Genomic DNA, 140,034 nt, shown 5'->3' on the forward strand with positions numbered 1-140,034 from the left:
CTTCTTCTAAATCCATGTTGAGGGCACATCCCTACTCTTTCTGTTGTCCAGCAGTGGACTCTGATTAGAAGTCCGCACTGAGAGTTTCACAGACAACAGAACAACAAAGGAGAGGTGCAAAGGCACTGCAGCCTGAAACATGCATCAGGCTCTGTAACATGAATGACATCTAAGTGAGTAAACAGGAAGTCATGCATACAAACAGTTCATCATATCTCTCTCACACGTTTCCCCAAAGGAGCGCTCTGCTTTGTCTCACTGCAGGTTCATGACTGATGATGTAACAACAAGAGGAAGAGGACTTTAAATGTTTTATACTCTGACTGCATGCACGCTATGTTCCATCACGCCATCTGTATGACACTTGTTCTGGACGGGGAGGGGACGGAAAGGGTGAGGAGGACAAACAAAGAGAGAGACACAGAGAGAGCAACTCTCCAGCTACCAGACCAACTTCCATACTTTCGCACCAGGACTTGAATTGGTGACCCTCTGGTTCCCAACCCAAGTCCCTACAGACTGAGCTACTGCTGCCCTGAAGAGGGGGAGGAGAGAGAGAGGGTGAGGAGGAGAGAGAGAGAGGACATGTGGAGGTGAGAAAAGAGCAGTTAGCTTGAAAACAATGAAAGGAGGAAAGCCAATCAGGAGAGAGGAGTGATCGCTCACGGCAACCATAGTGTAAGCAAAGTGTTTGATGCTTGTTGACAGCTGTATCTGTGAGTTAGAGGGGGAGTGTGTGTGTGTGTGTGTGTGTGTGTGTGCAAACCAAGACCTATAATCCTATACCATGCAAGGTTGCGTGACCGTTCATACTCTTTGCTGCTCCACACACCATTTGGCCTAATTGGTCACACCCACTCTGTCTCTCTCTCTCTCTCTCTCTCACACACACACACACACACACACACATTAATACACACTCTCCATAGGCAGATGCATCAATGCATACATAGACACAACAATGTTGGCATCTCTTCTCCCCGTACCCCCCTGGTGACAATACTGAGGATCCTTGAGGGGATGTCAGACATGTATGCTCACACACACACGCATGAACATAAACACGCACCCTACTAAGCATATGGAAGACAGTCACGCAATCAACCGCCAGCCACCCCCACAAACACGCAATGCTAATGAACATGCAGGATTGTTCCCTTTATTTCACTTTGTCCATGTCTCTAAAAAAAAGTGCTTTAACCGAGAGTCTCTACAGGCTCAACCTCCACATGCAGCTCGTTATAAAGAAGCCTTAAGAAGAAAACAGACATTTAGGGGTTCCTGTGCTTAACTTTGTCAATGTTTTAATGCATTAATGAAAAAGTGTTGTTTGTTTTTAGTTTGTTATTGATGCATGAAATTTGTGCAGCACCTGAGTCTGAGACAAAGGGGAAAACAAAGTGTGTTGTATGTAGATAAACAGTTACTTTCCAGTTGACTGACCATCTCGTCTTCATTATAAATCTTTTCCATAATTGTTTGATTAATTTGAGCGATCATTGTAATAAATGTGAATATGTATCTCTATCTCTACAGATCGAACACAGATCTAAGAAAGATATTGGATGATTTATCATTATCGAATTTTCTCTCTTCCAAATATCGGTTTCGTCCCAAAATATTTCCTTCAGCTGTCCTATCTCTAACAGAGGCCCAAAATAACTGCTGATGTAGCAGTTTGTTGTTGTTAAAGAAGAAGATATCCTTTAAATAATCACGCTGACATCCATCAGATCATGGAGAGATAAGTATGATTACAGGCGATAACAAGTCAGTGCTCAGACAAAGATAGCAGCCGAGCTGTTGATTTCTAAACATTAAACTCTGAGGTTCATCTGTTCATGCGAGGCTCATAACACCGAGGTTCATGTTCATTAGCGAATCCCTGTAGCTGCACCTCTTTACCTCTGCTGCACCCTGAGTCTTTTAATTCTAGAACCAGACCTGATAATAAGTTAGAGTAATCATTTTTATTAGAGACACTCCAGACCTCCAGCGGGGCCACCTGCCCAGACTACTACATGCTGTACTGGGAACAAGAGAAGGCCTACGACGGACGGAGCGCTTTGAAACAGAAAAGAAAGTAGAAGAAGAGACGTTTAAGGTCTTTTATTTGTGGAGGATTTTATAAACAATCCGCTGAATGTGATGGTATTCAGTGTTAAAACAAAACTGTCTACCACAGGCCATTTTCCACAACGGTCTCTGAGTGCACCGCTGTGATTCATGAAGAAGAAATGTAGGACACAGCTGACCGTGACTCATACACGAACACACACGCGCACACACAAAATCATGTATGCTCGTTCACTCACACATGTACATACAGTCATATATAAATGTGTTACTCCTAAATATTGTGTTCCTCTAGTCTGTAACATGACTTAAAATATTCACACAGACAAACATGTTATTATTATTATTATTATACGGGCCAGCAAACACACCCGGAAGTGACCAAAGTGATCATTGTGATCATTGTGATCATGTGAGATTAGGAGAGTGGAGTCCGATTAGAGTCTCTGCCAGCGTGTTTGTACGAGGTGGACTGATTAATCTGTGAGGGGTTACACCAGGACAGATGTTTCAAACTGTACTTTATGAAGGGAAATGCTGCCACCTGCTGCTCAAAGCTTCACACTGCGACAGAACTCTATTCTCTCTCTCTTTCTATGCACTGTCCTGTCTCTACATTAAAAGGCATAAAAAAAGAACGAGGGAGACTGAGCTTTAACAAAATACAAACTTTATTGTCATACATCTTCAGTCCATCGTTACCTTTAGTCATTCGACCTTGGCTCTGTGCGTCTGCATTGGTTTGTAATGGACTACGATCTGGATCAGGATGAACGAGTTGATGATCAGGAAGATCAGTCCGGCAATCCAGATCCACAGGAACGTGTTAAAACCTTCAAACTCCAGGAAGTAGGCCGGACCCAACCAGATACCCTGAGAGGAGAGAGTAAATATCAAATCAGGGTCAGAACTCCCTGAGGAGGTGAGAGTGTTTATCAGAGTGTGTTTTTATCCTCTAGACTAAAAGGTTCTCAACTGATCCAGCCTCAGGACCCTCCTCCCCCTCCTCCCCCTCATGAGAAGTCGTGACCATAATGTCAGATTTATTTGATGAGAAGTCGTGCAGTTCGGCGCTCAGATGGAACAAAACAAACATGTTGGAAAAGCCCTTCATAGACTTTCTGCACTTTTGGGGTCCTGACCACCAAAGACCAAAGATATCAGGGGGGCGCAAGACTTAGTCTTCTTTGAGGTTAGCTTTTCTTGGAGACAGTCAGAGGGGCTCCGAGGTAACAAGGTTGGGAATCACTGCTTTAGTGTGGACAATGTTTATTATAAAGTTAAGGCAGCATCTTTAATGTTTACCACATTTTTCAGCAAGCTGAAAGTCTGAAGTCTGTGTTAGTGTAAGTGTTTGAAATATTTTTATCAACTGAATTACCTGTCCAGCAAACCAGAGGAGCAGCAGTCCCGCCCCCTGTTTGAGTGACAGGCTCAGGTGAGGGATGACCAGAGGGAGCAGACACAGGTACCACAGAAAGTACTACGGAAGGAGAAACAAACATTGCTGTTACAGGAAGTAAGTAAACCTTTCTTTATGTCGCACTTTGAAACACTCAGTTACAGAGTACTTCACAAACAAAAGTGATCAAACATAAGAAGAGAATGACTCACGATGTCAAACAAAGTTATGATCATGAAAACACTGATCGACAAAAACAAAAGATAGCTCTCATATTCTCCTGAACACTGAAGGACCGAACATTACCCGATCTCCGCTGAGACTCGTGTACCTGAGAAGTGCAGACTTTGTTGAAGGAGACAAAGATGGCGGTGTGCAGGAAGCAGCAGAAGGACAGGTCGGAGTGAAAGGCCCACGATGCAACCAACAGCAGGATGAGCTGAGGAAGAAACGCTGCCAGGCCGAGTAAAGGACTCCAACTGCTGTCTGCAAAATGAAAACAAAAGACAGAAGAGGTCAAGCAAGTTTAGAAACTGCACTCACTTACTCTCTTTTAATACACAACAAGCATGCTTTTAACTTTATTACAGATTTAATAGAGAAGCATTTTATCACTCGTCCTCGTTCATTTGTCCGCACGGAGGAGAATACCTGCAGTGAGGTAGAGCATGTAGAAATATGGAGAGAAGTTGTGTCTGATGTCTCTCCGGGTCAGATGGTACAGGTACGTCTCATAAAGGAACTCCCAACCATACCTGACGAGACAGGAGAGGAGTCACATTTCATCCACAGTTATTTAAAGTGTTTTCCTTCAGAGATAACGAAGAGAGGCTCATATAACTCTGATCCTGTATTTGATCATGTCTATAAACCCCTCTATTTCAGCCCTGCTCAGAAAAGGCTGTTTCTGTGTCTGTACCTTTAAATATGTAAATGAGCTGTGTCTGACCACGCCCCCTCTCTGGAAGGACTTGGGTGTACTCTGTCTTTCTCTCTCCAAGTCCTATTGTTTACGGTGAGAAGGCAGACTCAGAGGGCAGAACAAACACCTAGCTGTGGGAGTGTCACCCACCTGGGGGAGGGGCTACTGCCCTTTGTGATGTCATGAAGGGAAAATCATGACATGTCTGTTGTTTAGGGTATCAAACTACAGGCAAAAAACTAGCTGGGGATCTGCAATAGGTCACATGCTGCAGAGAATAGATCAGCGTTTCACCTCACATGTAAAAGAAGAGTCCCGTCAGCAAACAGAACACTCCTCCAGAAACACTCGCAAAGAAGAACAGCTCTCTGTTCAGGAAGCTTCCTATAAACTTGACGAGCCTCCTCAGCTTCCACGTGAACCCCTTTGCATGCTCCTCTGACGTGTCTGTTGGTTTGCGGAGCGTCAGAACAATAGGCAGAGCGTATGTGATGGGGTAGATCTTCATATGGACGGACAGACCATAAAGTACAGCTCCCCATGTCAGATGCCGGGCTAGAAGAAAAAGGATCAACCTGTGAGCAGAGCAGCCGAGTATGTACATGACATTAAAAGTAACTTAACAGAGAATGAAAACATACCTTCCATGCAGAGTAAAGTCCCCAGCACCAGAGCAGCCAGGATGGACTCTGCGTTTCCTCGGCTCGACACTCCCATCGGCAGAGGGTTGAGGAGCCAGAGAGCACAAACACGACACGCTGTCTGAACATAAATACATCAAAAACATAACTTAACCTGCTCTGAGCATTTCCAAGAAGACTCAAAAACTCTATACCTTTACCCTGGACGTGTAGTAAGGTTTCACTATAGTCCGCGATCACTTATAAACAAGGATTTCATTCAACACACAGATTAAATGTGTGAGGAAACAAACCTCGGAGCTCAGAGCTCTCAGACGGAGGATTGTGTAGATGAGCACACCGGACAGCACGTCACACACGATGAAGAGGAGCTTTCCAAACACCTCGCTCACATAGATGTTAGGAGTGAGCAGCCAGGCGAGGAGAGGAGTGTATCTGTAAGTCGATCTGTTGTACGGAGACTCACCCTGAGGGAAAATGTCCGACATTGACTTTAGATAGATAGATACATAGATAGATAGATAGATAGATAGATAGATACATAGATAGATAGATAGATACATAGATAGATAGATAGATAGATAGATACATAGATAGATAGATAGATAGATAGATACATAGATAGATAGATACATAGATAGATACATAGATAGATAGATACTTTATTGATCCTGAGGGAAATTCAAAGCAGCCCTCCGTCCCCTACATATATATTAACCTGAAAAAAGATTTAAAGAATACGTCTAGATGAATCAAACTTAAACTGTGCAATTAAAAATAGATTTATACATGAAATGTTCATAACCCGTGCAGGGATAAAAATAGATGTGACATTTAAACAAGAACCTTTAAACAGTTGAGGAAAAAATCTGTAATTAGACCTGAATATAAAAAAATAAAATAAAAAAGTGTTGACCTTCTGAAGTTGTGTTGTTTATATATGTACAGCAATGTTTAAAAAGAAGACAGTGCTAAATTATCAAAAAAAAAATTACAAAAAATATTGTATAAAATTGTTTAATTGTATAAAAAATGTATACAGCACAGAAAGGAAGAATAAAAATAAATGTAAAAAAATATGAAATGATATCAACGGTGCAAAAGTTGTGCTTTTCGTATTGTATGATATGAAAAGACATATAACAGCTTTACAAAACCCGTGACAGAATAAATAAACTTGTTGTTGTTGTTGTTGTTGTTGTTGTTGTTTACCTCCGTGATGAATCTCGCAGCACCAGTGAACACGTGGTAATCAACATCAGTGTATTGAACCTCCATGGTCCGGTCCTGGTAGTCTCCATAACAAACCAAAGCCAGTCTGATGGTGAAGGAAGCCGAGAAGAGGACGTGTTTGTCTGTCAGCACAGATATTAACCTCTCCATGTTTCACACCAGACAAGCAGGTACAACCGGAGCTAACTATGCTAACGACTAACTGCTACGACTCTGGGTGACGTCATCCAAACTGTCCGTTTCTCTCTGGTTTCATCGTGAAAACATTTCTGATAATAAACTGTCTAAATCATCTGATATCAAGCTATTTATCTTCCAATAACACTTCAAACATGACAACACGGAAGTAGTCCGGAAGCGTATATTTTTCTTCTTCTTCGTTTTTTCTGGCGTATTGCAATTCCCCATTTAAAGGTGCATACCGCCACCTGCTGTACCGGAGTATTCAGGAGCGATCCAGTTTTACAAGTCTGACCAGATTAATATAAAATAAAGTAATGAAAGAAAAGAGAAGATACATTTAGTAATTGAACCCTTTGTAACTATGCCTTCTGCAAAAGGTTCTGATGTTTATTTGAGACACCTTTAAGTAAATGTTTAATCTCCTTCAACATGTTAATTACATTGGTAGATAGATAGATAGATAGATATATAGATAGATAGATAGATACTTTATTGATCCCAAGGGAAATAAAAAAAAATGTATGGTATGAGACCTTCATAATTTTACTCAGAAACACCTTTTAGGGTTAATTTAAACATCTTTGGGGTGGCAGTGGCTCAGTCCTCATAGAGACTTGGGTTGGGAACCTGAGGGTCGCCAGCTCAAGGCCTGGTGCCGACCAAAGTATCAAAGTTGGTGTGATTTCTGGAGAGGTGCCAGGTCACTTCCAGAGTACTATTGACTCTTTATGCTCCTTATGTAACAGTCCCACAGTTCTCCATGAATGCATGTCCACAGGTTCTGTTTGAGCACGTGTGTATGAGTAGCATTTCTCTCAATAACCCCTCTGGGATTAATAAAGTATAACAAATAATGTACTGTATATCCTAGAAATGATGCACCATCTAAAAGAACTAATTAATTCAAAGTATAAAAAAGACAAGACACGTATGGAGTAATGCTTGAAGTATTTAAAGAAAGACTTGTGTGCAGCAGGTGAAGAGCAGCCTGAAATAAGAGGAGGCTTCTTCTCTATAGCATTAAATTGATTAGAGCCTTACAACAGAATGTTCATGTTAAACATTAACAGTTAAGCCATTGATAATGAGGACTTCTCAAAGACAGCCAGTTTAGTATTAACTCTTTATGATTGAATGGTCAAAGTACTCCTGATACCTGATATCACAGGAGACTGAAGCACACCTGAGAACATGGAAAGAATGTAAAGAACCAAACGTTTGCAAAGCACTCTTTTTATTTCACGTGTAATCTCATTACAGACTTCATGCCAGGTTAATAAGTTCTTTATAGCCTTCATTCATCAAATGCATAACGACAATCACTACATGCATCACTTTCTTTGCTTGATTATAACTTTGAAAATGTGATGTCATCACATTATTCTCTTTGGTTGACTTAAAAAAGGAGCTCTGGTGTTGCATGTTATGCAGAAAAGTTTACAATCTTCAAACCTTCATATGGTGTTAAAGTACAGTCGATGTAAAATACTTACTTTACTTCATGGTAGACATTATGATAAAGGCAGATTCTTTAGAAGAGAGTAACGTTTGAGAAAAGTGTTTAATGGTAATAAGACAGGGACTGCAGCAAAAAGGGCCAAACGTGCATTACAGGCATAAAGTCAACCAGATCTTTCAGAGGAGGTAAGGAGCAAAACAGAAACAGTGCAATGGTGTTCAAGAAGGCACAAGTGATGCAGAGCAGTAAAGAAATCCAACACCATAGTTTTAACTTGTGAAAAAAAAGGACGGGAGCTCAGACTGACCATCTGTAAACTCTGGAGAGATTCTCAACATTACTCTTGCAGACGTATTTGTTGAGAAAGAAAAAAGTGCAGCGTTCACTCCGGGGAGCAGTATCTTCCAGCGAAGAGGATGCTCATGGAGGGGTTGTGTCTGATGAAGAAGAGGAAGGGGTGGTCAGCGATGAAGGTTGAAGGACGCATGGCACAGCGCAGCATCAAGATGGCAGCGGTGGCTGCAGCCGCCTCCGTCCCCTCCTCATTCACCTCCACAAACGCCTTGTGCACGACCTTGGAAATGGCCAGGTCGTTTGCAGGAGACATGCCTGTCACAGGGGAGAGGGAGCATGTTGATTTTTCAAGCACATTGAATCTGATAATCTTCTTTGTTTAAAAATGTATTCTGTACCTGAGAAGTCACTCATGCCCATGTCAAAGGCGTCCACCATCCCCATGCTCATCAGGACGTTCTTCAGGTCATAACTCTCCTCCATCTTGAACCGAGGCAGCCCCACCATCACCTCCTGCACGTCCATCATGTCCGGACGAGTCCAGTCAACAAAGTTCTCGTACGTCAGCTCCTTCTCCAGCTGGACGTGGGAACAAAATCAAATGATCAGTTTGTGTTCGCTCTCGTGGGTTTCTTAATGTGCTCAGCTGTGCTTGGGTCCTACCTTCCCCAGGCCTGTTGTACCATTCTCCATATCATTGGGCAGGAAGAGGAGCATGCTGAGCTCCTTTCCTTTATAAGGCATCTCCAGGATCTGTTGGATAGAGGGTTTCAGACATCAATGCATCCATCAATCAATTATCTATAACACTTCCCATTCAGGGTCACGGAGGGGCTGGAGCTGATCCCAGCTGTCACATTCACATCTACGGGTAACTTAGAGTCACCAGTAAACCTAGCGAGCATGTCCTGTGGGTGGAAGCTGTAACAATTTACCTGACAGTTGCCTTCAGGGATGAAGGTCAAAGGAAACTTTGCTTTCTGGTGCATCATCTTCACTGTCTTGGTTTCATTCTGAAATCAACAAAAAACAAAAAATGATAAGAGGCGCTTTTTCTTGTTGCAGTGTCATCTAATAGTCAATGTATTTTTCTGACTTTAGTTTTGGACCATGTGATTGGCGTTACCTTGTTGAGTCTGAACTGAGCGTCCCGCGTGGAGCTCTCCTGAAACTTTTTGTCCCAGTTTCCCTTGAAGTAGATGGCGTTGACGAGAACCAGCCGGGTCATGGTGTCGACCACACCCTGAGCCAGCAAGTCCTTAATTTTACCTGAGAAGTAGACAGAGCTGTGAAGCTTTGTCACACAATAGAACGCACGTCTGAACAGGCAGGCTGTAACCTCATGGGTAAAGAGCGTTTCGATTAGCTTTGGGATAAAGATAGATCTCGAGTAAAAGAAAATACAGAAAGACTGACAGAGTCTTGCAGAATGTGGAGGAAATGTGGAGATTAGAAGGGTTAAAGGCCCCGTAAAATATAAAGTGTCAAGGCGTCACCAACGATAGCGCTCAATGTACACAGGCTTAAGTCCTCTAGTGCGGGTGGCCCGGGTTCGAATCCGACCAGTCTACCCCTCCCTGAGTTCTGACTCTCACTGTCCTATCTCTAAAATAAGGGCATAAAAAGCCCAAAGTAGTGTCAGTAAGCATCCTCAGGAGAAGACGGAGGCCTAAGCAGAAGCTTTGTTTGCATAGATCAATTTAAAGGAGGATAAACCTTTTCCTGTTGGGCTCATATTTTTATATATTTTGTATTTTAATGTCTGTTTTTTGCTTAATGATGTTTTTAACTCTGTGTTTTTAAAGCACTGTGAGTTGCTCTATGAGTAAACGTGCCCTGCCTCATTTGAAGCTTTTCGGGCTCTTTATTTTGATTGCATTTGATAAAAGACTAATCTGGTCTACAAACTAACTCATCAGTGTGTATTCATGTGTAGGATCTACCTTGTGTCTTGCTCTCCACCCAGCTGTTGATGTTGACTCTTGCAGCTTCAAAACCTCTGATGAAGTCCACAGGCTCCAGCTCTGCCTCGTAGTGCTTCTTTGTGCTGTTTAAGAAGTCCTGTTAGCACAAACAACCTGACACATTACTCACTCTTATTCACACACAATCATTTCTTTGACTTCAGTCACTGAAATCCATGGCTGAAACATATCTCCACAGTCTGTCCACCCGTCATCCATCACTCCTGAGCCCTGCTTCACTCCAGATTACTGGTATGTAAACGAACCACGCCTGCTCTACTTATTCACACACTGATACACACACACACACCTCAACAAACTGGTAGGACTGCTCCCCGTACAGCCTGTTGGCCACACTGAGGGCATACGGAGCGTCCGCCTTGTTGAGCTCGCTGAGCAGCAGGGCGAAGCTGGCGTGGACTTCATCCTGACACTCCTGAATTTTCAGACACTGCAGAGAAAGAAGAGAGCTGTTACATAACTACAAAGAGTAAAGAACCAGTGTTTAATAAACACTTTACTGGATTAGGCTGGTGGAAATCTGGGATGGGTATTTCAGTGTTTTTAAAGTTGGGCACAATTATTTTGCTCTTGTAGATTTCTTTTTAAATGCTTACAAAACTCTGAGATACATCCCTCCACCAATCATCCCTCCTACAGTCATCCTTCCACCAGTCATCCCTTCAGCAGTCATCCGTCCACCAATCGTCCCTCCAACAATCGTCCCTCCACCAGTCATCCCTCCACCAATCATCCCTTCACCATTGTTAGTTTCATGGTTTGGCGTAAAGGCCTCTCTCTCAGTAAGAACTCAAGACTTTCAGCTGGTGTGAATCCAAATCAGCAAGATGTTACCCATCAGTCACAAGGACGTCTGCTAAATGTGGTTATGTTTTATCAAAGAAAATAGGAAACAGAGGAATGTGTGTTTTTCTTGATATGTTGTGATATCAGAATATGAAACTTTCCACAGTTCGGTTTCACCACATTGTCGATTCCAGCTTCTGCTTTGAAGAGATAAAACAGGAAGAGGCCGCAAAGAGGAAAGCCAGAACTCTGTCCCTTCATAATATGTAATAACACAGATGTTTGAGCTGCTGGATTCACACTTAAAAAACCATGTCTGCATCTGTGCATTGATGTTTTCTCCCAAATGCATCTGAACGATCTGAACACAGCTGCGTATGGGAGCGAAGCAGGAAGAAAACAAGCATGAAAACTCTCCACAACCTATTTGATCTTCATCTCTAAGGTTCCCCTCACCAGATGATACCACTCAGGAAGTTAGCAAAACACCTCTCCGTTAGTTTATCTCTCCTGCACTCCACCTTCAGCAGGAACTTTGGCAGAATGGACTGGACCTGCTGCTGCATCTGCATCACCTGCTGCTCTGCTGCAGGCTGAGGCTTCTCTGCCTTGGTGAAGCAGAGGACCTGAGGGTGCAACATTCACCGGTAAGTCAGACTTTGTGCATCTGTTTGAGTTCTGGCGGTTATAAAAATCCTAACAGTGATGCTTAGAGTGTGGTTCCAATTTGTTCCACAAGGATGCGTAACCTCCAAGTGAGATAGCTATGATGTTCATGAGCGCTAGCTTAGCTCATCGCCACATTCATATATGTCTGTCATGGCTTGTCTCTAGCTCCCATGCTCTTTTGCTAGTTTTGTAAAGCTCCTGCATATCTCAAGTAACCGTGAGTTCATGAAGACTGTTCGTTTTCATATTTTGCACTTATATTCATGTAAAAAGTGTAGTGCTAACTCCGCTAGCTTCGCTGTTTCTCTATGGGATTTCCCATGTTATTTGTTAGCATAATGCTAAGCGAGGATTGATCTTTTATTCAGTTAAACTGGAAACCTGTTTGCAACTGTATTGCATTGATAAGAAGCTCTTAAGTAGCAGAACCGTTTTTTTTGTAGTTTTGAGAACTTTTGCATGTAATATAAGAAAGGCATAAGTTTATGTATTTTTCTGTGCATATTGTGTTGAAATATGGATGAAATCTTGTTTTTGAAGAAAGAAAAGAAAATGGAAATACAGTTTAAGTAAAACTGAAATACATAAACATATGTATAAAATTAAAGACTGGCAGAAGCGAAAAATAAAGCTAGTCCGAAAGCGTTCAACCGTTGGATGCTAACTTAGTGTCAGCGTGTTCTAGTGATCAACATATCCTGTTGTGCTCTGCACGTTATTTCGTCAAAGGGCGTGGCTATGGTGTGTATTCAAAGTTTGATGTGCATTTTGGCAACTTGCCAAAAAAGTAAATGCTTATATCTCTGCCATGCAGTGTTCAATCATATTAAAATTTCTCATACATGACACGGGACCCGCCCTGAACACATTCATAATTTACATTTTTTGATTAGTCACAGCGCCACCTGTTGACAACAGGAAGTTACTGCTTCTCAGTTAGCATTAGCCATTGCTACAAGGTAGCTCATTTCCCGCTCAGAATTGGTGGGGACCATTCAAACACCTTGGCCATACAACACTTTCAAGCTCAAACACCTACGTCCAACGCTCTCGCCATACAGATGCATCATTCGCCATCAAACAGGAAGTGGCTGTAACTCTCATATACTTTGTCTGATCTGCCTCAAATTACACAGATATGATCAGGGTTGGCCTCTGAATACACTGACATAACAAAAGTCAACTTTAACCATAGTGCCTCCAACTGCAAGGAATAAGTAAAACTCAATGCTCAATTTGCTCCATATTTCATAGCTATCATGACAGTGCCAGCCTGAACTGCTCTACGTCTGTTGTAATCTCCTCTTGTGAATTATTTACACAACGTCTTCTTATCTCATGCTCATGATGGATAGGCCGGGTCTTTGTAACATAGCAATGAGTAAGGTCTTTTTACCTGCTCTTTTGTAATGTTAAAAGACAATGAGTAAGGTCTTTTTACCTGCTCTTTTGTAATGTTAAAAGACAATGAGTAAGGTCTTTTTACCTGCTCTTTTGTAATGTTAAAAGACAATGAGTAAGGTCTTTTTACCTGCTCTTTTGTAATGTTAAAAGACAATGAGTAAGGTCTTTTTACCTGCTCTTTGTAACATAACAATGAGTAAGGTCTTTTACCTGCTCTTTTGTAATGTTAACAGACAAAGAGTAAGGTATTTTACCTGCTTTTTATAAAGTGTCTTGAGATAACACTTGTTATGAGTTGACGCTATACAAATAAAAATTGATTGATTGATTGATTGATTGATTGATTATCTCATGACTGGGATTCTTTCCTCAGAAACACGGTTGGTTGAAGATGAAGCTCTGCCTCGCCCAAACACTCACAGCGGCCTGACTGTACACAGGGTGTGGCTTCTCTTTAGGAATCCTTTAAAAAAGAAAAAATGACACTAAAGTTCTGCTTTTACAACCAGCTTACTTCCACCTACATTCAAACCCCCTCTGCAGAGTGAACAGTCTGCTCTCTAAAAAATGGGGGGAAGGAGGGGGGGGGGTGTCCATAGCAGCAGGCCCTCCCATTTATTAAGTCATTAATTTACCTTTTCTATCTCCACTGATCATATCCACTTTATCTACTAACATGCACGTTTCTGAAAGGTGTTATATTTCTCTGTAGAGTTTGAACATTTTCATGAAGTGTCAGCCGAAGTAAGTCAACCCAGACTTCTCTCTCTCCCCATCACAGTTTCCAGCTCCACCTGGGGGATTGCAAGGCCAGACCCCCGGATCTCCTCCCAGTTGGGGGTGTCCGATAAAAAACCTCCAAAGGGAGGGTGTCCAGATGGATACTAATCAGATGCCCAAACCACCTCAGCTGGCTCCTTTCGATGTGAAGGAGCGGTGGCTCTACTCTCTGACTTCGACCTCTGCTGTGTTTACGTTGCTGCGTAGAAGAAGTTTACACTCTGACTACAAAGTCATTATTGAATAACGTAGCCGAGAGTTGAAGAATATTTAACATGATTGCATGACAGACGGGTGGACACGTCTGCTGCTCCATAATGTGAACTGATGAGGTGTACACATTACCTACTGTACATCTTTATTGCCTTAGCACTTCCATGTTATGTCACGTTGCTATGGAAACACAACACAGAGCGCCCCCCCCCGTCAAACGGAGTCAGAGTCTGAACAGATCTTTGTCTTTGTTGCTGACGCTGAGAGGAAAAACTGGTGATTCATGCAGAGCGAGGCCTCTGCCCTTCCTCGCCCACCGCTCTGATTGTTCACTTTGTCACAGAGACGAGCGGACGGACTCATGACACAAGACATGCTTCACATTCCTGTGAAGTGAGTGGTCTTTGTTATTATTTCTCTTTAACTTCCTCTTCCCTTGGGCACCCATAGTTCACCCCCCCCCCCCCCCTTCCTACAGAGACGCACAACAACAACAACAACAACAACAACAACAACAACATGGCTGAAAGCATTAATGAAGAGTTCTTTCTCTTAAAGGCCCGGCCTCGTCAGTCGAACAAACTACAGTCTGTGTGAAGTTTGTTCAAACCAAGAAGCAACCTCCGTTGTTGAAAAATGAAGCTGTGCAAAATCCTGCAGTTCCTCGAGTGTCCACTAGAGGCTGGTTGCAGAAGCACAGGAAGTCACATACACACCCATTCTAAAAAGCCTGTTTTTACAGCAGAGATGTTTACTGTAATGGTATCATGGTGACCAGTCTGCAGAGTAGCTCAAATGACAGACAGACACAGAAGTTTTTGTTGACTCTTCCATTTTGATTTTTTAAAGAATAAGAGTGTGTGTGTGTGTGTGTGTGTGTGTGTGTGTGTGTGTGTGTGTGTGTGTGTGTGTGTGTGTGTGTGTGTGTGTGTGTGTGTGTGTGTGTGTGTGTGTGTGTGTGTGTGTTTACCTCCGACATCTGTGCAGCCGTGTTGGCTCTGGCCCCCAGCATCACCATGGCCAGAGCGGACGAGATGCTGAAAGGAGAGTAGAAGATATTTGCCGTCTTGTCGTTATCGCTCAGCGTCTTGAACAGAGCCAGAGAGAAGCTGGTGTTGGCCTTGGACAGTGGGCTCGGTGATGCCATCGTGTCTGCAAACAAGAGAGGACAGAGCAATAAAATAAAAATGACAAACTTAAAATAAAGCCTCATATCTTCTTCTGACTATTTCCTCCAAGGCCTGATTGTTTTCTCCTCACTCTCCACAGCGGCTCTCTTTCTTTCTGTGTGTCACTTCTGAAATCTATACGGAGTAGTGTTGTCATGATACCAGAATTTCAAACTTGCAGAGGAAACCGTATCGATTCCACGACGATAAAAGTAGAAGTCTTGGCACCAAATATTGGGCAATGTTTCAGAAACTTTGCCAAAGGGTATTTTTTAAAATAATAGATGGAAATCTAATTCTGCCATGCGGAAAAGACGACCCTTACTATACCTGCCACGGCCGACATTCAAGCAGCCAGATTCTAAATGTATTTCCTGTAGTCTGAAGACAAGACCGATCTCGAGAACTCCAACACTACATGAAAATATAAATACATCAACATAAAAGATGATTAAAGGGAAACACTGCTCATAGATTATTATCCCAAAATACTTTTTTCTGCTACATTATTTTTATCTATGTAATATTTCTGTTTAGTACAATTTACAGTTTTATCACAGTCACATTTGTTACACAGATTGCAAACTATATTATTTAATCTAGCCTTGATATCCGATTATTCCTAATTTAAGGAAAACTTTTTAAAAACACAAGATAATTCAGCCACGGTAAAAAAAACATTAACCCTGACAGGTTTTAAATCTATCTGAGGATCCTCGTGCCAATAACCACAAACAAAATATAGTTATTTCACACATAAATTAATTCCTGCTAATAGATTTATTATTTGTAAACAGGTGAGACGTATTACTGTCAGTAATAACTGAGTAATAAAGAGGTTGTTTGGGTGTTAAGATTTCTTTTAAAGCAGCTGCAGGTCTTCTAAGCTAATACAAACATAAATATCAGGACAAGAAATCTAACATAAGAAAGTAAAATACAGCTCATGTATTAACATTTTAAAATGCTTTTGCTGCTGTTATCTATCTGGGCAGTCAGACTTAGTGTTACAGTCATTACCAAAGTTTATTCCCTGAGTATGAAACTTTTCCTGTGCCAAACTCCTCTGAACATTTAGTTCATTTACATTTTAAACGTCTTCCTCACACTAATAAAAACTTCTCGAGCAGGATTAATTGTATTTTTATTTTTAAATCATTTGTTCACATATTCTTATTTTAACTGAGCCTGTCAGTAAAACTGAGAAGTCATGTCAACCTGTTTAAAGGCCGATCACACTGTTCACCTTTAGCACTACACTGTTGAACCTGTCAGGTAAATAAAGGTGTTGTTCAGGTCTACAAACTGAATCATTAAAGATCACTGCGCCGTCACGGAGGGGATCAAACTTACCGTCAGAGAGTTTCTCTTGAGCTGTGAGAGAGTTCAGGATGATTTCCTTCACAGGAAGATTTCTGTGTGAACCATCTGTTTTATAATTTACAAACAGACACACCCTGAAGATCTGTCAGAACCAATCTGTCAGGTCAGAACTACTTCCGCATCCTCATATTTCTTTCTACGGGAGCCGAACGGGGACAATAAGCCTTTACTCGCGGTTTTGTACGAAAAGCGGCTAAAATAATGAACAATTAGCAGATGGACTGTAAATATAAAGATTATACGACATGAATTAGCACTTCTTCTCTTAATTATTAAATATATGTTACTTTATTTAGTTTTTATCATTATGAAATTATTCAGAAATTAATTTCTGACTTTGCATTTCGTGTGATGAACATTAAAATCGTTTGCAAGATGTGTTGATTAAATGTATCGTCCAATGACCTAACAGTTGTGTACTATGATGTACTTTTTTTGTGAGATTTTTTTTTTGGGGGGCTTTTTGTGCCTTAATTTAGAGACAGGACAGTGGATAGAGACAGGGGAAAGAGAGAGAGAGAGAGAGAGAGAGAGAGAGAGAGAGAGGAATTACATGCGGGAAACTCGGTGCTGAATCATTGAGTGCTTTATGGACTATAGTTATTTGATTTTGAAGGTGATTCTGTGTTGGAGTGTTTTGAGGACCGGAGTGATATGATCACATTTTCTTGTTTGGGTCAGGACTCTGGCTGCTGAATTTTGAATAAACTGAAGTCTTCCTACAGATTGTTTGGATAACCCAGCATAAAGAGTGTTACAGTAATCTAAACTGGTTGAGATGAATGCATGGACTCATTTCTCTGTTGGACATATGGATGGCAGAGCTAAGGTCAGAATCCAAAATAATGCCAAGCTTTCTGGCCTGCTCACTGTATGTGTGTAATATGAACAAACTTGAGTCCCCATCTTTGGTGCTGACCCCAGGTAGCCTTTCTATTTGCGCCTCAGCCCCTTTCTGATTATTTAAATTTAAGAAAAACGGCCATTTTGGCTCCGTTTTGAAGCTCCTGTGAAAATGAGAAGCTTTGTAAGCACAGATTTTGTCGTAGCTTTAAGTGACCCAGGAAGACAAATCTCAGGACTTTTTTAGCCTTCAGTTTCAGAAGTTTTGTCTTTATATGAATAAAACAGAAAAGTTGATACCGCTCAGAGTGAATTAAACATGTTTTGATGTTTGACTTTGTACCTAGGCTTGTGAAGTGACTGAGGCTGCTCATGTTCATCTGCTTGACATCACACCTGCTTCCAATTACACCTGATGACTAGCTCTCTTTTGGTTTCAGTTTGGCAACACCAGCAGACCCACATGCTGCTGAAATAACTCCTTTTACAGACAGAACATCCCCGTGGACTCTCTTTCAAAGAGTCAGACGCTGTGACATCTTCATTGGAGCATAAAGTCAATCAGTGCATGGACTAACAAGAACACTTTGGAGCTCAAGATGAGTGAAGTTTTTGATCTGACTCATGAAGAAGGAGACCACATGCAGCCTGTGGACAAGGACCGTGATCATCCTGTCAGCACCTCATCCCAACAGGTTACGTGATTTCATCCAATTATTTTATTTTGTACTTAAACATTTGAGTCAAATAAATCCTGATTGTGAGGAAAGGTCGCTTGTTTAGATGTTTGTGGCCATGCAGTGAACCTTTTGAAAACACACTGAGATGTGAATTTGTGGTCTGATTGTTGTTCTTTTTGTTTGTAGGTTGAAGCTCCAGGTGTTGCAGAGCAGCAGACGATGAGAGTGTACCTCAGAGTCCGGCCTTTCTCCAGAGAGGAGCTCGCTGACAACGAGGATCAGGTACAGAGCTGGATATACATTCAGAGTCCATGCTCACACAGGTCACCATGTGGTGGACACTGAAGCTTCAGTGTTTATCCAGCTCTGCATGGGTCTGTAAACCTTTCTGTGTTCTAACCTCTCTCCATTTTTCAAAAGCATCTCCAATATTGATCCTAGTTTGAGCACGTTTCTGCTCGTGGAGCTTATTAGAAACATGCAGAGGCTTTTTAGGTCGGGTACAATCACTTCTATCTGAACCACTTCTCTTGCCTGCTTCCATCACTGCAACACCTGTTGACCTGATAACTGCTCTCATATCTGACAAACTGAGGGGCGTCCAACACAAAAGTTAGGAGGACATACTGGCTGCTGCATTGTTGTCAGAGAAGCCAGCACTTCAACATAGCATGTTGAAGTGCTGTTGTTGAGCAGAAACACGGTTGGTTGAAGATGAAGCTCTGCCTTGCCCAAACACTCACAGCGGCCTGACTGTACACAGGGTGTGGCTTCTCTTTAGGAATCCTTTAAAAAATAAAAAAAGTCTCTAAAGTTCTGCTTTTACAACCAGCTTACTTCCACCTAAATTCAAACCCCCTCTGCAGAGTGAACAGTCTGCTCTGCTTTCACTAAAGACTCCCTAAATCTAAAGTCTTAAAACTGTCTCCCTTCTCTTGTCCAAACAAATCCAGACCATTCAAGGCCAGAATCTTAGAAGGTTAATGTCTGATCATATAGTAAGCTCACTTTTTCACTTCTTACCCCTGAGCTCCTTAACCCGTAATAAAGATCCATAACCTTTGCTCTCCCAGGGTTGTGTGGCGATTGAAAGCAGCCAGACGGTGACCCTGAATGCACCTAAAGGTTCTGCCACCATGAAGAGCAGTGAGAGAGGCATCGGCATGTCCATCCACAAATTCTCCTTCTCACAGGTGTGTGTCATCTGAAACCACAGCACAGTTCACCTGCAGGAGCACGTTTATCTGTTAACGCTGATGCACCTGTCCTCTCTGACCCAACATCTTTCTGTCTGAGTTCAGATTTTTGGTCCAGAGACGACTCAGTCTGAGCTGTTCGAGGACACGGTCAAAGCTCAAATGTCTGATTTCTTGGACGGGGAGAACGCTCTGATATTCAGCTATGGAGTCACCAATGCTGGGAAGACGTTCACAATCCAAGGTAAAGATGCAAACGACAACAACGATAACAAGTCCTGCACAGTTCTCCTGCAAGTCCTTGTGCTGTTAAATGTTTCAGGAAGACCTAAAGAGCCGGGGATCCTCCCTCGGGTGTTGGATGCCACCTTTCAGCACATCGGAGGCCGTCAGTATGAGGGGATGGACCTGAAACCTTACCTCAGGAACGATGCTCAATACCTGGATCCTGACCAAGTCAAACAGGAGAGATATTCTAAAGCAGCCATTTTTGTTTCACTGAAAGAGGTGAGTTAACTTAATGTCCAATGTTTATTCAGGTTTTGCAAAAAAAAAAACAGAAGAAGCTGGTAACTTAAATGCAACTGAAATGTGATGATGTAACGTGCAGATTTCTTTGCTCCTCCAGGATTGTGATCCTCTCAGAGCCAGCAGTGGATCAGAGTCTTTGTCCTACTCCAGCTCGGCTCTCTCCTCCTCTTTATACTGCGATGAAGCCGGTAGTCCTCATTCAAATCACACACTGCTATGTTATTGTCTTGCATTTTAAAACTGTTTTAAAGTAATTCTGACAGAAAAGTGTTAAAAAGGCGACACTGCATGATATCAGCCGTCTTTGTTTCCCTCTGTCCTCATTTCATTCTGTCTCCTTTTGGTGTCTGTAAATAACTCAACAGAAACAGACAGCAGTCAGTTTGCACTGTGGGTTGCATTCTTTGAGATCTACAACGAGTGTGTGTACGACCTGCTTCAACCTTCACTCTGCTCCAAATCTAAGAAACGAGCTTCTCTGAGAGTGTGTGACGACGGGGCTGGGAATGCTTACGTTAAAGGTGAGAGGGGTTTTTCAGTTGACTGCAACAATCTCTGTGTCGCTAAAGGCTTAAAATTCAGTTTAAAAAACAATGCATGACAGATTCTTAAAAACACTTTCTTCAGATCTAAGGTGGATAAACATCCAGACTCTGGGAGAAGCCAGCAGACTGCTTCAGTTTGGAAACAGGAACAGAAGTGCAGCAGCCACTAAGATGAACCAGTCGTCCAGCAGAAGGCAAACTCTCGCTCCATCACACTTTAACTTTCAATCTTTACATTTGACTGTTTTTAAACTGACACCAGCTTCACTCACAGCCACAGCATATTCACCATGAAGTTACTGAAGATCGATGACTGCAGCACAGTAAGAAGGATCTCAGAGTGAGTTCATGTTGTTTATATTTTACCTGTGTGCAGTTAACGCATAGTAATACAGTGTTCTGCATTTTAGTCATTTGTCTGTTTATTCTTACAAGCTAACAGCATGTCAGTGATGAAGACATGATGGGAGGTGATGTAACGTTGTTGGTACTTGACTGTCCGGTCCAGTATCGGAGCTCTGGTAGATGCAGCGTCATGAGAGGAGCTCCATTACAGAAATGAATCCTTCTAAATCACATTTTGTTTCTTAGGTTTTCTCTGTGTGACCTGGCCGGCTCAGAAAGATGCAACAAAACCAAAACGTTCGGGGAGAGACTGAAGGAGGCGGGAAACATCAACAACTCTCTGCTCATTCTGGGGAAGTGCATCAACGCTCTCCGTAACAACCAGACCGACAGGTAGGCCTACAGGTGGTCAGGTGTTTGTAACCAGCTGCAAATCTTCTTATAACCCTCGTGTTCATCTGTGTTTGTGGTCAGGATGAAGAGCAGCTACATTCCTTTCAGAGAGAGTAAACTCACAAAGCTCTTCCAGGCTGTCTTCTGCGGTAAAGGGCGAGCATCGATGATCGTCAACATTAACCAGTGTGCCTCTACGTACGACGAGACTCTGCATGTGATGAAGTTCTCCGCTGTGGCCAAACGGGTCAGTCAGAGTCGTTGAATAATGTTTGAAAAGAAGCGGCATCACATTCTGATCCCACCTGTGCTGTCTGTAGGTGGTCCAGGTCATTACAGACAAACACCTGGAATCTCTGGCTCCGTGTTTGGTCGGCCGCGATGGGAAACCTCTGGTGAGGAACGGGTCGATTGACAGCCAGGCCCTGGAGAGCTACCTGTCTGAGGATGAGCTGCTGGATGAGGAAGACGAGGCTGACATGTCTCTGCTGCCTCAGCATGTAAAACATTTTACAAAAACAAGTCACACACAAGACATTTCTTACTCATTTTCTCAGTTGTAATATTTTAGATATTCCTAAATGTACCCTTCTGCAGTCCCTGCCCTTTTTCCTCTGTGCTGCCAAGAGCTAAACTAGCTTTAGCCAGTGAGCTAAAAAATAAAATAAGATAACCATGCTAAACACCAGAGGCCGGTTCCACCCACAGGACGTTATGTTCACCTCCCCACTGAAGTGGAGTCAGCTGTGATTATAACTCATTTCCCCCAGACCTCCAGAGAGATGTAACAGCATATCCTAGCAATGCATTCTGATAGGCATCCATAGTAAGCCTGGGAGTAGTTGGTGCAACTGACTTATAATCATTTTTGTGTTTTTCTATGCCTTTTTTTATTTAGACAGTTTATAGATTCAGAAATCAGAGAGAGAGTAGGAGCCACAGGTCGGATTCAAACCCCAGCCATCCGCTTGGAGGACTTCAGCCTCTGTGCATGGGGTGCACACGCTTAACCACTAGGCTACCGCCGCCCCAGAATTCTGAGCGTCTAGCTCAAAGAACTGCTGCGTTCAATTTAGGCTTTCCAGGTTTATTATTTCCATTATCGCTACCACAGCAACAAAAATGAAAGTCCTACAGGCACCACATTTGGGTAATTTCTTGTTTTTAATTAGCAAAACTTGCAGGCAGGGGCGCGCTGGTGGCGCAACGGTTAGGGTGCGCGTCCCATGTATTGAGACTCTCGTCTCGAGCGGTAGGCCCGGGTTCGCTTCCACCCATGGCCCCTTTCCGCATTTCATTCCCCACTCTCTCTCCCTGGTTTCCAACTCTATCCACTGTCCTCTCTCTGCATTAAAGGCACGAAAAGCCCAAAAAATTAATCTTTAAAAAAAAAAACTTGCAGGCAAACTCCTGCACACTGGCTACATTGCACAAATATGTTAGCCATGTTTCTATACTGAAACGTTGGCAACGTATTTGTGCAATTTAGACACTGTCCCCTCTATTTCTCTGGCAGCATCTTTTGGTTAAAGACACAAAATAAATCTTAAATTGCATTTTTTTTAAATGTAACTCCTGTAAATATTTGATTCTCTCCCAGGAGATCGTGAGTATGATTGAGAATCTGCGATCAAAACTGCTGGTAGAGCGAAGGAGAAATCTGGTTCAGGAAATGGAGATCCGTAAAGAAATGGGAGACGCCATGTTGCAGCAGATCATGGAGAGCGAGGAACTCCGCACGTAGGTTAAGTTTCTTTGTGAAAGTTTGATGAGTAATGCAGAACTCTGGAATTCATGCCCACAGCTGCCTCTGTGTTCAATGTTCAGTCGGCAGATAGAGGAGCTGAAGGAGAGCTACCAGGAAAAGCTGGAGAACACGTTTGAGATGTACAAAGATGCAATCAAAGAGCACGCCTACCAGAGCGCCATGAACAACCTGGAAGACGACTACGTGCCGCTCGACGAGTTCGTCGCTGAGCAGGAGAAAGTGGAGGTTTGTCATTTGAACAGTCGTCAGACACTTCAACGGGTGAGAAATATTTGAAGCTAAAGTACAAGACATGTCCAGCAGGGGGCGACTCCACTGGTACTGAAGTCTGATCAAATGTTTCTACTTGTCAGCTGATTTATTCCCTTGGTAAAGATTGTTTTGAATTGTCTTCTTCAACACAGCATGATGTTCATTCAGTAAATGATGCTCCTGTTTAAAGTCAGAGAGCAGAAAGAGGGGGAGGAGTTTCTTATATACAGCCTACTGCAGGGCCTGATCAGCTCTGTCCTGTCCTGAAACTAAAACTTCCATTTGCACGAACTATGCAGGCCCTTAAGCGTAAAGTGTCGGAGCTGGAGAGTTTAACATCCAGCAGCAGAGGAGGAGCATGTTCAGTTCAAACAGCCGACCAGTCGAGCCAAACTCCACCTCAGAAAGCTACGGACTCAGCAGGTCAGCGGGTGTTGTTTTTAGGTAGTTTGAGGTGCATTGTAGTGAGCTCTGTATTTGTTTTCCTATTTATTTTGACATGTTTATGGATGATTGTCTGTCCTTTTTTTCCCCCACAATGATCTCACTAACTGACGGCTTTCATTGTGAACTTTACTCGGCTCACTCCGTCCTGACAGCAGACGATCGATGCAACCGGCTCTACAGAGAGAAATGTGCCATCGAGAGGATGTGCGAGGATAAACAACAGGTAACAAGGACAAATTTAAAATTCAGTATCCAGTCATGGTTGTGTCATCACATTCTGAGTTTTCTCTTTCATGTTTGTTTCAGTTGATCCTGTCCCTGGAGAGACGGCTGATGGAGCTCAGCGACACGCTGCAGAAGGTCAGAGACGGTTTCCTGGAGAAGTCCACTGATCTGGAGGTTCTGCTGAGGAAGGCTGACGATCAGGTGAGGAAGAGATTATCCAGAACTTTCCAATCACAGAATTTTTCACACATGAACAAACCTCCTGGAAGTTGCCCAGAAATGTTCATGGTGAGCCACAAACGGCTGAATGTTTCATTCAGACTTTTTCCTCCTTTTGAATATTTCTGAGAAGTCGTAATGAGCGGATGTTTGAACTGAAGGGGTGCAACAGTTAGTCGATCTCTCGTTGGTTACGTTATCACAGGGTTTTAAGGATCTAAGATGCTGAGGACTGAGCCGCCTCACATCCTGACTATCTCTGCTGAGAGTTGAGTTTGAAGAACAGTGAAAACAAAGTGTAGCATGTTGGCTTCTGAAGTCTGGTAGGATTGCACCCTCAACTTTGAAAAGAAAAGGATCACCTGCTAGATTTGTAAAGCGGGCGTTGCTTGTCATGGGAGCGCATCAGTAATAATGTTGGTAATATAACATGAGCACTTGTAGAGAAAGTATGTTGGACGTCTCTTTTTAAAATCCTCTTTGACGTTCATCTTAACGGTCCAATGTTGCCCCCTGCTGTTTCATCGAGGAAAACCTTTCCATGTGAGAGGCAGCTGGAAGAGCAAAGATTTCAGAGGCAGGCTGTAGAATTGTTCAGGACGAGCTTTAATACTCAGCTGTTTGACGGGATACTGGTCTTTCTTTCCGATTCAGAGCAAATCTTTGGAGGACGTCCTGCGGCAAAACCTTGAGAAGGACAGGGAGATTGTCTCTCTGAAGGCAGACCTCACCAAGCTCTCCCAGACGTCTCCTGTGCAGCCAAAAACCAAACGTGGCCTGCTCGCCAACATCCGGGAGGCGGTGACTTCTCCGCGGAGGACGACCTCCGGCCGAACGCTCAGGAAGACGGCCAGGACTCCACATGTGTGAAAACACGACTCGCAGTCGATTTCAGGCACCGTGAAATGAGAGAGGCATGCGTGACTCTTAATTAATTTTATTCAGAGTTTTTAAATGTTTTGTGTTTTCTTTTAATAAAATTAGAATCTTTGAAACTTTTGTCCACCGCTTTGAGATCATTTCTTGGCGACCACATGTGATGTGATACCGATATATCGGGCAATATCTTTTAGATCTGTAGAGAGAGAGAGAGAGATATAAATATTTATTGAGTTGATCCCTCAGTTATCAAACACTTGTGGAAAAGATATATTATGAAGACAAGATGGTCACTCAGCTGGCAAGTAACTGCGCATGTAAGTGCCTCACCGCTCCACACTCTGGAGAGTGATGACTGTTGTAATCCATACAGCGCCCTCTGCTGGTGAAAGAGAACTACCAGTGTCATACAATGAAACTCAAATTAAATGCTATGTCACTGGTGAATAAATCAAGTAATATCAGTGCATATCTGAGATAAAATTAGCTGATAGCCACAGTCACTTGAAATGCTAATATCGGTTGGCAGATTAATCGGTCGGGTTGGAAAAAAGATAACTAAATGAAAAACCTCATCTTCAGAGCAGTAACTCTGCTGCCAAGTGTGTCCTGTTTTTATCACTGGAGATGAGCAGCTGTTTCTGGTATCAGAATATACATCTTCCTCTGTAAAGGGTTATCTCTCAAGGATTGTCTCTGTAAATGTGTCACACTCAACCTTCTAGGAACAAAAACAAGAATTGCTGTCCACCGCTTTGGGGTCATTTATTGGCCACCACACGCTCTGATATTGTTCCTTTTCTCGTGCGGTGATTTTTCCACATATAGAAGCCCTGTTGTTCACCGCTATAGAAATGTCACGCCAGGGAATTCATGCTGGAAACTCACTGAACCTCATATCATATCTGGTCAAATGAGGCCGTCCATTACCCAGAGCCTGAGGGGAAGACGCACAAAAGATCTTGGCGGTGCAAAGAAAGCATGTGCCACTTCCCCTCTCTTAAGTGCATCACTATTTAATTATTAGTCTGTAACCAGTACGAGTAATTTATTCTTTCTTTCTTTCGCAGCAGCCTCCTCTCAGTTAAGGGTCATTGTAGCATAGACGGCCAGCTGCTCATCCATCTCTCTGGTGATACTTAATGAGATTAGCTGTTGGTGTAAGCCTGCGTCAGTCCAAAGGGGTCAATCACAGGATTAGCACCTTGCTTAGACTGCTACACTTTCTCCTCTTCACTTTTTTAGACTCTTTCTCTTGTGTTTTATTTTTGAACCCTTAGGAGCATGTTCACCTTTAACTCTACTTTAGTGGCTGGAGTGGGATACGGGGATGCATCATGCTGCTGTGGAGCTGAGTCTATCTCGACCCTGAGCCGGTGAATGAAGCATCTTCCAGGAGGAGGAGAAGAGGAGCAGGGGCAGCCGGGGGAAGTGAAGGGGGCCGGCGGGCCAGAATCTGGTCTGTTGTGTGTCTGAAGACTGTGGACCGGTCCTCCTCATGCCGCTCATAAACAACAAAGTGAGCGATGGATGCACGGTGGGCACGGAGAAGGCTTTGGCTGATGGGAAGGCTCTGGTGGATTCTTTGGTGAAGGTCAGCTGCTCTTTTTATTTGTGCAAAGTCTTTTTAATGCCGATGTAAAACGTTAAAGAAGTTAAAGTCTGTGCTTGGAGACTTTCCTGAAAATCCTTTTCATACTCAAACATTACAGAATTGTCTTTAAACTGGCAGATGCAGAAGGCTGGAAAGATCTCCAATAAAAAAAAAAACATAAGTATATTGCATTAGCAGATATGATAGCTTACATTTTTTAATCTTGTGTTAATATTTATCAGTCAAAACGAACCTAAGACATCACAACATGTTTCCCCCTGCAGCTAAAAGAGCACTCAGTGAAATAACCTTCTTGGTCCGCTGCATCTTTATAACGGCTCCATCACTGAGATAAAGGCACACACTGTTGTTTTGTTTTACTGTAGTTTGACCCATAATCCACTGCAGTATTCGTGCTGTAAATGTTACAAAATGTGATTTAAGATTTATTCTGCAGTGGTTAGTGCCCGCCCCCCATGTATGGAGGCTATAGTCCTCCAAACGGGCGGCCCAGGTTCAACTCCCACCTGTGGCTCCTTTCCTGCATGTCATTCCCCATTCTCTCTCTCCCTGATTTCAGACTCTATCCACTGTCCTATCTCTCCATTAAAGGCACAAAAAAAAGCCAAAAAATACATTTTTAAAGATTTAATCTGAGTGATAAAGTCAAAGTCAAATCATGCACAGGAGAATATAAACTCCATATAAGATGAGCGGCCACAAAAAAAGTAAACTCCTAGTTATTGTCCCGTTTGCTCCTTTAATGTCTGAAATCTGAGTGCACAAGATTATGTTGGTTTATACATAAATAGATCAACGATAATGAGATTATTTAAAGTATTTTTTAAATAAAATAAAGTCTGCAGATCCTCTCATTTTAAGTTTTTCTAACTCTAATATGTGTCTCTAGTCTGTCTACAAACCCCTCAATGATGAGAAAAGTCCATCCTCTCCGTCTTTTACCTGCTCCACTTTTCAGAAAATGTGTGCTCAAACAGGCCGTTTGGAGATTTTCCCTTCATGACATCACAAAGGGCAGTAGCCCCTCCCCCAGGTGGGTGACACTCCCACAGTTAGGTGTTTGTTCTGCCCTCTAAGTCTGCCTTCTTACCGTAAACAATAGGACATGGAGAGAGAAAGACCGAGACAACCAAGCCCTTCCAGAGAGGGGGCGTGGTCAGACACAGCTCATTTACATATTTAAAGGTACAGACACAGAAACAGCCTGTTCTGAGCAGGGCTGAAATAGAGGGGTTTATAGACATGATCAAATACAGGATCAGAGTGGATTTAGAACTAGAAACTTCACACACATGTTTTGAGGAGCTCTGAGACTTACACTGAAGAAGATGAGGAGGACATGTCACCTTTAAGTTGCAGCAATAACTGCTCCCCGCTAAGTCGATCTATCTAAACCCCCAAATATCTAAAAAAAAAGGCCAAACTTTAAGATCCCATAATTATCTTTCAAACTGTAATTCGTGGTAAACTGCAAACTAGATCAGGGACATGTTCACTGACACAACAATGCAAACTTGGAAACTGTCATCACATCTTAAAAAAAGGTGTGGGTTCTGCATCTACATCCTGTTTGTAAAATAATAGTCAGGAGCAAGATGTGTTTGTAAAGCGTCCCTGAGTAAGCAGGAGTGTTCTGCTCCTCCAAGTAATCTCTTCACTCAGATATATATGTCAAGGACACAAGAACACACAATGGCCATATTAACTCCAAGCAGCTCACCATGTGTCTTAGCAGCAACACAGCTTCTCTTGATGAACAGATTTAACTCTTCCCTTTCCTTGCTCAGGTGGTGGCGTGTTACAGACACCTGGCCTCGTGTGTTGGTAGCTGCACAGACAGCTTGCAGCTTCGAGATGAGCTTCGGCAAACGCGAGAAAAGGCTCAGAAGTTAGCCGTGGACATCTGTAGTCACCTGACCTCACACCTCAGAAACAAGAGCCTCCCCGAGGAGCAGCGTAAGGAGATGGAGCTCCTCTGGGTGGCCTTCTCCTCCAGCCTGGAGCTCCTCCACCTCGACATGTGCAAAGTGCTCAACATGGGGGACACCTTCTGTCTGGCTGATGCAAAAACCCTGGTGAAGACCGGCCTCCAAGGTAAGTGTGCAGGAGTTGGCCTGCAATTTTTGCTGGATTCATTCCTACACTTTTGACCATTAGAACAACGGAGATTGTATTGTTGTAAAACAGGGTATGGAAAAGTGTTTCACAATCTTAAAATCTGTTGTGAATCTTTGGAGGTAATATCATAAATATTTAAAGGACCAGTCAGTAAGATGTGTAGAGAGTGAAGAAAGTGACCTGATCTGATCAGACATTAAGGAAACATGCTATGTTGAAGTGCTGGCTTCTCTGACAACAATGCAGCAGCCAGTATGTCCTCCTTCTAACTTTAGATTTTGCTCCTGAATGCTCTGGATTTGTTTGGACCAGAGAAGGTAGGCGTTTTTTTGGGGAGACAGCTCTCTACAATGTTTAGAATTTGGACTGCAGTACCCATTTTAAACACTAGGGCTCAGAGTTACATACTGCTTCTTTAACCCCTGGATGGCTCATTCCACCCACTGACTCAAGCCACTGGAACACTTTTTTTTCAGGAGGTATATTTTCAAGGCACTTTGTCACATATTCATCGTTGTATTTTCAGTTGATAAGGGACATCCCACATGAAGAGTAGACGTTTTCATTGTACCTCTGTCCCATCTTTCTTGCCTGGAAAACAACATAACAGTCTCATCGTATCCCCCTCTCCCCTACCAGATAGACCTTTTTTAAATCCTCTCTCCATCAGGGGATAAAATTGAATGTTTGTTGTTGAAGAGAAGTACTGGTTCTGTTATTTCCCTGCCTTCACTGAACCAAATGTTGATTCTTTTTTTGCAGGAGGAGGCAGCGAGGTGTGCGCTCGGGCTCTCAGCCTGCCGGACCTGAACCAGGCTCAGACCTCCAGCCTCCCTACAGGTCTGGAGGTCCAGGAGCGCGGCAGCATGGAGAAGGAGATCAGCCAGATCGACAACATGATCGAGGACATGGAGATGAAGGTGAACGTGCTGCGCTGGATGGTGGAGCCTCGGGGGCCGAAGCATGTGGAGCAGCTGAGCGGCTCAGACAGCACCTCTCTGGCTCTGACGTCCATCGACGAGGAGCAGCAGGAGGAGCGAAGGCCTCTGTGTCAGCGCAGCCCCGTCTTTGTGGTCTTACTGCTACTGCTGGTTGTTTTAGTGGCAGCGAGTTTATCTGTCAGTATTGTCTTCTTCTCCTGAGCGAAAACTTAACACACACTCTCTATAAACTCAACAGGAACAGGAACTGCCAACAACCCTGTTCTCTGTTAACTCAATAAAAAAAAGGTTTCAGTTTGATAAAGCAGCTACATGATGATTAGAGCATACAAGAATTTGTCTTATTATAATAGAGTGAAACAATGTTTGATTGAAAATAATCCAAACATGCCATGAACTTCAAACTATCTCTGTTGAACATTAAACTCCATGTGGTCAGTAAATCAACTTTAAGAGATTCTCGGAGAGGTAGATTTTCTGTAAGAAGTTCGACCCTTTATGCTCCTTTTGTTCTGGCCTAAGTTCTCCTAAGCAAAGACTCCTTACATTCCTTGAAGCCACTGAGAAGTTTAGGTGTTGCAGCTTTATAGTTTATTTACTGTAATAAGCAGAATATTCATATCCAATGGCTGTAGCTTTCTTTGAGCCATCTCTGTACATATTGTCTGTGATAGGAAGCTGACTGTGTATAAACCAATGAACCTTGATATGACAACGATCTGTCGTCCAATCGTTTTTATTATGAAGCAACAGAAAGAGTACAAAACTCAAACATTTTTACCCTTTTTATTATTTGAATCAAGACATTACAAAAATAATGTTTGAAAGAATTTATTTAGCTTTAAAGATTCTCTGTTTCAGGGTGCTGGTAGCCTAGGGGTTAGTGCGCGCTACGGTTGTAGTCAAGACCTCACTAACCAAGACCAAGAAATAACTAAGACTAGAGTGCTCCGAGACCAAGACAAGACCAAAACATGAAGGGATCGAGACCAAGTCAAGACCAAGACTAAGGCAGGGCGAGACCAAGTCAAGACCAAAGCTGAAAAATCATCATTTACCAGAATCCCACTAATTAACCATTAGCTAATAGTTATTTACTGTTAACAAACAATTAAATTATAGTTAATAATGTTTGATAATGATTTGTAATGCTATAATTTATGTTATGTTAACAGTTTATTGATACACACTGTAGCAGGTTTGACAAGGTTTTAATTTTTGGGGTGCCAGTCAGAGTCAAGTCTGACAAATAATATTTAAATGCAAACAAAAAATAGCCAACCTGCACAAAATAGGACATAAGCAAGAGCCACAAAACAATCAAACAAAACAACAATGCGATTTCAATAATATATATTTTCACAGGTATCAACCACACTGCAAACAAAATGAATGTGCGCACTGTGTGTGCGTGTTTCACAGTCTCTGTTTCTAAATCAAAGTTCACTCCCGTTCCGAAAAAAAATCTGCTCCGGTGTACCCACAACCCACAGTTCAGTCCATTTCAGTTCAATGTTCAAATACAAAACAAAAACTCCGCTCTGGGTTTTACCACGGGCCTCGAAAACAAATAAGGAAACAAACTCCAAAGAAAACCAACGTCTCTCTTCACGGTGCGACAATCAAAACACAAACCTTATAACATTTCATACACTTTATAAAGTGTTTGTTAATGATGACCAAATGATTTATAAACCTTTAAGAGATGGTTTATAAAACATCTATAAACATTACAGAGATACATGGACCAGATATTTGTTCATGGTTTGTAAATATTTTATAAAGCGTCTATTAACATTATTTGGATGGTTATTATAAAGTTGGAACTGAAGATTATAATCCCTTATTAATACTTTGTAAAGCATCTATAAATATGTTTTAGATAGATAATTAATATTTTATCAATGATTAATAATTGGTTTGTTTAGCATCTAAAAGCATTATCCACGCCATGTTTGTGCGTCCCATTAAATGTTTCATAGATGACCTATAGAAGATATTTTTTTTGCACACCAATAACAGTATTGAAAACACTATATTTTACAAACCTTTAAGTTAATGTTGACTAGAAGGAGACCATCAGAAGACTCGGGGGGGAATCGCACCAAGGACCTGCTAAGAGATCACCTGACTGTGATAAAGTGGAATGAATGGCTGGGTAAAAAACAATATAATATTTCTTTTGGATGCCTGCTTGATGATATTGCTAAATGTAGCCTAGGTTTAACTATGACACATTCCTCTATTTTAAAAACACTCCTCTATTTTAAAAACAACATATATGTAGTGGAGGTGTAACTCAAGTTATTGAAAGATAGTTAGAACTCATTTTATGCCTAAAGAAGATGATTGAAACATAACAAATACAATCATATCTAGTTGTCTCATCAAGTCACTACTAAGGGTTAACTTTCTGTTGTTGTCTTTGAGTGATTTGGGTTAGGGTGAGTTTCATGAGTTTGTAAGTGAGCCACTCGGTGAACTCTATTAGTCCGTGGGCCGGCCAATCCAAGTACCAACGCCTTATTTGCTGCATATTTTCCTACAAAAATGAAATCATAGGATGGGTTTAATATGTAGCCAAAAGCCTCTTGTATTCATATGTCATGTGTCATACTACCTCACTGAAATCACAGGGTGCTTCCATGACTATGTACAGAGCGTACTGTAAGACAGAAGTAGTGAAGTTCATGATAGATAAAACATACAGTATATCTCTTAAGATACTTTTCAGAATATAGAAGACCACCAGTCACCACGGCTCAAAACATCAGCATATAGCTCTTTATAGATTCTTCAACTGATTTATATATTTTCATATGCAACTCATGCATGTCTCAGTATTTTGCTGTCTCTATTTTTTTGATTGTATTTTGTCGTAGCTGTCCTGACCTTGTCTGTTTGTTTTCTTGTCATGTATTTGTCCCCAGTTTGTCACGCTATTGCATCTAATAATAAAAAAAAAAAAAATACTTACCTGTGCTTCTGAGTGACTCCCAGTGTTTGCCTAGTGGCTCCTTGTTTCCCTTTTCGGATTTTGAACGTTTTTTTGTCTTTTTGTTTAATTCAATATTTTACTTCCATATCTGCAATTGGGTCCAGTTCCTTGTTTTCCACTTCATGACAGTTTCTTTCCCATGTGTGCAAGGCTTAGTCCTGCCTTGTTGCTGTTCTGCCTTCATGGGCAAACTTTTAAGATGTGCAAGGACCTTTTTATTCCATTTGAACTTCTGTAGCTTTTTCTTTTTGAAAATTCAGCATATGTCCACAAAACACAGGACCCTGCTTAAGATGGAAATGTTTCCCCGTAGTGAGTTAATATTGTGACACTGTCATAGACATGCAATGGACTTTTTTTTTAAATTTCAGAATGATGGTTGTTGTCTTACATTATGACTTGTGACATTTTGATGTATCAAATGATGTACTTTTTTTGTCACACTATTTTGACTTTGGCCTTTTCTCATTTGGCCAACATGACTTTTTATCTCGTAATTTGAACTTGCTTTAGGCCGACCATGTTTTGTTTTCCCATTGTCTATTTCCTATTGTGTCCTAGTTTCAATCTACTGCTTACATGCACTTTCCTAACATCATGTTCCAAACATTAAGCTGGATCCTCTCCTTAAACCACATTGACACATGTATCCTTTATTTGCCATGTAAACATGTCATTGATCATTTTCTCCATTATTTTGCACATTTTAATGCAATTGGTCTGTAATGTCCTGGACTTGTACAATCTTTTTCTTGTAAATTAGAGCTATGCCAGGGGATATTTGTTACAGAAGTTTATTTGTTTTAAATACAAAGAACATCTTTGTGTGTGTTGGAAGGAAACCAGGATTAATACACGAGTAATCATTTCTTTGACTTTGTTGTTAAAAAGAGTTCCTGAAGATTGAATAGACCTTTTTTTGTGTGTTATATGCTATATGAAAAGTTTTCAGGTCTCAGTTTGATTTGAAATGGTTTGTGAAACATTGTCCTGGAGAAATGTCAACTTTCATCAAGTCAAAGATCATTTAAATAACACCCTGTAATTAAAGTGCAGGGATTTCTCATTACATGGAGAACATTTTTACCATAGCTCAAATGAATTGTCATTATTCAAAATGTTGTATTGAAGGAGCAGTGCTGAAAGACAAAATAAATGTGTGACTCTGGTGTGACGAGCCCTCCACACCGTGCTGCTTGTTTATTCTCTGTTACAGGTTCAGGTCAAGGCAGGGTCGTAATCAGGGGATGACCTTGGTCCTCATCCATACAATCCTCTTCTCAGGACAGACCCTCTCTCTCTCACCTTGTTCTCACATTTGATCATTGTAAATAAATGTGGTGTTATTTTGGTAGACCTCGTCTTCGACTCCTGTTTTTGTTGCAGCCTCAGAGCCGGGTTGTAACACTGGAAAGAGTTTCTTCTTTCTTCCATGTTTTGATATCGTTTGACACAATACAGACACAATTACTCTCCACTGTGGATCTTTCTCCAAAAGAAAATCTAAATGTCTTTAAACAGACATTTTGTCAAATATGTACTTGAAATTGGAAATTTGATCAACTCCTCTGTTGGATTTCAGTATTGCATCATATTGGGTATGATAACAGCAGCAAAACATAAACTTCAAATTAAATAATTCAGAGTCAGGATATTAAACATTTTTGAGAAAACCAGTTTTTTCCTTAATAAGGTGATATTATTAAGGATATATAAATGACCCCTACATCAAAATAAAGAGAAAATACCAACAGTTGACAGAAGAGATTATTCATGGCTCTATATTTATTCAGATTTGATTTGCAAACTCTGTTTTTGCAGCTGATTCTAGATGTTGTGCCGACCTCTTGTTGTCTCCAAACTCGTCCGTCTCTTCTTTAAATGGAGTCCTCTGTTTGCTTTGAGGTCTCAGCTGAAACAAACAAACAATACAATGGTTTAGTGGACATACATCACAAATCAAATGAAGTTCATCTAATGTCAGAGAAATGTTCCTCAAAGTGAGCAATGTTTTCTTAAGAATATATTCAGAGCTGTTTTCATGAAGTTACCATTGACACTTGTCTCTCGTCTTTTCTTCTTCTCTCTCGTTGTCGGTCTGTTCATTCAGCCTCATCCTGTCTGTGTCCTCTGTGCTGCTTCCTGTCTCCTCTGTTCTGTTGTTCACGGCTCTTCTTTAGATTTCACCTCCTGTTCCTGAAGAAAAAAAACAAAAAAAAGAATCAAAAAGGATTCCATGCTGAAAACAAAAATTGTGTAGGAATCAAACTCACCTTTTTTAGATCCCACCTGCCCGCTGAGGGAATGAATCAAAGAGACGCTGGGACATTCAATGAACCAAAAAGTTCATTTTGATGAAACAAAATGTAGCTCACATCACATGACCTGATATTATGTGACATCATTAATCATCACATCAGATCACATCACATGACAAGACAACACATCACAACACAACGTAACACACAAAGACACAACAAGACACAACAAAACACAACAAAACAAGACAACACATGACATGAATAACACCACATAACACATAAACACAATATAATATAGAAACATATTATCTGAAAAAAATCAAATAACAACAAAATAGAAGCCAACACATGACGTAATATAACACAACATTACATATTTACACAATAACACAACATCATGTGAAAAAACATAAAATCTGAAAAAATCACATTAATATCCCCTGACTATGTTTTCAAGTTTCCAGTTTTTTATTGTTAAGGCCTTAAGATCCAGAGTTTACCGTATTTGGATGAGAGGAGGAGTCGAAGCGGAGCAGAGGTTACCAACAGAAACGTATCAAAAAGTTATCAGACAGTCTGAGCCTGTTGTTAGTTGATGAGCTGGTGAGGGAGCCTGAACCTGAATCTCAAACAAGAGCTGCGACAATAAATGACAAACACTAAACAAGATTCATGTTCAGTGAGTAAACACACTGCTATGTGCCTACAGCGAGAGCAACCAGAAGTTCATAATAACATGAATAGATGCTGTCACTGTGATATAACTCATTGGTTTGTTGCCTTTTTAAAGCCCGTTGTTACCTGGAGACACAGGTGCATTAGAACCAAATGCCAATACAAGAAGAGGCCAGATAACCAAATAGCCTGGATAAATAGCTAGTAAGCACAATGTTCATGACATTAATGTGGTATGAGACTGAAGTTATCTAAGATGCAAGAGTTCATAAAACAGCTGACTTGCCCCTTACCCACATTCATTTCAAAGGTTAGAGCAGCAGGAGAATGGCAGGTACCAGGAACTAAAAGTAACAGGTTTCTCATCACACAATCCTGATAACCATGCAAGAGTGATTCAAACAATGTAACAAGCCAGGTACATTTAGATTATGTTTCTATCATACTTCATATTCAGGTTTTTTTTCTGATGCGACCATATTTGGACATGAGGAGGAGGAGCTGGAGAGGAGCAGGAAGTTAGCAAATGTCAAGTTATCAGACCAAAAGTCCTTACTTCTTATCAGTTCAGTCGCTGCTCAAACAGCTAGTTTCCAGAATGAGTTTCTGCATTAAGTGATAGAAGGTGATAACATCACAAACACATCACAACCATAGACTGTAACATTGACGTAAACACTGTGATATAACCCTCGCTTTTGTTGCCTTTTGGAAGCGTTTGTTACCTGGAGCCACAGGTGACTTGAGGAGAGGGTGGAGCTGAGGAGGAGCGCTACATGAGAACAACTTTGTGCAGGAGATGTTCAGTATAATGCTGGAGGAGGAGCTGGAGAGGAGCAGAGGTTAGCAAATGCTTCTTTAGCATGTGGCTAATTCATTAGCTGCCTAAAGAAAGTGATAACAGAACATTACATCACAACCATAGATTTGTTAAATGAATAGATGACCCCACTGTAATAGAACTCATTATTTTGTTGCCATGTCAAAGCCTTTTGTTACCTGGAGACGGAGGTGACCATGTTTGAATACAACGGTGGAGCTGAAGAGGAGTGAAGCACTGGCAAAAGCCAAGTTGTACGACCAAACAATGTAACAGTGTTAAAACACAGAACAACACAATATACCAGGTACAGTGAGCAAAGACACTGATACCATGAGCACAGTGTTTAAATTATTCAATGAAATCCTGGGTCTTTCATTTTCACATTTCTGTGATTTTTGGAGGAGAGGAGGAGCTGGTGAGGAGCAAGAAGTTAGACCAAAAGTCAGGACCTCTTATTAATTCATTAGCTGCTAAAACAGCTAGTTTTCTTCACATTATAGAAGAGTTATAACATCACAGCACATCACAACCATAGACCGTTAAAATGGATGTAGCCACTGTGATGTAAACTTTGGTTTGTTGTCTTTTTAAGCCTTTTGTTACCTGGAGCCACAGGTGAACATGTTTTGAGGAGCTGAGGAGCTGAGGAGGAGCGCTATATGTGAACCACGACGTATGCTGGAGATGAATATTATAATGCTGAAATGCATTTTTGAAATTCAACTTTTTCTTCTGTGACCATATTTGGAGGAGAGGGTGGAGCTAAAGAGGAGCGAGATGTTATCAAGTGCCAAGTCATCAGACCATACAGGAAGTGCCCAAAGAGTTAAAGAGAGAAAACTACATCACACATCACAACCTTAGTCTGCAAGAATATCTTATCTAAACTTAACTTAACTTATCTAAACTTATCAAAACTTATCTAAACTTAACTTATCTAAACGTATCTAAGCTTAACTTATCTAAACTTATCTAAACTTAACTTATCTAAACTTAACTTAACTTATCTAAACTTATCTAAACTTAACTTATCGAAACTTATCGAAACTTAACTTATCTTGTTCTATCTTATCATATTCTACCCAACATGGGAGCTTATCTCTAGTGAGGACGCTTCCGTGGAGGCTCTCCTTCCACCCATGCAGCCGGTCTCTTCTGATGATGCCGAACAGAGGAGGAAGAGACGGAGGGAGAGAAGGAGGGGGGTGGAGGGGAGGGAGGGGAGGAGGGGGGTGGAGGGGAGGGAGGGGAGGAGGGAGAGAAGGAGGACGAGAAGGAAGGAGAGGAGGAGGGAGAGAAGGAGGGAGAGAAGGAGGGGGGTGGAGGGGAGGGAGGGGAGGAGGGAGAAAAGGAGGGAGAGGAAGAAGGAGGAGGAAGAGGAGGGAGAGGAGGAGAAAGAGGAGGCAGGGGAGGAGGGGGGAAGGAAGAGGAGGAAGATGAGGAAGAAGAAGAGGAGCTCACTTGAAGGTCAAGGATCAAGCAGTTCGAGGGACAGGCAGGAGGAGAAACAGAAGGGGACCTGGGTGGAGACGGTTCTGGAGAGCTGGCTGCTGCAGGGACCCTCCGCAGGATGAGCCTCAGACTGGTCTGATCCGGGTCGTGGACTGTCCAGTGGGAGCACTAAAGACAGAAACAAACCAACATTTCAACATTCAAAGTCTGAAGTTATTAAGAACATTCAATAAGTGTTCCTTTAAGTCATTCAAACAAACACATTTCTACAAGTATTTGCTGTAATACATATCTGTCAGCCTATATGTTTGTTGTTGGTGTGCTTCACCTATCAAAGATTGATTTTGGATAAAAAATGAATTATCTGAACCAAACTTCTTTCACAGTTTCTTCCACAACACAATATTAATACAAAAAATTGAGGTTTTTAACCAGTAAAAAGATAAGTCAACATAAATATTTAGTTTGTAAAAAGATCATGACAGAAACAGCTGTTAAAATGATCAAGGGTTTAAAGAAAGTTCATATGTAACTTTTGAATATGTTTCATATTTGAGTTTCTATATAGAACTTTAAATAGCCTCTAAATAATAATGTATTTAATAAAACAAGAATTTTACTGAAACTTCAAGTTGTTAAGGATCAGTGATTTACTTTAAGGTTTAAAAAAAGATTTCAATCATTCTTGAGATGAAATACAAACCAACTGATGAGTTCAAAGGAAATAAGTGAATAATTACCTCTGCAGGAGAGGAAGGAGAGCGAGGAGGAGTTACAGGCGGGGACCTCGGTAATGAACCTCCTGAAGAGCCGGCTGAAGACGGGATCCTCCTCAGGATCACCCTCGGGCTGGACCAGTCCGGGTCCTGGACGAGGGTGTAGGCCATCCTGAATCGCTGGTTCGTCTAAAAGACAGAAACAATCCCAAAATGTAAACCTCTGATAAACTGAAGAATATGTTTTCTAAAAAATAAAGTCCTCACATCCTCACACTATAAAGTTATGAACAACAATCAATAATTATTCATTAAATGATTAAAAGTCACATTTCTGTGAGTATTTACAGTAGAAAGTATTTTTTTAATATCTATATATTGTTGGTTTAATGTGTTATTAACGTTTACACTCACATAGATTCATTCAGGATCAAACTTAAAGATCCTGAACCAAACTACTTTCACTGTTTCTTTCTCAACACAACATAAATGAAATCGACTATTTGCGTTTTAAAACAGTTAAAGGTCTGACAGAAAATCATTTAGTTTTTATAAAGATCACGACAGAAGCAGCTGCTAACATGATTATGTTTTAATATTTAATTTATTACATGTTTTCATATCTGTTTGTGATAAAAAGTGAATAGTCTTAAAAACCTCTAAGTCCATGTTATCTTATTGAACTTTAAATAGAAACGATCTAGTTTTATTCAAATCATCAATCTGAGATGATGAATTCAGGAGAAACATTTTCGATGAAGATCTTTAGTGAAGAAATCCTCGAAAATATGAAACTTTTAAACCACTTTGGATATTTTCTGCTGTCTCTGAGTTTGTTTTTGTTCGAATCTATTCATTTTCGTATCTGGTCTATCACCATGGCAACCTGCAGCAGGTTACTATGGAGATTTAAAATGCTGTTTACTTTTTAAATATAGCTAACTTTATTTAAAAGTGTATTTAAGCTACAACATGTACATTAGAAATGAGCTAGGCCTCTCCTAGACCAAAATAACAGAAATAAAGTTCATGAATTAAGACCCTAACGATGAGAAAATAATAAAGGATGTCAATAAACATCTGGGGCAAAGTTAGCCTTCTTTCATTAGTTATTTTTTTGTTGTCTATTTGAACTCGACCTGGTCTGAAGCCTTAAATTAAACTGTGTTACTATTTTCAGTTTGTGTCAAAGGTCTGTCATGTGCTAATGTGAGTTTTAAATGTCATTTAATAAACTTTAATCAATCATCATTTAATCTCAAAGTTACGATCGTGTCGACAGTAAAACAGTTTTATTCAAAGAATCAATCTTACGTCATCCATGTTGACACTCTTGAGCTTCGTGATGATGTTCAGTCGATGTTTGGAGAACAAAAAGTCCTTGATGAAGATCTTTGTTGAAGAAATCCTCCAAAATATCAAACTTTGAAAGCACTGTGAATATTTGCTGCTGTCTCTCACTGAGATTTGTTTCAAAATACTTAATTACTTAATTTTCGAATCGTCTCTTGGCAACCTGGGTTACTATGGAGATTTGAAGTAGCCTACACATTATTCATTTGAATGTAGGCTATTTAAATCTACAATCTACATTTTTTTTAAATATATAAAACTGGAATTTATTTTAAGCCAATTGTTTTTTTTGTCAAATAACTTCCCCCCAAATCTTTTAGTCTTTAAATTGATCTAAAGCCTCACTTAAAGTAAAATGAAAAAGTAACACACCTAAAGTGTTATCTCCTTTACAACAAAAACATACCAAAGTGTTTTTAAAGAGCAAGCACTTAATAGTCTTTGGTTTGTTTAACTACATTATTTAAAAAATGGTAAATGGACTGGACTCACAGCTCTTTTCTAGTCTTCTGACCATGAAAACACTCTGCATGTAGCCTATAACTTTCCCAACAGATTTATTGAGATTTTTTTTTTGCCCATATTAACCCTTCCATGGTTCCAGGTAACCAGTTTTTTTTAAAAAAAATGCAATTTGCAATTTTAGGACATGCAAGGTGACATTATTTTATTTTAAATTCATAATTCTGAAGAAGTTACAGAAATTTCCACCAGAGTGGACATAATGCAACCCTAAAATGCAAAAAATACTTGTATTTATTTATTTTGGAGTGCATTAACTTTTCATCTCATAATTTTGACTTTTTATCTCATCATTTTGATGTAATATGGGCAATAAAAAATTCTCAACAAAGTTTAAATTTTAATATTTTCAACTGGCGGAAATGGGCTTCCATAGCCTGATTGGATTAAATATTCGATTTCACTATGCACTTTTAATCTAAAAATGCTGAAGCAGAGTTACCCTAGAGCAAATCTAACAGGGGGAATCAGATAAAAAGTAATTAACAAAACTCCCAGCGATAACCTCCTTCATAAGTTGGGCAGTATGCTCAGGTCTCAAAATGTATGTAGTCTATCGTGCCGGTTCAAGAACCCCTCACTGCAAACGTAGTAGTCATTCACATTTTGTTTATGAATGGCTTATAAACCATGTATAAAGCAATTGTTAGTTTTATAAACATCAGTTCCAACTTTATAATAACCATCCAAATAATGTTAATAGACACTTTAGAAAATATTTACAAACCATGAACAAATATCTGGTCCATGTATCTCTGTAATGTTTATAGATGTTTTATAAACCATCTCTTAAAGGTTTATAAATCATTTGGTCATCATTAACACTTTATAAAGTGTATGAAATGTTATAATGTGTGCATCAATAAACTGTTAACATAACATAAATTATAGCATTACAAATCATTATCAAACATTATTAACTATAATTTTATTGTTTGTTAACAGTAAATAACTATTAACTAATGGTTAATTAACTATCTATTTACCCTTATTTACCCTTTATAGATGATGGTTATTATATCGTGTTACCTACTAAATTAACAATTATTCTCGTAATGTAACAACTTTAAAGGCTTTCTATGTGATTTTTCACTCTTAAATATAATAGAAATCAAGTATATCCTCTGAAAATAACTCTGTGAGTCATGACTGTCTACAATGGGTGTAACACCCGAGTCCCACTGTCTGTGATGTTTTCAGAGTTTTCAGAGTCCTATCTTCACTTTGTTTACATCGCCCGGACGGCCGGCCGACTCCTCCCCTCGTGTATAAAAGTTGTTTAATTGAGGGACTAGAGAAAAGAAGAATAACATACTGTACTCACTGCTTAACTGTGTTTCTAGATCACGCTCATTTCAGGTAAATTTACATGCAGTGTGAAGATACCAGCATAATAAAGATCGCTAGCATTAGCATGCTAACACAACAATGCAGCGTGAGTTGTTTTGGTTTCATGCTGGTGCTCAAGGGCGACATCTGCTGGATCAAAAAATCACATAAAAGCCTTTAATCACATTTACAATTTTAATCTCCCAAAATTACGGCTTTAATCTCAAAATCGTTTATTTGTTTTCAGTCATGTAACTTTAATTATCCGTTGTAAATACCAATCCATCAATAAATAGTTTAAATTAAACCCGTAATTTGTATTTAATTCGACATGTTTTAGTTCGCTTCCAGCCGCTCAGTTTTATTTTGAAGTGTGACCGGAAGTTTGGATGTGAGCTGTCATTGAATCTAACTTTATTTTGAAACTGGGTGAGCAGTGAAAAGTTGTCCTTCAGCCTCAGTGAGTCTTTAACAGACGGAAGTCGAGTCTCAGTCTGCGGAAAACAAACGTTAAAAAATGACCCTGAAACGGAGCCACTCCCGGTTTAAACTGCTTTCTGTGAAGAATCCACAGAACCGGCTCGATCCGTCTTTATATCACGACATCTCCGTGAAATCACGACCGACCGGGTCGCGTCTGACAGCAGCTGTCAACACATCGCCGGGTCTCCGGTGTGTCGTCACCCCGAGCAGCAACTTCATGGAGCCGATCTGGAGGAAAGGACGAGTGAATGTTTCCGCTGTGGGACAAATTAAGAGAGGTAACTGATGACGTCATAGCAGCGCTCATTTAATCCCGTTAATGAACTGTAATAACCTCAGTGTGTCCTTGTATGTAGTGATGTAAAGACGTAAACAGTGACATATTAATAAAACACTTTATTTAACGACATAAACGTGTCACATAGAGGTCGTGATTATTTACATCAAACTCCTTTTTCCTCTCCAGTCTTCTTCATGTTCATCTGAGTTCTGCAGCTTCTTGTCATCTCCATTATGATGTAAATAATCTGACACCAAGAAAAAATACTGCGTTTTATTTCCGAAGTTTACACGAGTAATATTTGCTGAATATATGCCGAAGAAAAAACGAGTACATTTTTAAATATGAATCACATCATAGCAGAACTTGTTTTATTCAAGTGTGTCTCCCATATTTAGGGAGAGACTTGCAACATTTGGTCGTTTACTATTATATGAGTTCGTAGGAAACCTCCCTAAGGGGCCCCATCTGACAGCACTGTCGTTGCAAAAATTGGACATCAGCCGATATTAGACCTTCATGACTCCTTTCTGTGTCCAGCTCCATATACACTTAAGCCGCTCAGGGTCGGATATTTCCAGAGTGAGACCCTGATGGTCGATCCTCCATGTTTCCAGTAGAAACATTTTCCCTCATCAGTCAGTATTTACACAATATTCCACATCTTTCTGTGTGTCACCACCAGCAGACGTTGTTTGTATGTTTGGGTAACCACGCTTTGAACACACACTCTTTGTGACTGTTGTTGTTCTGGAGATCTTTAGTCCAGTGGTTCTGAACTTTTGGGTCCCGACCCACCAGTTGAGAAACATGATTTAGACGATGCATTCACAAAAAAAAAAACACTTTCATTCTGCGAAAATAAGACGGTCAAATATTTTTTGCATTTTTTTAAATGTTACTGAGCGTCTGATGAAATGTTTTTAGCAATCAGGAAATATTTGTGCAGCTGACCTTCAGGGCCACCGTACTATAGAGACAAATCTCTTAATGATAAGTCCTCTCTTCAGATCTGAGCACCTCCATCACGGCCCGCCAGTACGATCTAAAACCAGGAGTGTCGAAGTGTGAGGCGGGCAGACTGCTGTTCGATACTCACGCGGTGGTTCGACTCTTCGAGGAAAACGGTTTGTCGTCTGTTTACTCTCGCAGCATGAGGCGGTCAATCACAGGCTGATGATTCTTTTTTTTTCTTAACAACATGTTCCCCGAGCAGGCTTCACCACGCAGCAGGCCGAGGTGATGGTTCAAGTTCTGGTGAGGATGACAAGGTCCAACATGGAGGTGATTTACAGCGACATGGTGACCAAAGTGCAGCAGGTGAGACCGGAGGAGGAGGAGGAGGAGGAGGAGGAGGAGGAGGACGTTTGTTAAACTCACATCTCTTTAAGATCTCTGACCAGCAGAACATTAAAACTGCAGCATGTGACCTCATTTCATTAAAATCTTAAAGTTAAAATATCAACATTTGATCATTGCATGACATCAACTATATCAAATGTAAAAGTTTATTTCAAAGTTTTTCTGATCTGCGTCTGTGAGCGCCATGCTTTGTTATTTAGTATTTTGAAGTTCTATCAGGTCTTAAACTGTCGTAAACAGTGATGGACAGAATCGCACCTCGTGGTTGCATATGAGTCTGTGAATTGACAAAACAGAAGCACATCTATTTAACAGTCATTATGAGATCATGAAGCCAAGAGTGGCTCACTCAAAGTAGTAAATACACGATCACATGACAGACACTTCTTATTGTGCAGCTCGTGTAGGTTTGTCGTTAAACGTGTGTGTTGTGTGTGTGTGCGTTTTGCAGGAGATCATGTTGCAGCGTGTCATGTCTCAAATAGCGTCAGTAAAGAAAGAAATGATCATCCTGGAAAAGAGCGAGTTCTCGACTCTACTGGCAGAGAACGAGGTGAGTGATTCAACACCCTGATATAATCCAGATTGTGTGTGTGTGTGTGTGTGTGTGTGTGTGTGTGTGTGTGTGTGTGTGTGTGTGTGTGTGTGTGTGTGTGTGTGTGTGTGTGTGTGTGTGTGTGTGTGTGTGTGTGTGTGTGTGTGTGTGTGTGTGTGTGTGTGTGTGTGTGTGTGTGTGTGTGCCCCTTTAGTCTTCTTGCCTTTTTACAGATTTTCAGAGTCATCGTCTCATAGATTAAATTGATGATTAACTTGATCCAGAGCCTCGTATGACCTCTGTTTGTTCAGGATATTCAATTAATTCACCTGGGGGTCATAAAATCTGTGCAAGGCTGAAGGTCTGATACTGATCCACCGCTCAAACATGGTTATCTGGACACGAACACAAACTGAGCTACAATGATCTTTGCATATAAGATTGATGACCTCCTATGGGAGCCTTTAATGTAGGCGTGTCATACCACCCTCTGTCTGCTGTTCTGTTTAACTTTACAAAGTGTAAACCTTTTTTATATTTGACTATCTCACACAGAAACTAAAGGTGGAGTTGTTGCAGATGAAGATCCAGCTCGCGGTAAGTGTTTAAGTCTTTTTGTGCTATAAGTTTGAAACATTTGGTAAGATGTTTTTAGCAGAAGTTGGATGGTGATTGTTCCTTGTGCATCTCCTCTGCAGGACGTCATGAATAAAGTGCGCTCAGACACGATTCTGGACATGAACCTGGAGAAGAGTCGAGTCAAAGAATTAGTAAGTGTCTAAAGGTGGACGTCCCTGTGATGTTTCACCTTTTATCTGAATGTCTTGGAGGAGTGATGTGGGGATGAAGTGACCCCCCCCCCCCTCTGTATCGTCTTCAGAGGCGTTACAGAGGAGAGACGGGATCAGCTGAGCCAGCGGGGAAGCACAGCGCTGTGTGTGTGTTCATGTCTGACTGTGTGTGTATGTGGAGCGCCCGCTGTCCCGCGCTTCTGCAACGCTGAAATGCAACGTGACCTCACAGACTGAGAGACTAATAGTACGCTGCTACAGAATCAATATAAACAAACAAAGACGTGGTGATAGTGCGGCACCGTCTGAAAGAGAGAAACACTGATTAAAATCCTAACGTCCCGTCCATGGAGCGCTGTGAGGAACACTAAATGAAACCTTTTTTATCTTTTCCAGAAAGCAGATCATGAGAGGAAGCTTCTGGAAACAAGGACTGACATCATGGAAATGGTTTGTATTTGACTTTTTGATTTATTTACGACAAAAGTTTGAGTAGAAATAATAGAAATACAGTTGTTTAGATTTGAGTTTGCAGTGTGAAGTTACTGAGCGGTGAGTAGAGAGCGTGTGTCATCATCGTCTTCAGCAGCGTTTCATGCTGATGATTAAATCATTAAAATCTTGTTGTTTTGTTTGCAGACTGCAGAGCAGGATCGATATTTAACTCAGACCAACATGAAGATCGACACTGAAGTGGCCGGTTTGAAAACCATGTTAGAGTCTCACAAGCTGGACACGATAAAATACCTCGCAGGTAGGACGCCACACTCGGGCGCTGTTGTTTTGGAGAGTTACGTTAACAGAGATGGCGAGCTCCACAACCCAATTTCTTCTTGCTTCCAGCATGTGTGTCTGTGTGACTAAAGGGTCCTGCACTTATGCCCTTTTATAGGCATTAGTGGGCGGTTACCTATGCTAATTAGGAACAACATGCACACGCTTTCAACCCACGAGCGAGAACAAAGTCACTTAAGAACACGTTGAGGAATCTGACGGAGAGTCTTCTTAAGGACAACTTCAGAAAAAAAAAACTTGTGGAAATTCTTAAGAAGATTTTGGTGAACGTGGCCCAAAACTTTTATCCAGAACTTTAAAAAGGATGAAAACAACAGTGAATAACAGCAGCTTTGTTTTGGTTCTGTTTCAGGTTCGGTGTTCACCTGTCTCACCGTGGTTTTGGGTTTCTATCGGATTTGGATGTAAGCTTTATGCAGACTTTGACCTTCTTATAAACTCTGGAAACACTTGAAGTATCAGCTGCATTTGTCTGTGCTGAAGTACGATCATGAAAGGAAAAGTCCCTGAATTACCCCCCCCCCCCCCCCCCCTTGGAGTGGTGGGACAATCACCTGAAGCTGCCTGTTGTTGTTGTTTTTGTTGTTGTTGTTGTTGTTGTTGTTTATGTTTTTGTGTTTTTAGGTCCAATTTTACTCATATGAGATTCTATTGTTCAGACATTAAAACATGAACTTTTATCCAGTTAATATCCAGTCAAGACCACTAACTGAGACCAGAGTGCTCTGAGACTGAGACAAGACCAAGACCAAAACATACCCAAGACCAGAGTGCACTGAGACAAGACCAAGGCAGGGCGAACAGGGACTGATTTTGAGTACTACAACACTCGTGTTTGAAACAGGCGTGAACCTCTTTTAAAAATGTCCTGTAATTATTTATATGGTTTTATTTAAAGCTGAAGATAAAATCAGAGGAAGGATGAGTTAGTGAGATGTTCTCTTATAAACTGAATTTTGATCTTTTCTGTGCTTTGAACAAGTCTTTACCGACTGATCAGCTGACGCTCTCTGAATAAACTTTCAAAAATGATTAACCTTGTGCACAAAGTGTCTGTTTCTCTTTAAAGGGTTAAATGTGTTTTCTTGAACTTTCTGTAATCTCATTAACACACATGTTCATTTACTTTCAAAAATATATCGATCATTTGGTTATCTGAGAAGTAGCATGACGTTTTTGGTGTCTCATAAAATTGTTTTTGCATTCAGTGGAATGATTTATTAGTTAACCTTCAGGGCCACCGTATGTACGATATATTTTAGAAAGAAATTCTCTTGATAAGTGTTTTACATTATTGTTTCAATGTCTGAGGAGGGAAGAATGTTTTAGTGCCCTATTTACCCTCCATACAAGCTGGTGGCAGTAATACGCCTAAGCGTTGTTTGCAAACTGCCATAAAAACCTTGTAGAAGAAGAAGAACCCGGAAGTGATGGCCCTGTTGAAGCGGTGGTTGTGTAGCCTACTCTTCACTGTCGAAACACGTGTGTATCTGTCAAAGAAGCTTTTACCTGCATGACACTGACCTGTAAGTGTAAATAAAGGACTGTTTGTTGTAGATAATAGTTTGTAATGTTTCACGTAAACAAACGGTTAACTGTACATATGTGTTGTTACTAAGAATTCAGTTCGATTGACCTTTAAGATCATATGTATGATTTATTAGAAGATAACTATTAAGATAAATAAAATGTGTTTTGTGTCTTTCAGGCTCGCAGTGATGGCTGATGCGTTCAGTAGCAGCTCGGAAACCGTAATTCAGCGCGTTGTAGACGTTAAAAGCAAAACAAACACACCTGTGGACAGCCTTGAAGAGTCGTATCAGATAAAGGAGACTTGTGACTTCATCAGAGATCGTCAGTGTAAAAAGGTTAGTACGTGTTTTAAACAGCATTTAATGACAGACAGGATATTAAGATTTGTACCAAGAAGGTCCGTGTCTGATCCTCTGTAGCTGGTTTCCTAGGGTGCTTTTACTTCTTTACTGATCATAGATGCATACAAGACAACATGGCCTTGAGATCTGTGTGTACTCCTGGAGTACTGTGGTCCTGTTCTCTGGAAGACCCTGTCTGAGAAATCTGTGGAACTAAAAACAGACTCGCCTCACCATTTCCTGCTGTAGTTTTTTTAATGCCTGGATTGTTGACTGTTCCTGTGCATGTTGGAGAGACTGCTGGAGAGCTGAGGCAGATCACCATCACATGTTCTGGACTTGCCCAAAAGATACAACTTTTTGGGAAAATATTTGGACAATCATTAACTTTCTTCTCACTTTATTTGATCTAAATCACAGAGATCAACGACATGGAGAGATTGACTTTCTCATTAAGATTGAGAAAGGACTTACAATGGAAACAATATTTGACAGAATAAATGAGGTGCTTGGTAGTTTGCCCCACTCGCTCTCACAGCTTTTGGTTATTTATTGACTTCAACATTAAGAATGTTACTGAGGTTTGTGTCCATATAGAAATGTGTTTTTTCACCTTTCTGTGATGCACTTTGGGCTGCAGGCTTGTAGAGGTGCAGCCTGAATGAGGGGCTCTTTTTGTGCAGGAACACCAACAGGTACGCCTTTGAGTTGTTTCTAAGTCTTCCCTGATGACTCCTCACAGGTTGCTCTGCAGTTTCCCGATGAGCTGCTAGGGGATTCAGTCGCCGTGGCAGTAGAGATCGAGAGGAACAGTGAAGCCACCGCATACATTTTAGGAGATACATCCTATGGCAGGTAACATCACGGGTGTTATTGTGATCATGCATGAACCACACAGTGTGTCATCTGTCATTTGCTAAAGGTCCACTGGGGCACAACAGTAGGTGATGTAGTGAATGATAATAATCTAGTGAGCAGGGATACTTGATCATCAGTATGCAGCAGTATAGTATTAAACATTTGCAGAGTTTCTGGTTGAGCTTGACCCTTTGGTACATTCATACATTGTTGTTGACATCTCTCTCTCCAGTTGTTGTGTGGACGAGGTCGCTGCGGAGCACGTTGGAGCCGACTGCATCGTGCACTATGGCGGCTCGTGCCTCAGCCCGTCCACCAGGCTGCCGCTGATGTACGTGTTTGAGAGGAGAGCGGTGGATCTGGATAAGTGCTCGTCCTCCTTTAGAGAACTTTACCCCGACACACAGAGTCCCGTCATCATCCTCTACGACGTCAACTATGTTCATGCTATGAGTAAGCTGTGTCATCAGATGAGTGAGAGATGGAGATCATGGAGCTCACACACGGAGCTTCTGCCCCCTAAAGAGATTTTCAAATGAGATATTTAGTTTGTTGTTTAATCGTATTTTACATTTATTTCCTCAGTATTTTTTTTACGTTGTCACAAATCCAGAATTTTAAACTTCGAAATGATACTAAAAATCATACAATAGTGATACCTTTTTCGTTACCACGGCAACAAACGCAGAAGTCTTAGACATACAAAATGATGTAAGTTCTTGTTTTCAGGAACCAGAAATTTCCATTAACAATTGAAATCTCGATTAATCACGGTTAAAATACTTAACAGTTTGACATCCCTGATTGAATTCTTGTCTTTATTTATATTTCCAGACGATCTCTTCACCCTCCTCTCACAGGATTATCCGAACCTGGTGGTCTCGGAGCTCGTCGTGGAGGGGGAGCAGTGTTACATTCACGGCTGGATTAAAAGACAGGATGACATCATCAGCATGTCGGAGAGGGACGGCAGTCAGGTCGTCTGTCAGTTTGGGCGGCGGTTCTCCTTGAAGAGCGCTTCAAACATTAAGGATTATGAAATGTTCTATGTGGGGCGGGAGGGGACCACTCTCACTAACTTCATGATGACTTGGAACCGCTGCTTGTTCTCTTCCTTTGACCCGCTAACGATGACGGGGAGGGCGGAGTCAGTGAGTATAAACCGAGCTCTGATGAAGAGATACTACGCCATAGAACGAGCTAAAGATGCTAACGTGGTCGGCATCCTGGTCGGCACGCTCGGCGTAGCAGACTACCTGAGCGTCATTGAGCAGCTGAAGGAGACGATCCGCCGAGCCGGAAAGAAGAGCTACATGTTCGCCATGGGGAAACTCAACGTGCCCAAGCTGGCTAACTTTCTGGAAATTGACATATTCGTGTTGGTGGCTTGTCCCGAGAACGCTCTGCTGGACTCCAGTGAGTTTTATAAACCCGTGGTGACGCCGTTTGAGATGGAGGTGGCCTGCAACAAGAAGCGGGAGTGGTCAGAGGAGTACGTCACAGACTTCAGACACCTCCTGCCAGGTGAGCCAGTTATTCACATTTAAGTTGAAGTGTTGAATCTTTAACGGGCTGTTGAGCTGCACATCAGAATCAGAATCAGAATCAGAATCGGGGTTTATTGCAAAGTACATTTACACATACATTGAGTTTGACTTGGTGTATTGGTGCTAAACAATTAACGAGAAAATAAAGCAGAACTAGCAACAATTTAAATAATACAGTATAAGAAGATATTACAATATATAAAATAGAATACTACTCAGGTTTATCACGATACCAGAACTTTAAGCCTCAGTACAATATGAGGAACAATCATTACTGATCCCTGAGTCAGTACCAGGTCCTGCCATCCAATGTTCAGTAATTATTGTGGCTATTTGTCCAAAAACAACTGAAGTTAAAATTATAAACAAACCTCAACAAACAGCCACTGATGCACCGTTCCAGTGAGGCCTTACGCACGCAATAAGTTCAATAATGTCGAGTCTGGATCTCTTGTTTCTTCATTTAATTAAGACATACAAACATTTCCAACTGCATCCCATTGACCTGTGGTAAAAAAAAACTTGTGTCCTTTCTTGGTGCATCACCCAACAGTGACACACCTGCTACATTTTAAGGGTTCCTGATCAACCCATGTGCTTGGCAAGGTGCCCACTGCCCCCCCTGGTGTTCACAAACAACAAAAACAACAAATAACCAGAAAATGGCTGCTACAGTAATATTTAGTTTTAACTTTGAAAAACAAACAGATGAGTCTGTGCAGGATTTTAGGTTTATTTTTGGATGTTTTATTCCGTTATTTTAGAGACGAGAGAGAGAGAGAGAGAGAGAGAGAGAGACTGACTGAGTGAGTTTAAATGAACGAGGACTACAGCCTCTGTTAATGGACCACTAGTTGCAACTGATGCCCCGGTGTGCAGAGCATCAGTTTCATGGCATTTATTTCTGTAAAGTTACGGACTCTTTCTTTTTCCAACCATTGTAATCAAAGTAATGGAATGTGTCTTTGATGTTTTTTTTCTTTTCTGTTAAATCTGCTCCAGGTGGGCGAAGTCATGTTCCTTTAGCGGAGCAGCAGGAGGACGACGAGGAGCCGCCGGACGTCTCTTTGATCACATTAAGTCTGCGCAGCCACAACCTGCTGCTCAGCGAGCCTGCGGAGCAGTCGTGCAGCTCCTCCGTCGTCCTCAGGAACCAAACTCTGACCGTGGCCAACTCAGCCGGTACGACCCGCTCCAAGAGAGAGCTGCTGATTGGACAGTTCGATTTGTTCTCCGTGCACATGAATACGTTTTTATTGAAGAACATCACACACATACAGTCACTGTTCTATAATATTTATAAATATCTTGTATGCCTCCTCCTCTCAGCGTCCTTCCTGGCAGAGCGGAGCTGGCGCGGTTTGGAGCAGAAGTTGGGCGAGACGCCGGTGGTGAAGGCTGTGAAGGGGCGGAGAGGCATCGCTATCGCCTACGAAGAGGAGGGAACGTCTTTGTCGTGATTAAAAACACTCAAACCAGACGGATTATTTATCAGAGCCTGCCCGCTTTATCACACATGAAATGATTAAATGTCTTCATTATAATCGTGTTTCAGTCGAGCGTTTCTGAAAGGTGCTAAAGGTCACCTTTGATTTCATCCGAGTATTAAAACATGTCTGAAGACAAAGTGACCTTCATAAAAAGGTGTTTAGTCTGACACTGAAAGGTTTCATGTGGATGGGGCTGAGGATCGAGTGATCTGCAGATCATTTACTTAATCTGTTAATGAAATATCAGAAGTACGCCACCTGTAGACCGCTTCTTCTTTGGACAAAAAAACGTCTTCTCTAACCGCCAAAGAAATGCAACGAACCGGAACATTTCACAAGCTGTAGCCTTCAAATGTTTTAAATATGTATTGGAAATGGATGGGAAATATTTACTGATTATTAAAAAGGTCTGCAGGATTTGCTGAAGTTAATAATTTAAAGGTCGCATATTACGCAGAATCCACTTCACCATGTTCCTCTAACTCTAACATGTGTCTCTAGTCTGTCTACAAACCCCTCAATGATGAGAAAAGTCCATCCTCTCCGTCTTTTGCCTGCTCCACTTTTCAGAAAATGTGTGCTCAAACAGGCCGTTTGGAGATTTCCCCTTCATGACATCACAAAGGGCAGTAGCCCCTCCCCCAGGTGGCTGACATTCCCACAGTTAGGTGTTTTTTCTGCCCTCTGAGTCTGCCTTCTCACCGTAAACAATAGGACATGGAGCGAGAAAGCCCGAGACACCCGAGCCCTTCCAGAGAGGGGGCGTGGTCAGCCACAGCTCATTTACATATTTAAAAGTACAGACACAGAAAAAGCCTGTTCTGAGCAGGGCTGAAATAGAGGGGTTTATAGACATGATCAAATACAGGATCAGAGAGGATTTAGAACAAGAAACAACACACATGTTTTGAGGAGCTCTGAGACTTATTTACACTGAAGAGGAGGAGAATATGAGACCTTTAGAGGTTTTTGGTTGGGGGTTCCTGTCCTCTTCAACTTTGGATCTTTTCTGCTTTGATGAATTGATTAAAACTACTAAACACTGGGAGGAACTTCTTCCACAAAGGCTGCAGGAAAGATTCCAGTGTTCCCGTTACACTGACCCTCCAACCAATCCTGGTTCACTGGAGAGAAGGAACAAAACATGAATTAGAATCATATTTATTATGTTTTACTAATCCTTCTGGTTCATTCTGTCAGGATTTGAGCTGCTAAAACAAAATATTATTGTACCGAGAGAGAGAAGTGTGATTGTGTCTCCTTGATGAAAGCTGAGATCTTCTGGATTCAAAGACTCGTACGAGTGAAGAGCCACAAAGTGAATCTCTTTCTGAGGCGCTCCATCAGTCTCCTGAAAATATGAAAAAAAACAAATAAAGATTCTGTGCTCGATTGCATAACCACAGACTTCAACACATCTCTGTTTCACTTCATTTAAGGGGTAACTTCCTTTAGCTCATGTTGTTGTCGTCATGCAGCAAAGTTTACATTTCCCTTGCAAATGAACTCTGAGACTCTAAACGTCGGGTCATGTCGTGTTTCCATCTGAGACGGGATAGATCCAAACACAAGACGGAAGGTGGGACATAACCTTGGGATGCATCTGATTGGATCGTTAACTTCTAATTGTACAACGTTAAACGCACCTGAGTGCAGGATGAGTTGTCAGACATGAGAAAGGTTTAACATGAAGAGGAAATAAATGTATTGATTTTATGATGTCAACATATGCCAACCCCCCGGAAGTGCATCAATTTTACATGGTGGCCGAAGCTGGTACTGCAGCGTCACGTGATGCCATCAGGCCAAAAAACACTTTTTCCGTTCAGCTTACATCGGGAAAGAGACGTCGAGGTACATCAACTTCCTGATAAGAACACTTAAAGAACTCTTAAGAACTAAAATCATTCGATCCTAAAAGTTGTAAAACGAAATTAAAGCTGAATTCAGAGATATTTATGTCGACATGATGAACACAGACCATAACCTCGGGACTGAGACTCAGAGTGAGCACGCTCTATGGGCCCAGTAACGCCAAAGATCCGGGTACTTTTAAGCGCTGAAGTCAGACTTTCTTCTGGTAAATAGACTTTAGCTTGTATATTTCTTTTCTAGTCTTCTGACTACTCAAAGCGTTTTTTACACAGCAGGTCACACCTACACATTCACACTGATGGTAGAGGCTGCTGTGTAAAGAGACCATCAGTATTAACTCATCCATTCACACACATTCACACACTGATGGTAGAGACTGCTGAGTAAAGAGTCCGTCAGTATTAACTCATCCATTCACACACATTCACACACTGATGGTAGAGGCTGCTGTGTAAAGAGACCATCAGTATTAACTCATCCATTCACACACATTCACACACTGATGGTAGAGACTGCTGAGTAAAGAGTCCGTCAGTATTAACTCATCCATTCACACACATTCACACACTGATGGTAGAGGCTGCTGAGTAAAGAGTCCATCAGTATTAACTCATCCATTCAGACACATTCACACACTGATGGTAGAGGCTGCTGATTAAAGAGTCCATCAGTATTAACTCATCCATTCATACACATTCACAGACTGATGGTAGAGGCTGCTGAGTAAAGAGTCCATCAGTATTAACTCATCCATTAAGACACATTCACACACTGATGGTAGAGGCTGCTGAGTAAAGAGTCCATCAGTATTAACTCATCCATTCACACACTGATGGTAGAGGCTGCTGATTAAAGAGTCCATCAGTATTAACTCATCCATTCACACACTGATGGTAGAGGCTGCTGTGTAAAGAGTCCATCAGTATTAACTCATCCATTCACACACATTCACACACTGATGGTAGAGGCTGCTGAGTAAAGAGTCCATCAGTGTTAACTCATCCATTCACACACATTCACACACTGATGGTAGAGGCTGCTGAGTAAAGAGTCCATCAGTGTTAACTCATCCATTCACACACATTCACACACTGATGGTAGAGGCTGCTGAGTAAAGAGTCCGTCAGTATTAACTCATCCATTCACACACATTCACACACTGATGGTAGAGGCTGCTGTGTAAAGAGTCCATCAGTATTAACTCATCCCTTCACACACATTCACACACTGATGGTAGAGCCTGCTGAGTAAAGAGTCCATCAGTATTAACTCATCCATTCACACACATATACACACTGATGGTAGAGGCTGCTGATTAAAGAGTCCATCAGTATTAACTCATCCATTCACACACTGATGGTAGAGGCTGCTGATTAAAGAGTCCATCAGTATTAACTCATCCATTCACACACTGATGGTAGAGCCTGCTGAGTAAAGAGTCCATCAGTATTAACTCATCCATTCATACACATTCACACACTGATGGTAGAGGCTGCTGATTAAAGAGTCCATCAGTATTAACTCATCCATTCACACACTGATGGTAGAGGCTGCTGATTAAAGAGTCCATCAGTATTAACTCATCCATTCACACACTGATGGTAGAGGCTGCTGATTAAAGAGTCCATCAGTATTAACTCATCCATTCATACACATTCACACACTGATGGTAGAGGCTGCTGATTAAAGAGTCCATCAGTATTAACTCATCCATTCACACACTGATGGTAGAGGCTGCTGATTAAAGAGTCCATCAGTATTAACTCATCCATTCACACACTGATGGTAGAGGCTGCTGTGTAAAGAGTCTATCAGTATTAACTCATCCATTCATACACATTCACACACTGATGGTAGAGGCTGCTGATTAAAGAGTCCATCAGTATTAACTCATCCATTCACAAACAGATGGTAGAGGCTGCTGTGTAAAGAGACCATCAGTATTAACTCTCCATTCATACACATTCACACACTGATGGTAGAGGCTGCTGAGTAAAGAGTCCATCAGTATTAACTCATCCATTCATACACATTCACACACTGATGGTAGAGGCTGCTGAGTAAAGAGTCCATCAGTATTAACTCATCCCTTCACACACATTCACACACTGATGGTAGAGGCTGCTGAGTAAAGAGTCCATCAGTATTAACTCATCCATTCACACACATTCACACACTGATGGTAGAGGCTGCTGATTAAAGAGTCCATCAGTATTAACTCATCCATTCATACACTTTCACACACTGATGGTAGAGGCTGCTGATTAAAGAGTCCATCAGTATTAACTCATCCATTCATACACATTCACACACTGATGGTAGAGGCTGCTGAGTAAAGAGTCCATCAGTATTAACTCATCCATTCATACACATTCACACACTGATGGTAGATTCAGACTTTCTTCCACCTGACAAAGATGAAAGTCTGAGGAAACACTTGAAAATAATTTCTTAATGACGATCCTCCACGTAAGAAGCTGTTTCAAATTTAAAACAAAGAGGTGAAAATAACTACGATATGTAGAGTGTTTGAATGCAGCATGCAGGGTCAGAAACCACATCGTACCTCTTTGGCGTGACACCACACGGTGATGCGTCCTCCTCCTGCACGGCTCCACACACTCGCCATGTCTGTGTCTGCGTCGATCACACTCAAGTCTTTGGCCTCGGCAGTTAAACTACGCAAAGATGATCGACTTTTAATAGAAACACGACGTACAAATTTAACTTTGATCTACTTTAAATGTGCACCTCACCTCAGCATGATTCTGTCAGACGGGAGGTTAACTTTCCTGCTGATCTTCTCGATCAGGACTGCGTAAGTAGACCCAGCAGGAACCGAGACGGCGAAGGTGAACGTGAAGTGGACTTTGACGATCAATGAGTCTTCTGCAGGCCGGGCGTCCTGGGAATGATGAGAGGACACAAATTAGAATTTAGACATCGCAGAAAACAAAAGAAAACCTCCACAGGCCAACAAAGTCAAGTCATTGTTTAGAGATCCACAGGAAGTCATGTTTGGTAATTTATCATAATTTATGATTCACACAGTTTGTGTGTTAGAGGAGTGCAGTGTTGACAAATGAAGGATTAGAGTCACCTTACCTTTGTTTGTGTCTCTTCACTGTTGTTGTTATCACTCAGAGTAACATCTGAAACAGATTTTGACAAAAGCTTTTAATATTTGGGACAAATTGTATTTATTTATTTTTTTAAAGATTTATTTTTGGGCTTTTTATGCCTTTAATGCAGAGATAGGACAGTGGATAGAGTTGGAAATCAGGGAGAGAGAGTGGGGAATGACATGCAGAAAGGGGCCACGGGTGGAGGTGAACCCGGGCCTACCGCTTGAGACGAGAGCCTCAACACATGGGACGCGCACCCTAACCATTGCACCACCAGTGTGCCCCGACAAATTGTATTTTTAAACCTTATTTACATATTTAAAGGTACAGACACAGAAACAGCCTGTTCTGAGCAGGGCTGAAATAGAGGGGTTTATAGACATAATCAAATACAGGATCAGAGTGGATTTAGAACAAGAAACTAAACACACATGTTTTGAGGAGCTCTGAGACTTATGAAGAAGAGGAGGAGAATATATGACCTTTGAAGCTCTTATAATCCTGATTTTGTGCTCCTTTAAAGTCTGTATCTGGATTACATGATCCTTTATAGAAAAAAAAGTGGATTACCAAATGCAGATCAGTTATTTGTTTGGATTAAACCTTTTGAACTCCTGGGCCCAGTGGATGGAGTCAGTGTGTGAAGTTTGCTTAAGCCCCGATAGGTCAGGTTAATCTACCTGATTTCCTCTCAGGTCTGGTAGGGGGTTCTCGAGTTGGAGGAGCAGAAAGGCCCTGTTTGTGTTCAGGAGTGTCCAAATAACAACGCCAGAAAACAGAAACAAAAAGAGAAAAAAATACAACATGTCATCAGTGAGAAACCTGCAGAGCGCGCTCAGATAATAATAAATAAGTCCTGTCACCTCGTTCTGCTTAGAAGCTAATGAGATCTCCAAACGCTCCAGGTAGTTGTACGGCACGAGTCCCCTCTAGGACAGAGATGATGTCATCTTAAACTCGGCATGATTCACCTTGTTATGTGCAAACATATAAAAACCTCTTACTCTTTCATTGAAGACCACAGACGCCCAGTTGTCGGCACCTTTCTGCAGCACGAACACGATGTTCCCCGGCACGACGGCGAGCTCGTCGCTGGTCTCAGGAACAAACTCAAACAGGACGGTGTGAGGTTCTCCCTCTAAAGCCCTGAGGAGAGCACACACACATCCACATGCTGCTCAGGACACACACACACTTTTCTGCTATGAAAGAAGGACACTTGATGTTTTTCCTCTTTCTCAGCTCTTTACAATTAAAGTTTTTAAAATCTCCCCTCCTTGTTTTACAGAAATGCATCAATGATGACATTTTGAAAAGTACGAAAGCTGAGTGGGAACAACCGTAAACAAACCATAGTTTTAATGTGTGATTGTTATTCTTCTAAAGTGCATTTAAAGACCATCGAGTTATTTCATGTAAGAAGCAGATGTTTTACCTCAGGACTTCAGGTTCCTTCGGACGTACTGGATTATCTTCCACCTTCCAAAAAACAAACAAAACCAAAACATCATGCATCAAAGGTTTTGTGAAAGAGAAAGTCTGACATTACATTCATTATAATATTAATATTAATACATTATACTTGTAGTAAGTTTGAGAGTACTCAAAGACGTTTAACACAGAACAACAACAAAACAAAACCGAGAAGAAATAATGTCAGAGAAGGACGATGAGGACAGAGTCTGTCTGAGGTTGTAGGTGAAGCTGAAGAGGTTTTTACAGCGAGATGGAGTGGTGGAGAGTGGGGGGGGGGGGGGGGGGGGGTCTCTGATGATTTTTGGGAGTGAGTTCCAGAGGGTGGTAGCAGCAATGAGGGCAGGAGGTTTGCATCAGCAGACCTGAGAGTGCAGGGGGAGGAGCTCAGACAGGTAGGGGGAGGAGTCAGATACTGGAGGGCTTTGTAGGTGATAACAGAGAGTCTGAAGAGGATACGCTGGGAGATGGGGAGCCAGTGGAGGTTATGAAGGACAGGGGCGATGTGGTCACAGGTGTTGGAGTGTGTGAGAAGGTGAGCAGCAGGATTATGGATGTACTGTAGTTTCTTAAATGTGTTTCTGATGATGAACCGTAGATGAGACTGTTGCAGTAGTCCAGTCTGGACTTATTTTAATTTTAGTTATGCTTCAGGATAAGCCTACTTCAGGATAAGCCAAGATGATCTAATTCCCTTCATGTCTGAAATACTTCATAATATACAGACTATCAACGGATCAGTTACCTGAGGCTGTAGCGGTGCAAACCCAGAGAAGATGTCCTGAGGAACCACAGAGGCAACAACCTGAAGACGGAGAGCAGAGGAAAGAGTCACACTCGGTTTGATCGGCTCCACGTCAGAGAAGGTGTGTGATCACTTGAACTTTGACCTTTGCTTTGCCCAGGTAGTCCTTCTTCTCCAGCTCGGCCACGTAATTTTTGTTCGGCTTGAAGAGAACTTTAGACGGGAACTCCACCAGTTTGAAGAGTTTCTGTTTCTGTGGGGACATCGAATAAAAACGATGAGGGGATAACTTACACAGTGGACTTTAATTGGCTAATAATTTCAGCTGGGAACACTCTCTCCTCATTGAAAACAATTTAATTTTTTTTTTTTTTGTTTAACGATAGGCAGACAAAGTTGTGGAGGGTTGCATCTCTTCTTGAAAAGTCTGAGTTTGTTCGAGTTTGATCCACTCCGTAAAAAGCTGAATGGCTGTAAATCAGTGAACATCAGTGAGATTCTATCAATTGCCTGAGGACTGTGTGTTCGATTGAAACAGCGATGTGTTCACTGACCAGCGTGGATTGCAGCGCTCTGTCGATGGCGTTGAGCTTGTTCTCTGTCTTGAAGTCGAGAGCTTTCACGAGGTTCTCCTGAGCTTTCTCCCAGTTTCCCAGCTGAGCCTCAGAGAGCGCCATGTTGTGAAGAACCTGAAGCAGGATGCAGAAACATTACACTTTCATTCTTTAATCACTGAAGCATTTTAATCCCTCATGAAAACCTCAGAATTAAGAAAAAAACGTCTGAGCTCGTTTATCAGGATTTCTCATTTAAAGGTCACATATTATACAAAACACACTTCCCCATGTTTTCCTAACACTAATATGTGTCCTTAATCTGTCTACAAACCCCCCAATGATGAGAGATGTCCATCCTCTCCGTCTTCTGTCTGCTCCACTTTTCAGAAAATGTGTGCTCAAACAGGCCGTTTAGAGATTTTCCCTTCATGACATCACAAAGGGCAGTAGCCCCTCCCCCAGGTGGGTGACACTCCCACAGCTAGGTGTTTGTTCTGCCCTGAGTCTGCCTTCTCACTGTAAACAATAGGACATGGAGCCAGAAAGACAGAGTACACCCAAGTCCGTCCAGAGAGGGGGCGTGGTCAGACACAGCTCATTTACATATTTAAAGGTACAGACACAGAAACAGCCTGTTCTGAGCAGGGCTGAAATAGAGGGGTTTATAGACATGATCAAATACAGGATCAGAGTGGATTTAGAACAAGAAACTTCACACACATGTTTTGAGGAGCTCTGAGACTTATTTACACTGAAGAGGAGGAGAATATGCAACCTTTAAATGCAAATGTGTCAAATTGTGCAGAATGCCTTAAGTCATCAAATGGGACCAAGTGTGTCTGCAGACTGTAGAGTTTTCAGGATGAAATAAGATGCACGGTTCTCTTGCATCTGTATTCTTACCTCACATGCGTATAACTTATACTGGAGACCGAGAGCTTTATAATCAATTAGCTGGTTTCCTCTCAGGGCTTTGAAGGCGCGCTTGAAATCCCCTAAACTCTCCTCAAACCTTTGAATATAAAAACAGAGAAATAAATTTGCAGAAAAGAGGGTGCTTGAGACTCAAACATCATGACCAGAACATCATAATAAATGGAATATACAGTCATTTTAAATCCCATTGTAATAGGACTGGTAAATGTGGACACAGTATGAGAGGGGTGGGGTCTTGCCTCTCTTTTCTGTAAAAGGTGATTCCTCTTTGGAAGAAGGCCACAGCCAGATGTTCGTCTTTGCGAATGCTGCAATCGAAGGCCTGTGAAATCAGAGATAATTCTGTAACTTCCTTCTGAAGAAAAGAGAAACGGTAAACTCTACTTCTTCTTTTTACGTGACTTGCACTTTCAGACTTTAAATCTAGAGAGCTTTGTCATATGTGCTTCATCATCTGCATCTGAACATGACTTTACTTTGAGGTGATTTAACCGAATAAATACTGCAGGTCTCTGAGAAATTATGAAGCTGCCGTTTACCTTTTCTGCAGCCTCCAGCTCTTGTTTAAGAAGATGCAGACAGCCGATGTCAAAACAGATTTTGGAGTTTGGATCTTGGATAGAGAGGAAGATCCTGAGTGCTTCTGAGAGATCCCCCCTGTCCACGCAGGTCACAGCCTCGTCCCACTGACGCAGAGTGTCCAGGAACGACATGGTGACAGAAGAGGAGTCCACTGAGATAATGATCGGATTAAGGAAGTTCTTCTCATTTGAACCAGCGAGACCAGGAAGTGAGTCACAGTCTCATTGTTAGTATTAATGAGCACTGCCTCAGGCTGCTGGTTGTTGTTTTTTTTTTTTTACTTTACACAAAGTGATTCTTCAGCATGCAGGTAGAATTGTATTTGATCCTCCTAAACATAAAAGTGTATACACCACGATTCAATTTTTTTAATTTCACATACGTTATTAATCCCTGAGGTGAAATTCTAGTTTACACTCTGCCATTGAGCGAAAAACTTCTCACACAAAGAGGCCCAAAATACAAACATGCACAAGCAGGACCTGTGGACATGCATTCGTAGAGAGATGTCAGAGATATTGGGGGTTTGGTGTCTTGCTCAAGGGCGCCTCGGCAGTGCTCAGGAGGTGCCCTGACACCTCTCAAGCTACCAGACCAGCTTCTTAGTGTGGTCTGCACTGGGACTTCAATCAGCGACCCTCCTGTTCCCAACCCAAGTCCCTGCAGACTGAGCTACTGCCCCCCCGAGTATTCACTCCCAGGAGTACAATCAGTCCTCTTTCTATGTTTATTTCTTTTTAAAGGGATGAGGCTGTGCTGATGAAGGATATACTACATTCCACTAGAGACACACAGAAAAATTGTGAAGTGATTTACAATCATGATATGTGCAGTCCTCGTCTTTTGTTAGGCTTTAAGGACATGACACTCATGATACAACAACAATTTAACATAAAAACTGACAGTTTCAGACATAGACGGGCAGAAGGCGTTAAAGCCAACAGTAAAGTCTAAACATCATTAGAGATTCACACAAAGCAGAAATCCACCTGTTACATACACACCTGATATTTATTCAATATTCATTTAGGGTCACAATATAAGACTTTTTTTTAAATTTGATTTTAAAAAAATCAAACAAAACCAATAATATATCGGTCTCATTTTATACCATAGACTGTAAATATGTTCAGGTGTTGCTTCCGACCTTTCATAATTCAAACAAGAAATTACCAGATATGGAGTGTCTATTTCGGTTTAAACAGGTTCCTTTTTATAAATATTATTTGATGGATTTATTCCTCTCCTGTTGTCTCATCATAAAGATGGTTCCTTGAAGCTTTGATATCGAATATAGTGGTATCGAAAAGTAACGAAATATGGAAAACGTCAGACAACCTTGATTTGAGCTGTCAGTAAAGCAAAGTGCGCTTCACCCGCTGAATACTGAAGAGATGAAACACTCAGAAAACAGCTTTCATTAAACACTTAGAGTCTTCATGTCAATGAGAAGAAAACAGAAAAAGTAGAGAAAGTTTTCATGCTCACGCTCATCAATTCTCCTCCGGTTTTTTTTCGTCCAACAGTTTAAAAAAACTTTATTTAACACAATTTAGACACAAATAATACCGTTGAAGAAAAGACTAAACGACAGATGAACAAGCCTATTAGACACTAAACCACTTATTATTTAAATGTTATATAACTATGCAGTTTTGTTCGGATTTGAGTTCTTATGTTTTCACTTCTTCTGTTAATATTTCACACAGTTTTTAACCTTAAAGATGTAAACTGATATAATGACAACAACACAAATTATTAGTTAATTGTACTTATATTATCTGGAAAATGTCTCCTTCATAAGCAAAAGTTTTGATAATTTCCTAAGCTGAATTAAAAAAAGTTACAGGTGGAATATTTAATGATGCTGCATTTAGAATATTTCTCAAATTACCAAGAGGGAGGAGTGCTAGTGCAGTGATCCATTTCTATTTTAAATTATCTTTTAAATTCCATTTACATTTTATGGATTTAATAAATTCACGATGCATTACTTTCCATTCTTATCGTAGAAAGAAATCTTTCAAATAACCGTGAAGCCAGCCCGCGGTTTAAAACAATGCCCTACATCTAACTAAACATGCGAGCAATCATAAAATAAGTGACAAAGTTTTATTTATTTATTTTTTGTTACTTTTTCCGGTGTACCCAAAAAGTCAATAACGGTCTGATGACGTATTTCCGTTATTGCTGTGGAGCAGACTAAACAAACATGGCTCTGTGTCAGACATCAAGCCTTCATGATACGTAGATAAATGATCAATGAGTAAATATGCCACGGTTAATAAGAAAACAAAGCCTCATAAACGGCGTACATGAACAGTGTTAGGCTAGTTAGTTCAGCGTCTCCTTTTTGTGACCGTGTTTACACTTTGCTAACTCTCTGGTTGGCTAATGTAAGCTAGCAAAGATGGACCTTGGCACAATGTTGTACAAAAATTTAAAAGATGTCACCTGGAGCTCGACGGCCCTGCCGTTAGATCACCTGGTCGGTGCGTACAGGCTGCCGCAGATTGTCAAGCTGGATGACGGTGAGTAACTTTCTCATGTTAGCTGCTAACATGCTAGCTGTTAGCTCCGACACTTCACACTCCGTTTGAATCACACTTTTTATTTTTTTTATTTTTAGCCTAATTTAATAATTATATTCAAAACTGTCAAATAAACACCACACGAAGTTATATTCATGTCTAAATATGTCTAAGCAGTTATGTTTCATGTTAGAGACAGCATGTAATAGCACCAGAAGTCTCTAGTGCAGCAAAGTGTCTACTTGAACATGTGTGCACATCACATGCACCTTCATGACATTTCAAAAAGAAAAGAGGAGCAGAGTGAGTCACTTTTCAAACTTAACATTTCTCTTTGTTCTCATTCAGGAAGCAAATAAAGACATGTTTAAGTAAAGCATCAGATAAAACATTATACGGTTCTCTCAGTCTTGTTATGCAGTCTCACCATGTCACACGTCATATTGCTACTTAGATGTTAAAGTTTATAATTATTATTACTTTTGATGCACACTGACATACATTACTCTGCTGCTACTAATCATACCATGTCACTTCTCTCATAACCAGTAACTTCAATTAGCCCCTTAATGCACAACATGTAAGAGTGTTTTTGATTGGTAATTCATTGGTGTATGGTTTTTTAAATACCTAATAGTGAACAGTGGTAAATACGTGTTTTTAAAGTATTTTCTATTCTTATTTGGTTCTGTATCCTCCCGTCCTCGGTCTCACTCTGCTAACTCTGCTGCAGAGCTGCGATGGTGCATTGCTCCTTTAAATAGGAGAGCCTGCTTTTAGAGAGGTATAGATTAGGGCATTAGTCATTGTCTATGGAGGATAGTGACTCGAGTGTGCTGAGTAATCCATTGCTTCTGCATGAGTGGAGCAGCTGCAGAAGCTCACAAAAAAGTACAAAATAGAGAACAGATTTTTACTCAGGGTAATTGATTTAGTGTTTCAGATAATCCATCAAAAAAGTGTTAAAATACATTCCAATGGTATCACAAACATCATCTAATCAGACTGAGTGATATAATAAATGACACTCCTTATAAGCTGTATCACAGTATCTCCTGGATTGTGAGGATTCATTGCTGTGTTCACTCCTGCAGGTCAGCTGGTCGAAGGCCTCAGGGACAACGACTACCTCTTGATTCATTCCTGCCGTCAGTGGACAACTATTACCGCTCACAGTCTGGAGGAGGGACATTACGTCATCGGGCCCAAAATAGAGATTCCAGTTCACTACGAAGGTGAGCGACCTCTGAACGGATGCTTTTGAATTAGCTTGATTGAATTCTGACAAACCAGAGGTGAGAAGCCACTGCCTGGCCCCCTTATCCTAAAAATTGTTCCTCAAATTATTATCGAGATCATTTTAGAATTGTTCTCATAACTGACAGCAGAATTAATATCAGAGTTGTTAACACCTTACTGCCCATGAAAGCCTCTTAGGGCGCACTCACACTAGGCAATCCGTACCGGGCCCAAGCACGCTTCACCCCTGAAGTCCAGTTTGTTTGACTAGTGTGAGTGCTCCGATCCGTGATCAAGCATGGTACGCTTCCTTGGCCCTAGCACGCTTCGAAGAGCAGTATGAGCCTTTGTGTTTGTAATTTAACGTTTTATTTTATTGTATAACTTTTCACCTCTTGACTCAAATTCAATTGTAATCTTGTAAATTGGCATACAGTATCATTCTTGATCTCCTCCTGGGGGATGTATCTCTGTTAATATTCAAAGTGTAACTGATTTATTTTTCACTCTTCAGGTCAGTTTAAGCTTCTGGAGCAGGACAGAGATGTGAAGGAGCCGGTGCAGTACTTCAACAGCGTGGAGGAGGTTGCCAAAGCATTCCCAGAGAGGGTTTACGTCATGGAAGAAATAACGTTTAATGTTAAGGTACTTTCATCTGCTCAAGGGATTCTAGTGATTTGTCAGACGAGATGCAAACGATCTTAGAGACAAACTGGGTACAGAAAGTAATCACTAATGCTAACCCGATGTTTACAGAAAGATTTGACTTCAAATAGTTTCTTCAGGCTGTTTGTTGTGTTTTCACAGATGGCTTCAGGTGAATGTAATGAAGACACTGAAGTTTACAACATCACTCTGAGCACAGGGGATGAACTGACACTAATGGGGCAGGCGGAGATCCTCTATGCAAAGACCTCCAAAGAAAAATCAAGATTCAACACCATTTTCAAAAAGATCGGGAAGCTAAACTCGATCAGTAGGATCGGGCGGGGAAAGATGCCGTGTTTGATCTGCATGAACCATCGCACCAACGAGAGCATCAGCCTGCCGTTCCAGTGTAAAGGCAGGTTCAGCACATGCAGTCCGCTGGAGCTCCAGATGCAGGACGGCGAGCACACCATCAGGAACATCGTGGAGAAAACCCGCCTCCCTGTGAACGTCACAGTGCCCGGCAGCCCACCCCGCAACCAGCACGACCTCCACCTCATCCGCGAAGGTCACCGCTACAAACTGGTTAACATTCAGACCAAGACTGTGGTCGTATGCTGCATCCTGCGAAGCAACAAAATCATCCCCACCCACTTTCCCTTCCACATGGCCATGCCCAGGTTCATTATTCCAGAGGAGCTGCTGCAGGGCGAGCTGTGGCTGGACACCATGGTGCACCGCTGGTTCTCCTTCTGCCAGGAGCAGTTCAACATAGACGACTACTCTCGAGCCGTCAGGGACGTGCGCACGGACTGGAACGACGAGGGTAAGAGCCCCAAGAAGAGCAGCGGGAATGGAAGCTGCAGTGGAAGCAGCGGAGGGAGCTACACCAACGGCTGTCCCAACCAAATGCACATTCCCAGCTCTTTAACCTACGCCCGCGATGAACTCACGCAGTCATTCCACAGACTCTCTGTGTGCGTGTACGGCAGCAACCTGCACGGGAACAGTGAGGTGAACCTACAGGGCTGCATGACTCTGTGTGGAGACTGGGCTCCGCTGCCGTCTGACTGCATAGACTCAGGAGAGAACGAACACTTTTTCCCCGAGCTGGCAGACAGCTCAAACCAACAACGGTCCCTCGACAAGCCTGACGTCCCCTACGAGGAGCTGTGGTTGGATCACCTGAGAGGGCAGATCCCTAAGCCTTCTTCAAGTGAGGGACTTCGAGGTGTCGACAACGTCTGCTCTTCAACAGCAGCTCTGTCACTCCCGGTCACGTGTCCCGTCAGTGCAGCGACCAGTTCAGATGTTTCTCTTACTCCACCACCCGTCCCACCCAAGTCCGAGGCTGTGAGTATACTCACAATCTGTGAGACTTTAAGGGTTAATCCTCAAGGTCACAGAGTTGGTTTGTTTGGCAACAGCAGGGTTAACTTTTGTAACAGGAAGTTGAGCACTCTTAAAGCAGAAATACATCAAAGTGTAATGGGGTCACAGTTTACAGTTGCATAAAGACAACGTTGTTTTATTGCACAAATCCTTTAATTATATTACATCAAAAATCATGATTTTTCTTATAAATATCTCAGCACTGTGCGGTTTGTTTACCTGGCTGATGTGTTAAAGGTGTGCCAAACATCTCTGTGGCTGAATCTTCTTCCACGACACTTCCTTCTTCTACATTTTTGAAATATCCGTTGATGAAAACAACGACCACAGCCTGTCAACATACAAGGATTATAAACTTAAAACGTCAAAATCTAATCTCATCAACTCCTGTTTGAAGACAGTGGCATTAAAAAGTAGAAGTCGTGGGCATGCTGGTGGCACAATGGTTAGGGTGCGCGTCCCATGTATTGAGACTCTCGTCTCGAGCGGTAGGCCCGGGTTCACTTCCACCCGTGGCCTCTTTCTGCATGTCATTCCCCACTCTCTCTCCCTGGTTTCCAACTCTATCCACTGTCCTATCTCTGCATTAAAGGCACGAAAAGGCCAAAATAAATAGAAGTCGAAGGCCCCTAATATTGGATAATTTTTTGTTTTTTATTCCCAAAGTAAACTAAACTCCTGCACTCTTGCACAAATACATTGCCAACATATTTGCGCAATTTAGACATTGCTCTCTCTCTCTTGCTCTTGCAGCAGCTCTTGGTTAACTGTGACTTTTGATCAGTAAGTTATTGGGCTTTTTAAACACATGGTATGAAGAGTATGAACATTTTGACAATCGTAGCCTCCCCATGTTCATAGCTGACATGTCTAAATGTTGGTAATAGTTAAAGATAAATTTTCAGATGAAATGTGGACCATAAAGAGCATCATGACTTGATAAAAACCTTTATTCATTTGAAGCTCTGTTAGTCACGAGTCTTACTTGAAGAGAAAGGTTGTTTTTGTTTTTTAACTCTGTTCCTTCTTGTCCAGGTGAAGGAAGAGTGCCGTCTATTGAACGCTCCCCCGATTCCTCCCCGCAGTTTGAAACAGATGCCGTCAGTCCCTGTCCTGACAAAGCCTCGGCAGCAGGACACTCGTTCTCCGAGTCCAACCCTCTCCTATTACTCCTCCGGTCTCCACAACATGTAAGAGCTGAAACACTTTAAATATCAGAAACACCTCAACAAACACCACAGAACATTCCCGTTTACTAAACATGTGACCTTCTCGTTTTTAAGGCTTTAAAATGTTCTTTTCCTCCTTTTTCTTCTGCTACCTCCTGAAGTCTAACTTCACCTTTGAAGCTGGTCCCTTAAATGTTTATCTGACTCTAACTAATGAATGTCATACTTTTCCCTCAGTAGTGGAACGAGTGAGCCAGAGGCAGCTGACCCTCAGGAGCAGAGTCCTGTGTGCTACCCCTGTAACTGGGCTACGTCCAGCAGCACTGAACCAAACACTATGCTGTCCAGTGGCAGCCTGCCGTCTGACGGGAAGTCCTCCAGGTTGTCTTGGCCGAATAACTTCAGCGGAGGAGAATCCCACGGTGTGGATGAGTTCCTGCCAGCCAGCTGTCGGAGCTACTACAGCTACCCCAGAAAGAGAACCCCGAGCACCCCAAAGACCTGCACGTCCAGCCTGGTGGACTTTGATGGCAGAGAGCATGCACACAGCAGTAAGGACTTCAGGCTGCAGGAAGCCTCTCTCAACCAGTTCTGCACCAAATCTTCAAGTTACAATTCAGAGATGTACAGAGACAAACGGATAGAAGAGTCAAACACTAAGCAGAGCCGCTCTTGCCCCATTTTACCTCCCAGGACTCCAAAATCGAACGCTGTAAAGAAGTGCGTGGATTTACCGACAGGATCGATCTGTGACGGCCCACAGGAGACATCGACCAGCTCTCCGACTCAGACAGAGCCGGGCACTAAAGAGATATTTTCCATTTCCAACACATTAACTCCGGACTGCCCGTCCTGGCAGCCCCCGTCCTGTCTGTCGGGTCTGTCCATCGAGGAGGTTTCTAAATCTCTGAGGTTTATCGGACTGCCAGACGACATTGTGTCTCTGTTTGTGTCCGAGAAGATCGATGGGAATTTACTCCTGCAGCTAACGGAGGAGATTCTGTCTGAGGACTTCAAGCTGAGCAAACTGCAGGTGAAGAAACTGATGCAGTTCATTAACGGGTGGAGGCCCAAGATCTAACTAAGAGTATGTGACACTAAACCCTGTGAGGACACAGAGACGGCTATGCCTTCAGTATATATGCTAAGTATGCAGACACACACACCAAGACACACAGTTTGTTTTTGTACTACATGAATGATTTCCTGGTTCCTTTAATGTGTGGGAGACTCGCTCCTGTTTGAAGTCTGTGACTGTGAATCATCGGGCACTTTCATGAAGGCGTTTTCATGTCGGCTTCTTCTTAGTACTTTTCACCCAAAGTCTACAACGTGTTCATCAACAAACAAGGCGCTTATTTAAAGTAAAAAACATCTGACACAACAAGGACGAGAAAAAACACTAAAGCCCAGTTTCCACCTAGCAGTCCGGTTCAGTTCGGTACGGTCCACATTTATTGTCGTTTCCACCGTCAAAAGTTGGGAAGGGTACCAAAATAACCGATTTGTACCGTCCTACTTTTTTGCTACCTTTCTGTTGGGGTGCCAAGGGTACTGATCCGTCCCTAAAAGAGCTAGGCACACTGCAGTCTGTTGATTGGTTGAACTTCCCGTTCGACAGTTGTTATAAAGGACAAACAAAACCCTCCATGTTTAAATATCCTGTGAATTTGAAGAGAGTCATTTCAAGGCTGTTTTTTTTTTTTTTTTTTGTGACCACTGTCAGCTCGTAGCTCCGCCCCCATGGACGACCTCTGAGATGCAGACTTACCAAGGAATCATTGATTTTTGTTTACTGTATCATGTTCTTCTTCTTAGTTGGATTTATTGGCAGTCTAAGTGATGTGTTAGGGTACAGTTGGCTGTGGAAACGCAAGCAAGATCTGGATTTACTGAACCAAACCGCTTGGTGGAAATGTTGCTTAAATACATTTTAATGTTAGAATATCACAACATCCTTTAAGTCCTAGACTTTTAAAAGATCACAAAACAACCAGAGCTGACTAATGGACTATGAGCCGTATGTGGATGGATTTAATTAGCAGAGCTGTAACATTGTTGTAGTTCAGTCAGATGTGAAATAAGGAGGAGGAGCGCGGAGTTAACTCCTGCAGACTTCTCACAGGGTCACTTATAGAGGATGTTGCTGCAAGGTCTTTCTCAACATCCTTTTCACTCCCTCAGTCTTAAAGTAGGAACCAGCTCGCAGGTTTTAAAACACCTAGAGCGGCTAAGCCTAAACCTTAAAGCCACTGAGGGGCTAACATAAACGGGCTAATCTAGCCTATTAATGGACGCGCTTGCCGGCTTCGCTCCTGAGCGTAAGAATTCGAAATAAGACAGTCCAATATCTTCTTCGTTTATATTTATTTCTCATTCCATCGTTTTCTTGATCACTGTCACGTGAGCTGTTCAATCAATAATCCAGACATTTCCATTTCCATTCACTCCTGTTACCTCATAGCGTGGCTTACAGCGGTCAAAAAAGTTTAATTGCTCCCCGTCTAGCAACACCTGACACCCCAGTGATAGTTCCTACATATATACACACATATACACACACACACACACACACACACACACACACACACACACACACACACACACACACACACACACACACACACACACACACACACACACACACACACACACACACACACACACACACACACACACACACACACACACACACTTCCTAAACATGGCTCCTACAATACCGTTAAACTTGTCTTCAGGGTGACTCTGACATCTTTCAACCTGAAGCTCGTTTCGTCCACATAGTGGGGTTGAAATGGTTAATAGGTACAAAAGTTTCAGAAAACACGAGTCATTCATTCAGCTGAGTCCTTTAAGGCGACTGTTCCCGATCAAAGTGCTCAGCGTGTGTCGGGTAATGGGTAACATCATACAAGGTGAACAAATTAGAGAAGCAGCAACATCAGGGGAGCAGCTTAGCTCAGAGTGGTAGTCGAGTGGTCTCTCACTGAGGACAGCATGCAAACCTGTGTCACGCCCTGCGCACGCACACACACGCGTACGCACGCACACACGCACGCACGCACGCACGCACGCACGCGCGCACACACACACGCTCGTCACTCTGTTTCTGGGACACACGTTGAAGTTCTTCTTTGTTTCAGCTTCTCCTTATTTTTGATACACAAACTATTCAACTCTAAATACACAGAAGCCTCTTAATAAGAACTGCAACACCAGGCTACTGAAAGAGACAGCCTTAAATAAGGATATTTATTTTTAATCGCATAAATGGCGTGAACGCTCAGCTGACGAGTCCAAAGTAATATGAACCTTGTGACATCAAACATTTGCCCGTTCCCTTTAGCTCATTAGCTCACGTTTAGATCTGAAGCCAGTTCATTCTCCTGTGGTCAAGTTAATGTTGTGACTTTTGATCCACCAGAAGTTTCTTTCTTTCTTTCAAAATCAAAGTATTTTTTCATAAATAAATAAAGTAACTTAGCCTTTAATCGTATAAAAAAAAGCCTAACAAAAACTGTTTTAGAAATCAAATAATGGAACTACAAACATGGCGAGTCATCGTGGTTAAAACAATATAATATAAAATCAGATTTCCTGGTGTCTCGTCTTTGAAGTCCGGTCTGCATCAGAGAAACGTTCATTAATGTAAGGTTAATCTGTGAGTCTGTAGTGATGTTCACTAACTTAGAAAAAAAGAAAAGGAACAAAGCGAGGAGATGTGTGATAAATCATTTAAAGGTACAGTCCTTAAAAATAAATTAATAATAACCAAAAATATCAGCAACGGTCTGTACGTTGCTCTGACTACATCCTTAGAATGTGCAAACTCGAATGATCATCGGTGTCTTTGTGTGCAACATGATGTCATTTAAAGATCTTTCTATTTGATGCCTTTTAATCTGAATTTAAATGAACTCTTAGTACATGTTTTAAAGGAGCAATATGTAACTGACACCTAGTGTTTAAAATATGTCTGACTTGGACTAAAGAGAATCCCGTCCTAACGTCCAGCAGCAGTAACAGACCATGACGGTCTCCAGAGAATACTAATTATGCATCGAGCACTTTGGTGGATTTCAGACTAATTAGTGGCGTTGACGGTTGTTAAATATAAAGTTATTAAAGAGTCTATAAAAATGTTTTTAAAGAGGTACTTATGTTGTTCTCTCTGTTTGTACACTAACTGCTCTAACGCTAAACGTCTGCGCCTTAAACCCAGAGGCCTTAATGTTTCAGATAGTTTCCCTTGTGCTCAACATTTCCCTCCCTGTCTTCATGAGAAGCTCCTGATGGGACAGAATATTACAAAGTGTTTCCCAGAGAGCTCAAACTCAGAGCCATCTGTGACAGTGACATGTGTTTTATGGTACCAATCATTCTTAACTATGAACTCAGTTATTTAATTTATGCAGCCATGAAACTCCATGTATAAATATGCAGAGCAGTAAATGTGAGATGTGTGTGTGATTCATGAAGGTGCCTCAGTAACAGCAGCCTCTGTACCAACACACAGGTCTGATCTGTTCTTCTTTTATATTATTTTGCTCGCTGACACTTCTTGCAGCGGGATGTTACATATTTTTATTTTATATGTAAGTGCAAATATATAATGTCATTTTTTTTAAAGAATGATTACTAATGTTGAAAATATTTTTATTGAAAAAAAAAAAACTCATGTTCAAATGTACTTCTTGTTAATCTTGTAAAAGTCAGCAGTCAGCTGACACCCAGTCAGCTGGAAGCTACACTCAAACGACATGCACAGAGACCAAAAAAAATCTACTTTATACTCCTCCTGTCCAGATTGTTCTGCAGCTCTCCTCCAACATGTCTGTCCCCTAAAGGTCACATATTATACAACATTTTCATACAACACTAACATGTGTCCCTAGTCCGTCTACAAAACCCCCAATGATGAGAAAAGTCCATAAAAAATGTGTGCTCAAACAGGCCGTTTGGAGATTTTCCCTTCATGACATCACAAAGAGCAGTAGCCCCTTCCCCAGGTGGGTGACACTCCCACAGCTAGGTGTTTGTTCTGCCCTCTGAGTCTGCCTTCTCACAGTAAACAATAGGACATGGAGCGAGAAAGCCCTTCAAGAGAGGGGGTGTGGTCAGACACAGCTCATTTACACATTTAAAGGTACAGACACAGAAACAGCCTGTTCTGAGCAGGGCTGAAATAGAGGGGTTTATAGACATGACCAAATACAGGATCAGAGTGGATTTAGAACAAGAAACAACACACATGTTTTAAGGAGCTCTGACACTTATTTAAACTGGTTGAAGAGGAGGATATGTGATCTTTAACTCTTTAATAACATGGTGGTTAATGTTCTATGCAAAGTCTCTGCAGAGACCGGAAGAACAAAACGGAGTATTATGTTTAAAATCACAGCAGTGTTTGTTTCAGGGGGAATCAAAATGCTAAAGGATGTGAACCTGAATACTCCTGAATAGTCTGTGAACATGTGACCCTCCGTCATCCCCACAGTGGTGATACTGAAGTGATGGAAGTGTGTGAACTGTGGACGCATGAATTAATGTGGAGGTGAATAAAGAACTGTGACTCTGGGTTTGATTACATTTGATCAGCATTTCTGAAAACTGAACTTACTGACGGTTATGTTTCGACTTCTTTTTTTTTTGATTGTATAATCTATTAAAAATGGATTAACTGATGTGTGTGTGTGCTCTCTTTTCATGTTCAGCAGCGTGTCGTCGCCTGATTAAACTCCTCTGACTCGTCTGAGCTAGAGTGGAAACATGACGGTTACTGGTGGGCTGTGATGGGAATGATGGGACTGCAGAGGTTCTCAGAGGGCTGCTTTTTGAACATGAAACTTTAAATAATGTAAATTGATAAGATAGATGAGATCATCTTTTCTACCCCCCCCCCCCCCCCATTGGGGTTAATTATCATGTTTCAACAGTACTAGTTATTAGCATGAAATCGTTTTAAAGTTCTGGTATGTTGACTGTCCCGTTCTGTTTAAACACGAGTTGATTTCATGCAGTCAAAGTGTTACTGTAGTCAGTCAACAGGAAGCAGATAGTTGTCGGCAGAGCTCTGCAGGTTCTTCTTTTCTTCTTCCAGCTGCAGCTTCCGACCTTACACCAACAGGTTAACCTCACTTCTGCTTATTAGGACTCCGCTCTTGTACGAACAACGTCTATATTTATCTAAACAAGAAAGTGGATTGGCCACAAGAAACATGCATCCTGTACAAGAAGGGCTGAGGTGGACTACACCCGCTGAGGGGGCTGAGGTCCATTGGAGCGTGCAGGACTCTGATACACTCTGATTTTCTATGCTGTGGTCTGCTGGGCAGGAGCGGGTGGGAGAGGGAGGGATTCAAACTGGTCAGGTTCTGTCCTGGACTGGACTCTGTTAGCCAAGCATGACACAGAGGGCTCTGAGCAGCTCCTTCAGCAGCAGACTCAGGTCGTTCACCCCCCCTGCAGTCAGACTCTCTAACAGCATCACCACCACGTCACTCGCTGGGGAAATGTTTAACCTGAACGCATCATCATGTTGGTCATAATCAATAAGTTTAGAACCTCAGTCTGAACTTGCATCCAGAAAATGTTAATGATTCGATTTTTTGTTTATTACGGGATGAATTGTAATTACTTTGACTCCAGAGTCCAGACTTTAAGATTTTTATTTTTCACTAAGTGTGATCTTTCTGTTACACAGATTTATATTTCAACAGGTACAAAAAGAAACTCAAACATCCCACGATCCCTTAAACCATAACCATCATCCACTAATCCATCATCTAAACCGCTTTTCCTGTTAGGGGTCACGGAGGGGCTGGAGCCAATCCCAGCTGTCATTGGGCGAGAGGCGGGGTTACACCCTGGACTGTTCACCAGCCAATCGCAGGGCAGACATATAGAGACAGACAACCAGCCACACTCACATTTAGTTAACCTAACGAGCATGTCTTTGGACTGTGGGAGGAAGACCAGGAGAGAACCCACAAATGAATGGAGAGAACATGCAGACTCCTCACAGAGAGACTCCTGTCAGACGGGGATTCAAACCAGGAACCTCCTCGCTGTGAGGGGACAGTGCTTACAACCACCCACAGTGCCACCCCATAACCATCATCTACAAAATCAACTCGTCATATTTGAACACAAACCTTTTGAAAGTCATTAAATCGTTGTGAACGCTAACTTCTCAGACCCACGGCTCCCAGCCCATCCACACTCGGCCCAGCACGTTGGGGTCCATGGCCTGGTCCAGCAGACAGTCGACCTGCTGCTCCACAGACAGGCCGTCTGCAGGAAGACGAGCTCGTACGTTGTGCTCCTCGGTCCCCAACACCACCGACTGCATCCCCGAGAAGGCTTCAGTCTTCTCGAAGCCCAGCTTGAGCTCCTCACTGAAATAAAACCAGATCATTTCAGGGTTAAACTGTGTTTTCTGTTGTATTCGGAAGACCAGTTTTTTGACTTTTGGTCATGAGGAAGTCATTTTGAAAATGTTTTTCTCCAGTAGCTTAAAAATGGATCCTGAAAAACCAGTTGTGTGTTCATCAATCTTGATTTAATTTGTTTTGGTTTCCTTTCTCGTTATGACGTCTTACTGTACATAGCAGACACATTTCGTGTGTGTGTGTGTGTGTGTGTGTGTGTGTGTGTGTGTGTGTGTGTGTGTGTGTGTGTGTGTGTGTGTGTGTGTGTGTGTGTGTGTGTGTGTTAGTACGGTAGTATCCTATGTGAGGCCAGAGGGAGGGGCCCAGTTTGAATGTTTTGTTTACAAACATTTCTACTGACTCCACCTTTAAATGTAACCCCTGTGCTGTCTCAGATGGATCAAACCATGTAGATGTAATAACAGGATGATGTACCTGGTTATAGCCGCTGGATTGGCTCCTTCCAGTTTCCGTCTGGCGAAGTTGACCTTCTGTAGAGGATACCAGTTGATCTCTTTAGTGTTCACGTCCTCCGTCCACGTTCCTCCTTTCTTCAGCTGCTTCAGCTCAAAGTTCTGAGAAGCAGGAAAGAAAAATGACATCAAAGAAACTGACAGCTCGAGAATCATTATTTTATTTACAGATCTCAGAGGGAGGAGAGATGTTTTTATTTACAGATCTCAGAGGGAGGAGAGATGTTTTTGTTTACAGATCTCAGAGGGAGGAGAGATGTTTTTGTTTACAGATCTCAGAGGGAGGAGAGATGTTTTTGTTTACAGATCTCAGAGGGAGGAGAGATGTTTTTGTTTACAGATCTCAGAGGGAGGAGAGATGTTTTTGTTTACAGGACCTCAGAGGGAGGAGAGATGTTTTTGTTTACAGGACCTCAGAGGGAGGAGAGATGTTTTTGTTTACAGATCTCAGAGGGAGGAGAGATGTTTTTGTTTACAGATCTCAGAGGGAGGAGAGATGTTTTTGTTTACAGGACCTCAGAGGGAGGAGAGATGTTTTTGTTTACAGGACCTCAGAGGGAGGAGAGATGTTTTTGTTTACAGATCTCAGAGGGAGGAGAGATGTTTTTGTTTACAGATCTCAGAGGGAGGAGAGATGTTTTTGTTTACAGGACCTCAGAGGGAGGAGAGATGTTTTTGTTTACAGGACCTCAGAGGGAGGAGAGATGTTTTTGTTTACAGATCTCAGAGAAAGGAGAGATGTTTACCTTCCAGTCCAGCGACGGCTCCTTCACAAACACGTCCATGGTGTTGAGCAGGAGGTCCGGCTCCGCCCTGTACGCTCGGAGGGCGTGGACCATGACGCTCTGGATCAAACCCGACTCCTTTAACGGCTGCATCAGATTCACAAACTGCTGAGTCAGCCGGAAAGGCATGAGCTCAGGCACGGGGAGGAACTGAGAGGAGACAGGAGGTTAATGACACAGGAGGCGGTCTTTTTTCACAGAGGGAATATTTGTTGATGCTGATTCATCATATTTAAATAGGATTTCTAAACATTTATTCAGGATGAAACGTTTGCAGGTCCAAACCTGTGTGGCCGAGCCGAATGCATGACCGAAGTCGATGCCGACCATTCCTCCGGTCTCCATGTTGATCATGAAGTTAGAGAGATGGCGATCTCCGATCCCCAGAATCCAGTGACTGATGCAGAGCAGAGCGTGAGAGCTGATGAAGTGAGAGCGCAGTGAGAGGAAGGCCTCGGGGCCGTTACACATCTTCAGAAAGGCTCGTCTGTGAAGATGAAGGAGAACAGAAAAATGCATCAACAGAGTCCTCATGAAGATTAATGAATGACATCATTAAAGTCAAAGTAGACGTAGATTCATCTTACTTCAGGAGATCAGTCGGCCAATGCTGCAGCACCTTCAAAAAGGTGTTCACGGTGTCGTTACGTTTGGCTTTCCTGGATTCAAAATAAGAAAGTTAAAACCACCCTGAGATGTCGTAGTCGAAGATGAGAATAGTTTTACAATGTTGTGTTTAAAAAGGAGAACTCAGTCGTACTTGTAAGCCGGAGCGTACATCGCTGCAGTGTTAGGTGCTTTTGGATGAAACGACGAGAGCCATTTTTTGTAGTTTTCTACAGACCTGAAAGAAAAAGGAAAAGTGTTTTGTCATTTCTGCTCATCAGCAAAAACATTAAATATTCTTTAAAGGTGACATATCCTCCTCTTCTTCAGTGTAAACGAGTCTCAGAGCTCCTCAAAACATGTGTGTGAAGTTTCTTGTTCTAAATCCACTCTGATCCTGTATTTGATCATGTCTATAAACCCCTCTATTTCAGCAATCGTGCTTAAGGTGGGTAAGGGACAACTGGGACTGGTGTGAGTGCACCCTAAGAGTCAGGCTGTGACACAAAGAAACTTCTCCATCATGATTTGGACAGTTTACTGAGAATTAAAGGCAATGAAGTAGAAGTTTGTCTTAAAGATGTCAACAGTGGGTTAGAAACGGATGTTGGCAAGGAGAGAATTTAGAGACCTATCAACACCTTTTTTGCACCATGCAGCATCTGATTCCATGTGCGAACTGCTTTGATTCCCATCGTCCCCAGTTTAGAAACTTTTTTTGCGTATCTTACAGGTTTCCTCATATTCTTTAAACCATTCCCTGTGTATACTGTACCCCTCTGTTCTTTTCTCTTCTTCTTTAGTCAAGGTGTTGTACAGGAACTCTTTGAGCGTGCACGTGTTCTCCATCCATTCAATCAAACCAATCCTGTGATGGCGGGGAGAGAGGTGTTAGCTAACTGGATCATAACTAAAAGAAGGTTATGAAACATCAGGAGGCCATGCTGTAATATTAATTAATAATATTTCTGAGTGTAGCGAGCGTGTGTGTCTCAGTACCTGGTGCTTATGGGGATGACCTGATACGTGCGCAGCGTCAGTCCTCTGTGTGTACAGGCGGCGTCATGACTCAGCAAAATGTTCATGACAGAAAACAGCTGCTCGATGCGTTGGTCCTGACGAAGGTCCTCTCCGCCCTTCACCAGGAACGGGTGGTCCTGCTCGTCGTCCCCACGGATGATCAGACGTTTGGGCCGGCGGATAGAGGACATCACCTTCACCTGCAGGGGGAGACACACACTGACTCACAGGACAGCAGGACGGAGAGCGTTCATGTTGGACAGAGAAGAAGAGTTAGGTCGTACCCTCTCATCAAAGCCTGTGATCTTTGCGTGATACTCTGGAAGAGGTTTGGACCTGCCGTCATATTGACCTGCAGGGAAGAGGAAAAAAAACACAATCACAATAAAAATGGCTCCAAACAGAAAGTGAGAAGGTTTCCAGCAGAGCGGGGGTGTGACTGACCGGGGATCTCCAGCTCGTTACTGAAGGCGTCTGCTTTGAATCCGCTCAGCCACGGCGAGTACTCCTTCAGGTTCCCGGGTTCCTTCTGATAAAACCCTCTCATGGACGCAGCCAGTTCCTCCACCTGCTTCACCCTGCTTCTGTCTTTCCTCTTCTTAAACAGTGTGACGCCTTTAGGACCGAGCACATTCTCCATGTCTTTGGCAAATCTCTGCAATGAACACCAAAAGAACGGTGAGTGAGGGTGCTCTCACACGAGACAATCCGTACTGTAGTGAGGCACGTTTGACCCCCAAAGTCCCTCCATACTGTGCTCAGGTACAGTACACCTGCTTGGCCCTGGCATGGTTAGAAGAGGTCTGCTTACATTACATTGCAATACATTTTGTGTTTTTTATAATTTTTTACAAGTTTTTATAATTAATTATAATTTATATTTTACATTTTTAAATTCTATTTTATATATTGTAATATCTTCTTATTCTGTATTATTTAAGTTGTTGCTAGTTCTGCTTTATTTCCTTGTTAATTGTTTAGCACCAATACACCAAGTCAAATTCCTTGTATGTTTAAATGTACTTTGCAATAAACCCCGATTCTGATTCTGATTCTTAGGCATGGTACAGTTCTCATGCACGAACAGAATAAAATAGATGTTTATTGCCATTTGCACAGGTACAGGACAGTACAGGTAGATTGGAAGTTTTGTGCGTTTCTCCCTGAGTCAGCTTCTGCAAAAAAGTTAAAATTATATATGAAATAGAACAGCATTATAAGAAAAAAAAGAGTAGAAAAGTACAAAAAAAGTAAAAGTCAAAATAAATAAGTTGTAGTAAGTTGATTTAAAATAAACTGTACGGAAGCTATACACTGTATAAGAAGCTATACACTGTATAAGAAGCTATACACTGTATAAGAAGCTATACACTGTATTAGAAGCTATACACTGTATTAGAAGCTATACACTGTATTAGAAGCTATACACTGTATTAGAGCAAAGATATAATACAAAAAAAATAACAAAGGGGAACACTGTACATGGACATGACTGACAATCAATCCCTGCCTCCATTATCGATGAATCCAGGAGTGTTAAGGCGCTGACACACCAAGGAGATCGTCCTACTCAGACCGACAGTCAGCGATTGTCGCCCTACTTTCTGCAGTGTGTCCAGCTCTGTTGCTACCCTCGTCTGCCTTTTTTTCGGCGGATTCGATTTGTTGAATCGGCCAGTGGGTTTGGGACAACTCGGCCTAGTGTGAGTATGCCCTAAAATGATATTTAGTTTCTAAGGAGCCGTGTGGCTTCACAAAAGAATGACAGATTTTTTTAAAAAAAGAACAAACCTGGATAAACTTCTTGCGAAACTTCCCGTGTCCCTCGGCGTTCTGATCCCCGAGTGACGAGTACATCTCCTCGTAAAGGCGGGTCATCTGCTTCTCATCGAAGCTCGCTTTCTCCAGCTCATTCTTCACACAATCCCACCAGTCCTGTGTGTGAGGAACATGTTTAATAATCAGTGAAAGGGGACTGTAAGGCCGCACTCTTATTTATCAACATGTTACCCTGAATATCATGTCGGGGTTGGTCAGCTGCTGCAGAGCGTCCACAAACTTCTTCACAGCTCCGCCTTTATCCAGCATGCTCCTCAGCCTGCACACACACAAACAAGCCACAGAGTACGTTAGAGTTATACTGTGCACTTATGTTTACTAAACAACTAGGTATGATATGAACTTCCAAACTCCATTTGATCTGCAGAGTCCCTCTGCACCTTTAAGAAAAAGCTAAAGACCCAGCTCTTTCATGAATACCTACTAACTTAATGATGGTGGTCTCCATATTATTGATGATGATGATGGTAATGACGATTGTTTTTGTTTTATAACGATGACTTATAAGATGGTTTCTATACTGATTAGAGCTCTCAAGAACTGCCCTCAATGTTGTGCTTTGCCTCAGATCACTTCCTGTCAGCACCTGTGTGTCCAATCAGACTCAAAGCTGATCGTTTGCTCTTACTGACATTGTTCCCTTTTTTCTAGATCCTTGCTTGTGTTGTACTTACTCTCTGATGTACGTCGCTTTGGATAAAAGTGTCTGCTAAGTGAAATGTAGAATTGATACACTACTCATACAACTGGAACCACTGGTACTGACGAGAACGGGATGAAGATGCACACGAGAAAACTGGGCCGAGTGTGAGTACTTAGGCTTTGACTTTGATTTGTTTTGAATTGAATCAAATGAAATGTTTGAGAAGTGAAACTGTATCTGGTGTCTTTTGAAAGTCGGCCTCTCGTTTACCTGTAGACAAACTGTTGCTGCTTGTGTCCTGTGGCCGAGTCCTCAAACTGATAACTCTCACTGCTGATCATGAGCGCGTACACCAGAGCCTGAGGGTAACACTCAGCGATCTGCCCGACACAGTGCTGCACGGCCACCGCCTCAGGCTTATCCAACAGAGCCACCATCTGACTGATCCAGCCAATCAGCATCCAGCATGGGACTGACATCATCTACACACAGAGTGATCACATGGTAACCTTACATTAAAGGCAATCCTCTATGTATGAGTATGAGCTGAAGATCTAAACACACACCTCTCTGGTCATGAGGTCCAGAGTCTCAGACGGGTACGACTCGATGATCTGCAGCAGACGAGGAAACTTCAGTCGAGCTTCTTCAGAGTTCATCTTCAGAGCCTTCAACATGCTCTCCACCACGTGAACAGGCAGCGACAACATGTCGGGAAACTGGCTCTCTGGAACCACACACACAAACGTGGAAGATGGAAACAAAGGACAATACCGCTGGACTGTTTTGAACAAGTTAGCTTTCTTTTTGAAGTTTGCATCAAACACGTTTGTCAAAATGCACAAAACGAGTTTGTTTTCAGGCTGACATTGAACACATCTCTGCAGGACTGTGTGTGTGATCTGTATGTTAAGAACGGTCGGATTAGTTTTTCCTTGCCATTGTTGTTTAAAATCTGATATTAGAAGTCCCATCCTTCTTGATTTTGATTGGTCGGTTAGGGAGGAGTGACATTTAGGAGCAGGGCGGTGTACCAAAAGTTGAATTATTTCAACTAAGGCGTCTCGATATACAAACAATGATTGGTTGATTGATTCCCTACTCTCTCTCTCTCTCTTTCTACTCTATCCACTGTCCTGTCCATTAAAGGTAAAAAATCTACAAATGGACGCCTCTACTGCAGGAAACGGCGTTCGTGGAAGACACGGGTCCTAAAGAGCAGAGCAGTTTGGAACAGTTGACCTTCCTCTACATCAGGAAAACTGTTAAACCAGGAGGCGTGTGTGTGTTCTTAAATTTGTGTTCAAATCAAATTTCTCACCTGTCTCCCTCTGCTCCTCGTCTCGCAGTATTTTGTCACAGAAGTTTGCTAAAGCCATGTACGTCTCAGTGATGCTGCTGCTCGCCACACACTCCTGAGAGAACGACTGAAGCTCTTCATCCGCCTTCCTGGAGGCTTCACGCAGCAGCGTCAGGGCTTTGAGCTGCAGCCCGACCTCCACTGTCTGCAGGGCGAGCACATTCAGCAGCTCCAGTCACACTGAACTCTTTCTGATTTTGATATGTTTAAGAATCATTCAAAGAATATATAAGTAGAGTACCTTTGGGTTTTCATTTGGCCAAGCCGTTCCTGAAAGCATCACAACTTTCTCGGCTTTCTTCGCGTCGACGGTCTCCAGCACCGAGGGGCTCCTGCTCAGGGCCGTGGCCAGGATGTGGAAGGACGAAGCCTGGAGGATCTTTTGGTATCTGAACACTTTGGCGGAAGCGCTCTGACAGTCGGCCTGCAGGTCCTCTGCAGGGAGGAGACACGTGGACACAAACAGGAGATCAAGATGTCACAAATGTTAATCATCTCTCTCAAGAGATCGGCACAGAGATCTGTTAAGCCGTTTTCACATATGCACTCCAGATAATATTAGAGCACAGAGATCGTAGTGGTCGCGGGCAGACACTTTAGCCGGTCACTATATATAAACGTCATTCTCTTTCCGTTGGCTCAAATTGAAATCTCCAGAGTATATGCTGCCACGTTCAGATATCAGCTCACTCGGATTTTCTGCAGATAAAATACTAGGGGTCTGGAGGAGAAACTCCGGGTAAAATCCGCACGTAAAATGTGTCTGTTTGCGTTCACACATAGTCTGAAGAACCTCTGGGTAGACTAATCTCCAGAGTTTTTTAGGAGATTTCCGTAAGTGTGAAAAGTGTTTTACTTCTCTCAGGTGTTTGATATCGTCTGCTCACCCAGCAGAGGGATGGTCTTCATCATGGCGTTGACCTGCTCCACGGCTCCCTGCCTCTGGCTGCGTTTGTGGCTGTATCGACTGAAGCTGTGGACCCAGCGCAGCAGCCAGCGTCTGTCTGTTTTAGCGTCTCTGTGCAGATCCTTCAGCAGCTTCGTGGCCACAGGAAAGTTGTTCTGAAAGCACAATCTCGTTTGAATATTTGCTACTACCACCAAGATTTACACGGTGAGTTTGAGGTTCTGAGGACGGCACATCAAAGCGTCTCCTCGGTTTGTTTCTTCACCTGCTTCCACGCACTGTCAGCCATCCGCAGCTTCATGTTGAACTTGCAGTCATTCACTAACGCGTCGATGTCGTCGTCCGAGCCGTCCACCTCCATGCTGTCAGAGGGGGCGTGGCCCCGCAGCTTCTCCCTGATCTTATCCAAGAAGAAACACCTGAAACAAAAAAGATCATATCTGACACTGTGTGCGAAGATCTGAAAGCTGAGCGTGAGGTTTCCTTACCGGGACGTGATGATGTCATCCCATAAGTTCACTGGATCAGCCTTGGTGTCAGGATAACGTTCAGTCCAGAGTCTGATGAGCCGCTTCAGGGAACTCACAGAAACTATTATAAAGGAATGTAGTTAGAGTCAACACACTGAGGGAGACTAAAACAGTTTACCCTAAAAACTTACCCTCTCCTCTAACGAATAGCAGGAAGTCCTGGATTTCCGTCAGGGACTGTACAGACTGCAGGGTGGTGAGCCGACTCTGAGTCAACAGAGTATCAACACTGGAGTAATTCTATGAGAGGAAAAGAGGAGGTGAGACCAGAATGCATTTCTGAAAACACAAGTTCTCCAAAGATTTCCACAGAACAAACATAAACATGCACAACACACTTTGCTGTAAATATGTTGTGTTTTCTTGCTTGAACAGCCAGAATTAAAAATGATGAATCAGCTTTTTAAAGTCTCGGGTAACAGACAGAAGACGTGTGCATGTGACAGCAGACCTCCATGAAGAGCTGCATGGCGTTGTTGGTGTAGTATTTAGCACGGTCGTAGTCCTCCTGCAGGATGTAAAGCAGGCTCAGCTCCTGGCTGTATTTACTCTCCAGCAGCTTCTTGTGCTCCTCCACCCTCATGGCTTTGTCGATGAAGCTGAGGAGAGTTTGGTCCGTCTCCCCGAGCTGCAGCTGCTTCAGCATGCTGCGGATCAAGTGGGGCAGGTACATCTCCTGACACAGCACACAAAAAGGTACATGTTACATCACTCAAACAAAAGGTCAGATTTAGGGCTCTGCTGCATCCACTTCTGCTGCAGGAATGTTTGCTGCACCCAGACCAAGTTTAACAGGTATGCATGAAAATGTTCAGTGTTTGTATTTCTTTTTTTTTTTTTTTAAGATTTATTTTTGGGCTTTTTATGCCTTTAATGGAGAGATAGGACAGTGGATAGAGTCAGAAATCAGGGAGAGAGAGGGGGAATGACATGCAGGAAAGAAGCCACAGGTGGGATGTGAACCCGGGCCGCCCGCTTGAGACGAGAGCCTCCATACATGGGGCACACGCACTAACCACTGCGGCACCAGCGCCCCAGTGTTTGTATTTCTGAACAGCAGACAGTCTTCAGGGGCAGACAAAGGGCTGGGTGCAAAATATTGAGAGTAAACAGTTTTTCATGGGAAGCACTAAAACAAAGCACAAACAGCACTAAAATAGGAACCTCTTAAATATGCAGTCGATGGCAGGTTTATACTTAAAGTCTATGTGCAGCACCTGGTTGAGAGGCTCGGACCACATCCTGTCCAGGTTGGGTGGAGTGTTTTCATCGATGTAAACCGTGGAGCAGTACTGGAGAGACTTCCAGTCGGTCAGGTGACCGTAGGCCTCCATCGCAGCTTCGTCCCAGAAATCCTTCTCTGAGGCTGTGGGCTCGCCGTCGCTCCACTCCGTGGTGTTCAGAGCCTGAAAGTACGAGGAGAAGAGAGGACTCACTTATACACTGCAGTGCTCCACACACAGCACGCTCAATCTGCAAACGTTTTCAAACCCGAAGATTTAACTCTTGAACCACCTCGTTGTAAAGCTTCACAGCTTCTGCAAAGTCTGAGTTGGCTTCAGCTTGCAGAGCGGCACAGGTGATCAACTTGGTCCCAACTTTCCCTCCAAAGATGCCGCGCACGACATCATAATCCTCCAAAGATCTGTACAGCCTGCAGAAAACAGAGCGTGCTTAGTACACTACAATAAAGCAGTTCTAATCACTACAATGAGATTGATCTGCACCTTGAAGGCTGACAGGTGAAATCTCACTAATGTGTAGAGACAGAAGTGAGATATCACTTCATACAACAAAGCAGCAGACTACAGATACACTTCAAGTTCATACAAAAAGTCATCATCATACTTAGCCAGGTTGATCCACTTCTTGGTGTCGGGGGGGATTTCTTTGCGTCCTCGTGACCGTTTGGACGGAGGTTCGTCGTGTCCTGTGGTGTGTAACAAACCCTCCTCCAGGAGCAGGATCCCAGCCGGCTGCTGGAGGCTCACCAGGCAAGTGGAGCTGATGGCTGCAGGGTCGAGATGCTGCAGACCTTTATGCTGGAAGCACATGTCCTGACAAACACAAGCAGCAGAGGGTCAGCTCAACTCATCAAACCTGCATCATTAGGGGTAACTGCACAGCAAATCTTTTCTTCAGGCTTTCATGCAGCAACCCCTCCCCTCACTGAGGACAGGGAGAACAGCTCGTGAAGGTCGTACCTGCACACATGCGATGAAAGGAGGGAAGCAGACAGTGCTCTTGCTCAGGAATGTGTTCATGTGCGTCTGCAGCTCCTCTGTAGTCCTCGCGCTCTCTCCTCTCGCTTTGTGTCTCTCCATCTCTTGAAGGATTCCAGCGAACAGAGAGCTGAACAGCTGTTTGGCTAAGATGGGATCTCTCTGAAAGAACATTGCAGAGGAAAGACACTTAACACTGACTGTGAGAAAAGTTGATGGTTATATGTTGAGATGGGGGGGCGAGGAGGGTCTTACCTGTGCCAGAGCTTGCAGGGGGGTGATGAGGCTGCTGTATGAGATCTGGATGTCTGGAAAGTCTCCCACTCTGTAGTTTCGATAAAGAGTCACCTGAGCCTCTTTTCTCAGCCTCTGGTCGGCTTTATCTTCCTGCAGGACACAAACAAACCCACTGATGGTGAGAGACTCTGGTACAAATCTGAATCAGTGAACAGGTTGTCGCATGAGTTGTACCTGTTTCTGTCTTTGATGTTGGATCTCTTTTTGTGCAAACTTCAAGCTGACTTTCTCGTGATCCTTCAGAAATCTGCGTCTCAATCTCAGGATGTTGTTACGCTGCTCGTTCGCTGCTGTTGACATTTAGACACAAAAGATATCAACATTTACAGATGTTCATCTACAACAAGATTTTGTTTAACACGACAATGCAAGCTACAGGCAACTGCAGCTTGAACTGAGGACAATTTTGTCCGCAGCTTTTGGTCTTGTCCATGTCTTGAGCCCTTCTGGAAAGATGTGAAACTATTAATCGCAGAGACCCTGAACATCACATTGGATTTCTCTTTCACATCCCTCTACCTCGGGAAAATTCCAGAAGGTCTAAAAAGGACATATACCTTTTAAAGATTCTTATGGTGGCAAGTAAAAAAGTGATTACTAAATTTTGGCTTCAGGGGAACCCTCCCACCATGAGACTCTTGAGACACATTGTGAATTCAATCAGTTTTAAGGAAAAAATGACTTTTGTCCTGTGACTTCAAAAGGAGAAGAGAGAAGAATATTGGAGAAAGTGGGATTTATACAAAGATAAAGACTCCTAAATATATCTTGTTTCATTAGAATGTACCATCCATTATGTACTGTACCTGTGCCTTTTACATTCTTGTATTTGATCTTATTCATACTGTCTTGCTCTAATCCTCACTTGTTCTGTGTTTCTTGTAAAACAAAGATGAAAAATAAAGTATAAAAAAAATAAAATAAGAATAATTTGTCCGCAGCTTGTGCTTGACGGCTTCGTGCGTGACTCGAAAGTGAGTTAAGAGAGGGCTTGGAGGTGTGTCTGGAGGAGAGCGGAGGCTTCAGTATGGAAAAGGTGTGGCCTAACAGCAGTTTGTTTTGGTTTCATGATGGTGCTCAAGGACTACACCTACTGGATCAAAGAGTCGCACATCGAGTCAAGCTTTTCGATCAGATGGAGGAGTGGAGTACATGTGCTCACCTCTGGTGCGACTGTCCACCTCGTCTGATGTCGATGCAGTTAGGCGCCTCAGACCGAACCCTTCTCCCACGGGTCTCCTGGCTGCAGTCCGTCTCTCTGTTTTCTTATCAAACACCATCAGTGACGACAGAGACTCGGAGCCCAGCGAGTACTCAGCCAGAGTGTCCACGCTGCTGCCCGTCAGCCAGTTATACGTCGTGCTCCGACCTGAGAAAAACATGCAGAATCAAACTCTCTAACTGCACAGCTACAAGTTTTTCTCTGCAGACCTGTTTTAATATAACGATGTTGATTTAATGTCACACCTGCAGCTTGCGTCTGCGAGAACTCTAAAGTAGTCTGAGTCGCTCTGAGCTTCCCCTTCATGGATCCAGACTGAGATGCCGCCATGCTCTCTGGACCCTGAGAGTTTTGAGTTTCAACAAACATGGGCGTCATCACCGTGCTCCTGAAGCGCCAGTTAGAATCAATCACATAGTCCTGCAGGGAGGAAGGGACATTTTATCATGAAAGCATCATCAGAAACTCACTAATACAAATCTGACAGACTGGAGTTTGTCTGACCTGGAAGGTGCACTCTGACAGAGGGTACTCGAACATGTTCCTGCTGAAGTCTGGACTCTGACTCGTGGTCTCCAGCAGCAGATTGGTGGCCAAACTTAAGAAACATCTCTCTATGTGACAGGAGTACAGAGAGCCGAGCACAGACAACATCCGCTCCAGGGTCGCAGTGGGAAGACGTTTCTCCTGACTCCAGAAGTTACGGACATAAAGTCTAAAGACAAAACAGACGGAAGGAGTCACTCTCTCTCCTCACGCATTCAATCAGATACATCCATCCATTATCTACAGTTTGTCAACTTTTACTGTTCGGGGTCGCAGGGGACCGATCCCAGCTGTTATTGGGTGAGAGGCGGGGTTACACCCTGGACTGTTCACCAGCCAATCACAGAGCTGACAACCAGCAACACTCACATTCACACCTACAGACAATTTATAGTCTCCAGTTAACCTAACCAGCATGTCTTTGGACTGTGAGAGGAAGACGGAGTACCAGGAGAGAACCAACACATGAACGAGGAGAACATGCAGACTCCTCACAGAGAGACTCCTGAAGGACGGGGATTCAAACCAGGAACCTCCTCACAGAGACTCCTGAAGGACGAGGATTCAAACCAGGAACCTCCTCACAGAGAGACTCCTGAAGGACGGGGATTCAAACCAGGAACCTCCTCACAGAGAGACTCCTGAAGGACGGGGATTCAAACCAGGAACCTCCTCACAGAGAGACTCCTGAAGGACGGGGATTCAAACCAGGAACCTCCTCACAGAGAGACTCCTGAAGGATGAGGATTCAAACCAGGAACCTCCTCACAGAGAGACTCCTGAAGGACGGGGATTCAAACCAGGAACCTCCTCACAGAGAGACTCCTGAAGGACGGGGATTCAAACCAGGAACCTCCTCACAGAGAGACTCCTGAAGGACGGGGATTCAAACCAGGAACCTCCTCAAAGAGAGACTCCTGAAGGACGGGGATTCAAACCAGGAACCTCCTCGCTGTGAGGGGACAGAGCTAACCACTGCACCACAGTGCAGCCTCAAATACAATCAAATGAAAAGTAAGTACATGGTGCACTGTGTTTATTATACAATCATTGGACGGGGGTTCAGTGGCAGCAGATACTCATTAATAAATCAGGATTAGATATTTGGTACTCACTGAAGGGCCTGGTTCTCTTCAGAGAGTCCTCGAAGCAGACTTTCTTTAGCTGCATTCAAAACCTCCACTGAGATGTCGTCTTCCATGCTCTCTGCATCACTGGAACAATTCAAACAGACAACATTCATTTAAAGCTCCTGAAAGGAAAGTTCAGTTTGTGTTGATTATGGCGCCCCCCTGTGGCCAGAGGGGTACCTCATATCTCTGTGCTGTACGTGTGTTAGTGGTTTTTCTGACAAAAATCTCATCTTCATGTTTTTTAACAGTCAAAAGTTTCACTCTCTGCAAATCATTGTGGACAAGGTGTAAAATAAGTTTCTGCAGAGCTCTGTAGAAATAATCAAAAGTCCTGTTTGCTTCTGTAGATCATAAGAAGGCATCAATATTAATGTCAGTGTTTCAAACTGCTCCTCACAGCTTTGAGTAACAATACAACTGTTTTAGAAGTCAGGTTGAATTTCAGCTTGATTGTGAGCCCTTAGTCGTGAACAGTGAGGCCCGACGGAGCGATCACATTCTGAGCAGCCGCTCCAGACCGGTCGGATGATTTTCTGTTTTCACCCTGTTTTTAGAGACAGCGTCCTAAGTCATCATGGTAACAGGAGGCAAACCTGTTTCATGTGTCTTCCCCCTCCCATCATGAAAGCTGGAGGTCTGCAGATATTTCCTGCAGACCTCCAGCTTTCATTATTAGCCGCTCGCTAGCTTGTGTTCATCGGTGATGCTGTGTGTGTGTGTGTGTGTGTGTGTGTGTGTGTGTGTGTGTGTGTGTGTGTGTGTGTGTGGGGGGGGGTTGCTGCTGTGTGTATTTGAGTCATGAGTATAAGACGACTGAAATCCTCCTCTGTCTGTTTTCTGTTGACAGTTGTGAACGCTCCATCCTGACTCTCGTACAGTGTGAGCTATCTGGTCGTGCGTCCTAAACAATTCAGTCAAACAGTGTTAGCTGACAATCCAACACGACTTTTTCTACAGTTGTACAGAGTACGCCAAGCTTTAACCTACTACACATGCTGAATGCACAGAAGTGACCACTAAAAGCAAAGTGACAGTTTTATGAATCTATTTGCAGCCTTGTCAGTCACTTTCTATGGAATCTATCTGACCCTGGTCTGTTGTTAAAAGTGTAGTGTTGGGTCAAATGAAAAGAAATGGTGGCCTTCTAGAGAAGGCTGAGAGTACCTGTAGTTGTCTTGTATCCACATGAGGATGTCGTACATCCTCTCTCTGCACACGGGGGAGGGGTGAGAGGTAAACGCCATGACGGCCGACAGAAGCTCCTGAAGCTGAACAGGCGTCAGCAGAGCGACGATCTTATGGATGATATCCAGACACACTCTCTGCCTCGCTTCATCCCTGCAGGGACACAACAAGAGTAATGAGCAGGATCATGTTTTCAAAATGTAAATCTGTAAATTCATTCAGATATGCAGCGTAACAGATTTTTTTATCTGGCTGTTCAGCGACAGGACTTTACTCTAACGTCTGGATTCTCATGAAGCAAACTAATCCTGGAGACAGACGTCAAACATGCAGATCAGTGAGGAGATCATCATCAGGACTGACCTGTGGCTCATCATCTGACTGAAGCCGGAGGTCTTCAGCTGCAGAAAGATGTCAGGGATGACTTCTGCTCGGCTCAGCACGCACTCCAAACAGAGAGTCTTTAAGAGGCCGTGAAGCTTCGGCAGCAGGTAGAACACATGGTTCACAAAGCTGGAGAACACAAATGAAGCTGCGGTTATAACCAGGTTAGGGTTTTTTATAAAACTAGTATCATGGCAGGAAGCGTCAGACTTCACACAAACTGACCGATCCATAAAGGGAGGAAAGTGTTTGGAAACTTTGTTCAAACAAACGATGAACTTGTCGTCCATATCTTTCTTCTTCAGGTTCGTTATTTTACTCGCAGCAAGATTCAGAAGTTCCTGATGAAGCTGAGAAAGAATCAAACAAGAAACTAAATCAACCGTCATGACAGAAAAGAAAGATGAAATGGTGAAGTAAAGATGCTGTCACAGATCTATAATCTGTTCTACTAAGGTGTCTTCAGTTCTCTGCAGAATTAAAATAAATAAAATGTAACTTAGTAGAAGTGGTGAAAGAGTCATTACGTCGTCCATTTCAGTCATGTTCTTCAGGATGAGGCCGATGATCTCGGCAGCGGCTGCGTAGACTTCTCTGTATCTCACAAAGGACACGTTGTTGGTGAGACACTGGATGTACCTGCAGGACACAAAGACAGGATGTGAAGTCATAACAAAGGCCGTTTCTGAGTGATGACACTTCTGAGCGGAGGTGATCGAGTAGTAGTATTTATTCTGCAGAAAGTCAGAGTGATCTGATGTGAGAACACAGCAGGATATAATCAGGAGAATTCACCTGGAGCCAGTGGGAGGGGGTGGTGACCTTTATTCCCTGTGATCACTGCACGACCATAGACTGTCTGCACGCCACCTCTACGACCTCCGAGCACGTAATTAAAGGGGAGGTAGAGCAACTGCCCGGTCCAGTGGGGATGAGTGCTAGTCCAGATCAGGACACCACACCCTCTTTCTAAGATCTCTCTTTGAATAGTTGTGTAAAGTCACCAGGGGTCATGTGGTGGGTTAGGTCGTATCAGCGCTGTCACCAGGAGCTTGCATGTACGGCGCCTGCAGCCTGGGCCCATTGAAGGTGGCGATGCTGTTTGGGCTGTGAAGGCCATGCATAAGGTTAAGATATAAAGGCACTGCATGAGGGCGTGCATGTTGGGGAAGTGACTCTGGAACTCACTGTCCGGCCTTTGTGAGGTGTCGGGGGACTAATTGGAACAAAACTACGTTGAAGGGAGGTTCCTACTTCATAACCCTGGTGGTGTCCTCACTCTGCTCTCAATCAGCCTACACAGATAAGTTGTGGGAGCCAGAAGCTCCATGTGGAGGGTGGGTAGTATCTGCATCGCCATACCTGGACCTCGCAACAACAATATCAGTTTCAAAATACCTGTAATATTCTACACCACACACACACACATTCTATGTCTCTCACATGTCGTATTGGATTCCACAGGAGGCGTCATAAGCAGGGAGGTTGTTGGCGAGGATGATTCCCAGCAGCTGGAGTCCTACAGAGTTATCTTTACTGTTCGGGTCGGTGCCGCAGAATCTATCATAGATCAAACTAGAAGGAATGAAAGAGAAACTTTAATGCACATGAACTGGTCACTTTCAGTGAGCTGCAGGCTTTTTGTGAAACGCGCGTGCATGGACACTTGAGTGGGTGTGATGGAGCAACCTGTAAGGTACATGCAGACAGTCTTTCCAGCACTCCACCAGTGTGCGGATGACCTCCAGGTTGTGTCTGAAGACGGCTCTCTTAGAGTGAAAGCTGTGCTTCATCAGGAACTCCAGCAGACGGTTAGCCAGCACCTCGTCTCTGGGGTTTCCCTGAGTGAAAAGAATGATGATTAATGGGGCTCTGGCGAGAAGAGACGAGAAGGACACTGATCAAGGCTGAATTATTAGCCACCTTGGGGCTGGCGATGCTCGTCCAGGAGAGCACTATGACCACGACTTCCACCACCATGAAGTGAATCCCCTCTCCTCCGTTGTTTCCAGACACAACAAGCTGCAGCAGCGGCCCGAGCCAATGTTTGGCGTATGGTCGAAACACCTGGACGATCAGCGATAAAGATCCATGCGCACAGAGGGAACACGAGAAGCAGAGAAGGGAGGGATAAAGGGTTAAAGACTGCGGAGGAGAGGAGGAGAGGAGGAGAGGAGGAGAGACAGTGAATAAATACATCGTGTGGAGGAACATGTACCTCCTCTGTGTTGATAATGAGCTTTGAGATGAACAGTCTGATATTCAGAGGTGTGGACGGATTCGAGAGCTTTGTGTGGAGAAACTTCATCCACGGAGGAAGATCACTGGGCGTGCTTCCCTGCTTCAGAATCAGAATCAGGTTTATTGGCCGGGTATGCTTACACACACAAGGAATTTAACTTTGGTGAACTGTGCTCTCTTATGTACAGGTACAACATTAAATATCAACAATAAACACAATAAGAAAAGACTAATATTTACATGACTAAATATGAAACAGTGCAGAGGTGAATAGTGCAAAAGATGCTGAAGTAACATGATAAGTAAAATGTAGTTATGTGACAGATGAGTCAATTAAGATGTCAATTACAGTATTTACATAAATAAGTGTGTGTATATTATCATTTAAATTAATAATTAATAATTAATTAATTCATAATATATATATATACAAACATATTTGTTTGAGGAGAGAGCGTGTTAGACAGAAAAGATAACACCCTCTCTTTCACTCTTTTAGAGGCACTGACCTGTTCCACTTTCGGGGTGATGTTGTTCCTCTGCATGTGTCCAATCAGAGCAGCCATCGACACCATGCACTCATGCTGATTCAGCTCGTCCATCTCTAGATCCACTGATGCATGCTGGGACAGATTTGTCTCCTCTGTCTCCTAAACGAACAACAAAAAGTCTCATCAGCATCGAAACCAGATGAAGTTTGAAGACATTTTGAAGCTTTGCAGGAGTTGTCCTCTTGGTAGGATGGTGAACCCTCTGAAACTATTTTTAAGACACTCAGCATGTTAATAATGAAAAAAATCACACGGCATGCTCTTTTCACTGACTCTCTGGGCCACGCTGCGTCTGTGTCCATCAGGGTTTTGCGAGCTGAAGGAGAAGCTCTGGACTCCGGTGGAGAAGTCAAACTGACTCATCTCCTCGCTCAGGCTGCTGTCGGCCATGTACGACTGAGAGGACAGATACACCGGAGCGTCTGTGGAAAACACAACAGGACAAATGTGAACATTGATGATCAAACTGGAGATACAGCTCCCTAATAATCTACACTCACATCCTCTCCTTCTAGTGGGGGAGAAACTCAGCCTGCAGTCAAACTCTGTTGTTAACCCAAGAAGTCAAGCAAGAGGACTCTTACGTCTCTTACTCCCAAAAACCCGCAACCTATGACTGACGATATTTGCAAGCGACTTTGGGCTTGTTTTTCTGTAAAGTCGCTTGCAAATATCGTCTTAGAACAAGCAGACCTGGCAACACTGCCAAGGAGGTGTAGCTCTGACTCTGGGGGTCAAAAGGTGCTTCGGTACGGTACAGATTGCCGAGCGTCAGTGCAGCTAAGACTCTAAACAAAAAAAAAAGGTTTAAAAATAGCTGAATAACCCTTTAATGTTATGAGCAGACCTTTTTCATTTCAGAGTAAGACTTATTCCTTTACAATAAAAGATTCAGATTGTAGACGGAGTGTACAGAGAAATAATGTTTTCAGCTGCTGAATACCTCCGTTCTCCTCATTCACTTCCCTTCGAATCATCACATACTTCTTCTTTCTCTCGAGTGGGACCTACATGGAGTGAAAACACACATCATGAGCACGCCTCTGACAGTAAACAGTCCAACAAACCGGCATGTTAACACAAACACAGACCTCGATCTCAATGGGGAAGTTGTAGATCCTCCCAACGTCGATGATGTTTTCCAGAATGAACTGATTCTGTAGAGGAAGAGGAAACCATGAAGTGGACACATTCAGATGTTCCCGTGTTGGATAGTATCGTAGGTGGCTGGCAGTACCTTCTCGGGTTTCTCGCTGAAGAGGAAGCCGTGGTAGAATTTGGGCTCGCTGAAGCTGCAGCTGATGACGGCGATGGCACAGTTATAGGCAGCGCAGTGAAAGTGTCTCCTCAGCTCGAGCAGCTGAGTCTCACCCGCCATGTTCTCAGTGAACGCCTCAAAACATGACCTGAAGAAACAAAGCCATCCATTATTCATAGAACACTACTGTGACAAGGTTTCACATCGCTGTCATGTCATCTCTCAGAGTCCTACTTGATCAACATCTTGGACAGCTCGTTGCCCTCCGTCTTCTCCGAGCGGCAGTGCGCCTGGTTGATACGAGATTCCTTTGAGTAAACTTCTTCTTTAGGAAGTCGAGAATAAAGCAGCTCCATCAGCTTGAAGCAGCCGGTCTTCTTCAGCAATTGAGTCTCAAACTCTGAAACATTTGACTGGAAGGAAATAAAAAGTGAGAAGTGTTTCCCTCCTCTCAAACACATCGTGCTGACTTTAAGCTGCAAGGTTACTGACAAACATTTGATCATAAAAATTAACAAATAAAGCCAGTACAAAATGTTTTTGTACAACTTTAAAAGGTTTGGCGATGAAATGATCTCGATACGAGGTCACGATTAAATTTGTCCATAACATTTTATCTCTTAAGCTGACTGAAGTGTGGTGCTTTTATTTTGAAGGAGGTCAAACTGAAGTGTGGTGTTTTGTATTGGCAAGCTGTTGACTCAGATCTCAACACTCAGGGCCAGATTTACTAAAGGTTTGCGTGTCTTAAAACGTGTGCAAACTTGATACCACCAGCAAAAAAAGTGCTATCTGATCTACTAACGGCGTGCAGTGAGGATTGCGTCTGTCAAATGAGCAAAACAACACGCATTGTCCATTTAGTACGTTTGACTTAATGAATATTCAATCTGGGGCGTTTCTGCCCTAACGTGCAAAACACTGGGAGGAGAAAATGCAAACAAGTTAAGTTAGTACACACATTGTGATTTACCAAACCTGACAAAAACTGTGGTGATTGTGACGGTGTCTGTATTTAACACCTTTGAAAAGAACATGCTAACTCAGGAGACCAGTGTTACACACAACAGGCTGCTGTTATTGTAGTTAGGAGGAGACATAGGCACAACAAAAGAAGGCATACAGATCACATTTTTCCCCACAAGTGTTTACATGTTTCAAATGACAAAAATAAATGGCATGCATTTCTTTTTTAAATTTGATTGAATATTCTAATCGTTAAGGAAGAGAAACACCATGATTAAACTACAGGCTATTGTTGCCATATATCCAAAGAAAACTGAACATTCACAGCCTCTGCATTGTATAGAATTTCAACATTGATATTTATGTCGTCCTATTTCCCTCTTTTCACCAACATTACATTTTAAACTGGGATTTCCTTTTTCTCTGGTCTTTGGTCTCTCCCCCCAGCTCGCCCCCTCCGGTGCACTCCTCTCCATAATGCACTCGTCTCCTCCCTCTAAAGCTTCTGCTACTCTGTAGGACGCTTGGATTGGGGCACCTCACCACTGTTTGTACCCCTGTCTTCGATACCTTTTTCCAGGACATTTATATCCGACCCCACACAGCGCTGGCCAGCTGTCTGGTGCGCAACAACGGCCAGAGTGTAGAGCGCAGAGAACACAGTGTACACCTCCTGCGCAATGTATGACACTTCATTCTTAAGATTAAGAGAAGAAAAGAGAGGCCCTGTTTAATATTTTCTTACAACCAAAATTTCTTTGTAATATTCAGATTTATCTCCTATAACTAGAAAGTATTGTGCGTTTATTTGCCTCTCCCACTAATACCTATTTTACGCTTGCAGTCATCCTGCTTTCTGTCCAAACTATCCGTGATGTAAACCAGTAGAACACGCAAAAACCTAACTGAAATATTACCGCCTCCACAAGGTTTGCACCTGGTGTCATTCACGCAAATTTTCTTAGTAGATCACCTGCAAAACGCACACCAACCAAACGTGCAAACTTTTGGAGTGAACACACAATTTAGTACTCTTTAATTGGGAGCTTAGTAAATCTGGCCCACAGAGACTCGTCAATAAACGTCTTGCGGCGAGCTGAATAAAGTTTTTCTCTGTTGTTGAAACAGGTCAAAGGTCAACATTTCAATCATAATGTGGATATTATTAATGCTCTGTTATCTCCACTTTATAAAACAAGCTAACACGCTCTGCTGAGGGAGGGGAGAGAGGGTCAGTGCCGTGTAGCGCCCGTCATGGACGCAGCAGGGTTAAACTGTGTGTGTGTGTGTGTGTGTGTGTGTCAGCAGATCATTCTATATACGCCGACAGTGTGTGTCTTCATGTCTTTATTCCTGTATCTGTATAAATACTTCATAACACACCTTAGTGAAGCGGCTGAGCAGTAGAGCCGTTATGTCGGAGACGTTTGCCACAAAGAAGTCGTTGAGGGCTTTGCTGCTGCAGTGAGAGGACAGAGGCAGCAGGACTCTCTCCATCATGGCCTGAAGCATGGAGCTCATGGGCACGTCACCCTGATTGATCACCTGATACACGGCACACAGCAGCTGCAGCTGACGCTCAACACTCGACCTGCTCGCACATCCACAGAGAGACGGAGGAACAGTAGACGCTTGTGTGAAATCTAAAACAACAATTAAAGAATCTGTTACATCATGTAAGCATTACTGTGAAGGCTGCACTCACCGCTTAGCAATCCTCTGGAAGCAGGTTTGGAAGCTCTCCTCCATGATGTGCTTTTTGTCTCGACACAGAATCAGTGCCATCAGTTTGAGCAGCAGAGGACTCTGAGAGAGCTCCAGGGCGTCCAGCAGCTGCAGACAAAAAAGAATCAAAGCTCAGTCCAATGTTAAACCTCTCAGGAGTCATCACATTTCACTTACAGTACTACATGCAACAGACAGCACAACACCGTCTAGATGCACAGCAAAACAAACCGTCTGCAGAGATGGCAGGAGCTCAAAGTTTGAGGCTTTCACGCTCAGCCCGCCCGTGTTTGCTCCTCGTTGGGAAGCAACATCACACAATCTCAGACCTATTTAAACCTGATTTTTTAAATGTGCACGACTGATAGTACATATTTTCATGGATTCATTTATCTTGAAAATTTGTGGATATATCTTTACATTGTGTCAACCATCTCAGAGTAATTCTTCTTTTAGGTTTGTGAAGCTGTAATTCATATGTGTTAGAGACCTCACAGCAGCAGAGTTATAATTTGGATTGAAGTGTCTGTTGTGAGCTGAAAAAGAAATGTGACTCTGAGACTGAAGAAATGTATTTGTCTGATATTTAAGAGTCAGTGTGATGTCTTCTTTCTAGTCTTTTAGAGATGTAACGAAGCAGCCAGGAATGTGTGGGCTTGTACCTTCTAGTAGAATATAAGCAACACTGTGAAGATGAAGATTTTGCCACTTTGTCCATGATGGTCAATGATTGCCAGCGATTGTGAGATCTTGGTCAGCATGGGTCAGCGATGGTCTGCACTTTGTCAGCCATGTGTGTTGTGTTTCTGTGTTTTCTGACCATGGCTGAATAAATCTAAGATGATCCACAGTCTGTTTCACGATTTCATCATTGTTCATTTAAAGGTCCCATGTTATGCTTTTTCTGGTTTTATATGCTCTTTAGTGTGTTTTCCAAGTGTCCTGTGCATGTTTAGGCACATCTATGTGCAAAAATTCAAAGTCCGCGGAAACGCAGCTTCTCCTACGTCCTCCTGTTAGCTGTAGCATTAGCCACAGGTAACGCTCGGTTCTAGCCCCCCTCGATAAAAATGTGTCAGTGCGGCGTCATTGTCAGTGTGAGATCACTGATCTAAGTCCATTGGCTCATTGTGGCAAGTCCAGCAGCTCATGTTGAAATTTCCGAGAAGCGTGCTGAGCAACTGACCAATAACGATAGAGCTGATCGGCAGACCAATCAGAGCAGACTTGGCCCACGTGGGGTCTAACAGTGTGGGCTCAGCAGAGTGTAGCTGACAGACTCAGAGCGGAGAGGGAGCAAGGAGGAGCAGTACATGAAAACAGACACTTTTTTATAACTTTAGCTATTGTGAACGTACAAAAGTAAGTACATAGATTAAATATACAAACCCCAAAAAGGGCAAAATATGGGCTCTTTAATACAGAAACAACCCCCACCTAACAATGACTAAAGACGGGACGACTCTCAGCAAGATTGTGCATATGAGACGTCTGAAACACACACAGATCTGACCTCTCCTCACTTGACATACTCAGTCTGGAGATGAACTGCACACTATTTCAGCTTCTAGTTTCTGTCTTCACCTGTGTTGCAGAAACATCTGCAGGAGGACGCCTCAAACGGAGAAAACGTTCCACACAAGATATGAGAGCAGCGGACATTAGAGACAAACATCTTACAGCTGATGGCTCGCCATCTGTTGTGTGAATCCTTGTAAATAAATCCTCACTCTCGCCCTGTTCAGTGTCATGTTCAGTCCAGCTCCAGTCAATTAGTTAACGTAGTTATCATGTTTAATATATGTGAAGGGGTGGCTTGACTCCCAGGTTCAAACTATAAGTTAAACATTAGACACTTCACCACATCAGAGAGAGAGACAGGTGAGGCGGCTCTTTACCTTTCTGACACAGTCCATGTAGTTGTTGCGGTGCAGCGAGCCTTTAGCGAACTCGTCAGACGTCATGGGGAAGTGCGAGGCCACCAGAGCGTCCAGAGATCTCTGCAGCTCAGAGAGCGGCTCGTCAGGAAGGGAGGTGAGGAACGGCAACACCAGCAGGGCCTGACTCTGAGGAGGTCAGAGAATACACCATCTTTTTTAAAATCTGTGACGTATGATGTGACGTCGTCATGGTGAATGAACAAACAGGCTCTCTGTTACCTTTAGATTCAGCGGCAGATTCATGTCAACCAGGAGCAGAGTGAAAGTGGAAAACACGGGTCTGAACGCCTCGTGGTTGATATCAGAGCAGACAGACGAGTCGATCTGACAGGAGAGGGAGAACGTGCTCATTACGTTCATTTATGTTCAAAGGAAATTACTAATCACAAATCATTTATTCAGGGATGCACCAGATGCAGATTTTTGGAAAAAACACAGTTTAGACTTCAATAAACATCTTTATCAGACGACATGAGTCCCATAATAACCCGCTGTCCTTTATGAAATGATGAAACAGGTGGTTGTACCAGTGGATGTGCAGAAGCCTGATTTTACCTGCAAGAGTTTGGAGAGCAGCAGAAGTGTGGCGGTTTTGCTCTCTGCGGTTGCAGACGGCCCCTCCCACCACGACTGCAGACTGTTCCATCTCTTCAGCACCTCGTCCACCAGCTGCTTCCCCTGAGTCTTCCTCACAGAGCGCTCTCTGAAGCTGTGGTCCAGCATGCCGTTCAGCAACACACTCACCTGGAGACAAATACAAACCGGGGGGGACAGCTCAGGCACAGCAGACAGATAATGCTGAAAGTATCACTATCACTCGTCAGGCTTTTCAATATTTACATTTCTGCTAATATTTATGAATTAATATCGGTGCTCAGAACTATCAATGGTTACTGCAGAAATGATTAAATGCTGCTAAACTACAAACTAATAATTGCAGCATCACTTCCACCACTTCACATTGCACAATGTGTTTTTGAAGTAGAATGAATCTCTTGCAAACAGCAAACATTTTGAAAACCAGAGGAGTGCGAGCTGTAGTACCATGGTCTGGTTTAGAGAGGAAGCCCTCATGAGGTGTGGGACGGTGGTGCTTAGACGTCTCAGCAGCTCGGTGTTGATGGTCGTCTGGAAGAGGCTGTAGAAGTACTCGCCGTGTGAGAAGCTCAGGAAGTTATGACTGTGACTTCCAGATATGGGCACAGAGAGCATGATGGTGTTCAGCAACAAATCCACCAGCTGCTCACTCTGCACAAACACAGAGAGCAGATAACAGACAACAGGAGGCGTTTTAAAATCAATCGTCTTTCATCTCTATTCCAGTTCAAAGAGAGTCACTGACCTGTTCACTCAGAGAGAAGGAGAGCTGCAGCAGGCCGTCAGCCAGCCTTTTAGTGTTGATGTCCAAAGATGGAAGAGCCTTCCTGTCCTCACCCGGAGCGATTCCTTTATACACGGTCATCAGGAGTCTGGAGCCCAGGGATCTGGCATAAACGGCATCCTTTGAATTGACAAGATACACAAACAAATCATAAATAGACTTCAGCTTGTATATTTCTTTTCTAGTCTTCTGACTACTCAAAGCTCTTTTACATCGCAGGTCACACCTACACATTCACACACTGATGGTAGAGGCCGCTGAGTAAAGAGTCCATCAGTATTAACTCATCCATTCATACACATTCACACACACTGATGGTAGAGGCTGCTGATTAAAGAGTCCATCAGTACTAACTCATCCATTCATACACATTCACACACACTGATGGTAGAGGCTGCTGTTTAAAGAGTCCATCAGTACTAACTCATCCATTCATACACATTCACACACACTGATGGTAGAGGCTGCTGTTTAAAGAGTCCATCAGTACTAACTCATCCATTCATACACATTCACACACACTGATGGTAGAGGCTGCTGTTTAAAGAGTCCATCAGTACTAACTCATCCATTCATACACATTCACACACACTGATGGTAGAGGCTGCTGATTAAAGAGTCCATCAGTATTAACTCTAGCAACTTGGGGTTAATTGTCTTGCCCAAGGACACATCGGACATGTAGCTGAAGGAGCTGGGGATCAAACCCCTGAACTTGCAGTTGAGAGACGACCGACTCTACCACTGAGCCACAGCCGCCCCGAACAAACATGTGGCAGCTGCTTCTTAAGATTTATTTTTGGGCTTTGTATGCCTCTACATTTCAGAGATAGGCCAGTATGGTGTCAGAAACAGGAGAGAGAGAGAGAGAGAGAGGGGGAAATGAAGGGAACATGCAGGAAAGGAGACACGTCGGACTCGAACCAGGGCCGTCCGCTCTCGAGGACTTAAGCCTCTGTACATGGGGCGCGCGCACTTACCGCTAGGTTGGCGGCGCCCCCAGATGCATGACCTAAGTCCATGTTGAAATATGCATATATGGACAAACACAAGCAACAAATGTTCCTGTTTAGATTAATCAGCCACAATATTCACCATTAACTAGTTGATTATTAGCATGCTAATTAGTAGCATACTGGCTGCTTATTAGTCCTCCTGATTACTGCTTATTGATAGTTAGTTAAGAAGTTGTTGAACAAGAATTCTGATCTTAATACGCTTGGCTTACTTCTACCTGATAAGGGCCGTCTCATGTCTCAGGTCACATACCTGACTGTGCAGGATGGAGATGAGGAAGCCGGCTTTGTGGATCTGTTTGCATGAGGACAGAACCATCTCCATGTGGTCCTGATGGCTCACAGAGCTGCACTGATAGAGATCCACGGCACACAGCTCCTCCACGCTGCAGAGAGAAACGATGCAGAATCAAAAACAAGTTTCTTCAACAGGAGAGCCTTGGGAGTGAAAGAAGTCAGTCGTAGCGTGCAGCTGCTGACCGGTGATAAACGAACCTTTTACGGGAGATCTTTGTCCGCAAACTGCTTTCAATACGAGAGCAGTAAGGTGAGGCCAGCAGGGTCGTCAGTAAAGGAACACACACTTCTGGAAGCTTCTTCATCACCTCCACGTCAGCCATGTTGAAGCCAACGGAGGACGGCTCACACACCACCAGCGCCGTCAGCTCGTAAAAGGCTGGCACAAAGACGTCTTCTTCTAGGAGCTGTGGACACAGGAAACAGCACGGTGACAACAAAAAGTTAAGACTTTGATAAAGCTGGAGGGTCTGAAACTTTGTGCTACCTTCCAAAAGTCCTGGTCTGCTTTGACGAGGATCATGGCGGTGAACTCCAGCAAGCGCACGATGATGGTGCACTTGCTGAAGTTGTACTGGTCCACCTCTCTGGGGCTGAAGTGAGACGTCTTCTCTCCGACTGGGAAACAGCTCTCTGCTGCTGATAGGTCCCGAGTTGACAGCTCGCTCAAAAAGAAACTCACAGCTTTCAGAAAACTCGACTTCTCTTTCAAGTCTTTAAGAAAAGGTGAGAAAAAAATAATCAGAGTTTATAACGATCAGAACACAGCCAAGAGGACGTCAAGACAGATCTCATGTTAGGAAGTAGAGAGGGAGTAGAGATTTAGATATCAGGGGGACAGAGAGAGAATTAAAAATTAAAAAGAGAAAATTAAACATAATAAACAAATCCACCCTCCGTGTCCAACGGAAAACCCCAAATAATGCATGCAGAGCAGAATTAGGTCGATACCCTCTAAACATCAAAATTCAAAAGAGAGCTTTTAAATTTTATAACCATTTAAAAGATAGTGACCCTGACACGCTCCATTACAAAGCCCTGACCTCCAGAGAGTCTTCAGAGAGCTGCCCCCTCAGACACCTGGTTCTGGGACTGTACTCCCAAGCAGAGCCCTCAGACAGAAACCCAATCAAAATCAACCAAATTATTAAAAAACAAAACTATTTAACACATTGGACACAATCAACCAAAAAACAAAGATGTTATCTGACCCTAAATAGAAATGACACAGTGGCAGAATATCTGAGCACTGTGACTGTGACTGATCCAAAGCTGAGGAAATCTTTGACCATGTACAGACTCAGTGAACGTGGCCTCGCCATCGAGAGAGGACGCCACTGACAGACCTGGCTCCCCAAAGAGGACAGACCCACTGCACCCAGCATGAGGTGGAGACAGAGCTCTGTCCTCTGTATCAGGACATCAGAGACATCACAAACACACACAAAGGATTTCACTTATTGGACAACGAGCACAAACTGGTGTACCTGCTGGGTGAGGTACAACAATGTGCAAACACTGCAGCACGTTATGTGAACTGCTGCGACCAGAAGAGAGCATCCAACAGCTCCAAACCCCCGTGAACAAAACATCCCGGCACTAATTCCATCTGTAAATAACTGTACATACACACCACAGAGCTGTACATACACACACCACAGAGCTGTACATACACACACACCACAGAGCTGTACACATACACAACACAGAGCTGTACACACACACACCACAGAGCTGTACATATACAGACCACAGAGCTGTACATACACACAACAGAGCTGTACATACACACACACCACAGAGCTGTACATACACACACACCACAGAGCTGTACACATACACACCACAGAGCTGTACATACACACACAACACAGAGCTGTACGTATACACACCACAGAGCTGTACGTATACACACCACAGAGCTGTACGTATACACACCACAGAGCTGTACATATGCACACCACAGAGCTGTACACACACACACACTCACACCACAGAGCTGTACACACACACACACACACACACACACACACACAGAGCTGTACACACATACACAACACAGAGCTGTACATACACACAACACAGAACTGTACACACACACACACACACCACAGAGCTGTACACACACACACACCACAGAGCTGTACATACACACAACACAGAGCTGTACATACACACAACACAGAACTGTACACACACACACACACCACAGAGCTGTACACACACACACACACACAACACCGAGCTGTACATACACTCACCACAGAGCTGTACACACACACCACAGAGCTGTACATATACACACCACAGAGCTGTACATACACACACCACAGAGCTGTACATATACACACCACAGAGCTGTACATATACACACCACAGAGCTGTACATACACACACCACAGAGCTGTACATATACACACCACAGAGCTGTACATACACACACCACAGAGCTGTACATATACACACCACAGAGCTGTACATATACACACCACAGAGCTGTACATATACACACCACAGAGCTGTACACACACACCACAGAGCTGTACATACACACACCACAGAGCTGTACACACACACACCACAGAGCTGTACACACACACACCACAGAGCTGTACATACACACACCACAGAGCTGTACATACACACACCACAGAGCTGTACATACACACACCACAGAGCTGTACATACACACACCACAGAGCTGTACACACACACACCACAGAGCTGTACATACACACACCACAGAGCTGTACATACACACACCACAGAGCTGTACACACACACACCACAGAGCTGTACATACACACACCACAGAGCTGTACATACACACACACACACACCACAGAGCTGTACATATACACACCACAGAGCTGTACATACACACACCACAGAGCTGTACACACACACCACAGAGCTGTACATACACACACACACACCACAGAGCTGTACACACACACCACAGAGCTGTACACACACACCACAGAGCTGTACATACACACACCACAGAGCTGTACATATACACACCACAGAGCTGTACATATACACACCACAGAGCTGTACATATACACACCACAGAGCTGTACATATACACACCACAGAGCTGTACATATACACACCACAGAGCTGTACATATACACAACACAGAGCTGTACATACACACACCACAGAGCTGTACACCTTTAGTCTTTAAAAGAGAATCTCTTTAAATCTTAATATCCTTATTTTATATTTCTGTAAGTCATCTGTAGTCATTTGTGAATATTTTTTAAAAAGCTAAATGAAATTATTATTATTAATTTTTTTCCTTTCTTTTTATATTTAAAAAAGGACAGGAGTTTTAAACCCCGCCTCAGCTCCAGCTCTCAGCCTGTTGTTAGGTTGACTGAAAGTTAGACTGAGACAGCATTTCTAGCCAGTTACAGTCTGTGGTTTTACATTTTTGTCAGTTGAGTCTGGTGTCTCTAAAGAGAGTGATGTAACAGCTGTCCTCTGACCTTAATGATTATGTCGCAGCCTCTAAAATCTGTCTTTAATCAGAGTCTGGGAGTAATTCACCAGCGTAAGAGACTTACTGAGCATGTGCTGAGGTTTCAGTATGTGCAAACTGATGAAGGTGTTGTAGCAGTCCAGAGCAGCCAGCAGCAGGTCCATCCACTGCAGGGCGGCTCTGACGCTGAAAGGACCGCTCAGGTCTCTGAGGGTGGGCTGGGAGAGGAGACCCCCGCCCTCAAACCGTGAGATCAGGAAACCGACGCCCTCTTCCTTCAGCATGCCGTCAAACCACTGAGGAGGAGACTTCTTACCTGAGGTCAGACACATGTGAAAGACAAATGCTCACTTTTTAAACCGTGTCTTATTTCTGTTCAGGAATCGTTATATGCTAGTGCACCTGATGGGACGGCTCACCTGGGAGGAGAGGTATGAACTCATAGAAGAGCGCCATACACCTGTGTCTGCACTCTGTCTGAGGTCGGCCACATTGTTCCAGGAGCCACGAAACCACATCGGAAAGACTCAGCCTCTCGTCAGGGGGAAAGCCCCTGAAAGAAGAAAAAAAACATGGTAACCCATCTATCCATCCATTTTCTTTACCGCTTTTCCTGTTCAGGGTCGCAGCGGCTGGAGCCTATCCCAGCTGTCAGCAGTAAACCTAACGAGCATGTCTTTGGACTATGGGAGGAAGGCGGAGAGAACCCATACATGCATGAGGAGAACATGCAGACTGTCAGACGGGGATTCAAACCAGGAACCTCCTCGCGACAGCGCTGACCCCTTCCCCAACACACACACACACACACACACACACACACACACACACACACACACACACACACACACACACACACACACACACACACACACACACACACACACACACACACACACACACACACACACACACACACACACACACACACACACACACACACACACACGCAGCACTGACCTGGGGACGCGTCTCTTTGTACTCTGCTCGTTCAGACTCGCAGCTTTCTGTTTGATGATTCTCTTCAGGTGATCGATGGCGCTGCCACACTGCTGCAGCGTACCTGAGGATGGAAACAACGACGTCAAACCTTCAGAATATTAGAGATTCAAACTCAACTTGCTCTTGGATGTGCACTATGACGCCATTAGACGAAAGTTAGCAAAGAAACATGAAAAAAAAATGTAATATTGATATCTTGACTTTGTGGGAAAAGCTGCATTTGAATCAAATAATTATTAAACTGCAGAATCTGACATATTTAGAAAAGGATAAAAACCTCTTCTTTTTGCCAACAGTTTTAGCATATATTATCATCTCTGCTCTCCAGATGTTAAGACATGTTTGTTTGGGAGAGACTTAAACAAAAGATGATTCATTCAGATTTTTAAATGTGTTTGTCACTTGAAATAAAACCCTGTAATAAAAAAAAAAAAAGATCCTTTCAACCAAATGTGATGCTAAGCAACCTACGTGAGAGAGAGAGGAGGGGGAGACGGCTCTACATAATGTTTTGAATGTTCAGAATCTTGCAGCATCTTAGATTGGATTAGATGTTTATTGTAATCACATTTATGAAGTCTGAAATCACAATTAGAAGAATATTTACCCATAGATCTCTCGTCTGAGTGAGCCAGAGACAAACTCTCGATGAAAACGACGAGAACCTCGAAAACAAACTGCTCCACCAACGCTCCCTCCTCTCTGCAGAGACAGAACGACAACACTGAGCAGATGTAACCAAAAACATCGAAGAAGTCACCACAATTACAATAATAACTTTATTTAAAAACACAGGTTTACAAAGTGCTTTGACAAACAGCAAAAACAAGAACAAACTAAACCAAACACAGAAGAACATAAACAACAGCAAGAACATAACAAATGCAAAATACTCAAAATAATTAAATACAGTTCAACAGAAAAGAACCCAAAGTGCACAATACCCAACAGACATATATAACCCGACCATCACAAGAACCATCATAAGAACCATCAGGCAACACAAGAACCCAACAACACGAGCTGAGACCAAGAGGAGCAAAGATTTAAAAAGATGTAAGAAACTAAAAGACCTAAAAGCAAAATAAAAGATAACAGCAATAAAAAGGTAAGAGCAGTAAAATAAATAGAAACAAGTGGTTAAAGGACCAAAAAAAACAATAATATTAAAAGTTAAAACGTAAAAGGAGTTAAGATAAGAGCATAAATACGAGACAACAAAGAGAGGAAAGTGAAGAGTCCACACAGAGAGACGAGCTGCGTACCTGAACAGTCTGTAGATACTGTTGAAGGCTAACGCCGCGCCGAGTCTTTTGAAGCCGTTAGGGTGAAGCGCCAAGCTGTAGATCCGTTTAAACAAAGACTTCATGTTTGTCGGGCTCTTCTCCTGCTGCTTCGGGGTTGTTTGTTTGATCGACCATTTGACAAACTCCTCGATGCAGCGGCCACAGAAGTCTCTGAGAGTGCTGTCCATGGGGTCGACCACGCCGTCCTGAGAGAGGAGGGGGTTCCGGTGTCAGATGAGGAAGCAGAGGGGTCACCTGCAGAGTCCCTCATAGAGGAGAAACACTCACCATGATGGCCTCCAGGACAGCCACTGTATCCTGACTCTCAAACTTCTTGTTGTTTGTGAACCAGTGGATCAGCTGCATGACCAGCGGCTCAAAGAGCTGACGGGTCACCTGGTGAAGAATTCATTAAAGTAGACATCATGAAGTCTGAGAGAAATATTTGGCTGTTTGTGTTCACACATGGAGCTCCTGAAACATCAGTTTTTCAGGAGTTTTCTGCAGGTGTGAAAGCCCTACTAGAGAATCTGTTAAACTTCCTAATGAATGGATGAAGATTTGATTCCTGTGTCTGGTCATTTATCTGATCCGTCATCGTGGAATTATCTAGTAAAGTTCAAAAGAATCGCGTTAAACAGCCCAGTAGAAGAACATCATCGAGTAAACATGAACCCCCCCCCCCCGAATAATCTGTTTCCTGTTAATGTCTCTCCCTCTCTTGAATCATGTCTGGTGTCACGTCGTACCTGATCCACATCACAGGCCAGACGCAGCAGGACAGGAAACAGCCTCTTGTGCAGTTTGTACATCGGAGGTAAAGTATTCGTCCCTTCGACCATCTGAGCACTTTTTCCAACCATGTAGACCACCAGACTGTGCAGCAGCTCACAGGCGGCGACCTGCAGCAAGACACAGGACAGACCGGGTTTCAAGCAGGCTGAGGGAGCTGTAGTCATGTAGATGTTTAGTTTGTGATGGTGGGAACTCTCTGATGTGAGAGGACTTACTTTGGTCTGCCTGTCGCTGGTGGACAGAGCCAGCTCGCTGATTCGAGGCAGGAACGGGTCGAGGTAGATGACCGGTTTCATATCAGCGAACGGCACCGCAAAGCTGAGCCTCTTCTCAGAGTCCCAGGCCACAAACTTCTTCATCATCTCCTCCGATGACACCACTGCAGGTGAAATAAAAAGAGGGTCACCAAACACAGAGAAACCCTCTTTACACAGAGTCATGTGTTAAAGCAGAGAGTGATGTGGAGCCTCACCTGTCACAAGGTTCCTGTTCAGCTTTCCCCCCAGGTGGCCGAGTAACTTCACTACCCGGAGCCTCACCGCCACCAGAGGAGCCTCCTCCTACATGCACGCAGAAGACATCAGTGAGCTCCAACACAGAGCTTCTCTACGGCGGCCCTGAAGGCCAAACTGCAAAATCATGCAATAGCGCCGAGATGGAAAGCGGTGCCTGACACATGCCGTGGCACATCATAATAATAATAATAATAATAATAATAGTAGCTTTATTTATATAATATATATATAAAAATATATATTTATAAAACAAATGTTTACAAAGTGCTGTGACAGACAAAGCAAATACATCAACACGATAACAGAACAGAGATCAACAGAGAGTGCAAAATTGTAAAAATGCAAATAACAGGAATAAGATTCAACAAGCAGGTATGGAGAGGCAGTTCAGTACAATGAAGGAAAATTAGTTTAAAATCAACCAGGAGAGAAAAAAATTAAATTGAGGGAGAGTGGGACGACATCACATCACAGGCTGTAAACACAGAATGAAGATAAAAAGAAGGGATGAACAGGAGATTGGCAAAATAAATAAAGCAACAGAGAGCTGAAGAGTGGCACTTCTGAAACAGCAGAGTACCACACTATTAACACTTTAATTTCCTTCAGTCTATGAGATGACGATGCCTTCATTTGGGACAGGTGTCAACTCTAGACGAGTCCTTAAACTATTTTTCAAACACATCTCGTGCATGTAAATATTTAACCGAGTACAGAATCAGGAAAGCAAAGCCTGCTTCACGTCCTGCATACATGTGAGCACCATTCTGCGTTTTCTTGGACACATGTTGAAGTTCATCTTTGTTTTTTCTCCTTATTTTTGATCCACTAACTCTTTCGCCATGAATACAGAGAGGCCTTCATTTGTCCAAAACATGCAGCTACAGGCGAGTAAAGGGGGAGGGGCTTTTATTAGAAGCTTTATGCTAAAAAGATTTTTGAGCTACACATCTCGCAAAGCTTCCCATTAGGTGTCCAAGACTGACATCGTTAATGCTGAAAGAGAACATGTGAAATCACAGAGAGAGCTTTAAAGTACCACGGTGAGCTGGTTGGATTTCTTCAGCAGCCTCGTCATCACGCGGCTGTAACCTCGTTCAGTTCTTGAAGACACTGAAGACATCACCTCCCAGTTACTGTCCTCTTTGTCTGCAACATACAGAGATCCATGTTAGTCTTCTGATGTCTCTGTGGACTAACTAACATGGGGGTAAATGCTTTGGGTCTTACTGTCGCTGGAGGTGGTCTTCAGGTACCCGTCCAGCAGAGGGAGGATGTTGGAGTAGCAGGGCTGCATGGTCTCCGGGGCGATGTGCGAGGACCAGTCTTCAAGAACATCGAGGGCGACGTTTGCTAAAGGAACGTGACTCAGACCCATTTTCAGAGCCGCCTACATTTTACACACACACACACACACACACACACACACACACACACACACACACACACACACACACACACACACACACACACACACACACACACACACACACACACACACACACACACACACACACACACACACACACACACACACACACACACACACACACTTGAGCTTGTATGTTTCTTTTCTAGTCTTCTGACTCCTCAAAGCTCTTTTACACCACAGGTCACACCTACACATTCACACACTGATGGTAGAGACTGCTGAGTGAAGAATCCATCAGAATTAAAGGCAGGCTTGGTAAAACTAGCATGACTTTGACCCGCTCTGTCTTTGTCTTGTCTTGTCTTGTGTAAGTCTCGCCTGGCCTTGGTCTTGGTCTTGACTCGGTCTCGACCCCTTACTGTCTTGGTCTTGACCTGCTCTGTCTTGGTCTTGTCTTGGTCTCGACCCCTTACTGTCTTAGTCTTGTCTTGGTCTCATCCTGCCTTGGTCTTGGTCTTGACTCGGTCTCGACCCCTTACTGTCTTGGTCTTGACCTGCTGTCTTGGTCTTGTCTTGGTCTCGACCCCTTACTGTCTTAGTCTTGTCTTGGTCTCACCCTGCCTTGGTCTTGTCTCGGTCTCATCCTGCCTTGGTCTTGTCTCGGTCTCATCCTGCCTTGGTCTTGTCTTGGTCTCACCCTGCCTTGGTCTTGTCTTGGTCTCACCCTGCCTTGGTCTTGTCTCGGTCTCATCCTGCCTTGGTCTTGTCTCGGTCTCATCCTGCCTTGGTCTTGTCTTGGTCTCACCCTGCCTTGGTCTTGTCTTGGTCTCACCCTGCCTTGGTCTTGTCTCGGTCTCATCCTGCCTTGGTCTTGTCTTGGTCTCACCCTGCCTTGGTCTTGTCTTGGTCTCATCCTGCCTTGGTCTTGTCTTGGTCTCGCCCTGCCTTGGTCTTGTCTTGGTCTCATCCTGCCTTGGTCTTGGTCTTGACTCAGTCTCGACCCCTTACTGTCTTGGTCTTGTCTAAGTCTCGCCCTGCCTTGGTCTTGTCTTGGTCTCGATCCCTTACTGTCTTGGTCTTGTCTTGGTCTCACCCTGTCTTGGTCTTGGTCTTGTCTTGGTCTCACCCTGCCTTGGTCTTGGTCTTGTCTTGGTCTCGATCCCTTACTGTCTTGGTCTTGTCTTGGTCTCACCCTGTCTTGGTCTTGGTCTTGTCTAAGTCTCGCCCGGCCTTGGTCTTGGTCTTGACTCGCTCTGTCTTGATCTTGTCTCTGTCTCGGAGCATTCTGGTCTCAGGTACGCCTTGGTCTTGGTTAGTGTGGTCTTGACTACAACAATATCACATTCACAAAGTGACACATTTAAAAACAGCCCACCTCCAGAGCGGGACAGTACGCCTTGATGTCGAGGGCGATGATGTTGTGATGTAGCGAGAGGACGAATGTGAGGCAGGAGGCGAGCAGCTCGTCTTTGTACTGCTTCATCCTGACGCACACCTGGAGGGGAAACAACAGGTCACTCAAACGACCCACAACGTTTACATCACTTAAAGAAATACTGTAAAGAGACGTTACCTCTTTTCCAAACTTAGAGAAGAGGGCAAAACTGGCACTCTTCACCGAGTCACTATGAGGGGACACAGAGCTCTTCAGGCCGACTCCCTGTTCAAGAGAAGGTTTTTTATTTGACTTAAAGGGTAAGTAAACCCCATATTTTCAGCTGTACTGCTCTACCCTGGAATTAAAAAAAAAACATTTGCACATTTCTAATTTCTAACAATATTTCAAATTTCAATACTTTGTACACAAATGTCGAGATTGGGACTTGGATTGATCCATACCACTACTTAATACTCAAATACAGAGGTTTAGAGTTGAAAAAAGTGGTTTTAGGGTTTAGTTACTCTTTAAAAACTTTATGTATAAAATAGAAGAGAGCACAACAGGATGGAAAACATTCACATTCTGCAGTAAAGGAAATATTACCTGGTAGTATTTGATTCTCTTTGATATTTTCATGTTGACAGAGAGCAGTTTGTAAAATCCACTGACGAGTGGGTTTCTGATGGAGTGGAGGATGAGCTCGTGGCTCAGAGGATAAACCCACGACTGAAAATACTCCACGTGGTTATTCAGCAACAGCTCGCTGCGGAGAAACAACAGGAATCAGGGTGAAATAAGCACAAATGAACTTTAAAGGTCACATATTCTCCTCCTCCTCTTCAGTGTAAATAAGTCTCAGAGCTCCTCACAACATGTCTGTGAAGTTTCTTGTTCTAAATCCACTCTGATCCTGTATTTGGTCATGTCTATAAACCCCTCTATTTCAGCCCTGCTCAGAACAGACTGTTTCTGTGTCTGTACCTTTAAATATGTAAATGAGCTGCACGCCCCCTCTCTGAAAGTTGGATTGTGTTCTGTCTCTGTTACCTGCAGAAGTCGACCAGGTTGATAAAGGCGGTGAAGTCTTTGATCTTGTTGGGCAGCAGGTGAGCTGTGGGGTCGGAGGAGGGCAGGACATGAGCATCATCAGGAGCCTGAAAGAAGAGCAGAAAGGTGCAAACGGATTCTTTTATTCAACTGACAGAAATCTTAATTATGTTTCAAGGGAACATTTCAAGTCACCCAAAACTGTTTCCTAACAAGGCAAATATGTCTCCCTTCACCTCCTCTCCTGATGCCACTTTCTGCACGGATAAATCCAACTTCTCCACGATTCGGAGGATCGATTTCACCAACTCATCATAGAGGAGACGACTCAAAGACACGAGGGCGGCGTTCTGACTTTCAAAAGCTCCGTCCAAAAATCCTGAATCCTACAGAGGAAACAGAGACCGAGAAAGATTAAGATTTACTTTATTGATCTGTTTTTACACTCTGTAAGTTATGAACACACACATGCACAAACAGGATCCTATGGACATGCACTAATGGAGAGATGTCAGGGTGACGCTACTGGGCTGATGGTGGGGGGATCGGTGCCTTGCTCAGGGGCACCTTGGCAGTGCTCAGGAGGTGATCTGGCACCTCTCCAGCTACCAGACCAACTTTGAGATTTGGTCCGCACTGGGACTTGAACCGGCGACCCTCCAGTTCCCAACCCAAGTCCCTACAGACTGAGCTACTGCCGCCCCCTAAAGGAGACAGAGTCAGAGACAGAGGAGACAGAGGAAACAGAGACAGAGGAGACAGAGGAAACAGAGACAGAGGAAACAGAGACAGAGGAAACAGAGACAGAGGAGACAGAGGAAACAGAGAGAGTCAGAGACAGAGACAGAGACAGAGTCAGAGGAGGCAGAGACAGAGTCAGAGACAGAGACAGAGTCAGAGACAGAGACAGAGGAGACAGAGGAAACAGAGACAGAGGAGACAGAGACAGAGACATAGGTATGGTCTTCAGTGTTTCCCACAGGCGATAACTGGGCAGGCCGCCCAGGTATCTTTGAGGGGAGGAATACTAAATCATATATCGCTCTCTTCATGAATCAAACCTGCTGAAGTTAGTAAAAGCTGCTGACGCTTTACATACACAACAATATAAGAGGAAAAGAATTGAGCTGCACCTTCAGCCGATCGCAGTCCAGGAGGTTTTTAAACAGAGCCAGGTAGTTCTGACTCGAGGGAACTTTCCACTTTCCAGCTCGGACTTGTGAGGACTTGGAGGAAGCGCCGTCTTTGTCCTGAGAGGAGACGGACATACAAATCAAGACCGGCTAAATGTGCACGTGTTTGAATTTAGATATGATGAGAACATCTGAGAAAAAGCTTCTGACCTCGGACATCACGATGGGTTTGGAACAGACACGAATCAAGCCCTGGTGCACTGAAAGACAAAAGTAACAGCCAATCAGCAGCAGCATGTGGTAACACACCGAGCTGTCACGTTATTGAATCTATACACCCCTCGTCATACAAAGAGGTGTTGATAAAAACACGACCCGGTGAAGGCAGTGTTCTGATTCATGGCTCCACGTACCCACAGAGCTGATGAAACTCCACAGAACGGGTCCTTTAGAGGCCATGGCCACCAGCACCTTCAGGATGGACCTGCAGCACACACTCTGCATCCTCTCACTGTGCTGAGGGAAGCTGTCGATCTGCACCACCAGGAGGCGCTCCAGCAGAGGAGTGTACACCTCTGGGATCTGAGAGCAGAATAAGACGATCACTCTGGTGTTTTTTTTTTTTTTTTACTTCAGTAGGACGGTTTAAAGGTTAAAAGTCAAGTGCAGTGCATCAATGCAAACGTCAGACTGTGATTTTTTAAACCTTGTCCAGGTGGATGAGGACACTGGCGATGGAGTCGAGGAAGCTGGGCAGCTGGTAGAGGCTGTCGTCCTCCCCGTCAGACTCTGTCAGGTACATCTGCTTACAGCGCTGAATCAGCTCCGTATACATCAGGTCCACGTCCTGAGGGCACACTTTCTTACACGGCTGCAGGAGGAAAAGATGTGATTTTGTAACCAGAGGTCCACATCCTTCATAAACAACAACAGAACCTGAAAGAGCAGATGTGAGATTATCTAGTGGAGCCAAAATCTACCCGCTCATCCTCGACTCTGGGGAAAGCAATAAGCAGGTTTTGACATCACATGAAAGCAGATGAGGATAAAGAACGTACGCCTGCAAAGAATCCGTATCCTCGTATGGCGATGGACAGCTCCTTATGTGTCGAGTCCATCGTCTTGATGATGCCGCAGAACTTCTGCATGAAGAACTTCAACTTGCTTTTGTGCTCCTCGATATTCTCGGCCACCAGCACGGCGACCTCCGAGTGATCACATGATGAATGTTAGACTTTATTCTGAAAACCAGCCCGTCAGTCCGCTTTTTTTAAAAAACGTGTTTCCTGTGAAACATTTTGCAGCGCTCACCTGTTTGAGGAAAGCCTCGAGTGCGTAGTAACTGGTCTTCTTCATCTCTACGTTGATGTGTCCGCAGAGCTTGGACATGACCTCGAACAGAGCTCTGTAGTGATCCATCAGGCAGCCGCTGAACTGAGAGGCATGTCTGGCAAACAGTCGCAGTCCGGCTGTGGACGAAGATAACAGAGACCTTTATTCATCTCCAGTGAAACTCTGAAGTGTCGGATTGATCCAAAACTACTGAACAAAATAAGAGTAACACAAAAAAAAAACATCAAATATGCCTGAATTAAAAGGGGGGGAGGGGGGCTCAGGTGCACCTCGGCCGAGCTCAGAAAATGATCTGACACCTCTCCACCTACCAGACCAACTTCCAGACTTGGTCCTCACAGGGACGTGAACCTGCGACCCGAGTCCCTACAAACTGAGCTGCTGCCGCCCAAAATGGTAATAGTATTACTAGTTTGGTATGTCGGTTATACTAAGAGGAAGAAAGAACTGAAACTGCAGCAGGCAATGAAACGTGAACAAGCGTGAACAAGCGTGAACAAACGTGAACAAACGTGAACAAGCGTGAACAAACGTGAACAAACGTGAATAAGGAAGTCAAAATGCACGTTGTTAAGATGTGTAATCGATCTGTAATCGTGACAAACTGCCTCGGTATTGAAAAGTTATTCTTCACAGTAAACATTAAACTACTGCACATAAAAAGTAAAAAAAAAAGATTCACAGGAGTATTTTTAATGCCGTGTGTTAATCTTCATATTTCTCGCTGTGGAAGTGTGAGTGGGCGTCCTTACCAAACGTGACAGCATAGCGGGTCATTTCCACCTGCAACAACAACGAGAATCAAGAAATGATAGGAACGATCTCAAACTGAAATATTTTGTTTCTTATGACCACCCCTCCATGTAAAGCTGAGTTCATGACATTTACCTTGGGACTGATGGCCTTCAGGGCGTACTGAAAAATATCCTGCAATGTCGCCGGATCTGAGTGTCAAACACACAAACGGACTGAGTCATGGTGCGTTCTCAGCTCCTCTTGTAAATGTGAAATAAACAGAAATGGAAACTCAAGAATTAACACACCTTCCTCCATGGTCTTGGTGAAGTTGACCATCAGAGCGGTGAGTCCTATCAAACACCCGGCCACGACTAAGAGTTTGGGTTCTTTTGTTGCCGACGTCATCTGCAACATGAAGGACATTTAAAAAACCAACATCTTAACTAATGTGACGACCTGATTCCATCCGGCTGCAGGCTCAGCTGCACCTGTAAACATACCTGTTCTTTCAGCTCCCCCAGATAAGCTCTGTACAGTTTGTCAGAGTTGTTGACCATCTCGCTTGGGTGAACCTCGGCAAGAACGCCCAGCAGCTCATAGATCTTCCCCAGAACTGTCGCAAAGGAGACAAATAACCATTACATTTCACCGCTGCTTGTTTTAAATTGAAATATTATGATCAAGAATAAACAGAAAAGTGGTTTCAGGCATCACACAAAGATGCTGCTGTAGAACTGCCTTGGACCTAAAGATCTCTTTTTTTCTACCAATCAAACATTTTCACACACACTCCTGAAAAGTTCCAGAAAATGTCAGGTAGGCTACCCCAGAGATCTTACAGAGTTACACATGCACCTCACAGCGGGAGATCATCCCTATGGTCTATGGTCGTGTGTTGGTTCAGGGATATAAACGCCACCACCCCCTCCCACTCACTCTGGTGAATTCTGCTTCATATTTCCACGCTGCTCACATCAGCTCACTCTGACTTAAATGGTAAATGGACTTGAGCTTGTATATTTCACTTCTAGTCTTCTGAATACTCTGAAAACATGTGGCTGCAGGAGCTGAGGAATCGAACCCCCGACCCTCCTGTTGAGAGACGACCGACTCCACCAACCACAGCCGCCCCTTCATGTGGAATCTTTACTGAGGGGGCCCGCAGGAGAAACTGAAAAATGTGTCTGTTTGCGTTCACACATGCAGCTCAGTCCGAAGTGTTCAGGAGTGTAAAAGCAGCAGAAGATTCACCGGAGTCTGAGAGTTTACTCTTCTGACAGAGCTCGCTGTAAAACCTGTTGAACATGTCGCAGATTCGAAGGTCTGCGGCCACAGTGGACGCCCTCGTGGTTTGGAGAACCTGCAGAGAAAGAGAACGATTTGGTACGATCAGCATTTACAAAATAATGACCTGTTAAGAAATAAGAAAACACTCGCAACTAAATCAAACCCAAATAAGGAGTAAACGGTGGACCCATTCCTGTGGTCTTGTTGAATTTGACATGGCTTATGTGAAATAAAATACAGAAGATTTAAAGAGACACTGACCTTGATAAGGAGCTCCAGAACTGGAGTCCTGCATTTGGCTACTTTTTCCTTGGTGTACACAGCCATGCACGTGTCCTGCATGAGAGAATAAAACACACTGTAAACATTTCACCTTGTCTGTGGAACTGTTCCATCACAAAGTGGAGGTCACTGAGTCATTTAATGTTCGACAGTAGCCCTCTTCAGGCGCCCGTTTCAAGCAATGTGAACTCAGACTGGGACAGCGATATTACGTGGTCACAGAATCTATATGACGGCACAGAGACGTGATGACGGCTGAGCTTAGTTACTACACTCTAAAAAGACGCTTCTCATTTATATTATTTAGACTTTTTAATTGACTCTCCCACTCTCATGCATGTTAAAAGCTGCAGAGTAAAACTCTCACTTTGATGTCGATGGCGTACGTCTTCTCCCATCCTTTGACTCTCAGCGAGACTGGGTCCAAGAACTTCTCCAGAAAACACAAGATATCGACTCTGGTGTCCCGGAGCTGGAAAAACAAAGAGACGTTTCTGTCAACATGAGAACCTTTAAAAATCTCTGACTACATAATGTTCCTTTAAACGCACCTCATCGGATGTCAGGGACTTCCTGAGGAAGATGAGCAGTCCACAGTCTTTGGAGAACAGTAAGGACGTGTGAAGAGCTGCAGGACGAAGATCAATTAAGAAGGAGAGTGTGTGCATCAGAGTCAAAACATTTAAATCTGCAGCAACATTCAATAAAGACAGCCAACAGCTCTGCACCTGTAAACCTTTAAAACAAAAGATTACACAGACTTCATGTCCCTACTGCACTAGCGTTACACTGTAAAGAAACTAATCACAGTTATATGGGAATTAAATGATTGTTTAGGTATCAGGAAGGAGGAGCACTTAGGGCCTGGCAGTTAGATCGCACCCCATTTACAGAGGCTGGAGTCCTCCGAGCGGACGGCCCAGGTTCAAGTCCATCCTGCTGCTCTTTTACCGAATCTCGTTTCACTCTCTCTCTCCCAATTTCATACCCTGTGTATCTCTGTGTATGTATCTCTATCTAGGTCAAAAAGGGACCAGTGTAGGTTATGTAACTTATCAGTTTGACATAATTGAGTGCTTATCCTTTCATTGGAGCACAAGTTGTGTTTATTTAAATAAAGTTAAACTATCAGACCATTCCTACAGTTCTTGAGCTTTGGATTTAAATATTGTTTCACTTTATCCTCCTTTATGATCTTTATGTAAAACAAGTATTAGATGCAGCTTGCAGACTATCGCGTGGTTTGAACATCATGTTGTGATTGAGCGTCACCGCCCACCATGATACAGTTTTGGCGGATTGTTGTGATGGAGGCAAACTGGCTAAAAAAGAAAGTTATCCACGTTTTTGAAATGACTAAAGCACGAAGAAGTAATTATCGAGTTCCAAAAGTCCTAATAGCACTCAATCCTTAACAGTATTCACTGATCTTATGTCACAGAAGCAGCACTCACATTAAATATGCAGATTTGTGAATGGGGTCCGGCGCAGGTTCAACGCGTCCCTGTAACATCTGAATGGACTCATAAACACACTTTCCCTGATTTGTCTTACCAAGATCATTCTCTGTCGGTGCTAGCATGCACTCCTGTCCCAGGTCACCCACTATGTCGTGACATCTCAGCGCCGCAGTTCGCGAGTCTTCATCTGAAAGTGACTCGTGAAGTTTGAGGAGGAGCGCGTGAATCCCACTTGAAGACATGGCTGCAGCTCTGGTTGTGTGCTAAGCTAACATTAGCATCACGACCGCTACAATAACTTCTCTTTATTATAAAAGCACAACAAAATTTCGCACTGCCAAACAACACAGACTCAAGTCACTGTGAAGTGAGCCTGCGCATGATTCAATTACGCACATCAGGAAGAGCCGGGACCGGATACACGCTACAACTGCTTCAAAATAAAAGCACCGAAGAAGTAGGAAACATGGATATCAGGTGACACGACTGCTTAAAGACTGCGGCATATACATTATAACTGCCCTGTTGTGGTATTTTCTTCAACTTTGCTTCTTTTTTTCATTGGGGATTAGACTGTTTACCTCATCTTGACCATACTTTCGTTTCCTTTTGATTGTTTTATTTTTTTGTGTTCACCGGAAACGTATTTTGTTAATATCGCTACTTTACTAATTATAGATAATTTCAACTTTCTGTAGAAGAATTGTTAAAATAAAATTACAATAGGTGTTATTAGTCTGAAATCTTTGTCAAAATCTACAAATATATTACGTGAATGAAAAATATTAAAATGTACGGAGTCCCAGAAGTCACAAAAAGCGAACATTTTTATTTTGTGCGCACACGATAATAACTTGTTTCCACATTAAAGGTAATATCTTGTGAGCACATAGAAGATAACAAGATCATTGTGTATACAATATATACTTAAAATTATTTTTTACTTTTGGGGATTTCAGGGTCGCTGTAAAAATAAGTAGACATTGATACCTTTGTCTCAGCAAAGCATTGGAAACTCGTTTTAGGATGATAAATAAAGTCATTTGAATAAATGTTTAGCCATAAATTATCAGTGTGAACTTTATTATCTGAGGTGAGCCGCAGCCTCGTGTGGCTGCATTTCCTCCGCTTCACCAGCAGGGGTCATTCATGAGTTACTTTGAGCTTGTAGCGCTTATTTCAAGAGATAGTCAACATTAAGAGATGAAAAGTCATAAAATGTAGACTAAAGGTAGAAATCAAGACATAAAAAGTTATAATGGTGATGAATTAAGTCAAAGTTCTGTAATAATAAGTACAAATGAAGAGTTGAAAAGGCATAATTAATTCATAAAAAGTTAAAAAATAATGTGATAAATGGACAAAAATATGAGAATAAATGTCAAAAGTATGACATTAAAGTCAAAGGTTTAAGATTAAAGGTAGAAATTAAGAAATAAAAAGTCATACTTTTTATCCTCATGTTTCGTAAATCATCACAACCTTACCTAACATTTTAAATGATACTTAAAGTTGTTGAGAACGCCTGAACAGGAGGTTTATTTTGAAGGGCACGACCAGATGTTTGTCGTGTTATTGTGTGTGAAAACGTAGATTTGATTTTTATAAGCAAACTCACTCATACTTAGTATAAAGTGTAAGATTTTTAAAAAAGTCACAATTGTGAAATTTAAAGTAACTATGAAATAAAAGGTTGAAATGTAGAATAAAAAGTCAAATTAATTCTGAGACAACATCTTAATTATGATATGAAATTAAGCAATACAAATACATAATTAAGAGATTAAAAGTCCTAATTTTGTTTTAATAAAGGTAGAAATCAAGAAATAAAAAGTCATAATTATGTCTTAAAATTCAAAACTATGCGATAAAATAAAGAGTTTAAAGTCATTCAGTTGTTAGTTTTTTCATATTGGAGTCACTGACAGATTTGTCTCTATAATTCATTTATTAAATGAAACCTTAAAGTCTCCAGATACTTTGTTTGGCTTTTATTTGTATTTCTTTTGAGTGTATGTTATGGTGAGGAAATTATTAATTCTTCCTTAAATGTTTACTTATCAAATTAATCTAATAAAGCCTGATCATTCGTATTTTATGAAAAGCATCACAACCAAACTTAAATGAAGGTTAAAGTTGAGAACGCCTGGACATGAATTTTATTTTGAAGGGCATGGCCGGATGTTTGTCGTGTTATTGTGTGTTAAATGACACTTTAAAACTCAGACACCTGTTGTTAAAGGAGGACTACACACACACGCACGCGCACGCACGCACGCACACACACACACACACACACACACACACACACACACACACACACACACACACACACACACACACACACACACACACTGACTCACTAATCACATGGAGAGCGGACTCAGTGGAGGAGCCGGGATTCAGTGGAGCTGAGTCGGGGGACTGTGAGGGGTCTGCCGGGGTCCGGGTCTACGCGCGATTCGGTTGTGGATTATTTTGTCGATTTTTGAAAAGATATTTTTACCGTTTTTGGATTTTTATCTGCTGAAATGTTCCAGGATAAAACACCAGGTTTGTAATTATGTCTGATAATATGTTACATACCGTTTGTTTGTGCGTTGAGCAGCGACGGACTCCTCACGGCGAAATGTTAGCGAACTCCCTTTAAATGTAATACTTTAATGCTGATTGTAACGACATTAAAGCAAACGATACTGTTGCTGTGTGAAAACTCACTGAAAACACTTTATTTTATTCGAACCACTAATTCGGCATCAATTTAATACAAGAATTACTTTAACAAAAGTCCGAATTTCAGGTTTTTCTTCAGGTTTGTTATGGAGTGAACTAACGTAAGAGGCTGCTGCGATCTGATCACAACAGTTTTCAAAGTGGAGATTTTACGACAAAACGATTTATTGGTAAATTTGATGTACGCCGAATTATGAAGTGAACATTGAAACTACAGCAGCTGTAACTGAATTCATCTTTTTTGATCTTATTGAAAGAAAAGCAAGTGTTTAACCTCGTTCTCTGCACTTTCCTTCCTGTTTGACACTTTGATTTTGTAATTAAATGCATGATCTACTTTCCCACTACAATCTGAATAAAGTGCAAATGTGCTATTTGAATTTGAATTTGTTTTTCTTGCATGTCCTGACTGTATGAGAAGTTGCATGTAATTCAGAGCCCAACACTTTGCTGTGTAACTAATTTAGTGGTAAATGACAGCTGGAGACAGATTTGTTCCAATAGATTATGTTGGGTTTTAATTTGTGTTATTACTGAAATTATATAAAGAACACAAAAGACTCATTTAGTGCAAAATAAACTGCAGGATTTAGAATCCTCCAACTTTGTTCTAACAGTACTTAATGGGAGTAGTGAAGGCATAGAGCGGAGTCCGCCTCATTTTGTCCTGATAGACTCATTTAGATTCATTGAAGTCCATTTCAAGGATGTCAACAAAGAAACCCCAAACCATTACCAGCCTATGATAAACAGTCTCGTCTCTCTCTCTCTGCAGTATCCCTCCTCCCTGTAGTGGTGCAGATCTTTCCCTGAGAGCTGAAGGATAAACCATCACCAGGCCTGAGGGCCACCGGACCACCGGACCATAAAAGACATGCTGGCTGCCATGCTGCGCCAGAGCTCGGGCGGAGGAACTGGAGGTGGGGGAGGCAGCAGCAGCAGCAGCAGTGGAACCAAACTCCCTCTGGGTATCTCCAAACTGTCCAGCACCGGCTCGGGTTCAGCGAGCCCCTCGAGCGTGGGCCCCTGGGGGCCCGGCCGGTTCTCTAAGAGCATCTCGGTGAGCTCGGACAGTCCAGATGTTGCCGCCTCGGACCCAAACTACATCATGCAGCTGGTCAGCGATGTGCGAAAGTTTGCTGATGTGCTGCTGCAACTCAAAGAAGTTTTCAACTCCAAAGGTAAGTTTGGAAAGAGTGAACGAGTTTCTATCTCTTTCTGATGAGAGAAAATCACAACATTCTCCTCACTCATCTTTTTTCAAGGCTTTGTTACATTCACAGAAACAGCTTCAAGGTCTCACTTGAGCTCCATCTGCAGCTGTAAGAAAACATTCAGACGCCTCAGATTTGTGATCATGTATTAATTATAAAAGAAACAAACAAATGTGCAGGTCGTATTTGAACTGATACTCATCATTTCTTTACTCTAGTTGTTGCAGAAAAATGTGTGTTTGCATTTATACAAAAGCCGATCACACCTTTTTGATTGTATGGTTAAATATTTGACAGAATCAGAATACTTATCGGTCTTTAATAGTTTCACTCATTTCATGAAACTTAATTTATCACCAGATGATATCTGATCCTTATCTCTGCTGACAGCTTCAGATAGATTTTCAGTCTTACTTTAAACCAAAGCTGCAGCCTGAGAAAGAGAAAGAGAGCGCTGTCTAAGATTGGACTCTGTGCAGGAGTTTGCTTGCAGTGTTTGGTGATTAAAAAAACAAAGCATGATCCTTTTTGGCGCCTCGTACTTCTGCTGTTGTTGCCTTTTTATGGACATTATTAGATTTTGACCAGCATGGATCAAAGTTTGAAAAAGTGGGATTCTGACGGAGCTCATAGGTAACCTGTGAATGATTTGTTTTGCTCTTTGTGGATCGCAGAGTGAGTGATTCATTACATTGTGTCGGCTTGTTTCCCACCATGTAATGACACCATGCACCCTTCAATGTGTCTCAACTCGTCTTATCTCTCGCAGTAATGGTCCTCTCTCTCTCATTACGACATGTGTTTTCTCAGTGAGGCCTGAACTGGTGTGAGCACAGAGGAGAGAGTGTTGGCAGAGAGTCAGAGGAGTTTACAGCCTCGCTGTCAGCTCGTGTGTACACTCTGTTGTTTCCAGCACAGTGTACACAGTCCCACGGCTGTCTACCTGTTTTCTCCTGCAGTGGCCTTGGCTGCTCGGCCACTCACCCGTCCTTATCTCACTGTTAGTTTGATTCTTGCTCTCCTGTCTGCAGAGTAGAAAACACAGACAAGCTGCAGCTAATGTGTCCCTCCTAAAACGATAATCCAGCACTTGATCAACTAGAACAAAGTTTAAATCCTGCAGAAAAAAAGGTTCTTCATATTCTTGTGCTCGTGAAAAGGTTTCATGCAGCAAATTCAGATTTAATCATCATTTTGCACAAGAGACGTTCTTAACCTGAGATCAGTTGTCTTCATGACACTTTGGATACTATGTGTTTTCTGTTATTTTTTTCTGTTATTTTAATGAGCAATATCAAAGAGCTGAAGCTTTAAAGAAACTTAAGACATGTGTGAAGAAGAGGAGTGAGTCCATCAGAAGGTTGCAGGCAGACTCCTGCACACGGTCTAAATCACACAAATATGATGATCCAGCGTTTCAGTGCCAAAACGTAACCATCGTGTTTGTTTGATTTAGACCGTGTGCAGAAGTTTCCCTCACATTTTTTTTCCTTAAAACCAAGAAAGTCTCTAAAATTGGGCGCCTAGGACTTAATTTTTGGTTGCCATGGTATTAAAGCTCGTCTTGGTTTGATTTTTACGAGAATCATAACAAAGGTTAAAAGTTCTCATATCGCGATAACCCAACACGAGAGCATGACCTAAATGTTTGAGCCAACGAGGACTGAACTCCAGAGATGTACTGACTGGGAGAATCAGATTCTGATATTGATGTTTGTTTCACGACTTCTTCTGGTGTCAGACTCCCACAATGCAATATTTTCTCTCGTGAAAACGACAGCTGACTTCATCTGTCCAGTGAAAATCCTCTTCTCTGAATCAGTAGTTCGATGTTCTAGATGTCGGCATTGAACTGATTTAGCACGACAATGAATCCTCTACAGACATCGGCTCATGCCACATCGTTTGCAGATGTCTGTCAGCGGGGTCGGTGTCGGACGATAAAGATGTTGAACCGATGCTACTGAACACTAAGGATGAATGTATTTACGGGCTCGTGCTGGAATAGAAAACCTCTTGATGGATTTGGCTCAAACCTGACATTGTGCAGATTCTGCATGAAGTCTGCATGCCTCTCTCAGAATGTGCTCGCTTGATTTTGGGTGAAGCACTTCACAGAGAATCATGTTGTCGAAGGACAAAAAATATCTTTATTTTTTTATTTTTTTATTGTACAGGGACATTGCATATTAATAAACATTTCTGTAAATATGCCAGAGTTAGCCAAAAGGCAAATTTTCATCTTTTGTACCAGGCCAGATTTTTTAAAAGGCTCCCTAAAAAAACCCAAATTCAAACATCGCTAAAAGCTACAAAAATAGAAGTATCAGGACAGTAATGAAGCAGACAGGTAAGTAGCCACAGGTGAAAATACATAAACCATGCAGGATACACATAAAGCAGCATTTGGTTAATATAAAAAATGTATGGACAGAAATGGAGCAGCATTGAGCAGACATAACACTGTACCAAAAAAGAAAAAAAACCTACTAAAGTAAATGTTACGTGCCCACAACAAGACAACATGTAACACTATATACAACAAACACATACAAATTCTAAGATGAGTTAAAAAAACTCATTTATTTTAGAAACTCGACTGAATCCACATTGAAGAACTGCAGCAGCTTTCATAGCAAGCTCCCTGTGAGCCTCTAATTAACAGATTTCCCTTCATCAGTGATGAGACGGATCATTTAGAACCTCGGGGCTGAGGCAAACACTCCTCTCTGTGCACATGTGTGTGGGTGGTTGTTACATTCCTCCCTTGTTAGGTTTTGCTTTTTGGATCAGACCCAGATTTGTTCATCCCAGACCTGCTGAGGATGGTCTGAATAAGATGAGCTGTGGAATCCTAGGCTGGTTTTGTGTGTGTGTCTGCAGAGGTCAGAAAGGTGCTTGACCCCGGCTGGACGTGTGGGCATTATGCAGATTGAGACTTTGCAGAGGACACTGAGAGACTTTTCAGTGAGCTGTCAGCGTGTCGGGGATCAAAGCACGAGATCCACGTCTGCAGCTCTCTGAAGCAGGACAGAAATACACCTCCAGCTTTTGTGGCTGTTTATTTCTCTTTCCTCATCACAGATTCAAGGTGGTCGCTTTGATATCACTTAAAGTTGAGCTGTGCATGCTGTCACTGTAGACATTCTGCCCTCGCCACTCGTCTTTAAGAAACCAGTTTATAATTATAATATGTGTCCTTCCTCTACACACACTAAGCAAAACATCCGAACAACAAATAGACTTCAAAACAAACTCCTCAGCTCCACGTCCAGTAATCAGGCTGAGTCCTGCCAGTGTCGTCACGGAGATGCCAACACGTGATTGTAACGCGCAGTATTCCCATTAGAGGCTTATTTTGGATAAATACAGGAAAGGGCCGATTTGGGAGAATAGGCTGATTAGGATGAAGAAAACAGACCTCAGCACGATTTAGGAGAGAAGCAAAGAGACTATTGTGTCAAACCCAAAGACAAAGCTTGTTTTTTAAACCCAGGGTCCTGTCTTTTATTCAAGATATTCTGGGGTCTAAATGAAAGTTTAGATATTAAATTCTGTTCCAATGGAAGGTTTGAAACCCCCGTGTGATGGCTGCACACCTCCTCCGATCAAAGTGTGTCCCCTAAACGTTGTTGTATTTGTCCCTGACAGGCTCCGGTTGTTGTTCTAAGTGTGTGACATCATCACAGAGAGGATCTCTACAGAGAGGGACCTTTATGTCACAGAGGAAGATGATTTCTTATACCAGGAATCAGCTGTTAGCGTCCCCTTTTCTAATGTCACCAAACCCTGTTGACAGAAACAGTCATTTTATCTTAAAGAAAACTAAAGCCTGTGGTCTGTTGTTGTCCAGACCTGGTACTCCTTTGTCCCTCCCTCTAACCTTTAAAACACAACATTCACTCAAACAGGCCAACCCTTTTCTTTAAAGATTTATTATTGGGCTTTTTTTGTTACTTTTTTTGGAGAGATAGGACAGTGGATAGAGTCAGAATCAGAGAGAGCATGTGGAGAATGACATGCGGGAAAGGAGCCACAGGTCAGATTCGAACCTAGGCCGCCCGCTTCAAGGACTATAGCCTCCACACATGGGGCACTAACCACTTGTCCACCAGCGCCCCTCAAACGAGAGAAACTCAATGAGGCCGCAGGAGACCAGCAGCTCCAGCACCGTGAGGTAACATAACTGTTTTTTCAAATGGAGTCTGGTAGCTCTGAAAAGATCGCTAAAAGATGGGTTTTAAAAAATCTACTCACAAAAATGAGGTCTATCTCTGCAGGGATCATTTTTGTAATGTTTTTCAGACACTTACAACAGTGTGAGCCTGTCGAGGACTAAAACAAGAACTCGTAGTGTCATATCTGCAGGATTATAGTGCAGCCATTACAGCCCAGTTCACTGCTGCAGGCTGAAGAACCAAGTTTTAAAAACATCAGAGATTAAGATTAGGATGATTACGTGACATGACGCTCTTCTCTTGTTGTCAATAAGACAACAAGTGTGATTGTTGAGACGTGTCGCTCTGAGGCTTCAGTAACAGATAGTTGGGAGGCAATGACTTGTGCTGTGATTGGATGTGATTTAACCCCCCCCTCTAATTTATGGCCGTATTGTCTCTGCAGAGCTTCACAATAGTTCAAACCTCTCATTAAGCCGCGCTGCTCACTGAAACCTCCGTGAACCCTCCTCCACAATATTCAGCTCCACCGCAACACCGCCTGCATTCACAGTCAACGACGTGAGTCTGACACCCATTGTCCCGGGACCAGTCTCCAGACTAGCATGCTGCTGCTAACTGGCAGCCTGAGCAGAAATGATACTTTCCCAAGTCAGGAATAGCTGCAGTCTGTGGGAGTGGTCCCTGGGGGGGGGTTCTTCAGCCAACTCCGTTAAGAATATTTTTAAAGAAGTTTGTTTTCCTCCCAATGCACATCATCCTTAAATGGTAATTACAGAGCGGCTGCTGTTCAGCTGTGGCAGAGTCGATGACGCACGACTCAATCTTGTTTTTTACGCTAGAAGCCTGAGAAGAAACTGCTGATGTGCCTCTCCTCAGTCCACATACGGATATTCGTCTTTAAGGTCGTGACTGTGTGCACCGGGCACTTTGTGAAGGACGTAATTGGAGGGGATTATAATTTGGAAGATGGGTGTTAGCAGGGGTCACAGAGGACGTTTGGAGCCCAGACGAGCTGTGTCCTTTGTGTTTGTGAAGCCTCATGAAGCCCCTTCATCATAAGGTTAGTGTAACAAACATTTGGTTACGCTGCTTTGGAGTCGATCATTTGTGCATCTCGTCATGTGTTCGAGGCTCTCGAGGGTGTTTTTGTTGAGGCTGCCTGTGTGACTGGGACAGGTGTGTCATCAGGTGTTTTCACGCTTCAAGCCGGCCGAGCAGAATGATGGCCTACCTCTCTGCGTCAGCTGCTGGAGAAGGAGAACTGCACGAGCAGGATATTTCCTGAGCTGATCTGAGGAGAGCAAGGTGATACAGGAGGGGAGGGGCTTCAGGCAATTAACTCCTAATGTGTGTGTTTGATATGTGCAGAAGATTGATCTTTACTCAGTTTTATTCTTTCCTTTTAAAAACGTGTTGATGTTATTTTTAAAAGTAGACCTGGAGCATCTTTCAAATAACTCTTGGTTATTCTTTGTTCATTTGCATCCTCTGTCTTTGTTTTCCTCACGTGTGCTCATTGCTTTTGCACAAACACCTTCATTGCCCTCACTCTGACACTTTGCTTAACGTGCATCTTTAAAGTGAATCAAATCTGACTACACAGCCACTTCTCTCACCGTCTGTCACATCCTCTCCTTCACTGACTCACATTCCCTCCATACCAAGAGAACAAACACTCGTGTCGCTGTGTCGTCTGAATCAGCACTTATTAAACGTCTGCTGACAGCTCCACTATGGTTTGTGTGGCAGTATGTTCCTGCAGCCTGCAGCCAGAGATCAGGTTGGAAAAAGCATTAAAGTATTCTTTAACATGTACAATCAAAGTGCATTAAAAGAGTTAGATTTAACAACATTACAGGAAGAGTCCCAGCAGAACAGAAACAGCTGTTCCCTCGCTCTCTGTAAAGCCACCAGACTCCATTAAAAAAAAAAACAGTAACTTTACCGTGCAGCAGGAGATAGCTCTCCCTGCTTTAACTGTTGACTCTTTTCTCTCGTGTGTTTATTTCACATTGTTTGGATCTCAACTAAACATTTTTATCACCAAAGACACAAAATAACAATCGAATGCAGGAAACAGTCGACGAGCTCCTCCCATGTTCTGCACAGTAAAATGACAGTTTTTTAAATGGAGTCTGGTGGCTTTAGAGGAGCTTGTTGTCACAGTTCATCCAGCTTGAAAACATCCTCTTCCTCAGAGAGATAGACTGTTTGACAAAACAGTCTATCTTGTCTTTAATGTTGTCAGAAATTTAGAATAACAGTCGGAGACACAAACAACAACTTTTAGTCATTTCACTCCTGCACAAAACTCCTGAAAACTTCCTGTTATTTCCAGGTGGAGCGTCATGTGTGAACACAAATAGCTGAATGTTTCTCCTCCAGCCTCCTGGTATTTATTCTGCAGAAAGTCAGAGTGATCTGATGTGAGAACACAGCAGGATATAATCAGGAGAATTCACCTGGAGCCAGTGGGAGGGGGTGGTGATGTTTATTCCCTGTGATCACTGCACGACCATAGACTGTCTGCACACCACCTCTACCATCTCTGTGCTCTAATGAACCTGCTGCTGCATGTTTCCTGTTCTCCAGTATGTTCTTCTCCTCTGTCCCCAGTTCCACGAAGTCATCCTGCTAATGAAAGTAAATATTGCTCAATCATTCATTCTTGGAATCATTGTGGCACATTAAGTACGCATGAAAGACAGTCCGAGTTCTTTTACCATTAGTCACACATTTAATTGAGGACTGTATGACTCTTAAGCCCCGCCCCCTTTCTGTTGGCTGTGTGAAGTGTCCTCAGTTAATCAGTGTGGAGTTCGAAGACTGAGCTCATACTGAGCGTGTGACTCTGTGCTTCAATGATTAACAGGATCCTACCAAAAAGGTCCTCAGGTGTTGTGTAACGCTGAGTGTCACTGAGGTACGATCCTACTAAAAATAAATCTAAATCTCTTCTGACTCTATGGCACAAAAATAGAAGTCTTGGGCACCCGATGTTTGTACGTTTCTTGAGTTAATGAGCAATGACTGCAGGGAAACTCCTGCACACTGTCTTGTTTGCACAATTGATAGATTCATTCCTCTCCCGATCACCTGACTTATGAAACAATGTTTTAAAAAAAGAAGCTGGGGCACCTTAAAGGCATAGTATGTCAATTCCACCACCAGGGGGCTCTTAATCAAAACAATAACAATAGACAACCTTTTAGGCTGGCGGGGAATCAATTTTTTTTATGTTATTCCTCAAAACAACAGATACACAAACATCATTATTCTTAATATAGTAGACCACTCTGCGGTTTCACAGTATGGGGGTCTCTGGACATCAAGGTCGTCAACATTATCAATATTTATTTTAAAGATATTTTTGGGGGGACATTTTTCTCTTTGTACGGTAGGACAGCTGCAAAGAGACAGGAAATGTTGGGAGAAGAGAGAGTGGGGTTGACATACATCACAGAGAGAGAGAGAGTCTAAGTTTTTAGAGAGTGTGCGGGAGTTTGCAGCATTTTTTGTTAATTAGGATTTAAAAGAATTAAGTCATTATTGGGGGTTAGGACTCCTTTTTTTGTTGCCATGGTATCAAAACAGGTATTGATATCATTTTGATTTTAACGAGTATCACATGGAAGTTTAAAATTCTCGTATTCTCGGATGCAGATGGCCTAGCGGTGAGGTCAAGTAGGTCCCGGGTTCAAGTCCGACCTGCGCCTCCATTCCTGTATCTCTTTTGTCTCCAAGTATATCAAGTAGAGCCCAGGTACTTAAGGGTTATTGTTCAACTTTACCGTGCTGCTGTCTGTCCACATATTCATGCATTTAATTGAACTTGCTGTGAAGATGTGGGGATTGAGTTCCTTCTTTCCTCTCTTTGGACGGTGGCTGAGTATTCTGCCGTGACGCTGAAGCTCTGTGGGAAAGTCTTTCTGCTCCGGGTCCTCAGAGAAAGCCTAAATGCTATTTTGGTGCTTTGTATTCTAAATCACCCCTTGTTGAAATACCAGCCTAAAATTAGCCCTACTTGGGCTTTTCACAAACCATTCCCAACTTCTTAATGGCTGTAAGTGAGCGCTGTGTTTAGACAGGCGATCCCACCGGGTCCAGGATGCACTGGAAGGCTTCTCCTACCCTCCTAAAAACCGTTCCTTTTATGGTTCTTTTTACTGGAGCCATTTTTAAAGCCGCTGTAAATAACCGCAGAGAACAGGACCTGCCCTCTTTCTTTAAAGTGGACCCTTAAAGATGATTGGTGGTCGGCTCCCATCACCACAGTTCCCAAAGATCTCGATTTAATCATCCTGAACCCTGATCTGGATAGCCGAGCTGCCTAACAGGATTAATTACATTACCGTAATTGTTTTGGTTGATTTGAGCTTAAAGGCGCAGCTATGGCATGCTGGGTTTTATCCCCCTGGGATTAAAGTGTGGTGTGCTGTGACATATGGACGCTCTGTTCATCCTTTTCACCTGAAGAAGCGAAACATGAAATCACTTCCTGCTCAAAGCCCCGCCAGTGTAAAATCTTATCTTTGAGGGTTGTTAAGATACGAGAATTTTAAACTATGATACTAGAGATCAGTTACCACGGCAACAAAAGTCCAAGTGCAGGCACCTAAGTACACCTCTGGAAATGTTTTAGTTTTCATTAAAAAAAATGTCACACTGAGTGGAATGTTTTGGGGAAGTTTTGGAATTTTTACAAGGTTTTGACAAAAGTTTCAAAGTTTTTTTTTTTTACCAAAGTTAAATTTTTTTAACGTACTGTAATTTTTCTCATTTCAGATAATTTCTTGATTTCTTTTTTATAGAAGTTTCTCAAATATCGTACAGTTTTGAATTTTTTTCAGAGAAATATGAAAATTCTGATACATTTTTTAAATAAAAGTTAGTGATTTTTAATTAATTAATTAATTATTTATTTATTTATTTTTTTTACAAAAGTTTTTCAAATGTCCACGCTGTCTCCTTTTTCTTGCAGCATGTTTTGGTTAAAATCTTAACTTGAACATCAGCTTTTGATACTGTGGATCATTAAAATGATCTTTTAAAAACACTTAAGTTTAAGTCTGAAACATTTCAACAACCTTACTCTGAGCGTCCCTGCTGACGCGTCAGCTCTTAACAGCCCGACTGCACTGGTAGATTTGCGAGTTGTAACCTGAGGGAGCTCCCTCTCCGTGTGTCTCTCTCTCTTTCCTTCCCTCAGGTTGAGATTTATAGTTTGAGGCTCAGCTTGGGGCTGTCAGTGTCTGCCACACACTGAGATAAAACTCCCGCAGTACACACAAGGAGCAAAGCATTGTGGGCACTGAGGGACTCGGCTCTTCCTTCAAACACAGCTGACGCTTTTTGTCCAGTTTGAAAGTCAAAGGAGTGTTGAATCTTAAAGTATTCTTCTCTACAACATAAGCTCAGTCTGTTCACCGTCTAACTCCGAACAAGTGTGACACATTTAACCGACACCCATGTGGTTGCGTGACCACGAGACCTCCCCTCGCCCTTTGTGGATTAAAGCTCCGAAACAAAGACGGCAAATTAATCCTCTGAATAATCTGAAGTAACCCTTGAATCTGGGGTCTCTCCCCTGCATGGGATTAGAGTCATGTGGAGTTAGGCAGGGAAGCACTCATGTGTTGTTCTGCACTTTGAAACATTTCGAGTGCAAATGACTCGTCTCTGCCGACGCAGCAGAAACATTTCACCTTTTTGACTGTCTTGAGATGAGATTTCTTAAAAAACAATAATCTCATTTCACAAGTACTTTTGCTCGCTGCATCGGAAGATATTTTGACAAATTACACAAATTCAGTTTGCTAAACATTTTTTGCAGTGAAGCAAAATATAAAATATGATGTTGTGCCTGTGTTTGTGCAGGAGTGGTCCACTGCCTGGTTACTGTAGGTGTCTGAGTCAGCTCTGCAGGGTTACATAAATAAAGGTCAGCCATAATGAACTGGTCAGCTGCTGCAGGAGACGGGTGCTTATTTTAATTTCAGCATTTCATCAAGGTAAGTAATGGTTTTAGCAAACTGTTTCCTGAAGGTTTTTTTTCCTGTCTGTTCCAGCAGCACAAACACTGACTGAGTGTACTCATGGTTTAGTAAAGGGCACCTGGACTCCCTTATCCCTGTTCTCAAAGTTCTCTGGGACCAATTAACCAACTCTTACTTCAGCACTGGTGTGTCTTATGCTCAGCAATCACTCCCCCAACGTTTGCAGTGGTGTTTCTGTGCAGCTCGAGGAAGCTTTTACCAGTTTCTTGTATTTCAAACAGAGTCAGCTGAAACTGAGGGGATTATGTTGGAGTTGGAAAGACAGTTACTCTAACTGAAATTTTCTGCATCAGGTATTTTCTTGTAACACGCTGTGTAGTTAGGGGTTCACTGAAGGTATAATTGGCCTTCCTTTCTACCAGAGCCAAACTCAGAGCATGCTCGCATGTGGCAGAGTCAACCCCATGGTGCAGGGAGAGAGAAGGATAACCAGTAATGTGTTTGTCCAAAACCTTCTGTAATTGCCTTCTACAAACATGCACAAAACTCCTGAAGATTTTCAGACATTTTCAGGGTTAGCTGCATTTTTTTAACCCGACTTTATCCAGAATGTTTCCTGCCAGCTCCCCTAGTAAATAATCCACAAGAAGTCAGGATGAGCTGGTGTGTGAACACAGCAGGAAATAAATATATGATAACATCTATGTAAGCACGGTGCACAACGGTAAGCTTGCTTTATACCCTTTCTGCTCGCCATTTTTCCATACAAAGGCAGACAAACTGTTTGGGGTCATAGGGTCACTGTGACTCTCACAGCGTGCTTTTAACATAATTTATATTCTCCTGAGACGTCAACAGGAAAAATCTCTGAGTGGGGAAGGGACATGTGTGAAACTCAAAAAGATTTCGGGGGTAGACTTTTCAGGATTGCATATGTGAAAATGGCTTAGAAACTCAGATCCAAAGTGAAAGAGTCCCTGTTTGTTGTGGAGGTAAACAAGACTTGAGTGTGAAGCATGGATTGGACCAATCAGGGTCTTGTTGGACTCAAATTAGGGTCCCACTGAAGTGCTGAGAGGACAGGGGAGGGAAGTGGACCTATTGGTGTGATTGAACTTGTCAAAGCACACGAGCAACAATACCAGCATGCATCGCTTGAATCGCCTTCTCCAAACTGACTCTGGCTTCCTAGAACAAATCTTTTCAGGATCTTTCCAGTTTACGGAGTGGGAGGATGCAATTCAAGACCCTCTAAATCTGCATATTTCATAATCAGCAATGACTAAAGAAGAGGCCCCTTTGCATTAAGCTTTACACTACCCTTGACAAGATTGGCAGGTATGGATCAGCATCGCTTCTGAAGCTCAGAGTACCTTCATATCTATGCAAACCCAAGCTTCTAATTGTGATCATGGTGAGGTACAAAACAGCGCCTTGAGCTCATAGAAAATGTAACTTTTCCTTGACATCTGGACATGTTCTTTGACAAAAATAAAAGGTCAAAGATGGCATAAACGCCCGAGATACTTGAAACCAGAAAATTTTGTTTTATTTGTTACATTTGGTAAATCGAAATGCCTTGGAAGTTATTTGAAGTAAGTTTTCGACTCTTGCAGACATTCTTGCTCACAGAGCCTTTTCTGTCAGGATTAGGATACACGTGAAGCTAAACAGTGTCCTCTTGTTCTCAGTGCTGCGTTTTCCCCCAAACCTCAGCCCCCCTCACCTCCCAGTTCAGCCCTTTGACAGGTGTACTGAAGGGGCCCATCTTTGTACTCGTTGGACAGCTCTCTGACTCTCCGGCCTGCTGATGTCCCTTTGCACCGCTTTGAGAGCGACTGTAGTCTCTTCAGACTAATGCCCAAGCATTTTTGCTGCCAGCTAGAGGTTGCACGGTGGGGGGATTTGCAGTTTCTCTTAAAGAAAGCATAGTTGGAATGCCAACCTTCAGAGCTTTGCATCAACAGTAGGCGGTGGCTGTGGTGGTGGTGGAGATGTGGGGGGTGTCCTGAGAGAAAGGTTGCCTGTCTTTCCTCACAGTGACAGACAGCTCCAAAGAGAAATGAAAGAGGGGGAAAAACAAAATTCTTCACTCCACACTGGGCGTCTCATTTATATGCGAAGGACTGAAGAGAGAGAAATATCCTAGGGTTTGTTGACTTGAAAGAAATCCTGGAACATTTTTCTTGTGTACCCTTGGATTTCAACACAATTGCCAATTCTTTATCAAGTGCACAAGAGTAAAAAGAAAACCCAACTATTTCAAAAGACAGGTGCGTTGGAGAGGAATGAATCCATCACTAATTGCCTGTTCAAGACGTGATGCTCACATCCCTGTGATGTCTTGCCTTCAATATGAATGTCGCAGAGGGATGATGGGGGCGAAGTGATCCCATCTTACTTCAGTATCGCCTTCAGAGGTTGTAACAGAAGCTTTAAAGGGACGAGACAGGGTCAGCGGAGCCAACGGGGGGAACAGCACTGTGTGTGTGTGTGTGAGCATCCCTTTAGACGTTGTTACGTAATAGCATGCTAGTTTTGGGACCAAAACATTGCCAATGTTTTCTTACAATTTTAACAGAGTGAAGGGGTTGTCCTTACCATTTTTGTTGAATAAAACCAATACCTAATATTGAGGGCCAATGGTTTCTTTTTTGGTTGCCGTGGTACTGGAACTGATATCAATGTTCAAGTTTTACTAGAAATTTATCAAAGTTTAAAATGTTGGTATCGTGACAACCCGACGTCATGTCACTCATTCGTAGTCAAACTTAACATCAAACATTTCTTGCCTCCAGCCTCCATTGAGAATCATTTTTCATTCACTTTTAGTTTCTTGATTTAACAGCTAACAAGCCTGACAAAGGCAGAGGCCTGCAGAGAGGCTGCATAAAAGCCCCCCACCTAGGTGGAAGGTGCTGTGTGTCTAGCCTCGGGCTCTCTTTTAAAAACCCGCTCTTTGTGTAAGCAGTCATGGGAAAAAGAGCTTCAAAGGTGAAGCAACAGGGAATGCCTCGGTGTGAGCGCAGAGGTCTGGGAAGGCAAAGTTCCCCTGCCTTTTACCAGCTGCATGTAATCTGCTAATCCGCAGAGTGGGCCGCCGGTGGTCTGTCGACAGGAGTGGACCAGGGCCACTGACCACAGGAAGTACATCTGGGGGGGGGCTATCAGGGGATGTATGGGCCACCCATTGCAGTGACCCTGCCCAAGTGTTAAAGGTTAAGTGGACCCATTTTGCAAGGCACCGCTATGGTTGGGATTTTTTTTGCATTGCACATACCCAGATTAGTACCCAGATTATGAAAGAATGTGGCATTTCACCTTCTCCAATTAAAGAAGAATCCATTTGGACCAAACAAAGGTTATGAGTCATGCAGTGATTGATTATTGGATCCACATTTGATCAGTTGTTTTTTGAAGAGCGTCTCGCCCAACCACAGCTTTTGATGAATCCACAACTTCTTTGAAACGACGTCGACCATTTGGGTGAGTAGCTGGAATGTCCAGCTGTGGTCTGACTGAATGGGACACATTGAGAGGTTGTGATTGACACTGCTCATTGCTAACCTGTCCAACATCCTCTTTAGCCCCCTCCGCCCTGAGCTTCCATTTGATCAGACCTCTGCAGACCCAGTTGTGACATGTTTAGTGATTTCACACTTGCTTTGTAGCAATAAGCACCCCTCTGCTCCCTCAAATGTTTTGAACCATAAATAATACATTGCTCCCATCATTTGCAATGCATGACTGAGCAGAGCTAGGGTCAGAGTGAGAGGAATGTTGCCAAGTCATTTTGTGTCGGGCCTGAGTGGAAGCTTGTGATTCAACAAGTCAAACCAGTGATGCTAAATTGGAACAAGTGACACAATTTCCTTATGGTGCAAAGAATCAGGAGCTTTTTTTAAAGCAACAAAACCAACTGATACACCTTAAACTATTTTAGACTCAAGTGTTAAAAAGTTTGAAAATCCTTGTTTTTGGTTCTTGCCTTAATTAATATCCTTCTGCTTCTAAGTCAACTTAGAGTGCAGTGAAACATTTGCATATATTTACCAAACAACTTAATAGACACATATTGCTGTTGTGGCCCTTTTATATGGTTGCTCTGCAGACGAAGATCAGTGTGCATGAATCAAAATGAATCTTGCTCTTTCCAAATCTGCAACGACATGTGTTGCATGACACCAGTAGATCCTATTGGGGGTATTTCTAATTACTAAAGCTTCTTGGTGCAACAGGCAATTATGAGCGGTTTAGGATGTACCCAGTAGATATTTGGATGAGAGCCAAGACTTCTGTGTGCTGTTCGTAATCTTTGCTGTTGGATTAAAAATTTGAGAAAATTTGGAAATGAGAGACGACACCTACCACTTGGTTATTATCCACAAACATGCAGATCTCTGGTTCTAGAAATGTGTAAAAACCTAAATGGTTGTTGGATGGTAGCCATGTGGGTTTAGGATTTTATTTTAGCCAATTTGTTCTTCCCTCTTAATCTACTTAAGGACTGTTTATCTGCGTGCAACCAAAGCTTGTTAAAACACCAATACTTCTAGACTACCAATGGAAACCAGTTGCAACTCCACCATGCAGGTTAACTTTGGACCTGCATTGGAGCTTCTGCAATGGTGAGGTTTGAAATATACTGTCAGAAGTGGACTCAGCCGAGTTTTTTCCGCAGGACGCGACTCCATTGGTTGCTAAAAGATGTCTGCTGTGTGTGGAAGTCAGATTTATTCTCTCATTAACCATTTTCCTAATGAGTTCATAGTCCAGATCTTTAGTTTCAAGTCTTCTTCAATACAGCATGATGTTGATTTATTAAACTATGGTCCCATTGAGAACAAAATGGAAGATAAAAGCTTTAGAGCATTGTTGTCTCTGATTGCCAAGCTGCAACATGTCAACCAGGATATAGTCGTAGCAATGTTCATCCATCCTTTCATCCAAATACGATCACTTCTGTGACTCAAAGCATCAATGATTCACAAAGTCCTCACCAGAGAATATTGTTTTTGTAACGAGGTACAAGCTCAGCAACAATATTCCCCCTAAATACTGTGTTGAGTTATCCAAGAAAGTGATGATGTTTCTAACCCACCAGCTCATCAGAACCAAATATTAACTCATCGGAGTCTCTGGCCTTATCTTTGTAAACTGTTGACCATTATTGTCAACGTCTTTGATGCTTCCATACTTTTTTGATACCACTCTTTTGTAGGACAGGTGCATTGGAGAGGATTCTCCTGCAAACTGGCTAAACTGCACAAATATTAAACATTACCCATTTTTGTTCAACTAGATGTGCAGGAGTTTTCTTTCCATTTTTTAAAATTAAAACCAGAAATTACCCGATCGCATTTTTGTTGCTGTGGCATCGAAACACAGTTTACTAAGGACAGCACTTTGTGAACTTTTCACATCGAGCTGCAATTACGGTGCGTCGCTGATGTGGTGCCGGCACTGTAGTGTTATCTGCTAGTACTTTTTTCCGAAAATTAAAATACAAGTCGTGGTTCCCCGAATACACGTTCAGCCTGCGGAGGAAACGGGTGGTATCGAAAAGAGGTATCGTTTGATTTTTACAAAAATCGTATCAAAGTTTAAATTCTTTTATCATGACAACCCTACTACCAATAGATCATCTAAAGTAAATACTAACTAATGGGAATCTTTGGTTAAGTTTGCAAACATTAAGACGGTCATAGAGTCTCTAGATCAGAATGTTTTGGTATTAAGTTGTCATTTTGATGTTGAATGATCCAACGCTGTTGTCATTATGGATCCCCCATCAGCCCCTCGCTCCTCAATCCCCCATCCCCGCTTCCAAACAAGAGGCAGGAATGTCGGGTTTCCATGACGCTAATGAAGTAAAAACTTGGCAATGTGTTAGTGGCAGCCTCAGAGCGGCTCCTGATCCGCGGCCTCCTTCTCATCAGGATCAGAGTCTGATCCCCCTGCAGCCTTCATTCAGCACGGCTTATTATGTGCAGGAATGTCCCCCTCTCTCTCTCCTCTTATAACCCCCACTGAAGCAGGGAAGTGGGGTGCAGGGGTAAATTTGGGACAAATCCCAAGGGAGAGTACTACCCCAAAAAACACCCCCACCCACACACACCCACCACCATACCCACCCAAACTCCTCCCCTATCACTCCTCACAATCCTCCCACCGCTGACCATCACACACGGACAAAGACACATATGCACACACTCAAATCTCTCTTTCCCGTGGAACGTGAAAAGCTGCCGTTGTGATTTATTGTTCCATAAATGCTTCATGAGGCAGGCCCATGAGGGGACCGGGCCCTCTGTTTGCTAGTGGCCCCCTGGGACAATAGTGAGTTTTCAGCACTCAAACAAATCCTCAGGCAATACTCAGCCGTCTTCCCAGGCGAAAACAGAACCATCCCTGTAACCTGTTTGTTTTCTCCTAGTTTGGTTTGGGCTAATATTTGCATTTTGAAACACCTTCTGTTATGCAACTTTATGCACGAGAACTTCCTTTTCAAACTCTCTTTTCTTTCCTGAACAGGACAAAGCCCCAGCTGAAACAAAATGCACTGATCAGCTGTTCCTTTATAACTGGTGGGAACTAGTCTTCTTCCCTTTGTGTCACGCCCAGAATGGCAGTTTAGGGGTTAAATAATCAGCCTCAGTACATTATCCTGTGTCCTGCTGCGCCGGTGGACGCAACCATAATGTCTGGCTAATTAGCCTCCATTTAGGACAGCCCAATAGGCCACACAGCCGCCCATTGATTGAGGATTGAAGCCCATGGAGCTTTGCAAAGGAAGACCCTGT

The 140,034-nt window shown here is 42.8% G+C and overlaps 10 protein-coding genes and 2 long non-coding RNA genes across 22 annotated transcripts in view; 6 read left to right on the plus strand and 6 right to left on the minus strand.

Moving 5' to 3' along the window:
- Positions 1–2,729: 2,729 nt before the first annotated feature.
- pigm (phosphatidylinositol glycan anchor biosynthesis, class M) lies at positions 2,730–6,643 on the minus strand. The gene is made up of 8 exons (XM_020645395.3): positions 6,254–6,643; positions 5,335–5,508; positions 5,042–5,162; positions 4,700–4,955; positions 4,130–4,233; positions 3,810–3,964; positions 3,458–3,559; positions 2,730–2,949 (listed from the first exon to the last, which is right to left on the minus strand). Exons 1-8 carry the CDS (start codon positions 6,422–6,424, stop codon positions 2,785–2,787), a joined length of 1,248 nt encoding a protein of 415 aa, XP_020501051.2. The 5' UTR covers positions 6,425–6,643; the 3' UTR covers positions 2,730–2,784.
- A 1,031-nt stretch (positions 6,644–7,674) lies between these two features.
- serpinb1l3 (serpin peptidase inhibitor, clade B (ovalbumin), member 1, like 3) lies at positions 7,675–16,728 on the minus strand. 3 transcript variants are annotated; one of them, XM_065948922.1, is made up of 11 exons: positions 16,570–16,714; positions 15,547–15,630; positions 15,018–15,199; positions 11,503–11,607; positions 10,485–10,625; positions 10,154–10,271; positions 9,337–9,479; positions 9,146–9,223; positions 8,874–8,963; positions 8,609–8,789; positions 7,675–8,525 (listed from the first exon to the last, which is right to left on the minus strand). In XM_065948922.1, the coding sequence occupies exons 2-11, from the start codon at positions 15,560–15,562 to the stop codon at positions 8,299–8,301; spliced, it is 1,281 nt and encodes a 426-aa protein (XP_065804994.1). In that variant the 5' UTR covers positions 15,563–15,630; positions 16,570–16,714; the 3' UTR covers positions 7,675–8,298. The 3 variants fall into 3 exon arrangements, with proteins under 3 accessions (XP_065804994.1, XP_065804995.1, XP_020501029.1); XM_065948923.1 differs by lacking the exon at positions 15,547–15,630 and having other exon boundaries at positions 16,570–16,728; XM_020645373.3 differs by lacking the exon at positions 11,503–11,607 and having other exon boundaries at positions 16,570–16,710.
- Positions 16,729–17,803: 1,075 nt separating this feature from the next.
- On the plus strand, positions 17,804–25,042 carry zgc:56231 (uncharacterized protein LOC406257 homolog). Of its 2 annotated transcripts, none has more exons than XM_020645371.3 (18): positions 17,804–18,137; positions 18,309–18,404; positions 19,196–19,315; positions 19,424–19,562; positions 19,641–19,825; positions 19,947–20,037; positions 20,215–20,370; positions 20,477–20,588; positions 20,669–20,734; positions 20,986–21,132; positions 21,214–21,379; positions 21,453–21,632; positions 22,733–22,872; positions 22,960–23,125; positions 23,452–23,575; positions 23,752–23,822; positions 23,906–24,025; positions 24,698–25,042. In XM_020645371.3, the coding sequence occupies exons 1-18, from the start codon at positions 18,042–18,044 to the stop codon at positions 24,911–24,913; spliced, it is 2,391 nt and encodes a 796-aa protein (XP_020501027.1). In that variant the 5' UTR covers positions 17,804–18,041; the 3' UTR covers positions 24,914–25,042. The 2 variants fall into 2 exon arrangements, with proteins under 2 accessions (XP_020501027.1, XP_020501028.1); XM_020645372.3 differs by having other exon boundaries at positions 23,755–23,822.
- A 907-nt stretch (positions 25,043–25,949) lies between these two features.
- Positions 25,950–34,041, plus strand: rgs9bp (regulator of G protein signaling 9 binding protein). The gene is made up of 3 exons (XM_020645352.2): positions 25,950–26,516; positions 28,325–28,631; positions 29,418–34,041. Exons 1-3 carry the CDS (start codon positions 26,421–26,423, stop codon positions 29,795–29,797), a joined length of 783 nt encoding a protein of 260 aa, XP_020501008.1. The 5' UTR covers positions 25,950–26,420; the 3' UTR covers positions 29,798–34,041.
- A 318-nt stretch (positions 34,042–34,359) lies between these two features.
- Positions 34,360–37,149, minus strand: LOC109992662 (uncharacterized). The gene is made up of 2 exons (XR_010664863.1): positions 34,646–37,149; positions 34,360–34,506 (listed from the first exon to the last, which is right to left on the minus strand). It is a non-coding gene; the product is annotated as an uncharacterized lncRNA (long non-coding RNA).
- Positions 37,150–42,140: 4,991 nt separating this feature from the next.
- Positions 42,141–47,003, plus strand: mcur1 (mitochondrial calcium uniporter regulator 1). 2 transcript variants are annotated; one of them, XM_020645361.3, is made up of 9 exons: positions 42,141–42,486; positions 43,499–43,615; positions 43,705–43,808; positions 44,302–44,403; positions 44,941–44,982; positions 45,084–45,155; positions 45,573–45,626; positions 45,816–45,930; positions 46,069–46,317. In XM_020645361.3, the coding sequence occupies exons 1-9, from the start codon at positions 42,243–42,245 to the stop codon at positions 46,158–46,160; spliced, it is 942 nt and encodes a 313-aa protein (XP_020501017.1). In that variant the 5' UTR covers positions 42,141–42,242; the 3' UTR covers positions 46,161–46,317. The 2 variants fall into 2 exon arrangements, with proteins under 2 accessions (XP_020501017.1, XP_020501018.1); XM_020645362.3 differs by lacking the exon at positions 46,069–46,317 and adding an exon at positions 46,324–47,003 and having other exon boundaries at positions 42,142–42,486.
- A 334-nt stretch (positions 47,004–47,337) lies between these two features.
- Positions 47,338–53,153, plus strand: dph2 (diphthamide biosynthesis 2). 2 transcript variants are annotated; one of them, XM_020645354.3, is made up of 7 exons: positions 47,338–47,497; positions 47,680–47,839; positions 48,588–48,700; positions 48,936–49,156; positions 49,538–50,227; positions 51,253–51,432; positions 51,580–53,153. In XM_020645354.3, the coding sequence occupies exons 2-7, from the start codon at positions 47,690–47,692 to the stop codon at positions 51,708–51,710; spliced, it is 1,485 nt and encodes a 494-aa protein (XP_020501010.1). In that variant the 5' UTR covers positions 47,338–47,497; positions 47,680–47,689; the 3' UTR covers positions 51,711–53,153. The 2 variants fall into 2 exon arrangements, with proteins under 2 accessions (XP_020501010.1, XP_020501009.1); XM_020645353.3 differs by having other exon boundaries at positions 51,253–53,153.
- ncf2 (neutrophil cytosolic factor 2) lies at positions 50,303–61,197 on the minus strand. Of its 2 annotated transcripts, XM_020645388.3 has the most exons (15): positions 60,991–61,197; positions 60,691–60,773; positions 60,419–60,527; positions 59,513–59,647; positions 59,104–59,211; positions 58,959–59,018; positions 58,176–58,219; positions 57,745–57,886; positions 57,604–57,669; positions 57,421–57,475; positions 56,721–56,767; positions 56,372–56,520; positions 56,182–56,293; positions 52,974–53,091; positions 50,303–52,864 (listed from the first exon to the last, which is right to left on the minus strand). In XM_020645388.3, the coding sequence occupies exons 1-15, from the start codon at positions 61,162–61,164 to the stop codon at positions 52,776–52,778; spliced, it is 1,491 nt and encodes a 496-aa protein (XP_020501044.2). In that variant the 5' UTR covers positions 61,165–61,197; the 3' UTR covers positions 50,303–52,775. The 2 variants fall into 2 exon arrangements, with proteins under 2 accessions (XP_020501044.2, XP_065804992.1); XM_065948920.1 differs by lacking the exons at positions 60,419–60,527; positions 60,691–60,773; positions 60,991–61,197 and adding an exon at positions 59,847–60,371.
- A 1,606-nt stretch (positions 61,198–62,803) lies between these two features.
- Positions 62,804–73,696, plus strand: garem (GRB2 associated, regulator of MAPK1). Of its 2 annotated transcripts, none has more exons than XM_065948919.1 (6): positions 62,804–63,564; positions 64,659–64,799; positions 65,318–65,448; positions 65,611–66,804; positions 67,879–68,033; positions 68,253–73,696. In XM_065948919.1, the coding sequence occupies exons 1-6, from the start codon at positions 63,444–63,446 to the stop codon at positions 69,091–69,093; spliced, it is 2,583 nt and encodes an 860-aa protein (XP_065804991.1). In that variant the 5' UTR covers positions 62,804–63,443; the 3' UTR covers positions 69,094–73,696. The 2 variants fall into 2 exon arrangements, with proteins under 2 accessions (XP_065804991.1, XP_020501020.1); XM_020645364.3 differs by having other exon boundaries at positions 62,806–63,564; positions 68,250–73,696.
- On the minus strand, positions 64,464–67,885 carry LOC136177208 (uncharacterized). Its single transcript, XR_010664848.1, has 2 exons — positions 67,063–67,885; positions 64,464–66,912 (listed from the first exon to the last, which is right to left on the minus strand). It is a non-coding gene; the product is annotated as an uncharacterized lncRNA (long non-coding RNA).
- Positions 73,697–74,662: 966 nt separating the features above from the next.
- prkdc (protein kinase, DNA-activated, catalytic subunit) lies at positions 74,663–119,393 on the minus strand. Of its 2 annotated transcripts, none has more exons than XM_065948918.1 (86): positions 119,202–119,393; positions 118,199–118,275; positions 118,015–118,119; positions 117,627–117,701; positions 117,330–117,438; positions 116,579–116,691; positions 116,384–116,483; positions 116,229–116,284; positions 116,093–116,123; positions 115,299–115,456; positions 115,046–115,192; positions 114,694–114,858; positions 114,401–114,569; positions 114,198–114,247; positions 113,988–114,104; positions 113,091–113,240; positions 112,855–112,961; positions 112,411–112,570; positions 112,000–112,086; positions 111,802–111,921; positions 110,285–110,444; positions 110,094–110,203; positions 109,012–109,099; positions 108,755–108,918; positions 108,494–108,646; positions 108,033–108,140; positions 107,724–107,950; positions 107,066–107,160; positions 106,417–106,519; positions 105,876–106,009; positions 105,542–105,772; positions 102,457–102,683; positions 102,168–102,376; positions 101,926–102,058; positions 100,618–100,776; positions 100,320–100,523; positions 99,831–100,019; positions 99,495–99,599; positions 99,234–99,401; positions 97,316–97,443; positions 96,994–97,201; positions 94,879–95,057; positions 94,624–94,792; positions 94,478–94,543; positions 94,330–94,393; positions 93,660–93,808; positions 93,345–93,485; positions 92,813–92,932; positions 92,518–92,661; positions 92,284–92,435; positions 92,038–92,169; positions 91,122–91,233; positions 90,820–90,944; positions 90,574–90,723; positions 90,190–90,363; positions 89,008–89,106; positions 87,851–88,061; positions 87,592–87,766; positions 87,287–87,493; positions 86,299–86,414; positions 86,083–86,214; positions 85,810–85,989; positions 85,454–85,662; positions 85,121–85,259; positions 84,823–85,011; positions 84,057–84,281; positions 83,737–83,845; positions 83,564–83,666; positions 83,341–83,494; positions 83,056–83,230; positions 82,410–82,603; positions 82,130–82,313; positions 81,375–81,535; positions 81,079–81,290; positions 80,337–80,424; positions 80,118–80,261; positions 78,771–78,981; positions 78,611–78,678; positions 78,306–78,526; positions 78,082–78,174; positions 77,461–77,544; positions 77,288–77,359; positions 76,986–77,187; positions 76,662–76,850; positions 75,878–76,017; positions 74,663–75,409 (listed from the first exon to the last, which is right to left on the minus strand). In XM_065948918.1, the coding sequence occupies exons 1-86, from the start codon at positions 119,347–119,349 to the stop codon at positions 75,205–75,207; spliced, it is 12,315 nt and encodes a 4,104-aa protein (XP_065804990.1). In that variant the 5' UTR covers positions 119,350–119,393; the 3' UTR covers positions 74,663–75,204. The 2 variants fall into 2 exon arrangements, with proteins under 2 accessions (XP_065804990.1, XP_065804989.1); XM_065948917.1 differs by having other exon boundaries at positions 92,813–92,935.
- Positions 119,394–121,484: 2,091 nt separating this feature from the next.
- The window catches only part of arhgap29a (Rho GTPase activating protein 29a), a 46,736-nt gene continuing 28,186 nt past the window's right edge, over positions 121,485–140,034 (plus strand). The window contains exons 1-2 of one of the 3 annotated variants that reach the window (XM_065948901.1): positions 121,485–121,660; positions 122,616–123,021. In XM_065948901.1, coding sequence (XP_065804973.1) covers positions 122,715–123,021 — 307 coding nt within the window. In that variant the 5' untranslated portion in view covers positions 121,485–121,660; positions 122,616–122,714. Of the gene's footprint in view, positions 121,661–122,615; positions 123,022–128,045; positions 128,296–140,034 lie in introns of those variants that run through there. The other 2 variants (XM_020645389.3, XM_065948902.1) reach the window with 2 other exon arrangements.

This window comes from Labrus bergylta, chromosome 20 (assembly GCF_963930695.1).
Source record: "Labrus bergylta chromosome 20, fLabBer1.1, whole genome shotgun sequence".
Taxonomy (NCBI): domain Eukaryota; kingdom Metazoa; phylum Chordata; class Actinopteri; order Labriformes; family Labridae; genus Labrus; species Labrus bergylta.

Coding starts and splice junctions, on each gene's coding strand:
- zgc:56231 (XM_020645371.3), top strand. CDS start 18,042: ATGAGTGAAGTTTTTGATCTGACTCATGAAGAAGGAGACCACATGCAG. Junction 19,316..19,423: donor ACAAATTCTCCTTCTCACAG/GTGTGTGTCATC, acceptor GTCTGAGTTCAG/ATTTTTGGTCCAGAGACGAC. Junction 22,873..22,959: donor GAGAGCGAGGAACTCCGCAC/GTAGGTTAAGTT, acceptor TTCAATGTTCAG/TCGGCAGATAGAGGAGCTGA.
- pigm (XM_020645395.3), bottom strand. CDS start 6,424: ATGGAGAGGTTAATATCTGTGCTGACAGACAAACACGTCCTCTTCTCG. Junction 3,965..4,129: donor CATGCTCTACCTCACTGCAG/GTATTCTCCTCC, acceptor TTCATTTTGCAG/ACAGCAGTTGGAGTCCTTTA. Junction 3,560..3,809: donor ACAAAGTCTGCACTTCTCAG/GTACACGAGTCT, acceptor CTCCTTCCGTAG/TACTTTCTGTGGTACCTGTG.
- prkdc (XM_065948917.1), bottom strand. CDS start 119,349: ATGTCTTCAAGTGGGATTCACGCGCTCCTCCTCAAACTTCACGAGTCA. Junction 116,285..116,383: donor CACCAAGACCATGGAGGAAG/GTGTGTTAATTC, acceptor TTTGACACTCAG/ATCCGGCGACATTGCAGGAT. Junction 113,241..113,987: donor TGGACTGCGATCGGCTGAAG/GTGCAGCTCAAT, acceptor TTTCCTCTGTAG/GATTCAGGATTTTTGGACGG.
- ncf2 (XM_020645388.3), bottom strand. CDS start 61,164: ATGTCGTTCCTGGACACTCTGCGTCAGTGGGACGAGGCTGTGACCTGC. Junction 58,220..58,958: donor TTGCACCGCTACAGCCTCAG/GTAACTGATCCG, acceptor GTTTTTTGGAAG/GTGGAAGATAATCCAGTACG. Junction 57,476..57,603: donor TAGCTTCTAAGCAGAACGAG/GTGACAGGACTT, acceptor GAACACAAACAG/GGCCTTTCTGCTCCTCCAAC.
- garem (XM_020645364.3), top strand. CDS start 63,444: ATGGACCTTGGCACAATGTTGTACAAAAATTTAAAAGATGTCACCTGG. Junction 66,805..67,878: donor TCCCACCCAAGTCCGAGGCT/GTGAGTATACTC, acceptor CTTCTTGTCCAG/GTGAAGGAAGAGTGCCGTCT. Junction 68,034..68,249: donor TCCTCCGGTCTCCACAACAT/GTAAGAGCTGAA, acceptor CTTTTCCCTCAG/TAGTGGAACGAGTGAGCCAG.
- dph2 (XM_020645353.3), top strand. CDS start 47,690: ATGGCTGATGCGTTCAGTAGCAGCTCGGAAACCGTAATTCAGCGCGTT. Junction 47,840..48,587: donor GAGATCGTCAGTGTAAAAAG/GTTAGTACGTGT, acceptor GACTCCTCACAG/GTTGCTCTGCAGTTTCCCGA. Junction 50,228..51,252: donor CTTCAGACACCTCCTGCCAG/GTGAGCCAGTTA, acceptor AATCTGCTCCAG/GTGGGCGAAGTCATGTTCCT.
- serpinb1l3 (XM_065948922.1), bottom strand. Junction 10,626..11,502: donor TGCCAAAGTTCCTGCTGAAG/GTGGAGTGCAGG, acceptor CTTTCTCTGCAG/TGTCTGAAAATTCAGGAGTG. Junction 8,964..9,145: donor TCCCTGAAGGCAACTGTCAG/GTAAATTGTTAC, acceptor TCTATCCAACAG/ATCCTGGAGATGCCTTATAA.
- rgs9bp (XM_020645352.2), top strand. CDS start 26,421: ATGCCGCTCATAAACAACAAAGTGAGCGATGGATGCACGGTGGGCACG. Junction 26,517..28,324: donor TGGTGGATTCTTTGGTGAAG/GTCAGCTGCTCT, acceptor TTCCTTGCTCAG/GTGGTGGCGTGTTACAGACA. Junction 28,632..29,417: donor GGTGAAGACCGGCCTCCAAG/GTAAGTGTGCAG, acceptor CTTTTTTTGCAG/GAGGAGGCAGCGAGGTGTGC.
- mcur1 (XM_020645361.3), top strand. CDS start 42,243: ATGACCCTGAAACGGAGCCACTCCCGGTTTAAACTGCTTTCTGTGAAG. Junction 42,487..43,498: donor TGTGGGACAAATTAAGAGAG/GTAACTGATGAC, acceptor TCCTCTCTTCAG/ATCTGAGCACCTCCATCACG. Junction 44,404..44,940: donor CTCTACTGGCAGAGAACGAG/GTGAGTGATTCA, acceptor TATCTCACACAG/AAACTAAAGGTGGAGTTGTT.